The sequence below is a fragment of the Labrus bergylta genome, chromosome 16 (assembly GCF_963930695.1).
Source record: "Labrus bergylta chromosome 16, fLabBer1.1, whole genome shotgun sequence".
Taxonomy (NCBI): Eukaryota; Metazoa; Chordata; class Actinopteri; order Labriformes; family Labridae; genus Labrus; species Labrus bergylta.
In genome coordinates this window covers 7,133,309-7,276,275 of record NC_089210.1, presented here as the reverse complement: position 1 = coordinate 7,276,275, position 142,967 = coordinate 7,133,309, and the positions used below count along the sequence as shown (strand labels likewise).

The 142,967-nt window shown below is 40.7% G+C and overlaps 4 protein-coding genes across 11 annotated transcripts; 1 reads left to right on the top strand and 3 right to left on the bottom strand.

Moving 5' to 3' along the window:
- Window positions 1–10,750: 10,750 nt before the first annotated feature.
- On the bottom strand, window positions 10,751–26,558 carry LOC109995742 (protein FAM83G). Of its 2 annotated transcripts, XM_065964555.1 has the most exons (6): window positions 25,731–26,558; window positions 24,314–24,481; window positions 19,736–19,860; window positions 15,839–18,731; window positions 15,665–15,697; window positions 13,060–13,199 (listed from the first exon to the last, which is right to left on the bottom strand). In XM_065964555.1, the coding sequence occupies exons 1-5, from the start codon at window positions 26,181–26,183 to the stop codon at window positions 15,668–15,670; spliced, it is 3,669 nt and encodes a 1,222-aa protein (XP_065820627.1). In that variant the 5' UTR covers window positions 26,184–26,558; the 3' UTR covers window positions 13,060–13,199; window positions 15,665–15,667. The 2 variants fall into 2 exon arrangements, with proteins under 2 accessions (XP_065820626.1, XP_065820627.1); XM_065964554.1 differs by lacking the exon at window positions 15,665–15,697 and having other exon boundaries at window positions 10,751–13,199; window positions 25,731–26,510.
- Window positions 26,559–30,337: 3,779 nt separating this feature from the next.
- grapa (GRB2 related adaptor protein a) lies at window positions 30,338–61,105 on the bottom strand. 3 transcript variants are annotated; one of them, XM_020649580.3, is made up of 6 exons: window positions 60,951–61,105; window positions 60,681–60,854; window positions 56,189–56,286; window positions 54,479–54,598; window positions 43,133–43,301; window positions 30,338–31,600 (listed from the first exon to the last, which is right to left on the bottom strand). In XM_020649580.3, exons 2-6 carry the CDS (start codon window positions 60,756–60,758, stop codon window positions 31,415–31,417), a joined length of 651 nt encoding a protein of 216 aa, XP_020505236.1. In that variant the 5' UTR covers window positions 60,759–60,854; window positions 60,951–61,105; the 3' UTR covers window positions 30,338–31,414. The 3 variants fall into 3 exon arrangements, with proteins under 3 accessions (XP_020505236.1, XP_029136199.1, XP_020505238.1); XM_029280366.2 differs by having other exon boundaries at window positions 60,681–61,097; XM_020649582.3 differs by lacking the exon at window positions 54,479–54,598 and having other exon boundaries at window positions 60,681–61,098.
- Window positions 61,106–72,974: 11,869 nt separating this feature from the next.
- On the top strand, window positions 72,975–96,719 carry epn2 (epsin 2). 4 transcript variants are annotated; one of them, XM_020649573.3, is made up of 10 exons: window positions 72,975–73,198; window positions 80,611–81,340; window positions 82,357–82,511; window positions 87,101–87,213; window positions 87,713–87,817; window positions 88,252–88,369; window positions 90,300–90,452; window positions 90,724–90,816; window positions 92,574–92,813; window positions 93,103–96,719. In XM_020649573.3, exons 2-10 carry the CDS (start codon window positions 80,913–80,915, stop codon window positions 93,444–93,446), a joined length of 1,749 nt encoding a protein of 582 aa, XP_020505229.1. In that variant the 5' UTR covers window positions 72,975–73,198; window positions 80,611–80,912; the 3' UTR covers window positions 93,447–96,719. The 4 variants fall into 4 exon arrangements, with proteins under 4 accessions (XP_020505229.1, XP_065820555.1, XP_020505231.1 ...); XM_020649575.3 differs by having other exon boundaries at window positions 72,976–73,198; window positions 90,724–90,753; XM_020649576.3 differs by lacking the exon at window positions 90,724–90,816 and having other exon boundaries at window positions 72,976–73,198.
- Window positions 96,720–96,856: 137 nt separating this feature from the next.
- Window positions 96,857–100,418, bottom strand: b9d1 (B9 protein domain 1). 2 transcript variants are annotated; one of them, XM_029280363.2, is made up of 7 exons: window positions 100,201–100,418; window positions 100,000–100,068; window positions 98,954–99,065; window positions 98,752–98,848; window positions 98,450–98,512; window positions 97,671–97,738; window positions 96,857–97,218 (listed from the first exon to the last, which is right to left on the bottom strand). In XM_029280363.2, exons 1-7 carry the CDS (start codon window positions 100,279–100,281, stop codon window positions 97,073–97,075), a joined length of 636 nt encoding a protein of 211 aa, XP_029136196.2. In that variant the 5' UTR covers window positions 100,282–100,418; the 3' UTR covers window positions 96,857–97,072. The 2 variants fall into 2 exon arrangements, with proteins under 2 accessions (XP_029136196.2, XP_020505239.1); XM_020649583.3 differs by having other exon boundaries at window positions 100,219–100,418.
- Window positions 100,419–142,967: the final 42,549 nt, after the last annotated feature.

Here is a 142,967-nt window from a genome sequence, read left to right as displayed (position 1 = left end):
ATATAAAGTATTATGAAGTGATTGTGCTGGAGAGTAAAGTGTTGCTACACTAAAACAGAACAACATCGAAAAACAGCCTGTCAGATGATTTATAATCGTCAGGTTATTACTGTCAGCTGATTTTTATTCCCTGAAGGTTAAGATGACTGTAAAGGTAATCAGTCTACTTTTACTCTTTACTTTTTCTCTCACACACACACACACACACACACACACACATACACACACTGCATTCTGTGTTAAAGTCGACATGTTGGAGGTTAAACTGCAGACAGATGAGATTAAAGGCGGACAGAACGAGCAGACGACCTCCAGAGAGGATCTGAGGAGGATTTATTGTCTTTATTTACAGGATTACAACAAACAGCTGAGAGGCTATTCAGACACCAAAGCTTGAGCAGGAAGAAACTTTAACAAAGGGACCCTAAAATAAAAACCGAGAAGAACATTGTTTTCCCTTACATAAGTCAATCTACCAGTCACAGCGCCAGTGTCTTCTTCTTCTGTTGTTTCTGGCTAAAGTTAGACAGGCAGGTGTCATCAAAGTCGTGTCAGTGTGAAGCCACTGCAAGGACACACAGGATAGTTAGCTTAGCATCTGAGTGGTTTAGCTCGCAGGTTTAAGTTTCTCTTTGATGCTCAGTCAAATATTTCTTCGTCAGACTCTTTGATCATGCAGCTTCAACGCGTTTTGACATTTTAAATTATGTGACACAATAAAAAAGGTGTTTAAACTTTTTTTTACAGGTTATGCCTTAAAATTGTCTTCATCTAAACCTAAAAAAAAAAATTCAGGGAAAACATTAACAGACGCTGAACATGTTCTAAATCAGAGAATAAGAGATATCATTTTGAAAGTGTCAATAAAAGTTGTATTATTTCTTAATCTATGTTTTAAAAAAACTCCCTTAATTATCAATAAGCCAAATTTACCATGATTTCATCGTGAGTCTGATTTTTAAAGACATCCTATACTGTGACTGTTTCAGCAAGACATTCAGGTTAACCTGATTAAAGGGCAGGTGAGGATTTATGGGACTTGTAGTTTTGTAAACACTGTAGCTGTAGTTGAGGAAAGAGACTATCCTTGATGCAGGTGTCTCCTAAGACAGCAGGAATAGTGGTCAGTATAGCGCACTTCAGCTTGTCCTCCACCAGAGGGAGACAGAGTCCATATCTGAATTCAGTCCTTTACTATCCCACCGTTTGTGATGTGGCATTAAATGACTGTCCCTATGTAACATTTTTCCCTTTCCCTGCACAAATCTGCTGTCTATGTTGAAACTACAGCCATAAAATTGATTATCAAGATGATTCAACACCTCTTTAATACAAACCCATCAAAAACTCAAACTTCCATGAAAGTAGCATCGTGTCCAGTCTAAGTCTACGCGACTGGTCTAAGAATCCATGACACTGACAAATCACCTGCAGGTGCTCTATACTAAAGAGTTACTGTGTCGTGAGAGTTTTTCTGTCTGTGCGTGTTTCATTGAGAACAGTGGTTAGAGAGGGTGCACAGCTACTGTTCCAAAGGAAACCACAGATCATTGTTGTGTCCTGTCTTGGCTTTGTTGCACTTGGCTCTTTGTTGCTGACTTCTGCCAGCCATGAATATAAATCACATTTGAACCCCTACAGGCCCCTATGTTTCTCAATTATGCAGCATAAACTTGAGACATGAGAGACTATGGTTCCACTTTCTTATGACAGTTGCTTAGAGTTTAGACTTTTTCATAGTATTGCATATGTGGTAGAAAAATGATAAATGGATTTGAGTTTATATAGCGCTTTTCTAGTCTTCTGACTACCCAAACAGAGTTAAAGCTGTGTCTTGTTAGAGCCTCTGCAGGTGAACGTGCAACAGCACATCTGCTTTTTGCACTCTAATTTTTGGAAAATGTACGAGGATATATTAATGGAAATGGATCCTTACTGTCCACTACCAACATCCTTTGCCCTTGGTGATCTCTCATAATATAAAGTACTGTTTTGACATCAAGGCTTAAATGTCTTTTTATTCTCAAGGATGTTTGTTCCTGCCTGGTTCTGGGCAGGAACTTTTATGATTTGTTCCGTGGAACAGCATTAGACACACTTTAACACCTGTACAAGTCTTCTCCTGCGCCTCTCTGCAGGAGTTGAATACCTTGCTCAAGGGCTTGATAATTACTACAAAGGGAGGGGATTCACAATTCCTTTCAACACCTGGATTTGCAACACAAGAGATACAGAATGTAATGGGGCAAATAACAGTCCAAGATGCCATAGTTTATTCAGAACATGCTGCTGATTTATCTGAAAGCTTATCCAGCACGAGCATCCATTTAGCATCAAAACACAGTTAAAATTAGAACAACTAGTTTGCCAACTAAATTGCTTTAATTAAATTCATTGCTTTTCAGTTGGCAAATGGAGCTTCCAACAGAGTCATTTCCCCCTGTCTATTTCTTTCATTTTGTTCACTCCCTTCTGCTCTTCTTTTTCTAAACCTTTTCTGACAGGATTAATTAAATGCCACTCCAACAATCAGATGCATGCCAGAAGAGGGAGTGGGCAAGAGCATGCTGCGTGAGTGCATTTGTGACCTTAAGCTCTTTTTTCTTCTTTTCCAGACCCTCCCTGCTGCTCTGTCTCGACACATCCAGAATCCTGGTCCTCTGTCTTTCTCCCAGATTGGTTGGTTGAAGGGAAGTTCTCATCTGATTTGTGTGCGCCATTGAAGTCTGATTTTTCCTGTGGCATAAAAACAACAAAGAGGAGTCCTCAAATGCTTTTCTAACCATGCCAGTTAGCCTTGAGCTTCTCTCGAGATGTAGGAGAAGGTTTCCTCTCCATCCTCTTAAACCCAGGTGTGACTCCCTTGACAAAGAAGAGTACCAGCGCTACATTGTTTTTGCAAATCTGCTGACGAGTCATCCACCCGGAGGCCCTGATGTGTACACCACCAATCCTGGCTTGTCATAAATCATGTTTAATACTTCTTTTTTTTTTTTTTAAACACGTCACAACTTGACCTGAGTTTTTTCACCTCATTGAACTTCAGAATGTGGTGTGATCGGCAGCCAGCTTCAAACAAACTGTCACTTTAACAAATAAAGTTTTTGCGCGGTAATGGAAGATGGTAAGAAGTTTGAGTAAAATATCGGGAACAGTAGTGTCACATTTATTTCAGGCTACTCATTCAACAGAGTTTTTCTTCAACACGTGTCCTTCCAGAGAGTCATCTGGTGCAGTGGTTTGTCACCTCACATCAAGATGGGTCCTGGTTTGTAGGTTCCTGTTTCCAATCCGCATCCAGACAGGGGTTTTTCAGTGTGGTGTTCGCATGTTCTCCTCGTGTATGCATGGGTTCTTTCTGGGTATTTTGGCTTCCTAACCTGATAAGTGGGATAGCTCATACAAATAAAGAAAAACCCTGAAGCCATCCAATTAAAGATTTCTCTCATGCACATTTTCCAGCGGTATAGGTTTTTGTTGTTAACACATTTCCTGTGTTTTTTTTCAACCATACTTTACAGCTAATCCATCCATCCATCCATCTAATCAACCATCCATCCAACCATCCAACTGTCCTTCCGTCCGTCCATCTGACCAAACGACCAACCAAGCAACCATCCATTCAACCAACCAACCAACCGTCTGGCCATCCATCGGTCCGTCCATCCATTTTCCGCAAGTCCAGCCAGGTCAGGAAGTGTTGATGCATGCTTAGCAGGTTAATTGTACTTTGAGCCCCCTCTGGATGTCTGAGCTCCTCACCTTCCCTCTGAGGCTGAGCTCTGCCACCTTTCAGTGGAAACTCATTTCAGCTGCTTGTGTCTGCGAGCCAGAGCTCATGACAACAGGTGAGGGCTGGAATGTAGATTCCATCATGCAAGGAGTTGTTTCTGGCTTCAGTTTCAAAAACAAACAGATGTTTTGATTACAGTCAAAGCACCCTTTACTCTGCAGTAAGATTGAGATGAGGATAAAGAGTGTGTTCAGAAAGTGTTCAGTCAGGAAAAAAGTAAAATATCTAATGTGGTTATTTTTACTTAAATATTAACCTAGAATTCTTGAGACCCGTGGACATGTATTTCCTGAATCCCTAACAGACTAGCGCTTGGGTTCAATTCCTACTGGACTATTTATGCAACAGAATTTCCCCCCTGTGATAAACTGATAAAACAAATGATCACATATTTGTCGGGACATTTAAAGCAAAATAACTCGAGTTGGCATCAATCTGTGACCTGAAGTCTTTAAACAAGCCCATACACCAGACTGACATGTGAAATAAATCATCTGACTCTCACGCACTTTCTCCCTGCAAGATCCAGACAGATTATTCAACGGGGCAAGGTGCAACAACAACACATCACATACAAGTACATTTTTAAACCGCAGGAACAACTGAGGTATTTCTATTTTTACGTGACTAGATTCTGATATAATCTCACTTATTTATTCTTTCTCTGAGTCCACTGGACACCCTGTCAGCTGGTATCATAAACTGTAGGGCCTCCATAGTACATTAGAGCATGTGAGAGTTGTTTTTTGTGGCGTCGCAGCAGTCGGCATCTGAAGCCACGCTGCTTTGTGCTTGATGCTCCCTAAGGAAAGCAGAAAAACTACTCCTACAGCCAGAGAGATGAAGCTATTGTAAAGCAAAACAATTGTGAGACAGGGCGAGCCCTACAGCACCTGGAACCTGCCAAGACACATTTCATGTGTTGTGGTTGTTTTCCTTGGTTGAAATGCTGCTTCAGTGGTTTTCCACCTTTCCTCCCACCAGCTTACAACAACGAGGAGCAGCTGACTGCACAGAGTTCAGTTACACTCATACTGCTATTTATTCTCTTTAGACTTTTTATTTAGTGCAAATTAACTGCATTCTTTGGAACAGTGTGTTTATGTCTATTTAAGATATGAGCCATCTAATTAGCATTTAGTGATGGAAAATATCCGGTGGCTGAGAAAGACAACATGCTGCAACAGCCCAACAGAGTTTCTTAAGAAGCCCAGTAGAGTCTCTACCCGCAAGCCTTAGAACCTCCTCCTCCTCGCAGTCAACACCTGGAGCACTTCCATTAAAGAATCGTTAGGCAAAGATTTTCTTTTGGCTTTGCTTTCTAGGTTTGTGTGTTTTTGACTCTGCATTGGGGATGTGCTGCAGCATATTTGCAGTTAATGCATTTGTTTTTGTTTTTTCTCGACCATTTTTTTTTTAATTTGCAGCATGTTATCAATGTAACATTTGCTATTATTTGGTAAGTGCTTTCTAATTTCAAATAGTTTCTATAGATTTGCTGACTATCTCCCAGACAGAAAATCTTTTGCAGCCGGTGAGAGATCCAATCTGTCTGCATGCTTCACTTTCAGGTCAACAGCTGGATATGTTGGTACATGAGGCAATCAGCCTACTGCTTTGAAAAGCTAACGTAAAAAGATCAAACCAAGAAGATACATTTTGGTTATACTGACTGAAAAGAAGAGGCAAGTCTACTCAGTCCTGGCTAAGAAAATGTATTATTATAAGACATCAGAGATCATGTCTGTGTCCAAAATCACCCATTTACAATGTAGTTCACTAGGGAGTTCGCTAGTCGTAGTGCTGTCTGAATTATGAGTGAAAATAATTAGCCCTACTTAAAAGGATTTCTCATTAGTGAGCTCAATGGCACAATAAAAATACCACTGTCTGTCAAGGCACGTTGCTGGATTCCGATGAAGATAATTGCTGTCATCCATCTGCAGTTTTCCTTTGCACTGAAATGCATGATTGTATATTTTGCTAGGGACCATTTGTTGTACATATTTTTTTTTAAATGTATATGGGAGAGGGTAGAGGGGAATAGTGAAGTGAGTGTGTGATTATGGACACCATCATACGATGAAGTGGTCCCCAGTAGTTTAACATAACACAGCTTTTGGTGTAGCTTTTTGCATAACAATTATGCTTTTATAAAAGAGAGACCAACAGAGATGTGAAGTTGAAACCTGACAACCTCAACTCCCACCATTAGCCACTGTCACATGAAAAGAAGAATAAAGCCTTGTTAGTCCTTAATGAAGTCCTTACAGTCTAATTGCACACTTCATTACCCAGAGGACCACGAGAGCACGAGCACACTCAAATTAAAAGATGACTCACATATGTGGTGGATATTTTTGACATCAACATTATTATAGACCAAAGCCTCCCCTGTCCACTACTAATGATGTACACACACAAAGCAACACAGTCACAAACCTTACATGTGTTAATCAACGTCCACATTTTCATGATCCTGCAACGTGTACACTGAACTTTGAGTTCATCTGCTTGCCAGTTGACCCACAGGGCTGTCCAATACCAAGTGACCTAAAAGAGTACTGAGTCATCACTTTGTGTGCGTGTGTGTGTGTTTGTGTGTGTGTGTGCCCATTGTGTCATCCTAGTCTATATTGTGATCCCAGAGGCTAACTGGAAGTCTGGCATTATCATTTATGATGAACTTGGAGGGCTCAGCTAAATGGGGGGTGTTATGATTAGCTGTTGCCACTCTTGTGTGTGTGAGTGTGTTTGTGTGTGTGTTAGAGAGAGAGAGAGAGAGAGACTAAAAGTCTCTCATCTCTATATAAATGACCTGTAGGAAAAAGGGATGCCTTCTGTTTAAATATGAATGTTTATGGATGTGTATTGTTCTTGTTGTATTATTCTTGGATTGAGCCAAAACCATCATATCCAATCATCCACAAAACCAGAATTCTCATCAAAGACTCTCTTTCTCTATTTCTGTGTGTGTGTGTGTGTGTGTGTGTGTGTGTGTGTGTGTGTGTGTGTACATCCCTTTAAATGTGACTTTTCATTTGGAGCTTATATCTTGTTTTCCAAAAAAAAACCTTATCAGTGTTTATCTGGCTTTCTTTCTTAACTTTTTTTTAAAATTTCTAGTATTTGATCATGTACACTAAAGTCCTTCAACAAACAAAAAATAAATGATTTTTACTGTTTTTTTTTTCTTTATGAAGCACTCCGGGCTGCATGCTTGTATGAGAGGTGCTAAACAAATAAAGTTCAGTTGAGCTTATAAAGCCACGCTGACAGAACATGCTCGACAGAACAGGTTACTGTTGCACGTTTACTTTGCAGATGTCTTTTTCTTTGTCTTTTTGCCTTTGGGATGCTTCTTATCTATCCCACCTACATACCAACCAGGCCTCCACCCTCCTACTCTAAAAAAGTCTTCTAACTATAGACAACAAAAGACCAAGAAGAAGACACAAACTTTAGAAAAGAAAACACAGACTCAGTATTTTCTTATATAACAGATAAAAATGGGTCTTTCTTAAAGCAGAAACAGAAGTTTTTAACATTAACTTAAATATAAACTAAATAATGACTGCAAAATGCTCAGTCGTTAAAATTACTCAAATCGGCTTGTTTGTACCCTGTAGGCCTTGCTTTCGCAAAATGTTGTCAACGTGCAATTAAGTACTATACATACAAAGCCTTTGACACTCTGTGTTTATCCACCTATGAAACTTTAAACCCTTTTTTATTTCTGGAGGGCTTTCTTCTTGTCAGCTATCACCTTAAAACCACAGAATCGTGTTACTAGATTGTCAAACAGGCTGGTTCACTTTTCTTTGTGGCAGCAACTATTAGTTAAATCCTATTGAGTGAAGGGTTGTTTAAAACAAGCTGAATTGAAGCTTAGGTTGAAGTGCTGCAGTTCCTTGACTGTCCACAAGAGGCTGGCTCCAAATGTGAGTCAATAAGCATTAAGCCCACTGTTAAAATGCTCTATTATAAAGCAGAATGAACTGTCTGACTAAGAAGTCTGGACTGGAAATCTATGTTGTTCTTGAAATCTATCTGTTATTTTAAGACTTGGCTATCTGCCTCTGAGCTGGAAATTTTAGCTTGTTTGTCAAACATTGATATATTTGTGGTGGCTCGTATACGGAAGACAAGATAGATGTTGGCTTTTCCATGCAGAGAAGAAGGAGGGCTGTAGTTAAGAGAAGTTTAAGAAGCATTGTGGAAAAACTACACTACCCAGCTACTTTGGGAAAATACTTAAATCTTTCAAAAAATTAAACTACACAGCTACACTGGTCCCATTTTCTTTTTTTTACATTTACTTCTAACGCGAGAAAGGCTGCACAGAAACAGACAGGTTAGGTTAGTATCTTAAGTATTTTTCTTTGGAGACTTAATGTTGCCATGTCTCTCACTGTATATCTGCCTCTCCATCTTTCCCTGCCTCTGGCTTTATTCAGTTTTTCTGTTCCTCCACATTTTTTCTCAGTCACTCCAGATAAGGAGGGATTTTCTGTTTCTCTCTCCTTCTCCATCTCCTTCTCTATCTCCCGGCTTTCTGCATCTCAATCACTGCTTGTCCTCCACGGCATGCTCCTTGTGTGATTTGAGCGTGTGATATGAGCGTGTGTGTGCATTTGACAAGTGTCTGACTCACTCTAAATCTGGGTGTGTGACCCAGAAAACCCAGCATAAAGCATATTTTATCAGGTCTATATATGACTACATGAATATTTTTACCCTCACTTAAGGAAGAGACAGTAAAATCAGTTTACTATGTACATAACTTATTCTGATTCCTGGCATCCATCTATAAACAAGTGTTGCTGGTTTTTGTTTCTTTAAAGGTGGCGTGTCACATTGCTTCCTCCTTAATATCAAAATGCTATTTGTCGGGGCGCTGGTGGCACAGTGGTTGGTGCGCACGCCCCTTTTATGGAGGCTATGTCCCTCTAAGCAGGTGGCCCAGGTTCAAATCCCACCTGTGGCTCCTTTTCCACATGTCATTCCTTACTCTCTCGCCCTGATTTCCATCTCTATCCACTGTCCTATCTCTCCATTAAAGGCACAAAAAGACCCAAAAATAAATCTTTAAAAAAAGAAAAACACTACTTGTCAGACAATATTTTATTTCTGAAAATGAACAGAAATAGGACATTTTTTGGAAACACACTTATTCACTTATTCTTGCTAAGAACTAGGTGACAAGACTTATACCCCTCTTATGTTTGTACCAAAAATATGAAGTTAGCTTATCCTAGCATAGCAGACACACTTGAAGCTAGGGACCCTGTTGTCATTGTTCTGTGGAAAAAGCAAGTGAACGTCGGACAATTATGAAAATCAACTGCAGGAGATTGTCCAGAAACTCATACATACTCGTCTATTTTCAGGGGTAATTTTGTGCTCAATGTCTGAATATTAGATACTTTTCAATAAACAAACGTCTCCTGGGATCATCAGGGATGTAATATTTACAATTGGACATTTGTTCACAACTCATAAGCGCCTGATATGGATTACAGCTGATATTTGCAGAACTGCAACGTGCTATGAAAGACGACTCAAGCTTCCAAACCCTCTGAGGCATTGTGGGAGTATAGAGTTACCTCGGACCCTGTTTCTCTCTGTTACCACTTTGATAGACCTGAAGCTGCAAGACATGAGCTGAGAAAAATCATGTTTAACACATCTTTGCTCCAACTGCTCTGTAGATGTCAACTTTGACTATCTCAGTCAGCAGGCAGGCCAGCCTTTCACAGCTCGTAGGAGCAGCCATCCAAGATTCATAATCTATATTTTATAAGGGGGAAAAAATCAAGTCAATCCCAGTTTGCCTTTTTATTTTAATACCTCTTAGGCAGAGATTTGGAATCTCATCCAAACAAAGTGAATATGAGCATTTACAGAGCCAAACAGCTGTGTAGGATTCACTGCAGGGACATGAAGCGGGTTTAGAAATAAAGCAAGTGTACACATTCCAGTCTCCTATAATTTCCAGATTAAAGATTGCTGTTTTTTTTTAGATTAGATTATTTGTCCCTATAATTGCTCTTAGCGCATGTCCTCTTCTTTCAGAACAGCTCAAGTGCACCATCTTGTATACTGTTGATATAAACTGCAGGGCGTGTGTTTTTGTCTTCAGAATAATAAGTCTGTCGTGCTCGGTGTTTATTGAGCTCATCTTCACAGTTAACTCGTGTTTTGTGTAAGCACAGTGGCTCTGACTTTGTCTTCCAGACAAAAAGGCATTTTGAATGTAAATGGGATTTGGGGTAAACAAACGATAAATCAATAAACGGACTGTTTTAAATGTAAAACACATAATAGAAGGATACAGTACGACCAAACATGAAGGTTGGGGGACGTAAAATAAACCCACAAGATAAAAGGCTGCATCAACAGCTTTTATATTCTTTTGTGCTCACAGAATGTAACGTTAACGTAGAGGACAGTAAATATCTGTAACACCAATCTGGAGGAGACACATACAGTATCACTGTTAATGCAGCTTGTGTACATTTCAATGTTCACAGACTCTAAAACTGCCTTCATCAAACATGCTAAATACTCTTTTAATGCCCACAGCACATGGCACCAACCCTTGGACATGTTAGACAAGTTTAACACTGTTGAGCTAGAAAAAAACGGCTTTTCTTTTAACTTGATCCAGAATATACGTGCCTTGGATTTAGTTCAGGCCAATGAAAGTCAACAAGCAACAACACTGGATTTCCATCGGGAGAAACAATAGAAAGATGGCAACTCAAAAAAATCACAATCAAAAGTCATTTACAAAGACAAGACGAAAAGTCTGTGTTGCATTATGAAAACTATTATGATGTAACTTTGGTTACATCACATTTGTAACGTTAATACTTTGCTAAATGTTACATATTTTCAAACATTCAAACCATTTCACCAAGATAACCAGTTTCCCATCTGCAAATTAACCAAACCTTATTGTTGAGTTACTTTTAATTGTATTCATTTTTTACATTTTGTACAGAGATCACAGAATTTACAAACCTTACATAAGTAAAAAACAACATAAATCTTTCCCAAAGAATTTGTTCCTTAACTGAACCAAGAACTTAAAGCAAAAAAATTTAACTTTTCCACCTTGAAATTCTGTTTTTCAAACGTCGATTTAATAGCATCCCAAATTTCCACAAGGAAACATGGCGTCCCACCCATGTCTGCCACGCAGCCAGATCACTTGTTTACAGTAGTAACTGTGGCAGGGGGCTGAGGTCATGTAGTTCACACACACGCCTGCAGCTAAAAAGAAGCCATTAGCCCGCCTCTGTGCTGTTTGATACGATGGCTGAGGCTAAGAGTAGACGGTGACGGAAGAAGATAATTTAGAGAGTGACCAAGCAGAAGGCAGAGTGTACATCCCCGTAGATATTATTCATAACAGAGTGCAATGTAATGTTAGGCGGTATTGTTATCTGTGACATCATCGTCTCATGTTTCGCAGCTTTACCAGGTGCAGAAAGTCGTCGAACCCAAGCAAACAACAGGCTGAAGACGTTAGCACAGTCACTTAGCGCAAAATCCAGTAATATTACAGTACCTTGTCAGTCGACATCGTTTGGCTTCACACAATGTCTTTGCCGGCATCGCACCATCTGCTTGTAAACAAACGCTCGTTGCGGTAGGCGTAACAGCACCGTGTCTTACAACAATGCAGTTGCACTCAGATACCTTCAGTGGGCGCCAAAGCGCACAAAAACCAAATACCTACTTATTGTTGCTTAAGACTTATTTAGACTGAAAACTGTTTTTACAACATGTGCCATATACTGTGTATTGTTTTGGGAATCATTGATGATCCAGCTTTTCTGTGGTTTAGGTATGAGAATGTGATGTATGGTATAGAATACATTAGGGCAAGGTTGAAAAAGACGAAATACCAGAGTATAACCCTTTAATTCTCCATTAGAGGCAGCTTTGGATCAAATCCAAATGTCTAGGACATTAGCACCAGAGGTCATAACCTCCTGAAGGCAGTTACATTATAAAAAATTGAAGAATCTGGTGGGCCGGTAGCCTAGCGGTTAGTGCGCATGTCCCATGTATAGAGGTTTAAATCCTTGAAAGTGGCCAGCCTCAGTTTCTATCCCAGTCCAATCTCTAAAATAAAGGCATAAAAAGCCCAAAAGTAAATCTTAATAAAAAAAAGCACAAATTTCTAAAGCTTGAGATGCAGTAATATGAATAACATCAACCAATTCCATTTTTTTTTGCATTGGCTCAGCCCATTTTCTAAACAAAGCGGATGCAGTTCAGTGTTTTCAGCGCTCAGTGTCCTATCCACAAAAACACCCTTTTTGCTCTCTTTTGGAACACCTCTGCACTAGTCAATGCCACTTAAATAAGAGCAAATATTTAGCATCCAGAGCAATGTAAAACAAACCTTAGGGTCACTACTGAGGGAAGCTGGAGTGCAGTGAGTCAACTCCAGTAACCTAGCGACAGAAAGCGCCGGTTAAAGGCACGCAGAAATAAAGGTTGTGGATGCTGCCAAAACACACACATCATGCGCACACACAAAACACACTGTTAATGGACAAAGGCCCCATCTCTCATCTGAAAAAAAAAAATCTTAAAGGTAAACTAATGAGACAGACAAGAGAGGAGGCTAGATTAAGCTTTACTAAAACCTCTGCAAGAGGTAACCCTAAGGTGAAAAGTCTGCTGTGTGAGCAGAAGAGAAGATATTTTAAGAGCATTTTTTTACAGTTCATTTCCTGGATACTGAGGATTATATAATTTTAACAGCAATTTTATGCTCAATTCCCCATTTCCTTAGCTTAATGTATTGCAATGACATGAAAAATTGATGCCGAGATGGACTGATGAAATCAAACTAGCTTGTGCTCTTGCGTCCCTGTATTGGAGTGCTGCTCTTGCTCTGTATTGGCAGATTGCTCATCGTGTCCTTAAGATCCTTGAGGCTGTACAGCTTGCTGAAAGTCAAGCTAAATGGACCCCGTCCATCCACCTTGTGGTTTGCTGAAAGTGCCTGGTTCTGGGAAGGAGGACTGAGCTGCGGCTGTGAGTTTGAGTTTGAGTGTGTGCGCAGAAGAGACGACTGAGGTTTCTGCCCGTCTGCCAAAGGCTGTGGAGAAAGTAGGCTCTGCTGGCTGCGGGAGACTTCGGTGTGCCTTTGCTCAGCAGCAGCAGCAGGTCTCGTCGGTGACTTATTAGGAGAGTTATCCAAGACTTGAAAACTACCATGCTGCAACATGCTTTCTGCCTTGTTCTGCAGAGAGCTTCCCAAAGGATGAGGCCCCAGATACTGGCCCGAGAGGGGTTGAGGGGATCTGGTTGTTCGGGAAGGGGAGGAAGCTCCGTTGTCTGGCTGCTGTTCCTCTGGAGATTTGGAAGATGTATTCACAAGCTAGGGGAAAAGAGAAGAGAGGGGGAGAAGAGACCTGCATCAGAAGAAATGCATAAAGTAGTATCGACACATGTGAAGAGGGTTTGTTGTAAAACTAAAGCTCACACAAAGCTCCCATATCATATTCCATCAGTCTTCTTGCAACTTATCTACAGAGCAGTTTCAAACTTTCACACTCACAAAGACCAAGTGCCATAAAAGCTTTGTGAGGTACTTTTAGTGTGACCTGCTCTTTTGTCTCTCTTATCAATATTACATGACAGAGCTGAATTAAAACACCACCTCACTGACTCCATCAGACGGGCGTGAGATAAAATAAAGCGCAGACTCAGGCAGACGGTAGGCGAGTCAAACCACGCCAATAGATGTGAGGCTATCAATCTTTAATCCATTCATTAATATTGAGTCGGTGTCGACGGGAGAGGGCACTTCATTAAAAGAATGTCACTTTAATCCACCAACAGTCTCCTTGTTCAATAATGAACGAGTGTCGTGTGTTTAAAGTTAGTGACGCTCGGCTGGTGCAGCACACTCGACTGTCTGAGACACACGAGGACAGACATTACAGCACAAGAATACACAAGATATTATACACCATGAAACATATTTAAACACAGATACCACAATTTGATGCTAGATTGCTTGATTGATTGATTGATTGATTGATTGATTGATTGATTGATTGATTGATTGTTAATATATACTCATTGACAAATAAAGGAGCACATTTTACAATGAGCATACCTGCTCTTACATTAAAACAAAAAGTTTTGCTGAAGTTAAATGATTCTGTTTCCTCCATGTCTTGATATTTATTTGATCAAAATAATATCAACATGCACTTCACGATTTATTCAACAGCATTTTCATGATAATAAAAATCCATCTTGAATGTTCCTTCATTGTTTTTCTGAGTAGAATTACCAACGAGACAAACGAAAAACGGACCTTGTGACAAACAATCAGAGACCATGTGCGTGAGGTGTCATGACGTCAGCAGCTGAAACTTGGCACATTTGATTTTTGATTTGCTGTTCAGCATGCTGAAGTCATTTGTGTTGATAAATGATGAAAGAAAACTCAAGTATGACTCAAAAGTGAATGACTATTTATGCACTTCAGGATGATGAAAACATCTGATTGAAATGATAATCATGAGTTGAGCTCTTCACTCATATTATGTAAGCTATCACAGTTAATCAGATTTGACGTTAGAGTGAATAAAAAGGGGGCATTCATGGACACGTTTCATGGTTTGAAAAAAAAATAATGATTTCATGTTTTCCTTGGAGTTAAATAAAAAGTTGATGCCACTCATGTCTGAAAACCAAAACAGGGCACACACATAGGCAAGAACAGCTCTGTCTAAATCATATTATTTTAATAGTTTGACCCATAAACACACACACAATCAAATGAAGTCTGTGGACTAGCCAGGCAAAAAGTATCTAACGACCTTAAACCAGGCTACCTTTTCCTTCTGCTGCCTTAGTGCTAAGCTAAGTTAGCCGGCTGTTAGTGGTGGGTTCACGCTGAGTCTGTGTATCGCCTACAGAACAATTTAAAACATGCATGGCCTTATCTTTCTTCTCATCACTGCGAAAAAGTAACTGTTATTCCCAAAACAGCATCCTGTTTCTCAAAGCTTGGATCTCAGACTTTTTAAAAAAAAACTAAAGCTGTCGCCAAAGGAATAAGAAGTTGACCCTCTAGGCCTGAGTTTGATGTGCCACATGTTCATGGGATAAAGAAGAATTCCACCCAAATTAACTGATAGATAAGAAACGTTTGAGATGATGTCAAGGCTCTGTGGATCTTGTCATTACTTACTAATTAAATGACTTACAAGCTAAAGAAAAAATAACTGATTTTCCACCCACAATACCGTGCCATCTTCCTTCTGTCACAGCCAGTGAAGCCTCTATACTACCATGTCTAATATGCACATATAAAACAAAGAAAAAAACACTTTTAAAGAAGACATGAAAATCAATAAGATGTTATTTGCACAAGACTAATATTATCAAATGACCTCCAATAATTTGCAATAGATTTTGACTTTCCAAATAAGAGACACAAGAGAATTGCATGGAATTAAGATCACTGAAAAGCTCCAGAATTGTTATAAATTACTGGAGGTCCACAGGTAATACTAGTATTATTAAAGTAACTTGTCATGTTATTACTGCCCAAGGTGAAGGACGATTGGAAAAACAGAGTAACTACTTACCACTTGATGCTCAGTTAATTCTCTATATTTTTAAAATGTTACTGGCAGCAGTTGTATTCGGATGTAGGATAATGAAACTCTCTGACTACAACAGTTAATCAAAGAAACACCACTAGGACAGAAAACCCCTGTTCTCTGCATTTAAGTCAGTTTAACCTCCTCAATCACATTTCATGAAATATAGATGTTAAGATGAGCTGCACATCCCCTCAAAAAGTTGATAAACTGTGCTTACCCTTCATGCCACCGGTGTAGGCTGAACAGAATACTGTGAAGTGGTTAGGAAATTAAAAAGTACAAAAAGTATTTTAGTTAGATTAACCTGCATGGTGGCGTTTATTAAAAAAAAAACATGTTTGTTTGAGGATGAGAATGATTGAGTTGACATCGGCCGCCCTCCTTATCATACCTTCTTGCCCTCAGTCTCTTTGGTGGTCTGGGGCTTTTCTCTCCTCGCCACAACGCTGGGTCCTAATGGCTTCTTCTCTTTGTCTGGTGCCTCTCTCTCAGTGCAAACTGTCTTTGGTGTAGAGTCACCTGTGGACAATCGCTTTGGCTCCACTCCATCATTGGTTCCTGGAGTCCCTCCTCCATCGACCGGCCTCTCTACTGCTGATTGGTTTAACACCTTCTGTTTCTTAGGAGCTTGGCTTGGGGCCTCCTTGTTTTTCTCTACTGTCCCTTTTGACTCTTTCACCTTGCTGCCTGTCCTCTCTCTCCCAGGAGAGTCTCCCTCTGTTCCCTCCGCCCCTCTCTTCTTTTCAACGTCTTTACTTTCTTCCCCCTCCTTTTTCACTGCCTTCTCAAGTGAAGAAGAAGAAGAAGAAGAAGAAGGAGAAGAGACTTTAGCAGTCCTGGATAAACTCTTTGTTTCACTACTTTTGGTTTTATGTTTTCTGTTACTGTTTGTCGCATTGGGAGAATGTGTGTGTGCGGAGCTAGCATGATCCTCAGCCATACTGTGGTTGGGATTTGCTGCTTGGTCAAAATCCGGCTCGAGTAGACAAGGAAAGCCAACACAGTCATAGTAATCCTCTGAGGTGGTGGAGACATTGGAGTCTATCGCAGAAACATAACCGTCGCTAACTTCTGGGGTAGGCGTTCGGAAGTCTGGTGTGTTCGAACGCGAGTCCGGGGTGGGTGTGCGCGAATGAATTCCGTCTGGAGTTGGAGTGCGTGCAAGAGCTTTGAGCCATCGTAAATCCCCATCAGGTGTCAGTGAGCGCAGGTCTGGCGTGTGTGTGTCGGGCAGCTGTAAGGGCGTGTGTTTGCCTTTAAGTGTTTTAGGAGTTTCTCCTTGAGAGGTGCTATGTGTGTTATGTGTTGTGTTTGTTGAGTCTACAGTTTCAAGTACACCTGTATCCTGCGGCGCCGACTCACTCTCCGATATTTTCTGAAGTTCAGGTGCTTTTTCACTATTTGTTTTGCAATCTGTTACATTTTCACCATTTTTATTTGGGGCTTCAGCTAACTCAGGGCAGGTTGCTGCTTTCTCTAAAGCTTTGGTCTCTACAACTTCTTTGTCTATTTGCCGGGTTAATTTGCCATCTACTGTTGTCAAACTTTTGAGTTCAGGCAAGTTTGGAACTATTTCTTGAGCATTCACAATTTCAACCTTTGTTTCCTCGGTAGTTAAATTCTCTGGCTTAAGCACCAGGGTGGTTCCTGCGTCTGATTTCTCATTCTTTCTGGAAGTCCCGCCCTCTTTTTGCTGAGGATCGTCTTTAATTTTGACTGCGCTCTCTGCATCTCTTTGTGTTCCTGTAATGCTTCCCATATTCTGTAAATCTGGGACAATCTCCGGTTGTTTCTCTAGAGTAGTTTCCAACTCAGTTCCTATAGCAGACTCATTTTGGACCACTAGCGACCCTGTGCTGGACTCGGGCTTCTTTGCAATGCTGCCATCAAGCAGCTTCTTGCCATCACTGGTGACGCCATCTTTTATGAGCAGCTGGATAGTCCGAGGTTTAGGGATGGGAGGAGCTGAGGTTGGGGTCAAGGGTGAGGCTTCTGAGGAAGAAAGGATGGGCAGAGTAGGAGTTGCAGAAGAAGAGGTGAGAGGAGGAACAGAAGAAGAGGTATGGTCACTACTTTCAGAAAGGGTTGAGACAGAAGACGAGATAACGTGTCTGTTGGCAGTGGCAGTCCGGTTGTTAGGAGGTATTGCAGAGGAGTTTTGTGACTGTATGTGAACAGCCTGTGTGTGTGACGCTGAATGTGGCTGTGCATTCTGTTTTTGTGTATGTTGTTCTTTGTTTGAGCCTGTGTGTAAGGTTTGTGTGCTGGTCACCTGTGAACTCTGTGTTTCTGTTTTAGTGATGGATCCAGGGAGGGAGTCAGGTTCAGTACTTTTGTTGACAACAGTTGTAGTGGTGTTTGTGGGCCTCCCAGGGATAAAACTGGATATTTCAGCACTTGATTGGAGAGGTGTGTGTGCATTACGTTGAGGTTCAGTGTTTTGTACTACTTTTTGGTTATTGGATGTGTTTGTTCCAAGTTTCTTCTCAATGTTAAAATTGTTTGTTTTGTCTTTGTTAGATTCACACTTTGGTCCAGATGCAGGTGAGTTCTGCTTAGCTGTCTCTGCTTTACTTTTGGCTTCAACAGGCCCTGCATTGACTGAAGCTCTGTCCACCTGCGACTCCTTAGCTTTTGTTATATCTTGTGCTGGTTGGAGTTTATTCATCTCCTCAGGTTTACCAGGAAGCTGTCGGAGCGTGGCAACCTCTGGAAGCTTTTCTTTTGGCACGCTGAATGGACTACTGAACCTAATCGCTTGGCTGGTTTCAAACATTTCAGATCTCTGGAGATGGACCTGAGTTGGTTTTCTGGAATCCCGAATGTTAATGTACCCAATTACGTCTTTGGGGGGATCAGGATCTGGCCAGGTTGGCAGGTATGCCATCATGCATACTTTCTCCAGATTGGCAAGTCCAGGGTGGAGAGGAGGAGCTTCTTTAATCGACTTCCTCCGTCCCTTCTGGTTTATTTCCTCTGGGCCCTTGGAGTTTTCTGTTTTTGGGGCTTCTTGGGGGCTGTTGTTGCGAGCAGGGTTGCCGAGGTTAACAAGGGCATATTTTGGGTTGTGCAGTTTCCTGGCAAGAGCAGCAGAAGGAAGGGGCGCTGCGACCGGCTGTGGGATGGGTTCAGGTTCAGGTTCAGGTTCTGTAGCAACCTGCTGGAGGTTGACGAAGCTGGAGGTCGAGTAGAGGATGCGATAGAGTCTATCAAAGGCTTCCACTGCCTGGCCTGTAATCACAGTGACAAGGTTTTTGTCAAGCCGTGATGACATCCAAGTGAATCTACAGAAAACACAGAAAATACAAGGAAAGATAACTTAAGTACATCAGGGCATTACAGAACAAACACCTCTTTACTAAAAATACAAGTTAACTAAATAAACAGATAAACTATTCTATGTTTACGTGTTATTGTGTGTTAATAAATGCTTCATTAGAATGCTTCAGCCAGCAGGCTACAATGTAATCCTTTGGGGCGACTACAGAAAAGCAAGTAAAGTCCATTGAAGGTGCTTTTTTTATGCGACTGACAGGCACGGATTATGTTGTACATGAAACTGTACAACAGATTTTTTTTTTTTAAAGAGTGTGACATCACAGAAAGGATCTCTATGTTTGACCAGAGTCGTACTGAAATATAGAGTGGAGAGTAAGGCCTCATATCCACCTAGCGTTTTTTCCAGGCAGTAAAGCACTGGCTGTGCGTTAGGGAGCGCTTGCATGAAGCGTTTGCGCACTGAGAAGAAAAGCACTGCACTCCCTCATGAATTAAAATCTACTTTCCGATCAAATACTGTACAGATGGTTTTAAAGACTTTAAATAACAAACTGAGCCTGTCAGTTGCAAAAACAAGCTCTCCTGTAATTGCCCCAAAGGATTATATTGCTGCTGACAAACCATGTCGTCGCCATCAGCTGAAGATATCAACTCAAGCTATTTTAAAACTGCTTGAACCTACTAGTCATCTACATACCTAAAAATGGCCCCATGGTAAATAAACAGGTATTCATCTATAAGAACAGAGTCAAAAGTAAATGTGTTTTATTGTACACTGTGTACAGATATGTGTTCATATCTCTTGTCGATGGATACATTTACAATAACCTGTTAGTCTTGTGTGTAGAGAATGCAACTGAACACTAGAAGACACCGTGCATTCTTTATTCACATCAAAGAAAGGTGGAGCACACACAGATTATCTGTTTCTTTCCCAGACACTCTCTTTATCTCTTTCTCACACTCACCAACAAAACACTCACACACATATAAAGGAAAGTGCACTGACCTGTACGACCCAGACAAGGCTTTGTCTCCATCAACGAACATGAATCTGTGTCCCATTTGCCCTCTAACCTTCGTAGAGGACCGAGAGTAGAACTCTGCTCCATCTGTGCAGCGTACACGGAGGTGCTGTAACAGAGACAAAGTTAGATATTAAACCTTTCCAAAACCTCATTTTATCATTTGTGACCCTCTATACAAGATTGTGCAACAATGATTGACAACAGCTTCACCGTGTTTTCAGCTAAAAAAAACATGACATATCAGCAAAACATTACAATCCCAACAAATATTCATAGCATCTAGTCTCAAGCATGTAAAACAACAAAATACCTAACTACCTGTGTAGTGTGTGTTTTACCAGTACCATTCACTTCTGTAAGGACACAAGACAGTTTCTAGGCATGACCTGAAGTCAAATTTCTTTAACCACAATTAAGTTTTTCATGCGCTCATCCTAATGATAACATTTAAAAAAAAGTCTTTAAGAACTGCTTACTAGCAATATGTATAATTCTTAATAAAAACCCTTTAGCCACAAACAGACAGTTCTAGCAGTTATATACCATTAGCCCCCCTTTGAGCTGCATATTGCTTCACGTTTTTAAGACAGCTGAGTTATTATACATACCACATCCAATTTAAGTGCAGTAATTACATCTTGCCAAACCAACATAATGTTTATCACTGGATTCTGATTTAATCTCTGTCTTGTCTTAACTTGTCTGATATCATTGCTGTTATATTATCTTAGTAGATGTAAATGATCTGTTTTGCTCCTGCTGGTAAAAAAAAAAAAAAAAAACCTCTTTGCTTTACATAGAATAAAATAAGGTGTACCCCAGGGGTCTACCCTCACTCCACTTGAGATGTGTGTTTCAATGCAGAGCAGAAAGAAATAGGACTGTTTGTTGTTTAGTTCAAACCGGAAAGGTGACTATTTATTTGCATCAGGCTAATTCAAATGATGTCACCTAGACAGGCAAAATAGGTGTGACTTTATAGAAGTGCTAACATTTAACTTACATTCATGATAATAAAAGGGTGATAGAGTTTATGATGTTATAATAATAAAAGAGTGTAACCACGTTTCTGATAAGAGATTACACCTAACAAAGGTACCCAAGGCTAATCATTGTCCCTATTAAGTGTTTTTCAGATCTCCAATTCTGACTCTCTTCTCGTTTTTCACCTCTTATTTCTTTTTGGACAGCCATCATCATTATCTGTGCTTAATAAAAAAAAACACTGCATCCCAATTTGGCTTGCTTCTCTTTAGTGGCAACAGATGAGTGTAGTGAAGACTTGGGTTGTCATGATACTAGAACTTTGAACTTTGATACAATACTGGTTTCAACTCATATAAATCATAAAAGGTATTTAACAAAGGTCCAATGTGTTTTACTGTTATATCACAGTTACTTATCTTTCATATTAAAAAACTACTTATACTCATTACTGCACATACCGCATTGTTAAAAGGAAAATATTAAAAGAAGTCAAGTGTCTTTCTTCAAATCCCTAACATAAAACTAATGCAAGCATGGGCAAGATCTAAGATCTTTACAACACAAGGATTTAAGCTTGTTTAAAAGGGGACTACAATTACAACACAGGATGAAAGAGCCTCACAGCTCCTTTGATAAAATTGCAAAAAGTAAAGTGGTAAATTTAGATACAGCCAGAAAATGGTTTAACCAGTTGTCGAGATGCAGGAGATTATTCCTGGCGTGGCTCGTCTCACAGTAGAAACACTTGTTTTCCTTCCGCCTTCCGGTCCCACCCTTAACTTTCTCTGTCTCTCAGTACATTCCTTTGGCTAACTGGTTAGATAAAATCAGCAAATTGCATTTCTGTGTGCCGCTCTAAACTGTGGATGGTGCATACTTGAGCTGAATTTTATCTGAACATTCAACCACCGAACAAGCTGAGGCACTGTGGAGAAATCCCCCAAGAGAACTGAGGTGAAGGAAATATCTGTCATCTTTATGCCTACGCACTTATCTCGCAGCTCATCTGCAACTCCTCCCATCTTGTCTCCCTCCACCTACCTACTCCCTCTTGTCACTAACAGTAAAAATTCAAACTGTCACACCTGTCTTCCCGCCTGTCATCCTCTTATTCTGCAGCCCAGGCTCATCTAACCGACAGACTTTGGGAGACCTTCGTTCACTCGCTTGTCACTGTTCCTGGTTGCAAATGCCACTTTTACAGATGCTCCCCCAGGCTATCAAATTTTCTTGGATAGTGCATGATAACCACAGTGATGGGCTTATGTTAAAATTGATGTTCAAGGATAATTTCCCTTAGCAGAATTGTGTGTCACTTTGGGTTCAATAAAAAATGGCTTTATATGCATTTGGGCAACAGGTATACCATGCCTGACAGAACCAGATTGACACACACTAGGTTTATATTGTACAAACAAGGAAACGGTTTAGGGGAAGCTGAAACTCATTCCCATTTTTGTAAACACATTGCCATTCAGCTATCAAATAATTGACAGAATCAAAGACAACTTGTGGCTAGCTGCACTGCTTGACTTCTATCCTATAGGCAGATTTGCACTTGGATTTGGGACCAGAAGACAGAAAACTGAGCAAAAACAACAAAATGCCAGATATTTAAAAAAGCAAGCAGTTGTCATGTGAATACACCAGGCTGGAACAAAAACAGCCTTTCAGTTGAGCTAAAACATTCCCTTAGTCATCCCGTATGTGTGTCAGTCATATGTCTGTGTTTACAAAGCACAAACTGCCACATGAGATTGTGACATTTTCTGCCGCTTTGCATATAATCTAGATACAGATGGTACTGAGAGTCTGTCAAGCTGCTCCTACCTTTCAGTTTCACTCCAGCCCCTCCAAGGCATAAAATCTACAAGAGGCGAGTGATTGTGTATTCGCCTGTTTTTTTTATATATATATATATATATATATATATATATATATATATATATATATATGTATGCTCTATTTCATCTGTCCATCTCTTAAAACAGCTTTCTGCATCTTCATTTGCATACCAGATGATTAACTAAACCATTCTATACCTCAACAGTAAATATCACTGAACATTATTGGTTTTTAACAAAGCATTTGCATCCTTTATAAAAAAAAAAGAAAGAAAAGAAAAAAAGAAAGTCCAACACTGCTTCTTCTGCTGGATTATGAGGGATCTTCTTAGGGGGAAAAAGCTAATGCACAGAATCTTAAAGTAAATGCATTGTTTTCTTTAACTGCAGAAAAATGAATAATCATTTTGACTAAATAGGAGCCAAAATAAATTTGCAAACACTAAAATAAAACTACAGTAAATAGCTATGGGATGTTGAATGCACATTCCTACTGCTCCCTGAGTATCTTCACCTTACTACATACAATGTTCTTCCAGAGTAAAACCATTAATAAGAGACAAGGGAGTTACCGTCTCAGTGCTTAATTAATGACACGCACATTAATGACACACACATTAATGACAAAGCCTCTGTTTGGAGGGAAAGTTTGGGGAACGGCCAACGGCAAACAATTTACAACACAGTGAGTGGATGGGTTATCACAAGAACAACAACACGCTAAGTATTGAACGTATTATTATGGATCTGCTATGTCTGTCTGTAAGAACCCAATGTAGTCTGAGGCTGAGTTAGAAGCTCATGGAAAGAAACAATCACACCAGAGCTCTTGTTAAACCAGTGTAGTTGTCTGCTTGTAGAATCCCAAAGATATATTGTAGAACGGGAAATTGTGCCCGCCAATGTTTTACACAACATCACCAACTAAGGGAGACAGTATCTGAAATATCAAAGACAAACTTTTATGACGTGACATACAACATAGTGAAGGAAATATGAGGATTTGTCAAATTGTTGAGAACGTTGCAGTGATTGTAGCTTCCACAGAGTGCATTATAATGACTTGAATTTGTGGAAACTGTTGTGATCACGACGGGACTGAGTGTTAGACTATAATCTGAAATTATCGTGTTTGGCAGCTTGGTCGCAAGATTTCCCTTCCAAGGAAATCATTTACCGTAGATTGCATTTCCGTGAAACTCAGTCACATGCCTCTACATGACCAAAGGAGGTTTTATAACTGATGTCTTTTTAGGTAACCTGCCAATTATGGAATAAAACACTGAAGGTAGACACAACGAGGGAAAAGATTCATCTGTGGTACAGTGCCAGCTGGAAAGGGTTTTAGGGTTGTGCGTGGGTGTGTATTGGGTGTGTTTGAAAGAGACTAAAGTGAGACAGCATGTGACATCACTTATCCATGCATGATGAAAGGCTCCTGACTTGGGTTGCGTGTTTTTCTTTCAAAAAGGTACTTTCTACTTTATTTTTCAAATGAAGCATTAGTAATCAATTCTGCAAAAAAAAAAAAAGGAATTGTTTAAAAGCTCAAACCTCAGGTCTCAATTTATCCCATTTTGCAAGAGAATATTATGAAGCTTTAAAGAAAATTTCCACAGACATACTTTAGCGTTGCACATTCCGACTCACAGGATGCATACAGCTGGATTAAACCTTGCTTTTTGATACCTGACTACTTTGCAAATTGATCAAATGCTCAAAGCTCACCTTGAGGTGTCCGGCATGCATGTTAGCCCTCCGACACATTGACAGGAAATGAGGTAGAGATGAACGTTCCAACAGGATGTAGACAGAAACCCTTCTCTTAAAACCAGCATCTAGCAAATCTCGGAAGATGTCGACATCAGTGAAGACATCCATCACCACTGCAATTACCTGAATAGAAACATGTAAAAAGGTACTTCACATACAGGGCACAGGAAACGCGTACACTCATGCACAAAGGCACACATACAAAGCATAAATTTGAATGCGTTAAAACATACACAGACTTTATTAAAATGCAGCGGGAACACGCCTCAGGTTTATGTCCCTGTGAGTATACTTGAAAGCGTGACACATTGTTTCAGGGTTTAACGAAACAAATAAGATTTAAGTTGCTCCACAGGTTTTAGTGAATTATGATCAAACATGTTTTCCTGTAAAAAAAAAAATATATACATATATACATCATGGGAAGTTATGCATGTTCTCCCAGCTTTTTATCACCCACTGTTATTGTAATTTTCCTGTTGCAAGCTCAAAATGCCGACAGGACTTTCCAGTCAAATAACACATCCGAAGCTATAAAACTTGTCATAAAATGACACCTTCAGATGAGTCACCTGCATAAACAGAGGGAAATGCCACCATGGCAATAATGTACACTCATGCAAATGTTCCCAACACACACACACACACACACACACACACACACACACACACACACACACACACTCTCTCTCTCATGTTGCAGGCACAGTTTACAGCGGTTCTCTTCCTTGATAAAGCCGCTTAATCAAGTTGCACTTTACTCTTGATCATCTGTGTCGGCTAGCAGTGTGTACTCTGACCTTGTTGTGTGAGAGAGATGTGGCCTGTCAGTGTTTGAGTGAATCCTATGAAGGGTGACAGCAGGGAAATTAAAAGAGAAACCAAGGGTCTGAATACTTGACATTCAGGCGGCCTTGAACCATTTAAGAAACCTGTCTTTTTTTTTTTAATTAGCATATCAATGCACAAGCAACAGGTGAATGACAGGGAGGATATAAAAAATAACTTTGGCCTACCATTCCACCAAAGGCTTTCCAAAATTTTGTAGGCCTATTTCATACTTGCATTTATTTTCAATGTGTCTGTGAATCTTGTATTGTTTGTATTTGTAATTTTTTTTACATTTTATTCAAACAAGCAATAAAGTTAAGAAAAACAAACAAACATAAAATCTCAAATTATGAATGAAAAGGAGCAGAAAGAAGACTAATCTTATAATATCTGCCCCTCTGTCACAAAACATTGATTAAAACAAAACAAAACACTTAATTCAAGCAATTGTAGATGAAATGTTGTATATATATACACGAAATTTTTATACATTTTCCACAAAAATATAACACGACATCAATTTGAAGTGAGGCCAACGTACCTTTTGCGCCTGCGCAATCATTTTCCTGACAACCTCTTTGATGTGTGCCTGACCTTCCAGCGGTGGCTGCGAATACACCGTGGTGCGCGTGACACCCCGGTAAGATTCAGAGTCCGGCCAGCCCATGTCCATCTGCGGAATGGACATGTCTGACAACTCGGGCCAGTAGTGCAGCGACAGCGCTGGCTCGTCCTCCTCGGCATTCTCCGGGAAGATCTCCGAGTCCGGGTCGTACGGCTCCACCGTCCCGACGAGCGTTTCCAGCTCCGGGTCTGACAGGAAACCCCGCAGGCCGCGAGCCTCCAAGCACTTAAAAAACGCGTCGCGACCATTCCGGAGGAGAGCTTCCAGAGCGACCCGCTGGTCTTCACAGTACAGGAACTCCGGTTTAGACTCGTGCGTCCGCAGGTTCACGTTGTTATCGTCCAGGCATTGTATCTGGGACAGGGCCATGTCGGGAGCTCAAAACACTGAACACACTGAAACTTTAGAAATGGCAACAAGTCTCGCGGGACAGTTCCTCTCCTCCAGACTTTGTGTAAAAGCAGCTTTCCAATTCCTCCTCTGTGGCTTAAACAGCTGAGCAGTTTATCTCAGGACTTTTTTTTTTTTTACACATAACCTCGTGCATTCCCCATCTCAGGTCAGCCTTTGTAATTCCTTTGACCGGCCATGGTGCACTAACCGCTCAGCCATAGTCATTCACCTTACAGACTGAAGGGAAATACCTGAGCTGCGAGAGGGAGAGAGTGAGTGACATCCTTCCCGCCGCTGGCACCGCCCGTCAGACAGGTGTGACCCAAACAGGCAAAACACACACCCACTGAGGATAACGAAACATCTACTACACCTTTGTCACGTGTGACCTGTAGGGCTTCTCAGTTGTGAGAAGCGTGGGTGTGTGGATGTGTTTTGAGTTTTACTGGTGAAATAAGGTAAAATAAAACGGTAATCCCTCCCTTCTCTAAACCCCTATGAGCTTGCCAATTCCTCTTAATCATTAGCTCGCAGTTTCACTTGTTCAGTCGTGTTTTTTTTTACGCTCCTGCCAGGATGGGAGAAGATCAAAATTAAGCGCATAATGACTTTATAGAAAGGCGAAAATCAGATTGAAGGATTAGGTTGGGATTTATTTGATTTAAAACCCCATTAGCCTGAGAAAACACAGTATTTTCTTTTCTTTTTCTTTTCTTTTTCTTAATCTAAAACTACACCTTCACCTTGCATTGCATGTCCTTAGAAATGTTTTAGTTTGATATCCTATTATATCATTTTCAAACACAAGGCAAGGACTAATACTTGAAAAGGCCTCAAAATAGAAGGATAATGTCCCGACTAAGAATAAACAGAATAAGGCAGAAATTGTTTTTTTTTACATTTGTGAGGTAAGACATTTCATGATCAAACCACTCCAGTTTTTTGTTCCAACCCCTTGCTGCTGCTGCTGCAGTCTGTTCACATCCACTTTCCAGTTCATCTCAAACAACCCTAAATAAACTATTTTGAAGTCTCTGAAACTTTTCCACCATGAATGCATCATGACCTTCTGGGTGTTGGTGCCTTTTTCATTACTCCATACTCTTGCCCGCCTCTCATACAGCGAGAGTCTTGCGCTGCCCCTGATTCTGAACTCAGGCACTAGAACTCACCATGAAAGGCATGGACTCACTGACTTGAAAGATTTCCTGCAAAGCTAAGAGGAGTGTGTTCAGATTGACAACGGCACTGCATCAAAAATGTAGCCGCCGTAACTCCATGGGCCACTGCGCTGGCACAGCAGGGGTCCTAGCACCCACCGTTCTCTGTGCCTGTCATTGCTGATCACACACTGAGTGAATCATCGGGTTAATCACTAGCTGGCATATTTGCTGACTAGTACATCTTTTGATTCACGGCCATGCTTATTGGCAGAATTGGAATAATGATCTGATAATCAGCTGTTTTACAAGGCATACACAGGCTGATTGTTTTTATTTCTCTCTTGACTGTGAGCGCTTTAACAGCCAGAGGCAGTCAGACAGCCAAACTGGTTCTGCTCTTTCTTGTATGCTTTTGATGCGATGAATATCATTGATGTCACAGCTCAAACACTTTCCCCTGTGACTTGCTCTTTGACTGACACTGTCGTCTGAGCAGTTGATTCCTCGCCCTGCCCTTTCCTCTAACTTCTTTTTGCACACAATTGTTTTTTTTTTTCTGTCCTATTAAAGCTAAAATGTTCACTTATTCATTCACTCATTCACTTAAACATTACAGCTTTGGACAATGTTAAGCTTTGATAAATAAGTTGTGCTCTATTTTCACACACTTATAAAAGCCTTTTTTCCCTCTTTTTTTTGTATACAGCGCTTGCACTTCAAAGTGACTCAGCAGTTTCAAAACAGAAATTTTGAAGAATACAGCAGTACTATTTCTGGTACACCTTTAACGTCTTTCTTCTTTCTTTCCTCCTGCCGATGTTTCAGAAGTTTATTGACTAACTGTCATTGGCAGGCCAGAGGTGACTCGGTCAGGACGAGTGAAAGAAAGTGGTGTGTTCAGAGACAAACGAGGAGACAATAGAGTGAAAGACAACAGAACACAAGTGATTCAGTCCAAGATAATTAAAGATTGTAAGAGTGCTTCATTTCAGACATCACATCCTGGTGAGAGAAGAAGAGCTGCATTCCCCTCATAGCACCAGACGACTGTCATCCATAATGGCATACCTGTGTCTGTCTGTGTGTGTGTGTTTGTGTGTGTGTTTGTGTGTCACAGCCAGTAAAAGGGCCGTTTAACTGAGCGCACACAAACACTCAGACCCTATACTTGTTGTTAACAGCAGGAACTACAAAACTGTAAGATCACTACTGGCATGAACAGCAGATGATTAGATATTTCAAATCACAAACTAATTACCATATTCATATTTTAACACAGTTTGAAGGCCAGCAAATAAATACCCATTTTAGCAAGATAGAGAATTGACGGAAGCTGCTACGAGCAATCCTATACTCGTTAGTTGATAAATTACTTAAGCAATTACTAGATGACCAATTTAATTGTTAATATGTTCTCTATCAGTTCAAAAGTTGATGAAACATTGTTTAAAATACATTTAAAATCCTGTCAGTGCTTACTCATCACACTTCTTTGAAGTGATCTATCATGATACAAGGATTCTGTGATCATTGAAATATTGCAAGACAATCATATGTTTGACACATGACAATTTATGATGAGCAGAAGAATATAAAATGCCCCTTAAAAGTTAAAGTGTAGGAATCATGAACTTATTCACTGACATTGTATGTTTCCCGTTTTTCTAATGATTCATCTCTTACCTTCTTTTCCCTGCTTGCCTCTTCTTCATTGGCCAATTAACTTCCATTCACGTCACCCTAATTAAAGTGATAGGTGCCAACTTAAGAATCCGTTCATGGTGATATATTTCTTTTAAATTCAGTCACAATATTTTGGCACCAGTTATTTAACAGGTGTATCACACGTGTCATGAACACCAATTTATCACCGTGTAGATATTTTGTCCCATCCTAGTGAAGCTATCCTGACATTAAAGTTTTGTCCTTCTCTTAAGAAAACACTAAAAGTCCAAAATGGAAGCATTTTGGAGGGTTTAACAATGAACATTTTCTGTAGAGTTAAACCTAAACAACCATTTATGTAAGGTTCTCAAGGTGTAAGGTTCCCCTATGAGAGGTCAGAAATACTTTATTAATCCCCAGGGGGAAATTCAGTAATAAAACCCTTTCATGGAGAACCTCTCTGGGAGAAAATGTTCTTTTATTAGGGTCATAACCAGAACAGAACAGAACTTCCTCCAGAACCCATAAAGCGGGGTCCAGAATCATGTCTTTGTTTTAAACAAGGGGCAAAAAATGTAATGATTGATGATGAATTTTACATTGTATAATGTTACTTACAGATTAGGTAATAAAGCACTAATATCCCAACATGTCTTATTTCAGAGTGTTGTCTTTTCAGAACTGTTTCAATCGTTTTTTACGATATGGAGGGTGTTTCTAACATGTCTTGACTCCAGTTGTGTTAACCTTCAGTTTTTTTTTATGTGTGCAAAATAGAATTAAAATATCAGCATAAAGCAATCAATGCCAAACAATGAATTGGGCTTAAGTATTAGTTAGCTAGCTAACCATAGCTTGAGTTCATGCTGTCTAAACGTTACTGCTGAAAAAATACAAAGTGGGTGTGTTTATTGGTTAGATTGCCAAATGACTTAAAATGAAATGACCACAGATCCATCTAGATGATGTATTTTGGAACATTGCTGATTTAAAACCATAAATGATGTTACTGTAGAAGCAGAGGTGCATGAAGAACCCGGTGTCTGTTTCTCAGGTTCAGTGTCAGTTATGACACCTCACCATTTGGCTAGGAAGCAGATTGCAGACTGTAATTAACTTTAAGGGCATCGCTGTCATCAGAATAATAAAAAATAATTTAAAGAGAATTCCAGGGTCTCCTTAAGTTTAACCTCATGTAACCCATCTTCATGTCACTATTTGAAGAAGAATCATTTGTGTAACCAGCATTATTCTGACAACATTTCAACATATAGAAGAACAGAAATCTCATAAACACTGATGTGCATTGTCAAAGTTGAAAGAGGTAAATGTCTCACTTTATTTTATGACTTGTCATTACAGGTTAAGGAAGACCGGTCCAAGTTCTTTATCACATAAAATGTGTTTAAACAATCGGTTACATCAGAAAGAAACTCTTTTTACAATGTTAACTTGTTCTTGAATTACATGTAGCCTATTGAAAGATTACCCATTATTAAGAATAAATACATTGAAACAAACAAATGACCCATATATTGAGTTTAGGGTAATACATTTTAAGCTGTGTAGTAAAAGAAAGCGTTATCTAGGGCCGGGCAGTGCTCAACAAACTGGTCACTTCATCAAAGAATTCCCCTTAACTGGTCCTAATGGTCAACACAGTAGGGCTGTACAAACTCACGCATTCCAACAAACTCACATACGCATGCATCCCTTTCCCAGTTTACACACAATAAAACGTACACATGGATTAAGTTTGCAGGTTAAGATCCACGTTAAACACTCAGACCCCTCAGCATACACACATTTAAACACTCAAGCCCAGCCAGAGATTAATCTGTTGTTTCACTTTCTACAACACAATACCGCTGTGTCTTTCACCGGATCTCCATGTGGGGGTGACAGAAATATCCTGAAACCCCGACTCATCTGCAGCAGAGAAAACTTTTCCTCCATCAGCAACCTCCCAAAGTTTTTCCCCCTTATCAGGCAGGTATGTTTTGCTTGTATTTAGCTTGAACCAAAACTGAAAAGCAGTACAAGAAAAAAGAACATTCCTGGGATTATGTTTAGCTGTGCTTGTATGTGTGAGCTGTCCACAGTGTCTAGGTCCAAATGTGAACTTTTTTTTATTTTTTGGGAGAAGTGGAGCGGTGGGATGAGGTTGAAGCATTTGATTAGCCTGAAGTAGCTGATTGGGCAGAGCTCGGGCTTGACAGGTGACGTCACAGGGAAATAGGAGGAAGTCAGTAACAAACCAATCTTTTTGGTTGCAGGCCGTCCATTCTTCTGCCCCCAAACAAAGCATGGTCAAGCGTGGGGAAGATGATGAAGGTGTGAGGGGCGAGGTTAAGATGATGGAGCTTGGAAATGGTCAGATCACTGGCAGTGATAAATGGACTGGACGTACTCTGGAGGAAAGTAGCCCACATGTCCATGACAACGGCCCCTCCAGCGCTGCGAGTCTGAGCAGTCCATGAGTTCGATGACATCACCGCGCAGGAAGCGTAGCTGGGAGGGGTGGTGTGGCGTGAAGTCGAAGAGGGCGTGGGCGTGATGGGGGCGCTGTGGAGGAGGGAGACAGAAGTGGAAAAATTAGCTTATAAACTTTTTAAAGACTCTCTTAAAATGAAAAACTGATATAAATTGACTTCAGCATTGTCTCTGCCCATGGGCTATATTTGCAAATTAGGTGAAAAGAAAATAGTAGAAAAAATTATAATTGTAGATTTATGTGGTATCTTTAAACTGTAAGGAATACTTTGGAAGAACAGGCGTATTTTCTTTCTTTCTAAGAGCTGGGTGAAAAGATTGGTTTGATGTCTGTTTGTCTGTCTGCTAATATGCAGCCAGTGAGCTTAACACAAGGACTGCAAATAGGGGGACGCTGCAAATTCCCCTGGTTTAATTAGCATCTGTAAATGTTGTTCAAGTTGAATCCAAACTGCAGCTGGACTTGGTTGAAGCTCTCCTCTCTTATCCAAGGGGTCCTACAGTTCTGAAGAAAGTTTGCTGTTCCAATCTCTTCTCAGCTAAGCTAACCAGCGGTTGATAAATGTTTAATCTGTACTGTAGGCTCACAGAGTTGTATTGATCTTCCTGGAAAACTTTGCGCGAGAGAAAAGTGCTAAACATGTCGCTAAAACTAGCAGTCAGTTAGCTTATCACAAAAACTGATGATGATTTCATGATTGTGTAAGCATCGGTCAAGGTCACGCTCATTGTTTTCATATGCGCTAAAAGCAGGCTAACAACCTACTCCTGTTGACATTAACGTCATGATATATTAAAGACTTGATAGATGAATCAATCTTCCCCATACACTCAACAAGAAAAGTCCATTCTCTTAAATGTTACCCGCTCACCCAAACATTTTATTTAGCTTCCTTTTTCTGAGTTTTTCTCCTGAGTTGCAAAAAATTCCCCTTCTCATGAACTGAAAAAATGAATGGTGGTTAATGTGGTTCTTTATCTCAGCTCAGCAGAAGCAGCATGATACAGTTGGTGAAGTTAAATGGTGTTTGTTTGAAGCCTTGAACCTTTTTCTCTTTGTTAAATGATCTACTTCAGGCAGAGGAGAAAATGCTTTGCATGATTTATGATTAAAAACATTTTTTTTTGGGGGGGGGAGAAAAACAAGGTCCTTAGAAAACATAGCCTACTTGTTGGAGGTCTCATTTGAATAAAGAGATTTATTTGAAAACACTTTTATTTAATTTTTACATGACGCTAAGTGAGAAGTTTGATACCATGCTTCAATGTTGAACTGAAGCTAGCTGTCACTTAGCTTAGCATTCAGAGTGAAGGTGGAACATTTAAGGAAACTTAGTCTTAAACTTCTGCGTGCTAGCATCATAAATGTTTGCTAACTAACACACATCATAACTAATAACACTTGTTTTCAATCTGTGAAACATTCAAGTGTAAAACAAGTTAATTTGTTTATGAGGCATTATTTTGACAAATTATTTTAGAGCATGCTAGCTGTTTCCTTCTATTCAGTCTGTGAAGCTAACGGTTAGCTAATAATGTAGCTTAAGTCAACAGAGTTAAATTCCTTTACAAAACATTGTGTTCATTTAGGTTGCACAGCTTCAGAGACCTTACGTGAGTGTAATTATAAAGGAGCTTTTTTTTTAATGCGCAGTGAAGTTTGAACATGTGCCATACTGACAGAAGACAGGCCATGACAGGCACACAGAGTTATTGAGGTGAACAGGTTGACTCAGCAGACAGACTAGACGAACTGGTAGACACATAAAGATGTGACAGCTGATTCACATTTTCACACGACACCTTTGAGGCTACAGCTGGCATTTGGATATGGTGTCAACTCCCGGCTGACGCGTAATCGTGAAATGTGACGTCAATGCTCTTCTCCGATTGCATTTATTTATTTTTTTACTACCCTGAGAAATGAGACTTTATTGAATTTTTCATTTCAATGTGTCCTCATACTGCTGAGCTTTGTCATTTGATAATCAGTTTAACAGGATGTGAATTCAGAAAAGTCTCTTCTCACGTCTTGTTCTCATTGGCTTTGTTTATTATTTGGCTGTATTGAAGCACAGCAACGTTAAACTGTGATTTGTTGTAGTCAAGAGACAGAAAAAGTGAGAGACAAGTAGACAGAGAGGCGTTATAAGTCCAGAGTAATGTGTGACATCTCTACACTCCTGCTAAAACAACACTCTGTTAAATCCTGATATTTCTAGTCAAGGTGATTTTAATTCGAGCATCAGATGCTGCACTTTATCTGTCTGACTTTGTTCTTCTTCTTTGAGATGACAAAAGTAATGTTTTTCCTCCCTCCTGATAGCCGTCCTGCTCTGATGTCTTCTGAATCGGGAAAATAAAAGCAGTTTAGGAGTAAAGGCAGCTATTTTAAGGAGGGCGTCTTGAACTTCACTAACCTTTTAGCTGTCAGTTGTTCTTCCAGCAGAGAAAAGTGGACGTGATATTAACTGGGAGGGACATGTGAGACTAGAAGGAATATAAATACTGAGATTTTCATGACTGTGTGTAAGCATAGGTGTTGCAATTCTGGGTTTTATTGCAGTAAACTGTTTTGTTTATTGACCTTGCTTCATAATGATGGTATCCAGGCAGAGGCAGGTACACACACAAACATACAGACACTAACCAGGATGAAATCACAAAGAAACAATTTACCAATCTTAATCTGTTAAATCCCCATTGAATTATCCTCTATTGTTCCCCTAATCTAGTCTAGACCTGTTGTGAGCTGTGCCAGCGTGTTGGGGTGTGAGCCAGTACCGGCTCCTGTTTTCTTGGGTTTCTTTTAAGGTTCCCTGTGCAATTCGGAGTTTTGTGCAAATCTGTTTGCGTGTGTGAGCAGATGCAGAAATGACATCTTATTTCAGGGACGTGCACTTGAAGACCTATTGCGTCACAGTCACAATTTTCTTAGGCTCCTTCAAATGCGTCCCACTTTACTGGACTGTGAAGGATCCATTCAGTGCATTGTTTGTGGCCATACATATCCCGAGATTAGTTGCAGGCTAGCGGTAAAAAAAAGTGTTAATACAAAAATGGCCTTAAAATATGATCTTATTGGTTATGTTAGCTAGTTCTAGTGCTGCTTTTGAGATTGCTCAGTGACAGGAGTGGCGCTCAGTAACGATAGGGTAAAGGTAAACAGACACGTGACCGAACTGTTGCTCTAAATGATGTCATCAGAGCAGTATGTAAGCGCCCGTCTTGAGACGTATTTTGGCTTCACTTCTGTAAAACACAAGAAGGTGGAGACACAACATCCATCTTTTACAGTGGTGTGCGACAGCAATGAGAATTGCTGTTCATTTGTACATGCCAGCTTGTGAGGAGAAACGGTTCGGAAGGAGAAATATGGCCTGCCTGCGACCGCTGCACTTGACTGCCTTGTGATCATCGTCCTCTTCAGTGCCCGCTCAGATCCGAAGCGAGCACTGACAGGGGAACAAATTACTCAGCTTTGCACTGTATTTTTCTCAGCACAAACCCATACACAGGGTGTTTAAGGCAAAAGAAATGCCTCTGACACGGCCTCTGTTTGGACTAAAAAATGAAAAGATGTCCAAAGTGGTCAAAGCTCTGCACAAACAGGCTTTGTGTTTGAAGAGAAAGCTATAGGACAAGACGACCTTAGGGCTATATTGGAGAGAGAGATACAAAAAAAAAAACAGAATAATTCCCATCCTGCCACGGTGAGATAAGAAGTGATCTAGGGCCAGGTAATGAACTGATATGGAATTAGTTTGGAATGGAAGGATAACACCTAAAGCACTGCATCAAGATGAACTAAATCAGATTTTTCCAGTCCTCGAAAGATTATTTTATGTCTGTGAAACTGACCCAAAAACTAAATTGTGTTGCGTGTCTGACCCAGTGAGGGAAAGTCCAACAAATAGTGGAACAGTAAGCAATCATCTTAAGGCAATATCATTGCTCTATAACCCTGTTTTCATGAATTCATTTTATAATCTACACGCCTTGAGGGAGCTTTGCAAGAACTTGTTAGGCCGGAGTTGCAAGCAGAATGAGGACCCTATTGTATCTGACAGGATTATGATTAGGGCCCGAGCCAAAAAAGTACAGCCTTAAGACCTTTATGATGCTGAACTGTGTACAGGTTTTGGTAGAAAGGCGTGTCCTATAGATGGCGTGATGGATTTTTAAGTCTTGCTATGAATCAGGATGTTTTTTGTTTTTTTCAGTGGCTTCAGGTGCTTGAAAACTCATGAAACACACTAGAAAAAGGTTTACATTTAAACTGGGGGTTTAGGACTTGGAATTGCAATGCATATCTTGGTGCTTCCTCCATATTTTCAACAAAGCAGCACCTACAGTGCTTTTTACCAAGATGAATGAAGTCTGGCAGGCACAGGTATTATCCAAGCAGAAACCTCTGGTGCTGAAAAAATGAATTCCACTCCAATACAGAAGTGTAAATAAAATGCAATTCCTCTAGTGTCCCTTTGAGATTGGCTCCAAATGCCAAGGAATCCTAATCTGGACCCAGGCTAAAATGCCTATTTTTACAGCAGAATTAAATCATGTTTATTCCTTGTAATAAAAACAGTTTTGGTCTCTGTAGCTAATTTCTTTTAAAACTTGTTCTGTAAAGCAGTTCAGGCATAATTAGGTATAAGCAGGAGTGTGTCTAAAAGGTGGGCATGTTGTAGCTGTTTGCCCGCAGGCTAAAGGTCAAGACATACAGAGTGCCATGTGATGTTTACAATATATCCAAGATGCAACAGAGTTGGACACTGAACATACTACAACCCTCCAAAATGCTACATCCTGAAGCTAACAAGACGTTGTGGATCTCTGTTGATGAAGCATCACAGTGTCCACCATAATACAGGAAGTTGTTTTTTTAGAGGCTTAGCATACTCAAACATAAATGAAACTTGGTACGCCCATCCCAAGCGGGGATAACAGATGTTTGATATGGGGATTTGATGCAAGCATGGCAAAATGGCTCAGTTTATATGAAATTTGGTAGGATTATGTAGCCTATCATGTGTCTAGAAGACCTTCAAAGAAATCCCTCAGAGCCTTTTTCCAAACCTTATAGCACACCATTTTGAATTGATGTTGAAATTTGAGTCGATTTTTCATTAAGGATTTTCTGTTGACTCTTGCTAGGACGTTCTGCATCCAATTTGAACATCAGACAGAGCTTGAATAGTTCTTTAGGTTTTTGTTACCCCCCCCTCAAACAGCTCAAACTCTTTGATGTTATCATTCCTATAAAGTGAACCCCTGATAGAGAATGGACTTTGTTTTACTGTAGAGGGTGTATAGAAATATTCAGTGGGGCACAATCTTTGGATGTTGGAGCTCTGTTTAAGCCCCGCGGATACTAGACAAGCTGACTGATTTGATTTAAAATGACAGTCCAAAAGCCTGTTTGGATCAGGCTAAATTTAGAGTGTCGAATGTGTTTGGGGCAGGATGTAGTTTTATTATCCGCTCTCTTTGTACTCTTTGTTGAGCTGCCTGGTTAATTATGAATTCGAACACTGTTGAAACATGCAGGAGAAATTAAAGGCCTTAGTTTTTTTCACTGGATGAATTATTTTAGATCTGTCTTTTGATATAAACCTTCACATCATGGGAACAAGGATAGTTTAGGTAATTGATACCAATTGAAATAGTTTTAGTTAGTTACACGAGCTGTGGCACAACATTCAGAACATCCTGACGAAATGAAGAGCAGGTTTTTCATTTTTGGCAGGCGTTGTGTTTGCTAAATATTTGAGTGATTGCGTGTTGCTAAATCCTTGTCTAGTTGTAATGTTTAAAATAGTCAATTGTATTTGTATAATTTAACCACTTGAGAAAATAATCAAACCGTTGCAGAGTAAACAAGGCCACAGAGATTAAGGTGTGAGTAAGCTTCAATGATCTGATTTGTAGTGACAGATGTTGTTTTAAAAAGGCTGGAGAGTCATGTAGGTAAACACAGCACCTTTAGCATGCATGACTCCCTCAGCTACCGGGCATGTTGTGGTGCAGATATACGCTGTATCTGAAGGCCATCACAGAGCACCTACAATACAGGGAAGTCGCAGTGTCTATGTAACAAGAAAGACACGGCCAATTCAAATGAGAAATTGTTGGTAATACCTTGACATGGCAGCTTTTCCTGCTTCTTTTTTTCATGATAGTTAAACTGAAATTTTACACGTTTTCACATGTGAACACTGATTTTCTGGGGGGGGTTTTTTGTGGTTTTGTAAAACCTTTGATAAGTCTTTTGAGTGTTTTTTTTTATTAACACAAACAGGTTTCTAGCCTACCCATGCACCGTTTAAAAAAAAAAATATCTACCTTCTCTTTTATATATTTCATGTGCTCTGTATTTTTGTGTGGAACAAAAACCAGTCAACTTAACTAAACCACCGCCTGTTGGAATGAAACTAAAAAAACTTGAAATGATGCAAAAAAAAAAAAAAAACTTGCATCAGTTTATTTTGAAATCAAAACATAAATCCCCAGTTTCCACAATTTCTATAGAAACTCAATTCAACATTTCCCTGGTGTTATTGATTGTCTAATTCCAATTCCAGTTAAGTTTAAGCACACACCTTGGAGTGCGGTGTGAGACTCCAAGGAGTGTGAGCAAACATCTGTATTTGAGAACATTACTGTTGCTATGACTACCTATATATAAATATATATTTGTTAGTATAGTGTTGTAAAACTGTATGATGTTTTCTGTCTTCATTCTCTCTCTCTATCACTCTTAATTACATTAAGTGTTATTCTCTCCGTCTCTGTCCTTCCCTTTGTTTGTAAGCTCAGCCGTTTTCTGGCAGGTGGCCGCCCACCCTGATCCTGTTAGAGAAATGTTATTCTTGCTGCTGTCACCAAGTGCCTGCCAAAAGCAGATTTACTGGATATCTTTAAATATTATTACAAACGCCTGCTTTACGGTGCACTGAGATAACTGCTGTTGTGATCTTGGCACTATATTAATGCACTTGATTTGAATTACTCTCTTTTCAGATGCAAGCTTTTGAATAACAGTTAGTGTAGCTAAGTGAGAAATATTCTCGTAAAAGAAAAACTACGGCCATTACAAATATTAAATAAAAACATGAGAAGCACGAAATGCTTTCTAATTCCTGTACAGTCATTGAAAAAAAACAGTACACCTTCACGTCAAAAATTGAAAGAGGGAAAATAATGGAGTATTAAAGAGCAATGAAATGAACTAGCCTGTAAATTCTTTAACAATCCTTAATCTATTTTTGAAAGCAGTTGCCTTTGTTGACTTTCACATTTGTCATACATGTTTCTTTGATCCAGCTTTCAGAACTCAAAGTGGACATATGAATCTCAGACAGACGTAGAAAACATAATTTGACAGAATGACAGTTATGAATTGGTAGTTTAGAAAGGAAATGATTCCATAATTATTGTAATTATGCTTCTATAAAGCCAAGTCCATGCCAGCTGCGTCGCTGTGGAGAACAGAATATGAGCTAATGTATGATTTCTATCACGTAAAAAGCTCAGAGAGTCCTGCTGTTGTTTTCAAATGTTAGCTGAGGTTCAGATTGTGGCAGTATTTAGGCCATACAGTTTTTTTTTAAATCTCCCATGGGACGACTGTTGTTATCTCCAGTTTAACTACCATCAGAACACCCTGAAGCTACATTCCTAACATACACCTGCTCCTGCTGCATTTTCTCAGATGTTGAATATACACTGCAACATCCCCAGTGAATTACAACACGCACAAAAAGTGAATTAGTTAGAAGCTGCTTTGTGGAACAAAAAAAAAAAACCTATATTTAGGACTAGAATCTGTCATCCTCATCTGAAAAGTATTCTGCTTCAGCAGGCAAAACACTGCAGCAGTCAAACCGCCTCTGAAGAAGTGAAGATGGGGAGAAGAATCAGCTCTTTGTTTTATAGAAATAAACGAGTTATAAACTGAAGTTTGAGAGAGGAAAGTTGGCGAACAGCTACATTTCTCTGACTGTAACGCCACTTGAATCCATTATAAAAAGGCAGGCGTATAAAGAGAGGAGTAATGTGAAGGTCTAGTTTCATGGAGGTTAAGCTCACACATCATAAAGATCAATACATGTGGATCATCTTCAAAGAAGAAAAGATTCAGACAGGCTTTTGCACTCCACACATTTTCAACCAGTTCTTTTATAACAACTTCTGTTTGAGCCCATGCTGTGATACGATGTATTGATATTTGATCTATATATTTATTCTTAAAACGTGTTCACCTATCTATGCATTCTATCTGTTTCTTCTTCTTCTTTTCATACAGACAATGTTAATGACTGCTAAAGACTTGAAACAAACAAAGATTAAGGCGAGCAATCCTTTCAGAATAAAAACAACCTTCTTGACATAACAAAAGAAAAACTATTCCTGATCGACAAACATGGGAAGATGTACGTGCATGTATGGGTGTGTAATGTGTGTGATATTTCCTGCCTTATTGCAGTTAAACTCAAAGCACAGACTCACTGGCCAGTACACTTCCCATAATTCCCCTAAGTGCTTGAATGTTGTCTTGTTTGTCATCTTGTTTTTGTTTTTTTGTTCTTGTGAAGCCAAAGACTATTTTCCACATTGTGGACAAATCAAGTTCTATTCTGTTCTAATGGCATTGTGCTTATTAGTACTGTGGCATTAGTACTATATGTACTGTAGTATCTAGACAAAGACCTCTCTGCTATGGTTTCTTCTCAACATCATTCATTTGAATGGAGTGCAATGAGCTGATAGTGAAGTTCAGGGATGTATGTCCAAAACAAACCCATTGGGCTTAAAAATCTAGTTGAATAATTGAACCAATTAGCCGAATCTAAGACGTGTTTTTGTGACTGCTTTGGGCTGATTCTTTATGAATTAGGACGTTTAAATGTTTATCTACCCGGTGGACAACTGTAGGGACTTTTTGTTGTTGTTGATTTTGGATGACCTTGGCAGACAAATCAATATGTTGTACCTCCTTGCTGATCTTGGTCTGTTCATGCCACATTAGTAATTTCTGATACATTTAATTCAGCTTTATTTTAAGTGTAAAATGTTCCATGTTTTTGGCAGACGATTGTTAATCGTCTCGTCTGACAACTGACATCTATTGAAAATCACCATAAGGAATGAATCAATCTTATTCCTGGGGGGTTTTATCTGCTTCTGCTGGTCATGAAGATCCATTTGGAGTAATTTCAGACGGAAAAAGATGAACTTTTAGTCTAGTTTATATCAATAGTGTACATTCTTGACATTATCCAAATGAAATTGAAACAGAATCAGAGGAGAGCTGAAGTTTGAAGGACAAGAACTGGTCACAGCATATACCAAGATGTGTCATTAATGAGTAATGTGACCTTAATGTGACATGTCACATCCTGTTAATTGTGGCTTGAGTACGCTGGGGAGCAGAAACTAAGCTAAGTGCAATAAACTCATGGCAATAACTTTAGAGCAAATATAGAATGTGACTCAATCATTACTGGGGAGGGGACATTTTAAAAATTCATTGGTCAAGAGATTCAGAGTAAGTTCATTAAACTCTGATGTTGTTACCGATCAATCATTGGAATGTATAAGAAATGGATGACACTGTAAAGATAACGTATGCCTGCCAAAACGCTACTAGACTTTGAAATGACTCAAGTTTGACAACCAACTCTAAAGATACCAGTTTACAAGTGCAAAGACTGCGAACTGTGCAGGGTCAATGTCTGCTGCGTTCTGTCTGGTGCATGTTCAGACTGCTCACATCATGCACTTCACTATTTGCAATCGCCGAGTCTAAAATGATTTGTCAGTTAATTGACACATAATCTGGAAATTCCTGATTTTATGAACAGAATCTTAACTACATCTTTATCCTGGAGTAAAGGGTAAAGAGTCTGACTGTATGTGATGTATGAAAAGAAAAAGGGAAAAGGACGGCTTTGGCACTGGATCTCGCTAAAACAGGAGCTTCTTATTGGTCATTGCTCCAAGTGGCTTTATTGAGTTCTGGGGATACAGCCCACAGACACTGAGACATAATAAAGATATGCTACAAAAGTTTTTAAATATTGGAACTCATATTCTCACGATCCCAATGTTGGATTTCTGATCTGACACATGGCATGTTTTTTCTCATCCATAAGATCACTTCTAATGCTCTCCATGATTAGACTGGTGGTCTTAACTCTCAGATGCCAGGCTGTAGATGTGCATATGATGTGTTGGGTGTAAGCACTCTGCTGGTGTTACAGAAGTGATATGAACATGTCACGTCAGAATGGCTTTAGATCAAATCGCTCTGTGGGCGACCGGCTTCGCCTGCGGGCTTAGCTTGCCTGCCACTCCCAGGAATAGTTAACATGCTATGTGATCCTGCCGGCATAATGGCTTCACAATTTCTAGAACAACAACGGCTTCTCCCCTGGTGACACCATCATGGGAACTACCTTTCATTTCTCTCACCAAACTTGACTGGAAGTTCCGAGAAGACGCTGAAATGTGAGAAACGCCTTTGGGTAACTGACAAAAAAAAGCCTGTCCTTCCACAGATTTATCAATCAACCAACAGGGTTTATTTTTTTTAAAGAGATAATCTGTATTTTCTTAACTTGATGTAGCATGTGCTGCCAATTTTTGTATCAACAAAAAAAGACCCTAAAAGAAGGATTAGCTGGAAGATTTAGAGTGAAAATCCTAAACAAGGCTCATCACCGTCTGAGCAATCAAGAAGAAATGATGCATTTAGAAATGCTCTGTTCAAACTTGATATATAACAACCTAATCATGACTGATGTAAATAATTGGATGCTAACTCCCTCTGGCTCGGTGCCTGGGATGACTGATTTAGTTCAGCTCCAAACCAGCAGCGGCCCTCTGATCTTTCATTACAAGACGCACGTTGACGTCAAACCCTGCCGCTACAGTCACAAGGCTCGACATTTCATAAACATATGGAGTGTTTCCATAACTGTCAGCGCAATTAAAGAACACTGGCCTTGCCTAAAAGTCACAGACGAATGATTTACGAACACCTGAAGGGCTGGTTGTTTGAAAAGAAATATAGGTTTGACAACGATTATAAATATTTATTTTTTACATAATGTCTGTTTTTGTGAAGCCTCATCTGATACAGAAGTAAATCTATGACGGCTTAAACAGGTTACCCTTACCTACAGATGACAACAATTACAGATGTGCTGCAAAACACAATGTGCCTCATACAACATCTGCCTTGGGTTTAGGTCATTTCTTTGAAAGACAGTAAGACACAGAAACAGAGAATTAATTTATGATCCTCTGTAGAAGGTAGAGCCACAACCCTTACGCTAAAATCCACCTTTATTTTTAAATTCTCAAATTAAAAACTACAGAACAGTTCCAGACTTATTTTGAGCTTGTCCCAAACTTCAAGGACTCTGGCGCTGTGTTTGTAATAGTATATATTTTCTCTCACTGTCTATATAAATACTATTTGTGTGTTATGATTTTGCTCCTGCAGATAAAAAGGCATGTAAGCATACAGTCGAAATTAAAGAAAGAAAGAAAAGGAAACAAACAGACATACAAACAAACCGTGGGTCATGTGCTCACCCTGGCGAAGTGCTCGGGGTCTCTCAGGAAGACGGTCCTCTCCTTAGCAATGCTGTTGCTATGGTAGAACTCCACGAGCTCGTTCAGAGAGGAGAAGAGCTCGTCCCACACGTAGTACTGACCGCAGCGATCCTGCAGCACCTTAAAATGCTGAACGTGGTCCCCATAACTGCAAAATGAACAGAGGCAGAACACATTTTCTTTATTCATCTCATTTCATGGGGTTTTAAGGCTGCCAACAGATGAAGAAACACTTTCACATCATAGGATACGAACAGATAGAAGGACATAATAAGGTCCTTCATGAGTGCTGTCATACAGAGTTTGTGTCTTCACATCACAATTTGCCTTTTTGTGAAGTAGCTTTGGGTTGAGACCAACAGTCTTGGCCTTTACTCCTCTGAGACGGCCTTTTAACTCAACAGCTGTCAGCTGTTGGGGCTGGCATGCATTCAGTGCCGCCCGCTTTAAAGAGTCTCCACTTGTTTCATTTGATTTTTACATGTTAATAAAATGATTTCTCAAACATATAAATGAGAATATTTTCTTAAAAGGTTAAAGAAAATAAAGCAGACAAAGGAATACAAGAGCAGGCAAAAGAGCTGTGAAGAGAGAATCACGCTTGTGCAAAAAGTACAACATTTTAATATGATATTGGAGGGGGCGCAGGTGGCTTAGCGGTTAGGTCACGCTAAGCCACCAGAAGGTAAAAGTCCAAGCAGGCCGCCCGGGTTCAAGTCTGAGCTGTGTCTCCTTTCCTTCATGTCATTCCCTTCTCTCCTCTTCTATACTCTGTCCTGTCAAGTAAAGGCAAAAAGCCCCCCCCCCCCCCCCCCCCCAAAAAAAAAAAAAAATTAAAAAAAATACAATTTTGGAGGGAAAAACAAGTGGATTCTTTTTCAGTAGTATATTGTTCTTAAAATAGCTTGAAATTGCATTTGCATGGGCTGCTTTATGGGTTGGGGGGATTGTATGCAAGGTACCGGTAAATGTCAAATAATGTTATACAAATTAGTCTTACTTAAAAAAACATAGTTCTAGATTTTGTATTGCAATTCATAAACATAAGTACACATGCTTTATCTGTGACAGTATTAGATCTCACATTTTGATGAAAACACTGTCAGAACACTGAAGCATTCAAATAATCGAGTGTAGCTGAGAAATCACAAGATCCAGCCGATGGCACGAACGATTAATAGCCACAGTGTTGGAGTGCCTGCCATGTTATGACGATTCAACGAGTTCGGGGGCCTGTATTTGTTGGCGACCATACCTGCTCCTCTTGTCCAGCAGCTCTGTGCTTGTTGCTAAGAGACTTGCCAGCTTTATCTTTAGAAACCTGGACATCTCACCGTGATCGTACGGTTATATAACTGCGTGTAATATGCAGTGGAAATCAATCCGACTCCCCCACGTTTCTTAACACAGAGAAGTAGTATTAGGCATATTTTGATAACTGGTAGAATTGTGACACTACTATAACGTCCTTTCTGGAGCGTAAAATCAATTTATACAAAATAGAATTTGTGCTATAACCTAACAAAACTCCTTTGTACTCAGACTGGCACTGCTCCAACCTCAGAAGGTAAATGAGCATCAGCTTGTTCCAGCCAGAGTTTTTTTTTCTTCTTCTTTTTTTTTTTTTCAGACGCAGAGCTCTCTGAACAAGCCGGACTGACTCCCTGATGACAGGATGGCATTCAGCTACACATCCACTGCTCCACCCTGCCCTTGTTACTCTGCAGCCTCTGTTTCACCCTGCGTGTCCTCATTTCTCCCTCCTCACGCTGAATGAACTCCCAAATGTGTGTTTTTATGTATGATGAAAGTGTATTCAACAACAGAGCATGCTTTAAGATGAAATCGAGATGATAATGTTACCTTTTTGACTTCATTTAAGAGATTGGCACTGTACCGGTCTTTGAAGTTTTTGAGCATTTAATGATTTCTTACTATCATTTTTTTTTTTTTGTTTATCATCTGACTTCCAGCCTTTCTTTGCAAACCACAACCTCTGCTTGCCCTTTACCTTAGCGCTTGATTAAAGCCTCTCCCTCTTTGGACCCACTCACCCAAATAAAAAAATAAAATAAAAAATCCATGAATGTTCCCCATCAACCCCCAAGCACGTCCCTAGTGGTCTGATGCCATTTGCTGCGCCCTACTGGTGGGGTGAATATACTGCGACCTACTGTGCAGCTGATAACCAGAATGACTAAAGTCCTCATTAAGAAGTGACGCTGATGCAAAAAAAAAGGAGAAAAGTTTGATCCTGTGGAAAGTGAATTCAGAGGTGGAGGGTTAAAGCGGGGGAGGTCTACAGGGCAAGTACTAGAATGAAACACATCATGTACTTAGAGGAACTTTTTTAGTTCCAATTTGGGTTGATTATTTTAATTTTAATTAATAATCCCCATCCCCAGGCTGTTTATTTACATTTTTATTTTACTTATGTATCTGTATTAACTTACTTTTTCGTTTTTGGTGTGTTTTGGGGTATATTTTGAAATACAAATCCATGCCAAGTAAAGCTTTAAATGACCCATTATCATAAATCTAACATCTTGATCAAGAGTAAAGTTTGGTCTTTTTCCATATCCATTTCATCCAGTGGTATACAAACAGCATGCAGCCACACACAAAAACTCTGATGTTAATATTTGTTGTTTTTCCCAACACATCTCTTCAACATGATTTGAGACGTCAGAGAAAAGTTGATGTGAAATATAACATCTTGAATTTCTTTCAAATCATTTCCATGCGTCATGTCAGCAGAGGCGCCTCCAGCTGCGACAGTCAGAACAATTCAAAACCAAAAAATATCTCGGCCTCGTCTTTATACAGTTTACCAGCATCTCTTTAAATATTTATGGAGCAACACTTAAACCATAACGTCACTTCTTCACTCTCAATTTGTCCTCCGGTGCAAAACTCTGCTCCCTCGTCTGAAACAGCAGGACAGTCACACACAGACAAAACAAACTTTGAAAACCAAATGTATTTGCGCAATCCATTTTTCTTTCGTTTTTAAACGACAAGAAAAGTACCAAAATAAGGTTATAATGAAACACCCAGAACTGATGCTGCCACCTCTTCTGCATCACACTGAACACTGTTACATGACAATCCAAAAGATGGCCCCCAAACAGACGTGTCTGTACCAGTTGCTGAAGTTTTCTGACAAAAAAAAACAACTAAACTTCCTTTATGAACAGCAGGGGACTCAATTAATTACGTACTAAAAGGTGCACAAAACAACTATTAAAACAACGTAAGCAATGGCTGGAGTTTAATACTATACGATCAAGCAGATTCATCAAACTCTTTTGAAAAGAGCAATACCAAACGCCAGCTAGCTAGCAGCTGACTGCAAGCTATAAGCACACTGTAGCCCGAGGCAAACGACACAACACATTGGAGAAAGAGCTCATTTTCTGCCAGAGACTGACCATATTACCGCAGCCTGTTCAGACGCTTCTCTTCTTCCCTGTCCGCCTTACAATCTTCAATATGTGGCAACACAATGTGTCTCAATCCCAGCATTAGCAATTAGCGTCCTCAATGCTGGAATTAGCAGCCTTTGATTGTCCTGAAGGAGATCATCCTCCTTCCAAAGTAACGCTTATAATCAGCCGAATAGCACAGACTTATTATATAGAACTTGTAATAACTCCTAGACTAAAAAAATGTATGTTAGTGCCGTCGCACACATTTAATAACTCTATAACATCCTAATCTAATTGCATAATAAGCATTTGTTTTTCCTTTTTTATACACTGGCAGCAAAGGTTAAAGGCCCTTGTCAGAGGTATGCGAGAGCAAAAACAGAGATTCAAAGACGAAGAGGCAAAGTTGCAGCTCGAACACTACTGACGTCTTGTCAACATTTCTTTTGAAACTGTTTCCCAGAGACATAAGTGTGCATAATACAGACAACATCTGCACACGCACGCGCACGCACGCGCACGCACACGCACACGCACGCACGCACACGCACACGCACGCACACAATCAAACAAACAAACAAACAAAGCATGCTCTCCAAGTGCCCTCTCATCTCCTTGATCTGGTGTAATTAAGGCCCAAAGCAAAAGAGAGAGATTATTTTCTTTTTCAAGGTAAAAGGAAACCAGAGAGAGAGAGAGGGGGCGAGTGAGATTACGAGAGACTGAGTGAGAAAGATTGAAATAGCAAATAAATAAAGAGAATGCAGAGAGAGAGAGAGAGAGAGAGAGAGAGAGAGAGAGAGAGATACTGTAGATGAGGAGGGGAGTTATTTTTAGAACTTTTACACCGTGCCAGCACAATTCAAGCAGCGTGAAGGTCATCCGTCCATCTTTCTCTCGACTTTCTCCATCAATCTATTCTCACTTTCTTTTCCTATCCTTCTCTCATCCTGCCAACTCCAACCCCCCCCCCCCCCCCCTTTCTCTAATCTGCTGCTACAAACTGCTGCAGATGTCTGGATCACTTCACGCAGCCACACGACACCTCGAGTTGTCAATTGAACTCAGTAGCTGTGTGCGTGTCACAGAGTTATCAGAATGTGTGTCAGCCCATGTGCATGCTGCAAATAACAGAATACATCAGACGTAACACACATGCCGACAAGCTGTGTGTGTCGGTGTGTCGGTGTCGGTGTGTTCGAATGCTCTTATGGGTTGTCTCTCATGAGTCACAGGCTGCAGCGTAGTGGCCATGAGAGAGTGGATGTGTGTGATTTTGCCTCAGCCAAGCATGACAGGGAGTGGGTAAGTGAGGGAGAGGTTCAGCTCCTCCTGCAGCATCAATCCAGCAGCTCCATCACCAAGAAATTTAAAGTGTTTAAGTTTGTGTGTTGAGAATGATAAAAGATGTTTGGAGGCAATTTGTTCAAAGTTTTGAAAGTTTCTTTCAGACAGAAAAAAATATGGGTATGAGAGACGGTCTAATCGAGTTTCTTTGCAAGGCTGTTATCATAAAGAAAACAACTATTTAGGCTTTAACAAATACAATCGGACAAAAGCATAAATTCGACTTTTGCTTCACCTTCCTCAGTACTTGCCATCTTCAACTCTAATACTTAAACTTTTTTCACACGTTTAATCCACAAGATGAATAGAGCGGTTATGATTTCATGAGGTGAAGCATATATCCGCATATTTTAACTGCAATCAAAGAAATCCTGTAATAAATATAGATTCGAGTGGTTATATAAGAGTTTCTATGAGCTCGAGATGCCTAGAGGGATGAAAAAGTCTAATCCATTAATTAAAATCTCAACAGGCAGAGCTAACGCAATCTAGCTTTGTGTCAGAATAAGAAACCCTTAAACTAGTCTAAAGCTACAGCGCTAATTTACTGAGAAGCAAAGAGTAGCTCCCACTAATGTGTTTGAAGCACTTTTACAGCTTTCCTGTACCTTAGAGAGCTTACCATACATGACTTTTGTATTCAGAGATTAGCTAAACCTTGCTAAACCGGCTAATTCAGTAAGCTAGATGGCTGCTTAGAGAATTCTTCATTTGATATTACAGTATTTTGTAATGTAGCTTACCATACATGACTTTTGTATTCAGACTAGCTAAACCAGCTAATTCAGTAAGCTAGGTGGCTATTTAAGCATTTGTAGACATTTGACAATATTTTGTGATGTCAAACCAACATTTGAGCGTTTGATAAATTCTTGAGGGAATTTTTGCTTTTTGCATTCTTGCGAGATGAAAAGCTGTGAGAATAGAAAATGACCCCCCCCCCCCCCCCTCCTCTTCAGTGTGTGCCAATAAAGACATTAAAAGATTCAGAGTAAAATCTTCCTTTGAACCAGGTAGACGCTCACAAGCACGCAGCCTGTCAGCGTCCAAGCGTAGCAGAATTTATCTCCGCAGCTCCAAAGCCCAAATATTTATTTTACCATCAGTGTATTTTTTTGGTGGTTTGATATCGTAACACATTAAATAAAATCACGGGAGGCACAACTTTTATACCTTTGTAAGCACAAGACCGGCTGTTCCAACGTTTCTTTGTCCTAAGCTAAGCTAAGCTAAGCTAACCTACTGCTGGATGTAGCCTTAATTAATCAAGTGTGATATTCTTATCCAATTCATACCAAGAAAGTAAATAAGTACATTCCCCAAATGACTCAGAATTTATTTTGTCTGAGTGTGTGTGCTATGTTACATAGACTCAAACTAAAGTTACAGACCCTCGGGCTGCACAACAAAACGCATTCATGATTTCATGACAGACGATTGCTTTTTGTTTACTGAGGCTTTTTTTTTTTTTTTTTTTAACAAAACCACCGAGACAAGGCAAATGGTGGAGTGGGCATAGAATAAAGTAAGAAAAAAATAACTAAAACAAAAACACTGGGAAGAAAAAAGGAGGAGACTCTCTTGAGGGTTTAATCCCCACATGACCTCTGTTCTTATTTCAGCTCCACTGTCAATATGAAAAAACAAGTAAAGATAAAAACAAGGTTAGAACTTCAGCTTTTGTTCTTCAGTCGGTTTAATCCGCTTGCTTCTCGTCTCTATCTTTCTTTCTTTGTATCTTCAACCTCTCTCTTGTTTTCTGTATTTATATCTCTGTCTCTTTCAAGTCAGTCTTTCTTGACTCTCGGTCGCTGTTTCAAATAAGTGATGTATTTATATAATACTTAATGGTACATTGACCTGTGGTGTAAGCAATGATGACCAACTGCAAAATAGAACAAAGATGACCAATGCACTTTCCTTTTGCTTCAAAATGAATTAAGACTATGTAGTTTAAAAAAGTGAGCACTTCCCTTGATGTGTCCTCGTTGGCGTAATGACACATTAGAGACTAATGATAACAGATGACAAAGAAGCCACATTAAAACTCTGATTCAGCAATTGCTGCGTGAGCTTTTTGCCACTGGAAGATTGAGTCAGTACAGAAAACATTAAATTCCTTTTTCAAGTTCTTCTTGTTATTCATACTGCAAGCAGCTGAGCTCTGTTTCCCCTTAGTATAGGAAACATGGCATATTGAGTCTTTCCACATAGTCAAGAGGGGTTTTTGGCTTTTGGCTGAAAATGTTGACTTACAGTAGACACAAGCATGGCGCCTGGACAAACATGCACAAACACACTCTGCAAACACATGAACACTGCAATGGTTTACATAGTGTCACTTTGTGTAAATTACTGACTTACCTCGTTGTTTTTAATGACATGTATTTGCACACGCAGGTCAAAGACAAATTTCTGCCATTTGCATGCAAAAAAGTAATCAAAGTATTTTCTTTTCCATTCCATTCTAAACAGCTCACAAGCTAAGGAAACAAATGCAACACAACAACAACGCATATCAAGACCTGTAGGGGGCGATTGTGGAGCATTTCTATTGTATTTTTGTACCAGTTGTAGAATTTGCATTGTTTCTTATTTTGCAGCCTTTGCGGTATTTCTTAGGCATGTATGATGTGTTTGAGAGTTTCTGTGGATGGGGTCTTGGAGGAAGTGATGTAATTAATTTCTGCTTGTCCTTACCCATTGACTGGTGTTAGGAAATGGCAAGACTCTCTTAATTTTTTTAACATGAATCATTTTTGATGATCAAACCCATAATACTTCAGTGTTTACAGGATAACGGAAATGAAGCATGCTCTGCACTGCGGTATATTTTGCCCATATGAACAGCACAGGCGTTTTTAGACTACCCACAGGCCCCCAAAGTTGTTAACCGACATTAGTGTTTAGACAAACCAAACTTAATCAAACTTTAAAAGCAAATAATTTATTTTTTGTTTGTGCTTCACAACCCTCGCCTTATCACAGCGGTAAGAGCACTTTAAAATTAAACAATCATGAAGTGTTTGAGCGTGCCTGCAATTGTCTGTGTGACTAAGCTGACCACCATATTGGTAAAAAAAATGTTTCCAAGCACGTGTGGGTACAAGCTGTAGTGAAACAACTTCAGTCTGACATCCAGCAGTCAAACAGAAAGTAGTACAATAGGGCATGCTACAGACCGTATATGTCGTCGATAGTGGTTCAGGATGAAAGGTAACTCATTAAAGGTGCGAAACACCTTCAGATATTACAATGGAAATATTGTACTTCTCTGTTGTATCCAGTTGCCCCTGATTTATATGTTGGGCTTTTACTTCAGAGACTGATTTCCAATCTATCATTTGATGACTCACAATGAGAGGCGATGCATGGTGGTTACACTCGGCCGTCATTCTTATGTGTAGGTGGACGACGTCCTGATAATACAAGAGATTGCGGGAGCCTACAGTATGTACCAGGAAGTGAGGTTTTCTATTTAAGAAACAGCGAGAGTGACGTTCCTTCTCAGCCACAGGCTGAACAATAGCCCAACGGGAAAATAAAATCAGACCAGGAAAACAACACGCTGCCTGATTCTTTTTTCTAACTGGATCAACGTGCAGCAGACTGAGAAAACCTCTTCTCCTGTGGGTGAATCCGCTGCTGAGTCGAAGAGGATTGTGAAAGCCTATAGCAAAGCAAAATGGATTCCTCATCTCCCTCTATAAAAAAGTCCTTGTTGGCATCACTTTGCTCCACTTTCCAAAAATAAGCTACTAAATAACCCATCGGGACGGTTTCTCTGGCACAGACTGAAGCTAGTCCCGGGCCACGTATTCTTTCATAACTACCTTTCTAAAGTATTCTGAACATGAACTGTACTTAAAAAAAAAAATAAAAAAAAAGAAAGGCAAAGAAATCTCTTACTCTGCCAAAGAAATGCTTGACTGATTTTCAAATGAAGATTGATCGCGTTAAAAGGCCCAAGTAAGAACCAGAATTGAGGGCACTGAGGTCACGTCCTTGTTATTTTTTCTGATGGTTTAGGAACCTTTGGGACGTTTGTATTCTTCACTTCTGTATATTTTACATTGAATTACCAGTACATAGGCTAACTGCCTAATCCTCTAAAGAAAAGAAAGCCAACTTTCTTGTGAATTAAACCTTCTTTTCCTGTTTTATTTCCTGGTGGTAATACATTCTGAGAGATGCGACAAGCAAACAATGTTGAAGAGTATCATTTTGACTGTTAATGACACATTTTCTTACTACAAACGTGTTATCATGACTCTCACTGCATACTGATAGTTTCATAACAGAATGAAATTATCGTTACATTTCCTTTCAGTTGCTGGTAGCTAAACTAAAAAACTAAAAAAACAGCAAACAAAAGTTTCCTTTTTGGCTCCGTTCATGAAGGAAAAGTGGATCAAAATTTCACAGGGCTGATGTCAAAGCTGGGCCAAGCTGGGCAAGGGTTGAAGTTTTCACAGTCACTGCTGTCAGGACGTCTCCTCTGACAGGAGAGCTGTTGCCACACTCGCCCACACAGACGCACACACAAACACCTGACCCAATTTTCAAGCTGCTACAAACCGTCCAGCAACAGCAACAGCTAGAGAAGCGCCGTCATTCAGCCAAAAAAAAGAAATACCCAAAAAACCCAGGTAGAATCAAAATACGCCCTGTCTGCAAACCGGTTTTATGCATAGAACCTCCCTTTTCCTTTTTGCATCTTCATTGCCGTACTTCTGTGTTTCACGTTCTATCAAGCAGAATCACACTGGAAGGAGTGATCTTGTAACATATGAGCACGACTGTGACTTAATAGGCATGAAGCAGCAGGCCAAAAAGATAATCTGTGTGGTGATTGCACATACTGCACAAGTTTATAAAATTTTATTTTATTGTATTTTATTTACTACCTTTTGCACAATTTAGGATTTATACCTTTGCACAATTTAGAATTTATTACTGTAAATATTATTTATCTTATTTTTACCTCATTTTATTTATCTATTTTTACCTTATCTTATTTTACCTTATTTTGGTTGTATTGCACCGCGGGACGGAGACAAACAAAATTTCGATTCCACTGTATGTCTGGCATATTTTGAAATTGACAATAAAGTTGACTTTGACTTTGACTTTGACTTTTGATAGAAAAGCACAACTTTGAGTGCTATTCATTTTTTCTGACACTATTTTAATGCTTTTTGATTTGATTTATCAGTTAAAGAGATTAAAAAAAAACGTTTTATAACTTAAAAAGCTACAACAGCCATATCACTAACCCCATAGCTAACTGCTATGTCACAAATGCTATAGCCTAACCTTAGCGCTCAACCAGCTCCTAGCTAACTTCTATTTCACACAAGCTAACCTTAGCTCTCAACCAACTACAAAATAAAAGATATGGTTAGCTTACACAGTAGGCTACTGATAGCTAGCCACCTTGAAAAGCTTGTAATTTATGCCTTCCCTATCGTATTGTAACGCTGTCAAACAGAATTGTTAGACAAGACGAAGTGGAATGCTAACATTAGCTGTTGTGTAGCGGTAGCTAGATGTATCACGTGTGGCTTTAACTTAAAATTTGGCCATATCCCTCTATAGATTTCAACATCCACTGTATTTTCAGTGGCTGAACAATCAAGAAGCTTTACAATTATAGCTTTAACATTTTTTGGAGTTAAAATTAATTCTTTTTTTAAAGAAAAATTCCCCATGTGAGGCTATTAGACGACTTGCAAACAAGAACACAACAGTCCAACATTATAACCGCATTTGAGTTTATAACCCTGAGCATGACGTAAAAGGAAACGGCCCTGTGATCATTGTCTGAGCAGACACCATTTATTTCCTTTCCTGCTTCCAAAGGCTTCTTAGCCACCTTGAGAGCGATATCATGCTCAGACATTGTCTCATCCAACCACAATATCAACTTAACCCTTAAAGCCAACCCCTAGTTCCAGGTCTGACTCCGTTCTTCCCCCTCATACCCCGACCCTCCACCTCCAAGATCCTCACATCCCCTGTGGGAGCTCAACACTAAGCCTCAGCTGCATCCCCGACCGTCTCCCCAACCGTTCTGGCCCCTTCAGCAGCTCCAGATGCTGTGGTGTGCCAGACAGGATTAGCTCACATCCGGCCAAAGGGGTTGCAGATCTTTCCTCCACCCCACACCTTATCCTCTAACCCTCCTCCTCCTCTTCCTGCTCCTCTGATCGCCTGCCACCCACATAAACACATAAACAAAATTATATAAAGAATCAAACTAGGGACAAAACTGCTCCATGTGCAGGGATGTGTGTCTTATGGGATTGTGCATATGTTTACATAAGTCTGCTAATCTAATTAGATTGCATTAGATGAGATGAAATGAAACTTTAATGATCCCTGTGTAGAAAGAGGCTCGTAATTAGAGGGTACTCGGTGAACTGGAATGGAATTTAAAAAACAGAATACGTAGGTCAAAGTGATATATAGTTAATATATTAAAATAAAAAATGTCCAAAATGGATCAAATGTGCAATTTGACTTTGGGCTTGAATGACTCATCGCCTACCTGACAGACATTGAGAACTCTCCAGGGGCACTCTCGCTCTCTCGGACCAGAAAAGCCCCACACTCCCGGTGTCTGAGTCGACTTTCTGCCACGCCGCGCGATATACGCCCTGCAAACCAGCTGGAAGAAGACAAGAAAAGAAGTGTGATCACTGGTGTTACTATTTTATGGAGCTGTGTTCCTCTGGGGTCTGTGAACTTGTGAAAATAATCTGTTTGGATATATCCAACAATTTTTGATGTTTTATTATTAGTGTAAAGGATCTGAATATAAAAGCACAGATCAATGCTGACAAAAAGATAAAGGGAGGTGGAGGGGGAGAGGACAAAGAGAGTAAAATTAGCACATTGGTGGTGTTATTTTTATAAACGCTGCTAAATATAAGAACCCAAAAATTCTTGCAGTTGTCAGCTGTCAAGTGGAGGCAATAGTGACATTTTTCACACCTTTTGTCTTTTTGTTACTATTATTAGTTGGGAAGTTTGTGACATACAAAGGTAGCACTAAACAGATTCTGCTCTAATGAATGTGTGCTCTGTAGCACTTAATGACTCAGATAAGAAAACTTCAGCGTGGTTTCATATCCCACTTCCTGAAAGTCAAAGGGTCTGACTTCTGGGTTAGGGGTTTTTTATTTCATTGTTGGCAAGGTCGCTGACAAGGGTAAATACGTATGCTGTCAAAATGGTTTTCACAAGGGATACATGCTGCAAGGTCAGACTTAATGCAAAAATGTAAAACACAAAAATACTCCAAAACTAATATAAAAAGTGAATACTCTGAAACTGGCAAAACATTCAACAGTGATCTGCAGAAAGCCTAACTTTTACGTTTCCCCCAGCAAACAAAATCTGAATGACAGAGGTCGCAAGTTTGGGAACTAACAAAACACTCCACAACCTTTTCCACATAAAAAAGGTAACACATAAGTGGGCCTTCGGTTTCCTTAAGGGGGAGGAAGAACATAGCCCTTTAAAACCACCCACGACTAAATCAAAATGATAGACAGACATCAAACTTGAGTCCCAAACAAAAGATAAGTGGGAGTTGAAGTTAGCAACGTAAACTCCAGCACTACTTCGGTTACGTCTTCTATCGCACTGATACAAACAAAAGTGACAGTGACGCCAAATTGGAGGAGAAGCCGTCGCCCATTGTGACATTAGAAGCCTCAGAACTCAGTTTTGCATATGAGCAAAAACACTCACATGCACATATTCCACTAGAGAACAAGGTGGCTCCAAACAACAAGGTGCATCGTGTGTTCAATAACGATGCCTGGGCTGCTGTAATAGCCGCGTTGTTATTTTAGTATTTGTCTCAAGAAAAATAAATAAAAACCCTGCTGGTGTATGACCATCTGACGGAGATACAGGATGTACCAGCAGCTTCACGATAAACAATACACGCAGACAAACACACATGGCTGTATCATGGGTGATTACATAAGGCAGTGAGTGTGTGTGTGTGTGTGTGTGTGTGTGTGTGTGTGTGTGTGTGTCCCTTTGGGTAAGGCAGCCTTATGCCGGAGTGCAGATGTCCAGAGCGGAGCAGAAAACGCCCCCGAGCTGCACACGCTCACTGATGAGCTGTTTAGATAGACCAGTGGTGGATGTGTGAAATTTATGCATCTGCTTTACAGATGAGCTGAAGATGTACTGTACACGTGTCTGACTTTGTGTGTCTAAATGTTGCTGTGTGTGTACTCACGCGTGGGGCCTCAGGTTGATGTAGTTTTTGGGCACAAAGCCCTTCCTGTTGTGGAGCTCAGCTGTGTACCAGTTAGGATCATCCTCCATGTTGGTGATCTAGGAGTGAACAGACACACACACACACAAACAAACACACAGGAATGAAATATTGCCCATAATGATGTTTACGCAGGCTATTACTATCGGGTGAAAGGCCACCATCATTTCTCTCTCGCTTCCCCATATATCAATCTTCTCGCCTGGACTCTCTTCTTCTTCTATTATCCGCTACACTGGCTCTCATTCATCTTTGTGTGAACCCAAGCCCTCGACTCGCACAAACCTCCATGGGCAAGTTCAAAATGCCACACAAAGCCCCTCATGATTAAACACACACACACACGCACACACACGCACACACACCAAGAGCCAGAAAAGTGCTCATGTAATATTCTTCAGTCTTTCCTGCTTATCCTCTCATTTCTCTATTGGAATGTCAGTGTGATATTTTCCAGCTGCTACGTTTGATAATTTAATAAACACTAAATCATGTACATCTGAAACATATTCCGCCAGTGTAAGGACTGATGTAAGACGCTCCTGCGGTGATGTTGTCCATCTGCCAAAAAAAAAAAGTTGTCCTGCACCCTCTTCGCCTTTGGGAACTTCATTTCATGCACCATCTATTTTAATGGTTACACTGTGCACATTTGTACAAGTATATTGCAAAATGTGTCGCAGGCTATGCAAAGATTTACTGTTCAGAGTATCAATCACTGTTCAGGAACAGAGTTAAAAAAACTAACCTTCAAATAAGTTGGCAGTTTCAGAGTAATACTGAACTTTTATCTGGGTGAGAAGAAAATAATCTTAAACCAAAACCGGTTTATGGTGTGTGTGTGTGTGTGTGTGTGTGTGTGTGTGTGTGTGTGTGTGTGTGTGTGTGTGTGTGTGTACCTCTTTTATTTAAAGAGGTACACACACACCAAATCAGAGCGTTCTGAGAGAGCTGGTTTATACAGGGTCACAAACCTCCTCTGGTGCTTGATTCGTGTTACATTTTGACCAAAGCACAGCACAGATGTTTCATTTAGACCACAGGGGGACTGTTTGAAAAGGTGGGGAAAAAAAGGGTGTAATATGTCCTCTTTAAATAAAATTAAGACAAATTAGTTCTTAATCTTTTGGTTAGTTCCTTAATCACGGAAAAACAAACATCCTTGTTTTGTTGACATTGCTCCTTTGGAAATAAAACCGCCTATAATGTCAGTTGAATGATGAATAACGTCTTTCTTTTCTCATTTGGTGAACTGACGATGTGTATATTTAGCTTGTTTATCCACAGGCATCCCCACTGATTCAGCTGTGACTGACTCAGCTTCTTAACAATTACATAATGACTCTTAAATTAATAATCAGGCTCTAAGCATGAATCCAAAAGTTGGAAAATCAAGGAAAAAAACAACACTTCTGACTTCTGCACTATTCTGTTCTACTCTGCACCTTGACGCATCTGATAAAAAAAAAGTGACAATAACACCGAGAAGACACAAAGAAAAAGAAGCTCTTTTCAAGAGGGAAGTTTTTCCCCTAACTACTCCAAAAATATTTCATTCATCGTATTATTTCCCAACAACAAAAGACTGGAATGAATTAAACAGCTCAGGAGATTGCAGATTGTGAGATCGTGTACCCAAAAATACACTACAAAAATATTCGCCTTCTCATTTCAGCTGCCACCGGGGACGGAGGACTCTGTCACACAACCCAAATCCAAGATGAATCCAAAACCGTCACATTAGTGTTTGTGTTTGGGGAACAAAAGACGTGTGTGTTTCCCCCACTCCCGTTTCAGAGTCCCTTGTGTCAGAATTGGCCGTGTTGTCTAACAGCTTTACACAGAATGTCAGAAGCTTTTTTTTTTAAAAACTATGAAGCTGTGTTTATCGCTTCACTATGAGTCTACTACTACCTAGCCTTATTGATGCTTTTCCAAATGGCTACAGCACAACAGGAACAAAGAAATAAACCAAATATCCCAGAATAAAAAGCCATCTACTTCGATGCACAACAGCATCAAGAGGTAAAAAGAATAAAATAGAAGCACCTGAGCTAGAAAAAAAAAACTGACACTAAGTTAGCAGCAGCATCGGAGCAAAAGGAAAATATCTGACAGAAAATGTAGACTCTTAAAATGATGGACATTTTGCATGATGCCGTAAGAGTTGTGATGACTATGTAAGGCGCAGGCCATCTGGTGCTGCAAGCAGAAGTGAACACATTTCAAAAATTATTTAAAGTACTGTTTAGACCAAAGTCTGGACAAGAGCTGTTTAGCTGAGACAACACAGCAGTTGATCCCAGTGGGAGGGGAAGACAAAGCGTTGCATAAGCTGAACAGTATTCGCAAATGTGGCCATAAAGCATGAGATTACTTAGATACTCGAGCTAATCATCAACATACAGTAAGTCCATTACTTTGTGGTAACTTAGCCACAGGAGGTGTTTTTTGTTTTTGTTTTATTAACAGGTGGATTAAAAGGACCAAAAAGCTCTCAAATCCCAATTCCAAAAGTGATACTCACACTATAAAATATTGCAGAGGAAATGGAATCACGTTTATTTATTATCATAATGTCCTGACAGCAGCAAAAGTAAATGGCACCTCATTCTGTCTGCGTCACACACTGACACTCTGCTCCAGATAAATGTCTTTACAGACAGCAGAAGTGAGAAGCTGCTTTGTTCATGTGTTGTATAATAGTGGAACAGAGTTGTCTGAGGTGAATAATAAACCAGCTTACAGGCCAAATTAAAGGTAAAAATCCACCCTCAGACGTTAATATGGCCTTAGACTTATTCAAATGTCACAGGTCAGTTTATGATGAGCTCTTACCCTCAACCTGACCCTCCTTCATTACCTGATTCAACAGTTTCCAGAATGCCTTTCTAAAAGCACAAAGAGAAAAAAGGTTCAAAGTAGTGTGTTGTAGCAGCCAGAGCCGTATGAAAATGAAAGCAATAAATGGTTTCAGTTCAGGAAAACAAGGATACAGCAGCCCTTCACATAAAAAGTTATTTTGCAGTAGCCTAGGTCTCTGAACTAATGAAGCAAAACGGAGTGACATTATTGATTTCACTGTCTTCTGCCATGAGTTTCTCTGTGCACTGTTTTAACATTACAGTGCATTATTGTACGTTGAGCGAGAGCGAGGCTGTATCTCTTCATGTCTGAGGTTTACTGCTCATTTTCTTCAGTACAATTTTCTGCTACAACAACCTCCAGCTGTGCAAGAAGCAAGTTTCTTCATACTTCATTTGTCCTGTTAGCAAAAAAAAAAAAAAGCTGATAAAATGTTTATCATCCTATATAGACTACATTCAAGAAACTGTTAACCATTGGGAAAAATACGCTTTAGCATCTTTTTGCCAAGTCATGTGGCTAAATAGTATGCTGTAGCAGGCAGATGGTTAAACTCAAATGTGGGGGGGGGACTGATAACCATCAGTTTCTATGTGTCATTGTGCGATGTTAATTGATTATATGAACACACAAAAATTTGGAGTACGAGTTGAAAAATCCTGGATGTTATTTGTCCAAGTCAAGAAGTAGCCTAAGTAACTAAGTTTTACACACGTTAGGGTTCCTAAACAAATCGGGCCATTACATGGTAACAAGTGAATTTAACTTGTGCTGGTATGTGACATTTGTCCCCCCCTGTTTTAAGTCTTGTGCTAGCTGTTAGCTGCCCACTGCTCACTGGCATATGAATTGTATTGTTTAATCTTTTAAACATCCTAAAAGGGAAACAAGTGTTTTCCACAAAATGTCAATAATTAATTTCTTAACCAATTTTGTGTCAATTTTACATTAGCAAGTGGCTTTTTTTCAAGTGACAATATGTTGGAGTTGTTAGCTTTGGACATAGCCAGGCTAGCTGCTTTACTGTAATTCTTTATGTTAAGCTTGGGCAAGCTGGTCGCTGCCACCTGGTACATAATCAGCATACACACATGTATGTGGTATCAATCTTCATATTAGTACAAAATATATATATATGTATTTTTAAAAACTGTTCCTTAAAGTATCTGTATTCTACAACGTAAAATTAGAGAAAAACAGCTTTGGAGCTTTAGCTTTGTTTGCTTAAAAGAAGACATTCCTGTGCAGACAATTACTTTCTCAATCAAGACAAATGTCTTTACATTTCTATTATTCAGAAGTCTGAGCTGTCCATAGAAATGTTTCCTACACTGCTCCTTCTATATAGTCAGCAACAGCCAGGAACACGTTCAAACAGAATGTCAAGAGCTGAAGCACAAAAGTTAAAATTGTCATAATTATCACAGAGGAGGCCAAGCGAGAAGTACGGTTCCATGAGTGAGAGGCACACACTGTAGATAGACTATAGATGTATAAATAGAGACGTATAGCTTATAGATAGATAGATAGCTGTATAGAGATAGATAGATAAATAGATAGAAAACATTGGAGTACATATTTGTCTTACCTTGAGCATTTCTCCCTTGTTGAAACTGAGTTCATCGCCCTCTGTGGCACGAAACGTATAAAGTGCCACTGCTTCCATGCCGAAACCTCCAACACACGCTCACTCACACACACACACACGCACACACACACATACACTCTGGGACCCCCAATAATGCCCCAAGAAACAGGGGGCCTGGGGGGACAAGAAGAGGAAGAAATGTAAAAAAAAAAAAAAGAAAAACCCAAAAGAATCAGGTAAAGTGGCAGAATGAAATAAAAAATTACAGACAGGCGAGAAGAAGAGGATCAGGAGAGGAGAGGTCTCGTCTGTCTGCTGAGTCTGAGAGCGCACGAGAGAGTCAGAGCAGAGGATGAGAAAGAGAGAGCGAGAGAGAGAGAGAGAGAGAGCGCTCAGCGAGGGGAAAAACACGACTGGCTGCTGCTCAGCAACACACTACCATAGCTCAGATTGAGAGAGAGAGAGAGAGAGAGAGAGAGAGAGAGAGAGAGAGAGAGAGAGAGAGAGAGTGAGTAGAGGCTGAGGAGTGGGAGGCACTTCCTGTGTATATATTTGTCTCACAAAGTTTGTGTGGCTTCTGTGGTGTCTGTTTTGTCCTAATGTGTTTCTTCAATCATTTGCACGTGTGTGTGTGTGTGTGTGTGTGTGTGTGTGTGTGTGTGTGTGTGTGTGTGTGTGTGTGTGCGTGTGTGGTTTATATTTCTGAAAATTCTTTGCACCAGCTTCAGTTTCCACTGTCATAGTCCAGTATGAGTTCATGTTTCCTGTCCATCTAACATCACTTAAAGCTTCTTGTGGTTGTTTATATTGCATGTAGCGAGATCATATATTTCCATTGTCTCCATTTGTTGCGCCAGCAGTAACATCAACGGCCTGATACCCTTTGTTATACGGCCATTATCCTCTTTCCTTTCATGTGTATGCATTTTAAACGGCATTATTTTCTAGTAGTTTTTGTTGAAGTCAAGATTTAAATGCATCAACGTAGTATCGGGCAGCAAGTAATCCCATGTTACTTAGCATGCAGAGCAGGTCAGGACAGAAGTTTTTTTCTGATAAATAGTGTCCTTTTACCAGGCAGAAACCTCAAGGCGCATCAGTATTATTGTTGGCTGAAAGTGGAGGAGTGCACATCCAGAAAGAAAGACATGGAAACACAAACAGACAGGGCAATGTACAGCACACAAAAAACAAAAAATGCAGCCTTTCCTGACATATGGTATGGTATGGTATGGTAAGGTATGGTATGGTATGATATGGTATGGTATGGTATGGTATGATATGGTATGGTATGGTATGGTATGGTATGATATGGTATGGTATGATATGGTATGGTATGGTATGGTATGGTATGGTATGGTATGGTATGGTATGGTATGGTATGGTAAGGTATGATATGGTATGGTATGGTATGGTATGGTATGGTATGATATGGTATGGTATGATATGGTATGGTATGGTATGATATGGTATGGTATGGTATGGTATGATATGGTATGATGTGGTATGGTATGGTATGGTATGGTATGGTATGATATGGTATGATATGATATGATATGATGGTATGGTATGGTATGATATGGTATGGTATGGTATGGTTTGGTATGGTATGGTATGATATGGTATGTAAGGTATGATATGTTATGGTATGGTATGATATGGTATGGTATGGTATGGTATGGTATGATATGGTATGGTATGGTGTGGTATGATATGGTATGGTATGGTATGGTTTGGTATGGTATGGTATGATATGGTATGTAAGGTATGATATGTTATGGTATGGTATGATATGGTATGGTATGGTATGGTATGGTATGATATGGTATGGTATGGTATGGTTTGGTATGGTATGGTATGGTATGGTATGATATGGTATGGTATGGTATGGTATGGTTTGGTATGGTATGGTATGATATGGTATGTAAGGTATGATATGGTATGGTATGGTAAGGTATGGTATGGTATGATATGGTATGGTATGGTATGGTATGGTATGGTATGATATGGTATGGTATGGTATGGTTTGGTATGGTATGGTATGATATGGTATGTAAGGTATGATATGGTATGGTATGGTAAGGTATGGTATGGTATGGTATGGTATGATGTGGTATGGTATGGTTTGGTATGGTATGGTATGATATGGTATGTAAGGTATGATATGGTATGGTATGGTAAGGTATGGTATGGTATGATATGATATGGTATGGTATGGTATGGTTTGGTATGGTATGGTATGATATGGTATGTAAGGTATGATATGGTATGGTATGGTAAGGTATGGTATGGTATGATATGGTATGGTATGGTATGATATGGTATGGTATGGTATGGTATGGTATGGTATGATATGGTATGGTATGGTATGGTATGGTTTGGTATGGTATGGTATGATATGGTATGTAAGGTATGATATGGTATGGTATGGTAAGGTATGGTATGGTATGGTATGGTATGGTATGATGTGGTATGGTAAGGTATGGTATGGTATGATGTGGTATGGTATGGTATGATATGGTATGGTATGATGTGGTATGGTAAGGTATGGTATGATATGATATGGTATGGTATGATGTGGTATGGTATGGTATGGTATGATATGATATGGTATGGTATGATATGGTATGGTAAGGTATGGTATGGTATGGTATGATATGGTATGGTATGGTATGGTATGGTTTGGTATGGTATGGTATGATATGGTATGTAAGGTATGATATGGTATGGTATGGTATGGTATGGTAAGGTATGGTATGGTATGGTATGGTATGATGTGGTATGATATGGTATGGTATGGTATGGTATGATGTGGTATGGTAAGGTATGGTATGGTATGGTATGATGTGGTATGGTATGGTATGGTATGGTATGGTATGGTATGGTATGGTATGGTATGGTATGGTATGGTATTGTTTGGTATGGTATGGTATGGTATGGTATGATATGGTATGTAAGGTATGATATGGTATGTAAGGTATGATATGGTATGTAAGGTATGGTATGGTATGATGTGGTATGGTATGGTATGGTATGGTATGGTATGGTATGGTATGGTATGGTATGGTATGGTATGGTATTGATATTGATATGGAAATGTGGGGACATTTCAGGGGTTTTGTGCATTAACGAAAAGGGCTTTATGGTAACAACTATGAAATATGTCCTTTATTAGTAATAACAATTATAATATTTTCAATACAAGTATTACTGAAGCAAGTCTGCAAGAAAGATCCACAGGAACCCGTGAAAACAGAAACCAGATATAAAGATAGAAAGTTTGTAACGTGCATGATTACACTTGGAAAAAAATGAAATAGAAGAGGGGACATCCAGTCACCATCAAGCTTTGAGTTTGTTCATGACATTTTACCAAAACTGTGGCTGTGACCCTGACAGAAACAGTGGGTGGGCAGATTATGGGCAGTAGAAAAAGTTTACAGTAATGTATTTGAATTGCTGGAAGGACACACACAGAATCAAAGAAAATCTCATGGAAACACATGGTAGGTGTGCTAGAAGCTAGGTGTGATTTATGGTTTCTCACTTTGAGGCAGAATTCAACCAAACAGTACATGTGAACATGAGTGTGAAATGATGTGTGTTTGTGACACACTGAGGCGAATGAGTGGTTAAATGGTGCTATCATTGGGTTTATTGTTAACTGTGTCTCATTGCACGTTGTTCCCTCCATTTAGACAAACTTACAACAGTGCTGAGGGAGCGTCACATGTAAGTCCCATTCATTGTTCTGGCCTGAGGGTGTACACTGTACCTCGGGCAAATACTTAACTAAATCGAGCATAGTTGTTAAAAAGCATCCTCTTCAAAAATGTAACAGCCAAACCGATTTTTTTTTTTTTTTTTTTAAGAGAAATGTGAAGCAATTTGAGAAAAAGGGGGGTTGACACAAACTCAATTCGCAAAATGTCCTTGGAGGCCTTTAAACCAAAACCACCCAGCCAGTTTTATAATATTCTTCACCAAAATCCAGTGTCAATGTGTGATACCTACAGGCCTGGAGGACTGGATAGGGTAAACATGCGTCCCTATTTGACCGGGTCCGTCCTGTCTTTAAGCTCTGTGTCCTTAGTCCCCGCAAATATTTATAAAACATTAAAATGTCCTAGTTTTGAACAGTCCCAGTCCCGGTTTTAACCCATTGAAATACCAAAACAATACACTATGCTCGCAACACCGATTTGTCCGTACATATGTCAATCAATTCTGTTGCTTAGGCTTTCTCTAATTAACCAATAGATAAACATTGCTAATGCTTCATGAATCAAAGATCATTACTGACTTGTCTGTACCTGCGTCAATCAATCTGCGAGTTGTGGCTGATGCTAAGATAGCCTAGCTTATCATACTAACAGGACCTGCTGCGTAACAACCAGCTAATGGCTAGGCTAGCTCTAGGTTTGAAAATATGGTCGCCCTACTGGAGGACTCTTCTGTTTCGATGATCGGATATGTAGTGTTTGGTTCTCTCTTTTTTTTTTTTTTACTTTACATAACATTTATTTGCAGGGCTCATACTAGTAAGCATTTGTTTTTGCTTTCTGCAGACATTGGCAGCGTGTTCTCTGTTTAAGCATTTTTAACGGTCAACTGTAAGTCAAGGTTGTTTAGGGGGGGAAACTAAATAAATCATGTCCTAAAATGTTTCAGTTATCGTTGTGTTTTTACAAACGCAACACAGCCTCTCCACTCCATAACCTTTTACTGAATATGACATGCCTTATGAAAGAACATGGCCATAGCATTCATCAAAATTCAGACCGTTCAGTGGAACTCCTGTTCACACCCCAATCCCTTTTTTTTTTTTTTTTTAACCATAAATCAGATCAGAGCAGAAAAAAACTAACTTCAGCTCTTATTTATGACATCTAAATTCTCCAAACTGCTCAAAGAGGCAGCAATCTGTCAAGGAATACAAAAACACTCGCCCTCTCGTCTTGTCAAAATATATCTTTAGAAGCGCTGCAGCTGTCGCTTTCCATCCAGGATCCTGAGTTATGTGTTTTGATGTATTCGTCTTGAAATCATCCTGCAGAACGTTATTACTGATTTAAACCTTTGCTAGCTGAGAGAGAAAAGGTGGGTGGGGGGTGGGGGGGGAAATGAGCATGACTAAATACTGTAGAACAAATCAAAGCAGGAAAAGCGGTTTCAACAGCACAACCTGTCCAGGAAATCCCCGGTCAGCTGGTCACTTGACTCAGCCATGAGAAGCGAGACGGGGGCTTGCGGGAGGAAGAGAGGAGGGCTGGATGTGTGCTGATGGAAGAACAGAAGAGGAAGAGAAGGAGAGGAAGTGGAACTGCCTTTCAGCACACGGGCCAAACATTTAATGTCCTTTACTTTTCACCACTTTGGAGTAATTTAAAGTAAAGTTCCTATACACAAGGATAATGTAATAAACACATAACATGTTGTGTTTTCACTTATAAATGCTTAATCATAAATGTAAAATAAGCACCTGAGGAGAATAAGAGATCATGAAAATCTCTGCAGAAAGGCATTCACCAACTTGTGAAGCTTAATGACTTCACTTATATATGCAGATTTGTGCTAACTGGTTGTATCTGCTGGTTTTCTTTACAGCACATCTGAGTCGTCCGTGCCATCCATGCTAACAGTGTGGGCGATACTTTCCTTCTTTCTTTGGGTCTTCTTTTTGTTAAGTTGTATTTTCTGTAGGTGGTTTTGTTCTTTGTCTGCACAGCAGCGATGGTGCTCACCGTACATACCCTTTCCTTCTGTCGAACTCACCCAGCCGGTGCGCTTGCATCACATCCTGTGTCCATTTTTGGCAACAGACAGCAAAGGATGTTGCTGAAAGTTTTATTTTGATTTTTGAAGTTGATGCTTGGTTACTTACCAAGAACTTTTTTTCGTTTTTAATTGAAGTCTCGTTTTCTACATTTACAAAATTCAGCGGGTTTAAGTCGTGGTGCATATGTGTCACACCCAACACAAGTCACATCTAGAATGCAAGCTTTTCTGCCTGAGTGAAGCCAACATTTCATGCTGTCAGAGGCACTGATGCAGAGAGCATGAAATAGTTGGGGAGCAAGTTTGTGTGTGTGAGTGTGTGTGCTAGTGTGTGCGAGAATGTTAGCGGAAGCAAGAGTGGGCTACAACGGAAAAAAGGCAGGTGGGCACAAAGACTTGAAACTTCCTCTCATAGAAATTTACAACACAGCCTTTCACCATCTGTTTACTCTGACGGCCCACCTTCTCATTAGTCTGTTCTCCATGCTGTCCTTTGTTTTTGTGTTGCCGTACTTCCAATAATGTCTGTCATCTCTGTCCGCTGATTCTTCCCCCCCCCCTCCCTTTCTGTGTATGACACATTTTCTCTCGTTGTCTATCACTGCCTTTTCTCTCTCTTTCTCTTTTTGTAAGGAATTTAACTTTTGAAACATCCACAGCTGCTCTTCCTCTCTACTCTCATATATTTACAAAACAATGGAAAAGACAATTATACGCACAAGGGGATATAAGATCAGTGATTTTCTAAAATAAGCCGTTGTAAACCAGTTTATATGAACTCAGAAACGTTGTCCTTTAGCATTGTTTTTTGTTTTTAATTTAAATTTTGAGAGATATTAAATCAGTGGCTCGGCTACATAAGGACTATAAAAGCAGGGGTCATTCATTTCAAGGTATTAAGAACTGATGCAAAACCTGTATAAAATGTTTAAAGTGGCAGGCTCACTTCTGTTTCCCCCCTTAAAAACATATTCTGCACTTATTAAAATAACTTTACACAGCCTTTGTTAATCTGACATTTTAGTATTTTGTTTGTTTTGAGGAATTAATAATTGTTTTGGCATCAGATAATCTACAGCAGCCTAAGAGGGCAACAAAAATGTACAATGTACGCACAACATTTTTAATGAATTTACAAAAAGGCCGGCTGTGTTAGAATCATTACATGGCGTCTTGTAGCTGAGTAAAATAAAGACGGTGTATTATTAATGTTTCCTCTGTAACTGTTGGCTCTAATTATATCAGTTATGAGTTGTGTGCAAACAGAGCAGCAGACTTCTCCCTAGTGTCCCTGAATTATAGATTTCAAAATGCAATTTTTGTCTGTTGTTCCAGAATCACTTTCAAGAACAGGAATGTTTGTGGTTATTAAAAGGTTCGAGTAAAACGCACAGATATGATGAGCTCATCGGGTTGGCTTCGTGGGCTTTAAAGTAAAAGAATGTAAACTTTAAAACTTCATCAGGTACTTTTCCATCAGCATCCTGAGCAGAACACCAAAGGATTTAGCTACAAGCCTGCAGGAGTGGTAGATATGAATCATGATTTCTGTCTTTTTCTGTAGTCCTGTTGATTTCAGCTCATCCAGACAGGCAGGGGCTCTTCTAGTCAACAGGCAAGGGAGGCAACCACTTGGGGCCTGAGGTCAGTAGCCCCCCCCCCCCCCCCCCCCCCCCCAGGTCTTACAGAGTTTATGTGGGACCCCACATTTGACGCACTAGGTCACTCCAGACACTGGCATTAGAACAGCAAACAATAGCCCAAACACCATCATATTATTTTTGTAATTTATTGTAAGAAACTACTTTTTTTACATACTGTATTTTCAAATGAATGGGTGAAATATCCATTTTCTAATTTTATATGTTTTTGGAAGGAATCTCGCGACACCCCCCTAACAGTGTGAACCACTGGTTTAGACCACACCAGTGGCTCCGAGGTTTTTAATGACAGTAGGAAACCCTCCTAAGGTGGCCCCATCTGACAGCACTCACTCTTGTTCCATTATTGTTGTTTAAACTTGAGTTTTAAAAGAATGCTAATGTATGAAATCTGTAAAAACTTTCTAGTAAATGCTGACATTTCGTTATTTTTTTGTTGGCGTCATGTTTATGACATAATGGTGATGGATGCTATAGTTGGAGGGGCCCCCACTGGGAATTCTTGCCTTGGTCCCCAACAGACTCTAGAATCACCTCTGCATCTAGAGAACCACATGCTCCTCTGCAGACTAAAGGCTGAAAGCCAGCCGGTCCTTCCCTCTCTTTTTTAACCATCACATAACGTTTTGAGCTACTATCAGGCTTCTCCGTACATCTGTAAGTTTCCTTGTGTGAATCTCTTTTTTTTGTTCACACATTGCTCGAATATATTCAAATGAGTGTGACTCACATGTGCTGCTGCCTTTGTAAATCTGATTCACTGAAGAGGGTGCCAGATTCGCTGGTGGGTGACAACCGTTATATAATTTGAATAGAAATTTGTGATAAGGATTGCACATTTTGAGCACCACCAGATGAATTTATTCAAGGGATGGTGTGTTCTCAAAGGCTTCTATTTTTTTGACCATATTGTCCCCCCCCCCCCTATCTTTACAAAAATGTGTAGAGAAAGCATCCAAACATTTTCTGCACAGTAAAGGATCGCATTTTTTTTAGGGCACTGGTGGTCTAGTGGTTAGTTCACGAGACTAATGTCCTCAAAGCATGCGGCCTGGGTTCAGACCTGTGGCTTCATTGCATGTCATTCTCCTGTCTCTCTCTCTCACCACAGTTTCCAACTCTAACCCCTGTAATTCCTCTCCAAAAATCTTTAAAATTAAAACAAGTTTTTTCTCTTAGATTCCAAGACCTTTGGAATCCCAGAATTTTTTCCACAACCACCCCATGTGTTTTTTTTTAGAATCTGTAAATAAGAAGTTTCTGTAAAATCGTGAATGAGTTACACCATGAAAACAACCGCCAAACAACTGAAAAAGGCTGCCATGTGAATATGTTGAATAAAGAGCAGGTTGCTTCCGTCCATGAGAGTCTGGTGTATTTGTGTTTGGCAGAATATGTTATACAGTGAGTCGTTAATATGAATTATTAACACGTAAACCTAGGAGGATAGTGATTATTGTTGATATGTTCCAATGCAAATGAGACCACCTGGTGTATTATTGCTGCCAAACTCATTGATGGTGTGCAGTAGGACCAGGATTAACCCTGTCTGTTTATTACACCTTAGGGGTTACAGAGAAGCTAACAGCCCCAACAGTCTCTGATAGAGTACAAGCAGTGTGAGTCAGGTCAATGAAGGCGAGCAGGAAGTGGTGCTTAATGATAATTAACTCTAATGACTCTCTAAATCAAGGTTCACTCACTAATGCTACTCACATATTAAAGGACATGACTGCAGGGGCTCAGTTTGAATGACTACTGGTGACAATAAAACCGTATCGTCACAATGAATACAAAATAGAACTCTTCTGACATCTAGTGGTGGAACGTAAAACTGCAGGGGAAGATGACGGTCTGAAGAAGGCGTCTACAAATTGGACAATTTTCCTATCTTTTCATTTGAATCTTTCACTGAACTTGTGAAATAATTTGCCTGAAATGAAAAAGGTGCAGTCCAGGTTTCCCCAGTGTTCACAGTAGAAACAGTGTGCAGTGTAGTTAAATAAACCCGCATTTTGTTTGTAATCCTCTTCTGGATCATATCAGAGCTAAATATGGTCTTTTCTAGCTTGTTGCCGGAGTTTGCAAATGTGGAAACTTTTACAGAAAATCAGCAGATTCCTTAAGGCCGCCAACTTAATATATATTGGAAAAAACATGATCCTCCTGTGAATTTTAATAAGATTATGCGTCCACATTTTATGGTCATGTAAATATTGTTATGCTCATCATCTGACCTCATATGCACACTGCTTCATGTAAACACTGTAAAACTACATTCATCTTTTGAATCATCCCATCTGTTACCTAATGTATGTGTTTATTTTATCTTTTGCACTACTCACTACTGCACTATCATCTTAATCAGGCTTGTAAATATGTTGTTTTATTGTTTCATGTTGGATGTTATTAGTATATAGAGAGCACAGCTTATTAAAGTCAAATTCCTTGAATATATAATAAGAATATGGCCAATAAAGCTGATTCTGATTCATTATTGAAAAGGCTGAAAATGTGGGTCACTGAATAACAGCAAAATATTGATCCATTTTTTCAAAGTTTATGACACATGATGTGAAGTGATTACATTATTCCCCCCGAATGTCCACTCTCTTTCGTCTAAAGCAGGGAAAGTGTTGTGGCTGAAAAGAGAAAGATTTTTATCAAACAGGACCTTTAAATCAAGCTCTCTCTCTCTCTCTCTCTCTCTCTCTCTCTCTCTCTCTCTCTCTCTCTCTCTCTCTCACTCTAAATCAGCTTGGCATTCATGGCTTATCCCTTTCCCTCCAAAAACAACGCCGAGTGAGTGAAGCTCAGCTGAGACAAAGACCAAAATAAAATGTCACAGCACACAAGCAGGTAAAGCACATTAACAGTAAGCCCAAAGTAAAGTTTCCAAACAACACATTTGCCATCTGCATCCTGGGAACTTTTCTGTCTGCGCTGACAGAGAACACTGTGGCATCGCATCCCTACTTCTATTTTTAAGCACAGTGCTCACCATGCAAACATTTAAAAGGCTATTCATAGCTTGTCGTATTATTTTTCGAGTCTATTCTTAGAACATGATCTGAATAAATGGCGGTGTGCTATACGTGTGTGGCTGGTCTAAGTTCCTGTTTCCTTCCCTCTTTAAAGCCCTGCTTGATGAGATGAGCCGGTTAGACTCTGACAATGGAAAAGTGGTGGAATGTTGTCCTACAATGTTTTGTGGCTTGTTCTGACACACCTGTAATACACACACGCACAAAACAGGCTATACTCCTTGCCATTGGCAAATCATGACATGCTCAAGGTTGTGTAATAGCCTTCATATTTCAGTCCAACTTTTTCTCAAAAGAGAGAAAAATACTCAAGTTTCTTCCTGAAACAATAACTTACCAGAGAGGTCATCAAAAAGGAAAAGAGATAGGAGCCGTGTTTTGAATTAAAATCTTTATCCTTGGTGTTTACATTTCAATCAGGCATAAGTTTTGGTGTGTTTCCACCCAAGAGAAAAGGGTCTAATCAAGACTCACTGAAAACACACTGATTCGAAAAGTAAGCCAAGAACCACTTTGACCGTCTAGATGTGTTGCCACACCGAGCTAAAATAATCTCAATGCTCTGGGAAAGAAGTGACTGTCAAGCTCAAAATCACAACAGTGAGTCCAAATGTAAAACAGGGGAGAGTTTGTGGTGTAGACAGAACAGATCTAGCCTAAATTCTGAATTGGGGTGTCACCTGTGTACGCCTGCAGCGTCAAACAGGTGTGGCTTTAACAGCAGACGAACTTGTCTAATCATGAATCTTTACACCTTAGTGGGAAGCAGACAAATATGAGCTACAGAATCGCTCATTATTCAGCTCCTAGGACTAAAGTCTACTTGGTGCAGATAGTCTACCATCACTGTGATAGGCTAAGTATGTTATAACCAAAAAAAAAAGGCCCAGCCTGTTGCACGTCTATCCTGAGAACAAAGTAGAAATAAGGCAGTTTGAATCAGGCCTGCACTGTTGTTGTTGTTGTTGTTGTAATATTACCTGGGTGACATTAGCGTAGTTTCTATCATACAAGTAAGGCAAGGCAAGGCAAGTTTATTTATATAGCACATTTCAACAACAAGGCAATTCAAAGTGCTTCACACAAGACATCAAAAAGCATCATGACAGAGGAAAGAAAAGAAACATTACATTTGTTCTGTTTTTCTTTTTGTTTTGTTCTGTTTTTCTTAATAGCTCGATTGGAGTATTTTTTTGTATTGTCCGTTTATTTTATTTTATTGGATTTTGCATTTGTTAATGGTGAAGAATGGGGGTAGGACTTGACAAGCCTAGGCTTCTTCCTATCCCTTTTCGAACGAGTCAAATGTGTATTATATTGAATTATTATTTTTATTTTCATTTTATACAGATTTGTATTTTTTTTTCATTTGTTTATTCATTTTCATCTATTTTTTAATCGTTTGAAATAAAGAAATAAATAAAAAATAATAAATAAATAGATTAAATAAAAATAAAATAAAAATCACTGGAATTATTAAATCTAAACATATGTTCAAAATTAAAATAATTCAAATGAAATTAATTGAAATAAATAAAGTAAAAAATATATTTTTTAAAAAGAGTTAAAAGTTACAGTGCACAGTTAAAAAAAAAAAAAAATCTTATTAAAGCTGTTTAATGAAAGGCAGCCGCAAACAGGTGAGTCTTCAACCTGGATTTAAAAAGAGCTGCAGTTTTTTCTGGGTGTTTGCTCACAGATAAAGTAAAGAGGGGCTCCCTCCCTGGCAAGCAAAAAACAGCCTTGGTCACACCCTTATCTAGCTTTCCACCCTCCCGCTCTGCCCGCCATGTTCTCTGGAGGAGGAGGAGGAGGAGGAGGAGATACGTGTAGCTTGGCTTTAGCTGGATTAGCATTAGCAACACATAGCTTTGGCGGAGGCGCAACAAGCACTCAGAAAACGCCGAAAGAAGTGCACTCTTTTTTTTTTGAGGTGGGGGTGTTTTTTCTTTGGACTTGGCTGAACTTGTGTGTGGGGTTTTTTTTTTTGTCAGTGGACTTACAGTAGAACCTGACGGATCACAACAGATATACGGTAAGGCTTTCCAACACAGTCGAGTTGTTGTTTTTTTTTTCCCTCTCCGGGGTTTTTGTCCTGTAATCCGGCGATGTCTCCACCGAGCACCCGTCTTCAAATGCTAACTTAGCCTTAGCATGCTAAAGGGCTGTTTCTGGCACAGGGAAAGAAAAGTACGGGAGTGTTGAGCTCACTGGAATCATCCTGTAGCTGAATATCTCGCATGAGCTTAACTGTGGAATCAAATAATGTAACCCCACTTTTTGTTTTTTAGTGTGTCTTTGAGTCACTGAGGGATCAACAGTTGAGCTGCGGCGTCGCTAGCTCGGATCTAACTTTTTTTTTGTCGACCCCAAGTTTTGTCCTTTTTGATAAAAAACAAAAACATGTTAGTTTGGTGGACAGACAGCTGCGATTTAAACTCGTCTTTTTTAAGGGGGGGGGGGTTACAAAGCGTGGTAATGAATACTTGTAAGGGCAAACTGTGGTTGTGTTAAACACTTTTTTTTTTATCCGACTTCAGCAGAGGTTTCTCAGTTAGCTTATTTTGGCTAACTGAGTGTAACTACTTTGCGCTGCACTTGTTATAACGATAGCGGTACCTGACTCTTCTCCAGGCCCGCTTCTCCTCTGAAGTATCACCTAACAAAGATTTCCACAACCGAATCAGGTGGTTTTAAGAATATTATTGTGGCAGTTTTTTCATGGAAACAATCGTTAGCCACAAAGCTATGTTAGCATCAGTAGAGGAAACGCCGTGATTTTTTTTGTGTATTTTTTTTTGTTAAGATGTTTGATTTGCTTTAGTTTCCTCTTTTGATTGCCTCAAAGTCGACGACTAACATTTTTAGGTTGTACTTCTGCAAGACATCCAGGTGCTTATTTTTTGTTTTAGTGCAATTCTTTCCAGTCTGTTTTACTCATATCAGTCAGATAAGTCTGCACAATGTGTTTGGAGATAGATCCAGGGCTGTGACAAGGTTTCTTTATTTGTGTGTGTGTGTGAGAATATATGTTTTCAAATATGAAGTTTTCATTCAGAGCCACTTTGAGTCCACCTAAACGTGGCCTGAGATAAGGGCAGGGCTTTGTCTACAGCAGCAGGTTATCCAAACACACAATATGAATGAAAAACACAATATTAGCAAATCTAAACACAATATAATATTAAATACAAAGTAAATAAGTACTAGAAATATCAAAACTAAGAATGTGTATATATACAACAAGGATTTACCTAAGCATTACTAGTCTTAATTGGAAGATTATATATGGAAGATTGAATGTAAATGTGCAAAAACAGAGTTGTAAATGGACAGTATTGACATAAGTTAGAAGTGCATGAGTGCAGACATATTATAAACAGAAACTATACAATATAACGGCGAGTAGACGGACAAATGAAGTGAACATGAGTGCAGGGATATGTGCAGAACAACAGAACTGATGGGAATTTCGTCTCTTCGAAGTAAACCATATCACCTGGATCTGCTCACTTTAAAGACCCATCTCTATTACGTTTAAGTGACTTTCATTTAGCCGTACATTCTTGGTTTTATAAGTCAATCAAATCCAGAAATATTTTTGACCCGTGGATGTTTTCTGTGCTCACATATCCCTCTGTTATGAGTGACTATTACTTGTTTAATGATTCTGAGCCTTATCATTTGCCGTCTACCACACCTTTTCATTCACTTTGGTATTAAATACTTATATTCAAAAGGCAAAGAAACAGACGGGGGCGCATTTGTACTCAGTCTGTCATATTAAGCAACAGATGCATCATCAACATCCTCTTCACTTCCCTGACTTGGTTTCTTGACCGACAAGGGAGGACAAAGCAGTGACGACATGCCAATAAGAGGGTGTCTTATCTTCTTATCTGCGGTGCTTTAGGCTTGATGAACAGCATACCTTACCTCTAGAAATGTTAAGGCCATTTTAAGGCTTTTGGCAACACATGTTTACTATTCTTGGGTTAGTCTAGATAAGATTGGTAGTTTGGCTTTTAGGCAGTGACCTAAATATTCCAACAACAGGTGAAAGCCATGATAATTCTGTGGTTGAGCATTTTATTACTGATATGGTGCTTTTTTTTTTGTGACACACCAATGCAGCACAGAAAAAGAACATTTGGTGGTGAAGGAACCAGCTGGATGCCTTAATGTCCCGCTGTTGCCCATCCCTCTCTTTCTAAGACACCATGAAACTGTCACACACACTCACTGTCACACACATACAGGCATTGTGCAAGCCGTCTATCTCCAGATCAGCTTTACTCTCTCTGTATGTAGGTCTGGCAAGGTAGACCTGTTCTTTGTGTGCTGCCTCTCAAGCCTTAAGCTAATCACAGTTTGCTGAGGTCCTGCCAAGACACACCCAGATACAGGCATAGGTATGTTGTGTTGTCTTTTTTGCACCTGACCATTCAACTGTGTGTAGTTCACGGTCCTCTTGACGGATCAGACCTCATGTTACACTGTTGAACCCTGACAAGGCAGATTCACTTAGGCCATATTAATCCTTATCATCCTCTATTATCAAACTCTTTACTGGCATCCCAACAATGCAAGCACTGCAACATCTGCTGTTTATTCTCGGCTGAGCAAGATTTGAACTTCTCCATTGATGTGGTTCTTTAAGATATCTTTGTCTCGCTGATTATCTGTTTGGTTTTTCAAACTGTCATGTCAACAGATGATGCTACCATTTTTTTTTTTTTTTTTTTAAATCTATGTTGTTAACAAACCTGGACATTTAGGTATCACATTTTTTCTGTTGTTTTTGACATGCATGATAGGGCCGCTTTAGTATCCGCTCCAGTGGCTGCGATGTGCGAGCAATATGCATGAAACTATTGCTGAAATACACCACAGATGCAGAGATCAGCCTGCAGTTCTAGTCTATTTGCACCCATTTTTAGATGCCTCTCGAAAGGAAATGATTTACAGTTCAGCAAGGGGATTTCACCTGTTGATAAGGGCCACCAAAACACAAGGTGCATTCATACATTCTTGAAATAATTGTGCATTCTTGCTTTCTCTGGCTTTCTTCGTGCAAGAGGGTTTGCACTGGGCTCAGTTTTGTGGTTTTTTTCATGTGAAGTTACCCAAAGTGCATTGAAAACCTGGGTGTTTTTCTTTTGAAGCATAATTTAAAAATTTTTTTTTTAAATCGTCAAAGATCCCAATATTCAATTTTAGTTCTGCTAGTCCATTCCAGGACAGACATGATATGAAAATAATGTCATTTCCCCAGTGTCTTATTTGGTTGAAACTGAATCCCACGGTCGGTTTTAGTTTGTTTTTCTGATGTTGCACGTTATAGTTGCATTAAGATTCTCTTCCCTCACCTTCTGGCTGACTCTGGATTAAAGCCAACTCTTTGGTCACAACATACATGTGTGGTTTGTTGCGTAGTTGCAGGGGAATGTCAGAATTCTAGTCATGCAAAAGCGTCATCAGTCCCTTAGTGTTTTTGGTAATAAACACCACCATGCCAATTAAAGAAGTAGGTTAATTTATAGTGCTTGAAATAGAATATGCATGAAGATGTCTTTTACCTATTTCCTTTCCCTATACCAATAATAACAACAACTAGACTTACGCAGTGGTTGCTACTGAGTGCCCCCCAATACCAAAGTGATAAAATAAATGTATTTTGGTGGGGAAAAAATGCTGACATTTACAATGTTTGACTTACATTACACTTGCCACTAACACTACAGTGTTAATGTTTCTACTTAATTATCTGCATGAAGTTGGGGTTAGCTGATTTGACGATGCAGCAGGACATTTGTGGTCAAAATTCACTGCCAGCGATTGGGAGGGGGTGATGACGTTTGACTTTTATATTCTGCGACTGCAGTGCAAGAGCTTTACATCATGTACTTCCTCCTGAGACCCCACTCACCGTCTGATAGGGTTAGCCTCCCACTGTTAGGTCGATGTGTGAACAAGCAAGCCACAACAATTTCAAAGGCAGCCTGCCTGAAGTTTCTAGACATTTTTCAGGAGTGTATATGTGAAAACGGCTAGAGAGACTTGAGATGGATTCACACATTGACATGCAGAGAGCAGCAGATGATTGCTGTTTGGGTTCATCTAAAGCTGCAAAAAGTACACCCTGAACTAATAAGATGGCGTAATGGCAGTTTGACGAGAAAGACAGGCTCGGTCATTCACATATAATGAACCTGCATTTCTCTTCTCTGGGTCTTTTGGCCTGAGTGATTTAAGCACAGAGGCACTGAAGGAAGGCCGGCTGACAGAGTCTCATGGTGGGGGGTTGTTTCCGGGGGCGTAAAGGAGGTGTGGAAGGGACGGGATGGACGAGACAGACTCTCCTCTCTTCCTCCTGTCTGCCATGGGTGAATAGTTGATTATGGGAGCAGATGTGTCATTAGTTCTGAGACGTATTCATGCGGATGCAGGCCGAGGAGGAGGGTGGTGGCGGCGGCGGAGGAGCCTTAAGATGGGGGGGGGGCCACTCTCCACAGGAATCACATTTCTTTAGTGAATTTAAGGGATGTGCAAATTTGTTTACTGACCCCCTCCACAGCATATATATCCTCACACTCCTCATTTCCTCACCTTTGTTATTCTTACCAGCTGTCTTGCCATGGCAAGAAGACTCCAGAAACAAACACATACATACCAAATTTAACCTTGAGTCACCTTTTACTCTGTTCCTCTCTTCATGAAAACACTTGGTTGTGGGGCCTGTCCATGCACGCTTGGTACAGGGATCAGATTACTCAACAGGGTAATTTATTGTGGGACTCCCTTAGCTTGCAGTCAGATGAGCACTAGGCACAGAAAGATGCCAGCAAACCGTAGCTGCTGATAACGTACAAAATATCACATTTCTGTTCATTTGCTTTTAATGTGAATGGGTGTATTAGTGCCAAGTTGGCTGAATAACAAAGCAAAGGAGTACCAGGATCAGTGTGGGCCTACAACACCAGCTGAATGTGGGGTCGGTCATTGGCTTATATGCCAGTCAGTGCACCAATCAGATACCGTAACAGATAGGGTATCGATGTGGAAATGTATATCCTCAACCCTGACTTGTGATACCATTATCGAAATGCTAGTAAATAAGAAATACAGCGCTTTAAAAATATTTTCCTGCCAATTTCCCCCATAGCATCACTACTATATGATCCCTCAGGGTTGCACTATTGACATGAATGTGGGTAACATAAATCAGAAGTTAATTGGCCAAAGAAGAAGTTGACAGTAGCATAAAAGAAGACGGCGAATAATGTCGGACAGCTGTGAAAAGAAGTGAAAGGATAAAGCACGATTGGAGAGGAAATGACGCCAAATTGTATGTCATCTGAAATTATAGGACTAACTTGCAGTAAATCATCACATCATCGCTGTATCGTGATCTCATTATCAGGGGTCACACATGGTCTTTGCCAGGGGTTCTCAACCTTCTTTGGCTTGTTACCCCACTTGGACTTCACAATACTCTGGTGACTCCAGACATCCAAAACACAGATTGTCGTAAAATATTTTTTCTTTTGTGTTATTGTAGACAGAGGAAGAAAGGCGTGGATGACATTTCTGCACAATGAATGACAAACAGAGACTCTGAAACTGGCTTTGGCCTACAGTAGTGTGTATTCACTATTTTTTTTTTATATACACTATATTTTTTTATTGATCAATAAATACACATTTCAGGCGACCCCCATATGAATTCCAATGCGACCCCACGTGATCTAGACCTCAAGTACACATGGGGTTGGGACCCCATACATGCATATGTGTTCAATATCGGGATAAGAAGCTTTATAACACTTTAAGAATTTAATTTTGCAGCATAATAGACATTTTCTTTCCACCCCATAAAAACACACACAGTTGTGCACTTTTGCTCATCAGATAAAAGCCAGAAAATAATACTCTGTTTTCATGACTTCATGTTGCATGTGAAACTGACTTCACGCTCAAGTGAGCTGTAGCTGTGTAGGTCGCACAGCTGTGAGTCTCCACACACACACACACACACACACTCTTTCCGTACTTGTGTGTGTCGACGCTGAAGTGATTAGAGGCTGGGCTGCTGATCTGTTAGAACCGGGACAGAGGAGTCATCAGTCTGTCGTCACCAGACTGGAAATGGTCTTTCTCCCCTGCCACCCACCCAGGACTGGAAACACATTGTTACTCAGTCATCGCTCTGTCCTCTTTCAGTATCGGATGTTAATTTATTCTAGTGGTGTGAAATTGAAATAAGTAAAGCTGGAGCTTAATAGCCTTCACATAGTCTTCCTAATCTCCCTTTTAACCTGATGATTAAGAAAAAATAATAATCTGGACATAATTATGAAAGATTGTACATTTTGAGAATATTAAGGTACGTTAGGTTGTATTTTGAGTAACTAAAAGGACAGTGTAATGGAGTGTTTTTAAATCAATTTGATCTGATAAACTGGCTACTGAGTTAAGAGATGTTTTAACGGCAGTAGCTCAGTCTGGGAGGACTTGGGTTGGTAACGGGTTAAGTCCCAGTTCCGACCAATTCTGGAAATTGGTCTGGTAGCTGGAGAGGTGCCAGTCCACGTTCCTGTGCACTACCGATGTGCCCTTGAGCAAGGCACCAACCCATCACCTACAACCAGCTCAGGAGCGCTCGTGGGCAGCCCCCTCACTCTGACATCCCTTCTTTAGTGCTTGTCCACAGGATCCTGTTTGAAATTCCCCTTGCAGGATCAACAAAGCGTATTGTCTCACTTCTTCGTTTATTGATATTGTTGCTCTGAACCTGTAAAAATAACTCTTTCTCTTGTCATTGGTTTCCATGTTCTCAGTTCTCAGTAAAACTAAAATCTATGGTTCAGGTTACTTTCCGAAACACACGTTAGTGTCATTAATTACTTCAACACCATGTCATGTAATCTAGAATTGAGTCAGATTACTGTAAACATGGTTGAGATAAAAAAAAAAAAAAAAAATAGTGGAAACACGATTCATCATGCTCACAACAGCCTGTCCCAGCCTCTTAAATAATGACGTCTGTACAAGTGCATGGATGGAAATGTCTTAGCGAAGTATGAGAGTATGAAACGCATTGTTTGTCTCGTTTCAAAAAGGAAGTCCGCTACAGCTGCTTTTAAAAATACAAGTTATCGTCACAATCTCATTGTTCAGGTGTTGAAAATGTGACTTATACCCAGAAGTCATATAATTTAAATCACAACATGGTTTAGCGTGTGAAGGAAAGGTGGAGCGAGGCGGACCTGAAGTTGACCGAGTGATTAATCAAACACTGAGCTTTTCACACTTGAAAATAAGGCGGTGTGTAAGTGTTGATCCTTAAGTTTGGCTTATTGCAGCAATTTAGCTCTTGTCTTTGTACGTAACCTTTCCTGAAACTCTTTTCCTTCCACTAATCTGTCATGTGTGTGTCTGTCCTAGGTGATGGCGTGGTCATGTGTGCAGCCGGGGCTGTGTGTGTGGAGATGGTTTTAACAGACGCTGTTTTGGAGGACTCAGGAACACTGCACTGGCCTGGAGAAGCCTCTTAAGCAAACACACGCAACACACACACCTGTACAGAAGAACATTTACACACCACTGCCGTGCCTTGAGAAAGGACACAGGCGCACAGAAGCAAGCAGGCACAGATTGCCCCCCCCCCCCCCCTACCTGTGTGAGAGTCTACGGTGTGTTTTTTTTTTTGTTTTTTTTTGTCCGTCTGTCCCATCTCCACCGCCACCATGCCGAGCGGCATCCGGCGGCAGATGAAAAACATGGTGAACAACTACTCTGACGCAGAGAAGAAAGTCAGAGAGGCCACCTCCAACGACCCCTGGGGCCCGTCGTCCTCGCTCATGTCCGAGATCGCCGACCTCACCTACAACGTGGTGGCCTTCAGCGAGATCATGAGCATGATCTGGAAACGGCTCAACGACCACGGCAAGAACTGGCGCCACGTCTACAAGGCGCTCACCCTGCTCGACTACCTGATCAAGACGGGCTCCGAGCGGGTGGCGCTGCAGTGCAAGGAGAACATCTTCGCCATCCAGACGCTGAAGGACTTCCAGTACATTGACAGGGACGGCAAGGATCAGGGCATCAACGTCAGGGAGAAGAGCAAGCAGCTGGTGGTGCTACTGAAAGACGAGGACCGCCTCAAGGGAGAGAGGTGAGAGCTCTGGAAATGAAATATGAAGAGATACACAGTGTTTGAAAACGATAACAGACACTGGCGTCATCTCCTCTTGTAGAACATGACTAGTGCTCTTAATGTGTCACATTTAATCATAACTAACAGAGAAGAGAAACTGTGAATAAAATCTTATACATGGCTTTTTCCACTTTGATCAGTCTGTGGCTAGAAACTAAATAACATGATGTATCAACAGTTCAGATCATTCTGTGACCACAGTTACTTAAAGCAATGTCACATGAGTGCTAGAGCTGGTGTGATAATAATCGTGTGTTCTGATAATTAAATTCAACAGCATGATGTCAAGTGTAACATTGTTTTTATACAACATACAGTTGCAGCACAAAAAATTAGAATATCCTGGACAAGATCTTTTTCTCAGGTAGTTTATTTGAAACTGTGAAACTTAAATTTAAGGGATATATGATCGTTGTTTACTGTGTCACGTTCTTCTTATTGGTTGAATCTATTGGCTGCCTACACTATGTTGCACTGCTGTGATTTAGTGATGTGTAAGGGTACGGTTTGGCTGTGGAAACGCAAGTAAGATCAGGGTTTACCTTACCAAACCGTACCAGACTGTACTGAGCCAAACCGGGGCTTAATTTACTTTTTAACATCTCACTCACTCATTTGAATGGGATTGTACCTGAAGATTGACAGCCCTAATGCCTACCACTAGTCAGAAGTGCAAACAAACTAAGTGCACTTGAAATTGGCGATGTGTTTGTCAGGAATTCTGAAAGCTTGAGTTATTCAACCCAGTCTTCTGTGGTTTCATATGAAAATATCGCTGAATAACTGAATTTATGTGAACAATTGTGTTAGAGATTATACATGCACTGGTCTTCTACTTCTGCAAGGGCTCCAAATTTGCTTTTATACCTTCTGCTTATTCTTTCCTTTTTTGATGCTACAACATAAGAGTCTTGACTTGAGCCAAGATTTCTCATATTCTATTTTGTGTTTTTTTTTTTTTTTTTCCCTGCTAGGTCTCAGGCTCTGAAGACCAAAGAGCGCATGGCCCAGGTGTCCACAGGGAGCAGTCAGATGGGTTTTGGCCGAGGCTCATCTCAACCCAATCTCTCCACCTCATACAGCGAAGAGTACGGCAGGTCGGAGGGCTCACCTGCGTCCTATCACGGCTGTGAGTATGAGCTGATTGCTACCACACAAGCTGCACACACAGGACTTACACAGGTCTCGTTCTGCATGTTCAAACAACCCGTGTCATGCAGAATATTTTATATTGAACTTGCCGCGGGATCAATACGGTATCTATCTGTCCATCTATCTCATATATCTTGTCCTAGTTGTAACTTTGGCCTACATCCTAAAAGCCGCCCCTCCCCCTGCTCCGTCTCTGGCCTGTAGTCCCGCAGTAGGGCTGCATTCCTCAGCACACACACACACACACACACACATACACACACACAGAAGAGGAAGCAGAGCAGATTCCCCCCCCCCCCCCCCCCCCCCCCCCCGAGCCTCTATCATCCACATGACAGAGGAATCTGCTCCTCTTTGCACTGATACACTCACTCCTCCAGAGAGACAGCAGGGGAGGCTTGCAGGAGCACACAGTGACAGAGAGATACAGCTAGACCGAGATAGCAATGACATATATCTGATAAAAAGAAAGTTAATGGGGAAAAAACATTTTCTGCTCCAATCTACACAACACACAAACCATGCACACACACGCTAGCACGCACATACACAATCCTTCTAAAGCCCCTTTCACACATGCATTCCTGAAAACTTCTACGAGATTTACTGTGTCAAAGCCATGTGTAATTGGATGTACATGCATGCAAACATTTTACTAGGCGGCTGGCAGGGCCAAAGTTGGGAATGAAAAATGTGTCCGTTTGCATTTACATGTAGCTCACTATGTCAAATTCGGGAAGCATTTTCAGGAGTTTTGTGCACGTGTAAAAACACCATCGCTGTCAGACGCACGACAGAAAATCAATGTTTAAAAGCGCTTTGAAAAGATAATAAAATCTTGAGGCGATTTCACTCCAGCAGGCAGTTTGTTTCGGAGAACAGCACCGTGGTGACTTACGCAACTTCATCAGATGAAGTTTCTATTCACATAAGTGATTCTGGAGATAAGTCTTAATTGCTAATGTGTTGGAAATAATCGAATTTGACAGAAAGGTGGAGTGTGAGAGTTGAAAGACACAGAATGTGGTAACACAGAGGGACGGAGTGGAAGAATGGAGTAGTTAAAATGAAAGAATGAACCTTGGGGCCTCCTTTCCTTTACATCCCCTGACCCCCGGTCCTTTGTACACTGCAGGGTGGATCTGTGTCTGTGTAGTTTCAGCCCGAATCTGTGTCACATCTCTGAACCTGTGGCTCCAAATTCTTGCATGCATGTTTTGCTTTAATGTGCGTCTCGGAGGAGGAAGCTCCTGCTGCTGAGTCGTTAGTTTAGATAACATAAAAAGGTAACCGGCCTATGGGAGCGAGGCCGGAGTGTCAATGTAGGCGTTGCCAGGCAGAATTTTTGGGATTCCAATCTCACTTATTGTCCAAACGGGGTGTGATGGAATGAGCATGAAAACGTTTTCTGTTAGTGTTGAAGTTCATAGCCCAAAGACTCTGAAAGGGTCTGAAACTAACTGAAATACACTTCATGACATTATTTTAATTGTCAAATATTCCACATTTTCGTTCTTCAGTTTTTATTTTGCTATACTGTTCCATCTCTGACGTGGAAAGATCAACATGTTTTGTCAAAGAGATTTAAAAACCATTTTTCTTTCTCTATATCATTTTATTTGGTTACTTTTCCAACTCAGTATTTCACTTCAGCTGTATGAAACTAGTATCTAACCCACACGCACCTGTGTGTCTGTTTACTTTCATTAACCTTTGTGTCTGTGGGTGTGCAAGGCCCTTCATCTGTATCCTTCAGCTGTACTTCCCCTGATGTTTTTGAGCCAATGGTACTTGTGTGTGGTTCAGTAATGCCTTTTCATGTTCTGAGTAAAAGTTGACATAGTTGAGTGTTTTCAAAGACGAGCTCAAGGTCAGTAAGTAGACTTTAAGAGATAGGATCCTAGTTCAGCAACGTACACGGGAGCACAGACAAATATGAAGAATAGGAAAATTATTTTTGTTTGTCAAATCTTTCAAAGATTTAGTTTGTTTTGTCACTCAACAGGTTCCTAACAGCTTCTTGATTCGTTATCTATTGAGAGACAGAGTGTCTGCAAATGTGGTTCATACCCTGGAATAACAATTCTCAACATTATCGACTACATACATCTACCACAGATGACAACAGTGGCCATTAATACATTTCACTTTTTCCAAAGTGTTCTCTCTGTAATACGCTCAAGTGTGTTGGATTGTAGCGTACACTTGTTTTAAAAGCACCTCAGCTCATCAGCTTTATCAATAGGGTAGAAAGAAACAGGTCTAGACTGTGCTCTTTGTTTTATTATCTACAAAGACTCAACAATAACAAAACAGAGAGAGACAAACAACAACAATAAATAAGAGATTTATAGCTACAATGCCTTTTTATAATGGTAACAGTATGTGTGGAATAAGCAGGAACAACAATGTAAGATAACACTGATCATTTGCATGTTAGCATCAGTAACTATAATGATACAGAAATGAGGTCGGCTGAATTTTGCTCAGGGATTCTGATGAACCATAAATGGTATATTCCCACGGTGGCAGGCAAGAAAGAAGTGTGTTTGAGTTGGCTTTGAGTTTTGTTTATTGTCCTTGGGACATGCTGTTTTCACATTTTGTTCTGTGTGTCATTTCGTTGTCAGTTTAGTCTTTCTCGAGGCTCTGTGGTTTAAAACTGTTTCAAGATAGGTGGACGATGTGACTGTTTGAGAGAGGGGTTAAAGGCTGGTCTCAGCTTCACCCTGCCTGTTTCTAGATTGAGAGAAGGTTAGAATCAGCATGTCCTACATGGTGACCACCGTCGTTGGGCTTCAAAATTTCCCTTCAGTAAGCGATGGGTGATGTCACTGATTGTATCCAAGTTGAATACAGTCAATGAGAACTATACTTTTTTCTCTGCGGACTGGCTCTGCCTCTTTATATACTGTAGTTTCTGTCTCTCTGGAGCTGGATCAATTTTACACAAAGAAACAAGTTTTGCAGGGTTACATTGTGTCTGCTTGTAGATGATGATTAAGGCAAGTCTATTGTCCCACCAGCTGGCCAAACTCGCCTTTACCCCGGGTACTTTGAAACACTTTCCCCTGGGACGGGTTAATCTAAAACATGGGTTTGAAAAGGAGCAAGTTTGGGCAGGAAAGCAGTTAAGACTTATCAGTTTTTGTAGAAAATGCATGTTAATGTCTTCCTGGTTATGAGTCATGCAGAAATGTGTCTGCTATTTAGCTTCTCAAGTAGTCATTTAGCCTCCCCTTAAACTGTTAAAAGAAATGTAAGAGTGAGCTTTAAAGAGTTATTGGTACTTTCTCGCTCTCTAATATCAACACCGTTATCGGCCCCAAAAATAACATATTGGTCGGGCCCTAATTGGCTCCCATCAAAGAAATAAGAATATTTACTCTGGTGTTCATTCATATCTCATTAACTTGACATCTTCGACATACAGTTGTTTTGACCAGGCGGGTCGATTTCTGTCAAAATGTTTGAAGTGACACAAGCCACCAGTGTTTTCCCTGTTTGTGTTAGTTATGTTGTTTTAGTCGCTGCTCTAGGGTCCTGCAATATATTTGTCTTGATCCATTTTGCATTCAGAATACCTAAAATGATGTGACATAATAAAGAAGATCAACATGACTTGATGAGCATTGCGTAATTGGAATTTGGGAGTGTCCACATAAGCCGCAGAGCATTTCGTGACTGGTCCTAGTTGTTTTTGGCGGCAGAGAAAGATGTGAAGAGTGGATATTTGTCAGGAGGAATGAAAAAAAAAAAAGAAGAAGAATGAGAGGAATTGTCGAAGTTTAGATGAAAAGGAAAGTCTTGTTTGATTAACTTCTTTTAGGCACACCTTTCATAGTTATTGTTGGAAAGTCTTAAGTCAGAGACACGGGGGGTTGGGGGGGGGGGGGCTGCGGCTCAGTTGATAGAGTCAGTTGTCTCTCAATCGGAAGGTTGGGGGTTCGATCCCCAGCTCCTGCAGCTATAGGTGTGACATTTGGTGTTAAAGCGCTTTGAGTAGACGGTAAATTGACTTGTAGAGCGCTTTTCTATGCTTCCATCACTCACTCACACACACACGCACACATGGTGACGCAGACAAGGTGACATCACAGACAGAAAAGTCCAGAGTAGATGATGCGGTGATGTCAGTGTGCGTTACTTGGCATCAATTATTACACCACTAACACAGCAGTCACTTTTTTTAAATACACTATGAGTTTAAGAGCACACCCTCACATACCTCAGTGAACAACTTTAAGTATTGTATCTTTTACAATAAAAATATGGGCAGGGAGGGGTGTGTGCGTGTGGGGTGGGGTTGTGTGTGTGGGGTGGGGTTGTGTGTGTCTGTGTGCAGTATCTGTGTGTACGTCTGGGTGCCACATGTTCACATCTAATCCAATTAGCTGAATGAACCTGTCATCCTCCACAGGCTCTCTGAGGGCCTCTTCTGTGATGATGATGATGATGATGATGATGATGTGAGAGTCCTTTATGTGATAATATGGATGTTTGTATGTGCTTTGGTTTAGCCCATTTGGCAGGGATGTTAACATGTGTTCTGTGTCGGTCCCTCAGCCACATCCCCAAACGCAGGTTCAGAACTGGAGCAGGCCAGACCTCAGACCAGCGGAGAGGAAGAGCTGCAGCTTCAACTTGCTCTAGCCATGAGCCGAGAGGCTGCAGAGCAGGTACATACACTCACAACACATGCTACACATGTTATTTGAACACCTCATTACCTTGGTTTATTTGTGCAAAGAAATCCACCTTTCAACTTTAATGAGAATAAAACCATTTTGACACGCGCAGAGTTGACCTGCTGGTCTAGTCTGCCAGAAGTAGTAGAAAAGAACCTGTGCTGAGATCTGATCCACTTTGCTGTTTTGGCTTTTAGTCCTTTCAATAAGGGAGTTCTGAGCTGTTTTTGATTTTGTTGAGGATTCGGTGTTGCAGCTTTCTTTTTTTGTTTTGCACTTCTGATTGTGACGTTTACATGAAGCACTATATTCTGATCAGACTATGATTCTGAGTATCAGTGGTGCATATAGCAACTGTTTGGCACTATGCTCCGTTATCCTCATCAGCTATTGCTATATGACTTGTAAAGAATTGAATCGTATTAAATTGAAGTATTTGTATCGTAATGAATACAACCCACATTCCTGTGCTCTGGGTGTGTGTGTTAAGGAGGACCGCATCCGCAGAGGGGACGACCTGAGACTACAGATGGCCCTGGAGGAGAGTAAGAAAGGAGGCTCGGACTCTGCAAAACTACCCAAGAAGAAGAAAGAGGTAAAACACACAGAGTCTCGAGTGACTCAGTTATCCCATTGTTATCACCATGCTCCTGAAATAGTCTCGAGTCTCCTCGTCCTCGTCTGTGTCTGCTGCTTCAGGAGCAGAAATGAAACCTCTAACTGGCAGCAGGCTGCCTCATCGGCTCATCATTATTCTGCCTGAATAACGGGGCTGACTGCAGTCTGAGGACATGCAGAGCTAAAGTGATTCTGCGTTTCAGCTGCGTGACTATGGCTCATGTTTTTTTCTATAATGACAACTGTCAGTATGTATGAACTATTTTCATGCTGGAGAGAATAATGACCAACAGGCAGATTGTCCTTCCAGATGATCTTTTCTACTCTCCTATTTTGTCCCCTTTTTTTCCCCGCCTTCTTTCCACCCTGTCGCTCTCTGTCTTCCTAATCCTCTCTCTCTCCGTCTTCTAGCCTCAGTCGTCTTTGATGGACCTGATGGATGTCCCAGAGCCTGGGGCCACTGCTGATCCCTGGGGTGCTCGGGGTGCTGCTGCAGCGGCACCATCAGAGGACCCGTGGCAGCCTTATGGTAAACACACACACACACAGGGATGTATGCCCTCACTGGAAACGGTCACAAGGAGAGCTGCACAGAATGGTGAAATTATCAATAGTTTGATGATGATGATACAAGGTCTGTTGATTTCACATTTGATTGAAAAGAAACAAATCTCTGGAAACAAACAAGATGCAATCAGATCTTTAAGCCAAAGCTGTTGTAAGGAAAAGATGACTGGAAGTTGATTGAATAGAGCTGCTGCTGTTATTGAAAACAAAGCAGTGTATCAGATAGAGACTGCAAACTGTTATTTTCTGATTGTTTCACAACTGATATGATCTGTTATCACCTATCTATGATCTCTGTCTTTTCCTGCCTGCTCTGCCCTTTGTCACACAAGCAGCATTGAATATTCTTCTTGACACAGCAGACTGGTTTTTTTTCACATGACCTTTTTTTCATCTCGACACACGTCTTTTAGAGTTTGTCACACACAGAGAGAGACCAAGAAGATTGAATTTAGTGTTTCATGTAAGGAGGTTGGCTGGTAGCTACACAGCAACTTTCCATTGTGGATGAACAGAAATGTCCCAAACATAGTCGAAAAATAAGAAATTGGAGAGAGCAGATTCTCTGCAGATACACACTTATAGTAGATAATATGCAATTGTGAGGGAATATTTAAAGGTCACATATCGTCCTGATTTTAAACCAGTTTAGATAAGTCTCAGAGCTCCCTCAAACATGTCTGTGAAGTGTCTTGCTATAAATCCACTCTCCTATAATGTATCATGCCTATAAACCCCTCTATTTCAGCCCTGCTCAGAACAGGCTGTTTCTGTGTCTGTAGCTTTAAATGCAAATGAGCTGTGTTTGACCACGCCTCCTCTCTGGAAGGGCTTGAATGGCTCGACTTTTTCGCACCATGCCCTATTTGTTTACGGTGAGAAGGCATACTCAGACGGCGGAACAAACACCTACCTGTGGGAGTGTCACCCACCTGGGGGAGGGGTTACTGCCCTTTGTGATGTCATGAAGGGAAAACCTCCAAACAGCCTGTTTGCGCACACATTTTGAAGAGTGGAGCAGGCAAAAGACGGAGAGGACTTTTCTCATAATTGGGGGGTTTGTAGACAGACTATGGACACATATTAGTGTTAGAAAAATATGATCAGGTGTCTTTTTTTCACAATATGTGACCTTTAATAGAAGTGTAGTCTTAAAGGAGTCTGCTACAGACTGTTTTTCAATGGAATTGAGATATTATACTTAAATTTAGGTTAAGATGTTTCAGGTAATTGCTACTCATTTTGCCTTAAATTTTATGAACAATTCAAATGTGTGGGAGTGTGTTCGAGCGCTGTGTGTATGTTATTAAAAACAGGATTAGGTGTCTAGGATTTCCGTTCTTAAAACATGTACTCATAATTTGTGTTTTTTTTTCAGTATGGTCGTGGAGTTTAAAATTCAGATTTAGTGACTAATCCTAGTATACACACACTGACTGTCTTTGTTGCGCAGTATCTGTGTGAGCGGTCTCTTTTTTTCTCTGTTTTTGTTGTTTGTGTGTGTGCATGATGTCTCGGCCCTCCACCTGCAGCTCGTAGGACTGTGACTCTTTGTGAAATAGGAATGCTGCTCCACTTGCCCAGCAGCATTACTGCACAGAGAGGAGAGGAGAGGAGAGGAGGGGTGGGGGTGGGTGGGGGGGGATGTTAAAGGAAGATGCGGTGAAGAAAAAGTAGTGTGCTGAGAAAGGAAGAAGCTGTCGGGAGATATAGAAGAACTTCAACTCAGAATGGCTCATATCAAATGCATGCTTGCTATTTTACCTCTATCCTGCTGTCTTCCTCTTCCTCGGCCTCCTCCTCTGCCACTTCCTCCTCTTCATTTCCAATCTGAATCCATGCAAACCTCCCACCCCCTCCCCAACGATGAACCTCTCCCCTGCTTCCCCCAGGGTCTGCCCCTAAGCCAGCTGCCCCAGTGGACCCATGGGGCGCTTCTCCTTCTGTCCCACCCATGAAGAGCACTGATCCCTGGGCATCAAACTCCGCTCCTGCTTCTGATCCCTGGAGCTCTGCTGCCGCCCGCCCTAAGACTTCGAACGCAGGTGACCACCAGGGAGATGTCATCATCAGTCAATCGTTAGGGCCTTTACAAAAATGTACCACCACAACTTTACCTCCACACAGAAAAGATTGAAATAGAGATCTGTTGTTTGCATGCTTTCACTTGCTTATTGTATTCATCTCCCCCTTTTTAGTTTACCAATGAATCCACACTCATTCACGCTTGTGTTGTCTGTTTCCATCCGTCTAAATGTCTTTATTTGGTTGTGTTTTTTTTTTTTTTGTCTGTGTGTATGCGTTGTCCCCTTTCAGGTAGCTTTGACCTGTTCAATGCATCCAACGGTACGTCTAAAGAGGACTTCTCTGAGTTTGACAGCCTGCGCTCCTCCTCCTCTGTCCCCACTGGTACTCACCCTTGTCTTCGTCTCTCTCTCTAATAATGACACGGAGTCTGTGTTTCTTTGTTTTTGTCCCCCTCCCCCCCCCTCCTCAAGTGTCTGAAATAGTTACCCGTCTGCAAAATAGAAGTTTCAGCGGGGGCCACAGACACGTGACACATTGTCTTGTCTATTTTTTATGTAGATGTCACCAGACGTGAGCAAAGACTTTTAAACAGCAGGAGTGTTGATGCCATCACATGCTGCAGGAAATCACACTGAATTGAAAAAAAATAAAGAAGGTGTTTGCTCCAGTCTGGTCCCATATCAGTGTGGTGTACTCTAATGCTGCATTTAATGTACGTGGTTAAACAATATTAGACCTGTACCATCCAGTTTATTGAATCCCTCCGCTGTGATCTAAAGAAAAAAAAAAAAAAAAAATCACTCAAAGGGTTCCAGTGAACAGTCTGGCACAGGTTTTAAGTGTTTTTTTTTCCCTTACACGTGGTGAGGTTGGCTCTTGGGGTTGGGAGGGGGACACTGGCGTCTGGAGTTTTTCTTCCAGTTTAACACAAACATTTCTGATATATTCAAAGTAACAAGGAACAAAAACAAGCGTACAAAGTTAGTCAATCTTTTGCTGGTGCCCTTGTTACTTTAGTACAGGCTTTACATGAGCATTAAGCTTTAGTAATTAGAATATTTTCTGATAGCCATACCAGTATCGTAAATGCTTCCAAACCTGTCTAAAAAGCAAGATCAGACATGAAGATATACTGACATGATAAACACTGATCACTTAACTTAATTTAACCTGAATAAAATCCAAGTTTGACCCAAAATCGATCCCTAGTCTCTCCAAAACAGTAGCCGACACAGCAAGCTGAGCTTTACTCCCTTCATAACCGTGTCATGGTTGTAACTGGTGACCACTTTCCGACTGCAGTGCTAGCAGGAAATGTTCAATTTAACAATTAAACGTTTAAAAAAAAGAAAATCTGTTTCTTTAACTCTTCAGAAGAAACAAGAGCAGCAGGTCTGAGGCGCTCCAAACTCAAGCTTGACGTTTTGCCGTCTTCCATTGTTTATCATCCCTGAGGTGTTTCATCCTCTTCAAAACAAATGTAAACAGATGTTAAAAAAAATCAGCGTCCCTGCAGAACAAAGTGAGAGATTTGTGTCAAACAAATTTCCACCATGCAGAGTAGCGATGGATTCCTTTTTTCCATTTGATTAGCCTCATTGTTTTGGCTTTGCTACATCTCAGTTTTGGTTTGGACGAGACCGTTCCCTCCTTTGACATTCTGTGTGTGTGTTTGTGTGTGTGTGTTTGTGTGTGTGGCAGCTGGCATGCCAGGTTTGTGAGTGTCCCTGTGCGAGTGCATTAATGAATGTCTCTACTGCCGTCTAACTGCTGCTAGAAAAAACAGCCAGACTGTCTGGCTCTGATGTGCTCTCAGAAAAGCATCCTCTGATCATTTTATTGCATCAACTCTTCTTAATTTCCCGGTGACTGTGGATGCTCACGTATCTGTGGGTGCTGCGTTTGGTTGTACTGACATGCTAGTGACAAATCAGCATAATATGACACTCATATTTTCAATACCCACGGAAAGTCGGCGCTCATTTCTGAGATGTAATGACGCCTTCAGGTGACAGCTATGTTGGCAACACTCTTTCTATGTATGCAAGAAGTCTCAGTGTTCTAACATTTCTGTCTCCTCAAAGAGATTTTCAGTTCCAGCTACTCATCGGTGAAATACAACCGCTCTCTGTTCTTAGGTGAAGGGGCCATAGCGTCCTCAATCCCCTCCCAAGTCAGTCTCGCCAGCAGCGGCAGCCTGGACCTCTTCGACCCACTGCCCTCCTCCATGTCCAGCATCACAAACCCGACCAGAAAGACTCCGGAGTCCTTCCTGGGTCCCAACGCTGCCCTGGTCAATCTGGACTCTCTGGTGACCAAACCAGCCCAACCCGCGCCCATCATCAATCCGTTCTTGGGTTCCACTGGTGCGCAAGATGGTATGTTAGAGTATCTTATCTAATATTAACCTTTTTTAAAAAACTAAATGCAAAGACTGGCTATTTTAAGGAGGTAAATTAAGGAATACAGGATAACACAAGTATAGATACGATAAAGAAGTGTGCAAGCCTAGCCTGGGAGACTCACTTATCTGCACAGTGAAATGCTGAATCATCGCTCTTGCGTTGTCTTGTTGAGCTTGAATTTGGAAATTGCCAATATAATAATAGAAGTGTTAATCTGGAGCCAGAGTCCTGTAGCTGTAATTCTTTACCCGTCTCTACCCAGGTGGCTCTGCTCCAGCTCAAGCAGCCCAAGCCAACCCATTCCAGCTGAGCCAGCCCGCACCTCCCACCCTCAACCAGATGCGGGTCAGCCCCATGCTCTCTGCCTTTGGCGGCATGGCCGAGCCGATGAACCTGGCCTCCTTGCCCGCTCAGCCCATCAGTATGGTCCCCCTGGCAGGCATGGCCCCCATGGGTCGCTCGATGCCTGGGATGGGCGCTGTCGGAGCCAACGCCGGGATGACTGCGGGGATCCCAGCCTCCATGTCCATGCCGCAGCCCCTGATGAGCCTGCCGCCACAGGCCGGGACGCAGCCCACTGGAACCACCAACCCCTTCCTTTTGTGAGGGCGGGGAAACTTGCACCAGAGTACACCCCGCACCCCCCCCCCCCTTTTTTTTTTGTTTTACCTTCTTTTTCTTTCTCTCTCTTCAACTTCGGCTCCTCAAGAAGCTTCAGAATAAACAAGGAGATGTCTTATCCCATTTCTTACACCGTAACCAACTCCTCACCAGGTCCTTGTCCCGGCCTGGCCTCCTCCTACCTTAACACACTCCCTTACTCCTCCCTCTCGTCTTCTCTAAATGCTACAAGCTGCCTAGTGCTGTGTGTTCCATACTGATCTGACAATGACGTTGATGACCACAAACGGTTTGCATCTGTCTACAGACTTACAGAGACACCGTGGTGTTTACAGTTTTTTTTTTTTTTTTCTCCCCCCACAGAGGCGAGAAAAGGGCACAGTCTCTCCTCCCTGTCCTGCTCACATTCACTCGCCCCCTCTCCCTCACTTCTCCCGTCTAGGATTGCTCCTTTCTTTTTTTTTCCCCCCCCTCTTCTTCTATGGTGGGGGGACAGGAGATTTTGACTGTACTAACGCCAGGATCTTTATCTCTTCACTAGAGCTAATCTTTTATAAGCCCTGTCAGCTGGTTTGTGTGTGTGTGTTTGTGTGTGTGTGTTTGTCTGGGAGCAAGCGAGTGCACATCTCAGTACTTTTACACTGTGTATATTCCAGTGGGTTTCACTCACACACACTGGAGTAAGAATGAGAGATGGACAGATGTGTTTTTACTCTTGGTGTGTGTGTGTGTGTGTGTGTGTGTGTGTGAACGTGTGTGTAACTAAGCAGGGATTTTGCACAATTTCTTTCTCCTATTTTCTTCTTTCCTTCTGCGACTGTTGGGCTCACCGTTACACCTTAGCTAAGGGAGGGAGACGACCACACCGCCTCTGCTCTTGGTACCACTCAGTCACAACTCTCGCTTGGTCAATTCCCGTCAACTTGGACCCTCTTTTTTTTTTTTTGTGTGTGTGCCCGTCCCTCCACAGGAACTTCAACCAAGCAGGGGGTTTGCGGGATAGACTATGAACATTATCAGAGGAGAAAAACCCCTTGAACAAGGGGTTGCAAGCAAACGCAATTTTTGTTTGTATGTCTGTATGTGCTCATGCACTGTGCAGCAGGCATACTGTTAATGCTCAGATACTAACAGCTACATGTTGGTGTCTCTGTCAGTGAGTCCTCCCCCCCCCCCCCCCAAGTGTGAGTTAAGAGGAAAAAGACATGAACTGTGACGGCATCACTATTTAGCCAGCTGAACATAAGGATGCAGAAAGGCATCATGGGACAGTTTTTTTTGTTTAGTTTGTTTCTAGGTTCAAAGGGAAAGAGGGTGGGCTGTGTGTGGGTCTGAGTGTTTGCGTGAGAGATACGTTTAGCTTCCAAGTGTACTTTAATGAGAAAGTGTTTCAGTCACTCCACAAGTGGGGAAACAAAAAAAAAAAAAAAAAAAGCAATTTAAGTTTCTGAAGAGCGAGTCAAAACGGGCGTTATGTAGACATCCGCAGCCTTAACTGTGTATGCGTGTGCAACCATATACAATCACAGTGTTCCTATGGTTTAAAGAGCATGTTAGCCACTCGGCACCATGAGCAGAGTTTTACCTCTGAGTGGATTTACGGGGCTAATCTCTCGACAAGAACATTATCTGGCACACACATATACTCACACGGGGTTATTCCAGTATCGGTCTTTTGATAGCACAGGGAATCCTGCAGCAGAACACAGCTGAACATGTCATGTAAACAAGCAGTTGTTTATTTTGTTACTATTTTTGGTGTTATTTACACATTAGATGTAAATCCAAGCCTTTTTTCTTTTCTTTTAGAGTTTTGGGGCTGTGTAATAGCTAAGCCATGTATCATTGTCGATCTCTTTTTACGCGTTTCCTTTTTTGTTATTGTTTTTTTTTTTCACCCTGGGTTAGGCTTTTGTCATTCTCTTCTCTTTAGAAGCACAACTCTTACCAAAGTCATAGCGACTGATTTCTGAGGATGTCATAATTGGAATAGTTTTGTTAATGAAAATTCATGACTCCATTGTTAAAATTTAGTTTTTTTAAAATATGTATTTTCAGAGCCCTTTGTGCAGAAGGTCATGGAGGAAAGTGTTACTTTTGGAACATTTAGATATCAGAACATTTACTGACAACAAGCTAAAATTTTGGTGGGTTGGTTAAATACAGACGATAAACTGTGCCCGGTGCAGACCGCTCTTCTCTGTAGCCCGCTCTCTTCAGCTGTGATTATCACTGCCAATGTTATTACTGTGGAGGTTTTTTTTTCCTTCTTCTTTTGGTTTGAGTTGACGCCCTCTCCTGGTGTACTGTGGTATTGTAGCTACATTGCGGGACCCATGATATTTCCACTAAACACAGACCTTCATTTCTCTCAGGCAAAAGGAGGGGCAGCTCCATCTGTGTGTATGATTTTGATGATGCTGATGAAGATGACTTTTATGCTGGGGGGGGGGGGGGAGGTGGTAAATGGACGTGACACTGACTTGCAAACCAGCATACATTTTTATCTCAACTAAATATATGCAAATATTGGCGTTTGGAAAAAGAAAAAAGATCGTCAACGCTTGATGTGTTTTGCAAGGTTAGATTTGCTAATAAATGTCGTGCTAATTGAAATGCTACTATGATTTCTGGCTAAGACACACGTCACTCTCTCACTGGCCTTGATTTCACTCCAGTGATTGTTGAAAAGGTTGAGGTAGCGATGCATTGAAAGGAAAAAAAAAAAAAAAAAGGTTGAAACTTTTACTGTCTCTAAAACAAACTCAGCACTCCTAAGCCGTCAGATGACACTGAAGTCAAACAGTTTTTCACAGTCGTTGCTATGGTGCAGTGAAATGTGGCCTGTGTAGCGAGCTCCTCTGCGTGTCTCCATGTATTTGCTATGCTTTTATCACGAGGACTAACTGACCTGATGGACTGTCCGTCTTTATATGCATAAACAGCCTCCTCTAATCTTTTCCACGTCTGTCTATTTACCCTTCTCATAGTACTGGGAGCAGGCTGCTTTTTTTATTGGATACATGCTCAACCTGTTGGCATTATAACTGTATAATATAATTTATCATTTGTACTATTGTAACATACTGTTCCTCTGTATACCTTATTATTCTGTGTAATGGGTTTTTGTAGGAAAAGTCACCGTGGTATTTTAACGGCATCTAAACAAATGAACGCAGCAGGCCACACCCTGTTGGATGAGGACGACTGTAGCTGCATCGGTTCAAAAATAAAATGTGTATCACTTCAGCTCTGTAACTCCAGTGTGCGTGTGTTCTTGTATTTGTTGTTGTTGCTCAGTTTATTCAGCTAAGTCCACAGTTATTTAAAAAAAAAAAAGCAAAAAGCTGCATTAAGTAAAACAAGTTCAAGAACAAAGAAATAAACCAAACTGCTGATTTTGAAATAGTCTTAAAGTGACGAGACACTTTTTAGTTTCTTCCACTCATTTCCATTCAAACACATACATTAAAAAGCCATTCATGAATCTAAAACTAGAGTAGTGTTCTTGTTTTGGTCTAAAAAAAACAAAAAACAAAGAGTCCTTGATGGGGAATAAAAAAAGTAGAAAAATAAGCAAGTTGTGTTAAAAGCAGTCTTTTGACTTTGTGTTATTGATCCTCTGTCGACCAGCCGGATGTGACCGATTGTGTGTTAGCAGGGCTCGATGGTCCTGTGTCGTAGCCGAGTTTCTTCATGTCTTTAGTCATGATGTGAAAGGAGACGTTGACGAAGCCTTGGGAGCGAACACGCGTCACTGCAACACAATAATTCAGAATGCATGAATGTATCAGTCTTCAAGCATAAAAAGGACAAATCATAAATTTATGTCATGTTATTAAAATCTATAGGAACTGAAGTTGGTTGTTCATTAAAATGATCACGGAATTTACCCAAATAAATGAAACTTTCACCGTCTGTGCTGATGTCACAAAAAGTACACTCAGCACTGTTCTCAAAGTTCCACTCATTAAGAGATCAGAATAAACAGACTCATGGGTCACATGTCTTTTCAAGGTAGTTCAGTTCTGCTGCTCCAGGTCAGCCTCTAAATGAGCCCGTCTTACGAGCGGCTCCTCTTGTAAATGCCTGGCTAAAGAAGTTAACCTCGAGTGTAAACACACATTCTCTTGATAGACAAGGTGAGAACCACTGTGGCGCAAATCTTCAAAAGACAGAGGGGGGAAAAAAGAAACTGTCAAAACAAACCTTCTCTGCCTTCACCCTGAGCCACTGCTTTGGGGTCTGTGTACTCAGGCCGCCGTCCCAACAGCCAGCTGAAAGGAAGGACAGGAAACAGGTTAAATGAAGCTTCTGATACAGTATTTATAGCACATTGTATACACACATGAGTTGGACTGATGTGTTTTGTCAGTCTTGTTCTGTTTCTGATCAGTCAATCTGCTAACTTTTATATAACATACAGCCTAAGCATTGAACATACTGCTTACTAAAATGTCATGAAATATTCATTCAACCAAATGTGAAATGCCTTTCAGATGCTGTACGAAATGACTTCAATGAAAGTCCTCTGTTGCACAAATAATTGGCTGTATTATCGCTCATGTAAAGTGAAGGAAAACTAGATTTAGTGCGTGAGAAAAAAACAAAAACAAACAACACCCAGTTGTTACACAACTTGTAACACTTTTCCCATTTCAGGTGGAAAAAAGCAGAAAAAGATGCAAATGTTGTTTTTTAAAATGCTAATCTAAAGATCCACATGTGACCTCCATATATCTAATGTTGAAATTAACTCTGTGTGTCTTTTATAGAAAACAGCAGCTGTCAACAATGCATGCTGATGTGGAGGATTCTCTTCTCCAATGCCTAACGCTACATCCTTAGTAGAACTCTCAAACACACCCACAGCAGAGCAGTAAATATTTGATCATGCTCAGAGATCGGCTGCCGCCTCCCCCCAGCAGGTTCCACAGCTTCTGAGACAGAAAACTAAACAGACGAGCACAACACTGTTCACGTCTCACCTTGTGAATTTCTGAAGCCTCCACGTGGGCTCGGGAACAAACATGGGGATGGTTTTTGAATGTCTGAGATATAAAAAAAAAAAATCATAGCAGGTTATCTTCAAACAGATATGAAACAAGAAGAGCTCCATAGAAACACAATTAATATTTAATGAACATTTTTAAGCTTTGTTTTTGACAGTTAAACGAGCAATACGCACATGGGTTAGGCAAGAATGTGAAAACATTAATTACAATAACTAATCAAATGAAATGTGATGCCTGGGATATGGTTTTAAAAAAAAGATGGAGGGTATACTGACTGTCCCGGTGTGAAGGGGATGTGTGTTGCTCCGTAGCCCCTGACCACATCGTTGCCAAACACATCTGGACCGTATACACTCACCACAAGCTGAGGCCCTGAGGAATGAAAATGCAGTCTTCTTTTTATGATACTGATGTTTCAGACTGTCACAGTGCATCACAACAACCAATATGTTTTTTGTCTGCATGTTTAATACTCACATCCAGAGGGGTTTGTGCTCTTAAATGTCGTCTCCAGGGGAAAGTTCCAGATTAATTTATTTGAAGACTGACTGCCTTTACAGGTTATTTGAGTGATACCTTCTTCCAATCCCTTGAGGGAAACAGATACAAAGACATTTTCAGTATCATAACAACCAGACGTCTTCTTAAATTCCCAGGGAACAACTTATGGAACCGTGCTAACGTATATTACTGCACCACGGTTGAAATTTATAGACAGCATCACTATTAGACATAAATTGCAAGGATATCCGTATTGACTTTAAAACGTGATTTCAAATTGAACATGATCATTCGCCCATTATTAGCGGACTTCATCCCCACTATGAGGTTATTTCAGAATTATTGGAGGGGGCATCTGCAGACCTGACAGTGCGGGTGGGAGTGTGTCGGTGCAGGAGGTGAGACAGGTAGGGGGGAGGAGGTGAAGGGCTTTGAAGGTGATGATGAGGAGCTTGAAGTTGATACGCTGGGGGGGATGGGGAGCCAGTGGAGGTCATGAAGGACGGGGGGTGATGTGGTCTCTGGTGCGGGAGTGTGTGAGGAGACGGGCTGCGGAGGTGGGTGAGGGTCTCTCAGCTGAAAACGAGAGGGATGGGCGGAGGCGGGCGATGTTTCTGAGGTGGAAAAAGGCTGTTTTGGTGATGTGTTTGATGTGTTTGATGTGTTTGATGTGTTTGTCGTAGGAGAGGGTTTGGTCCAAGATGACACCAAGGTGACGGATGTGGGGGGGGGGGGGAGGTTGCCAGTTTTGACGTCACATTGCACAAACAAAAACCATGGCGGGTCAACGTAAACATTGGTTAGGGCGTTCAAAAGTGTGTTTACTTATATTAATGTATCGCAGTATCATTTCTGGCTTGTGAGTTCGTTGTATGAACCTGAGATTAGTCCTTGGTAATTAAAAAAACACTGAATTTATTAGTAAGGTGCGTGCTATTTCCGGACAGCTCTTGAACACACCTGAGGAGGTCCGAGCAGCAGGTGAACGCATCACACATGTAGCCCCCTCACTTAATACTCACCGAAGTGGGAGCCCAGTCGTGTCCGTAGACGAAACAGTATTTACAGTACAAGTTGTCATACTCCGGAAACTGAAAAACAAACAAACAAACAACACATATCGACTTTTCACCTCGGAGTAAATAAAAACACGAGCTCGATATTGAGAAAAGGTGTAACTGTTCTCTGGCTTTAAGTTAGCTGCTATGCTAACGAGAGGCTACCTCGGAAGCTGTACTCACGTTCGCTCCCTCGATTTGTCCGTTCACTGTGAGAAGAAACACCGTCGGGTTGCTTGCAGCCATGGTGGCCACAGTTTTGAAAAACCTGAAATTTAAGTTGTGCTTTACCTCAAATTAAGTAACTTCAAAAAGAGTGTAGGAAAATCCTGGCTCTGTGCTACCACTTCCCGTTGCTAAGGCAACGTTTGCTCCTCCTGACGGCAACCGGAAAGGTCCACACTGAACGAAAAGCGCCGAAGCGAGGATGTGTTGACTTTGTCCACAAGGTGGCGGCAGTGTACCAAACCAAACCAAACGAGCCACACTCATCGCGCAAATGAAACTGAAGTGAATGCAACAGGGTGTACAGGTGTCTTTCATTATTTATTTATAAAAACAAAACAAAAAATACTTAGATATTGGACCTAAATGACCTTCAGTTCCCTGTGAGAGAGGTGCTGCAGCAGGTTTGGAAATGTCATGGTTGTTCTGTGTCTCATTCTGTCTCTGCCAGAGAAGAACATCATGGTCAATGAGGAGAAAACCAACCGATTACATGACGACTGCATCCACCAGAAGGTAAGCTCTACATTGCATTTATTTTAATCACACGGCTGCTTTAAGTAAAAAATAGTAATAATAAAAATAAGAAACTTAGGCCTAGTTACAAAGTGCATTACTTCCATTTCATTAATCAGACTTGTGATGGGGAGTTCTGTTCTGCTCTTTTGGCTCCCTAAAAGCTTTTCATTTTTAACCTTCTTAATATTATAATTAATTCAAATTTAGCAATATTTGGACCTCTGGTTGTTATAGGTATATAGGTCACTCACATAATTGTAAATATACTTGGTGCTTGAATGTCCAGAATACCATCATTGTACATTATGTTTGTTCAAATATCAGAAATGATTGGTTATGTGTATAAATCAATCACTCTCCCATTTTTTGCAAGATATCTATATGCAAACTTCTTCATCTTAAGTACATAAGTCCAAAAACATAAACTCTACAGAAAAACAGTTTTGAATAATTACACAACTCTACACGTGTGATTTAATTTGTTTGATATTCAAGAAAACAAAAAACTGCTTTGTTAAAACTTGTTTGAAGTCTAATGTCATACTTATTTCTTCTGTATTTTAAATTCCAGACTATATTTCAAAACTATTTTATGATGTCAACCAGTTTTTAATCCTGTTATTATTTGACCTACCCGCTAAAAGAAATGTCTCTTGGGTGTGATTCATCCCCAGGGTGGTGTTCCCTGACAATACATCACAAAATTAAACTGGATGTCAACTGTGCATCTCCACCCAAGGGAGTCAGTCAATCAACCTTTATTTGTATAGCTCCAATTCTTAACAAATGTTATCTCAAGACACTTTCCAAAAAGCATATCAAACACCTTACTCATTGTTAGAAAAGAGAGAGAGATGTCCACTGGCCATGGGATGAAAAACACTTAAATCATCCAAATATAATGTTAGAATGTTAAACACACCTTGCAAATGTCATTTTCCACCAATCAGGGTAATACCCAATACTACCAACCATTTTTATTATACACATAACCAGCATTAGCTGCCCTCCAAAGGCGCTTCAAAGTGTAAACGTGTTAATTTCTTCTGTAAAAACTGGCTTTTTTGAACAGGGTGTGTATGTGACTTCCTGGGCTCTTGGAGATAGCCTTAAGCAAACCCTCAACAAACTGCATGTCTTATACTTTGGGTTGTCTCGTACTCTTTTGCTGCCACTAGCATTGACTCGTAGTTCCCAAATTCTGATATTGAAATCGATATTGGAAAGGAATATTCCAATCAGGTAAAAGACCTTACTCTTTGTTATACTGTGTTACAAAAGAGCAGGTAAAAGCAAAGCTACAAATTTAGCAAAATTACAGTAGCAAGGAAAAACTTCCATTGAACAGACAGAAACCTCGAGCAGAACCAGACTCGTGATGCTCAGCCATCTGCAGAAGACTGTGCTGGGCTTTAAAAATGGGACGGACGGAGAAATGCAATGAGATGTGGTTCTGTGTTTTAGAAGCACAAAGTAGGCGGCCGTTGTGTTAAGAAGTTTGTAATTCTAGCAGAGAACACAGCGAGTGGATTTCACTTTTTTCTCTGGCAAATACATTTTGTACGTCAACCGTGACCAAAGTATGGAATTACAGAACAAATGTTATAAATATTCAAGTTATTTACACCTCCTCTGGGACTCATTGTGAAGGACTTTTGGCTCAAGCTAGGATATAATTTGGGGTAATTATACGGCTACATCTCCATTTGCTGCCTTTGTTCAGATAATTAGCTACACTGTAGTTGTATCATAGCAAACGAACAGTTACTATCCAGTCTGTGACACACTTATAATTTCCCCTCTCTTTCTGTCAACCCCACTTGCCAAATAATGCCCTTTTTCTTTAGTCTATCTTTTTCCTGTCCTATCCGTATCCCTCCTTTTTCTTCTTCTGTCAGCATAAACTCTCATTCCCCTTAGCACTCAACAAAATTTGCCACTTCCAGCCTCACCCCCAGCCTACCCCTCCCTATCTTCATCTTCATCTCACCACTTTATTGGCCCTCCTTCTTCTACTCCTGCCAATTTATTTGTTTCTGTTTGTTTCCCCACCTCCTGCAATCTCTCCGTCCTGATTTCATTTTCAATCATCTCCATACGGCTTGCCAGAATCTACCATCACTATCCCCCCCCCCCCCCCAATGTCCTCCGACCATTTCCCCCACCTTGACTCCTCCACATTCCTTCAGTAATCTTCTTAGAGCTGGTCTCCTCACTCACCTTTTCTGTCTTATCCTCCGTCTGCCCCCCTGCCCCCCTTTTTGTCCTCTTTTCTCTCCCCTTTTGTTTCTCCTCAGTCTCTTTAGTCATCTGTCTCATTCTCAAACTCCTGATTAACAATCAGACAGCTTCACAATTGGCGACCCCTTTATACTCACCGTGCAGTAACCCGTTGATCGATGTCAGCTGGCCTTTTGGTTGTCTCTTACTCTTTTGCTGCTACTAGCATTAACTCATCTCGATTTTGAGCGTACTGATGTTTTATAGGCTGGGACAAAATTCCCAAATTCTGGTATTGCAAAGGGAAAATAGATTCAGAACTAAAATATATACACTTTGTGTTTCTACTTTAAATGCCTATTCCATTCTATTTTTGTCGCAGAGCTCATGATAATCTCACATCTGGAGGCTGCAGCAGCATCTTGGAGATAATGTCCCTCTGATGTGCCCTCCTCAAGTATCCTCCAGGTGAGCGTAAACCGTTCAAAACCGGGATCAAAAAAAAGAAGAGAAAGTGGAGTATATTGAGAAGAATCACTTTCCTATTTTAGCTTAAACACACACAGTCACCGTACAGCCTCGGCTTACTAACAAACTGTCACAAAATATTATGTATGACAAGCGTGATCCAGTGAGTCATGTTTATCTCATTTTCAACTGGCTGCACACACAAAATAGGCTCTGAGAAGTGAGACATGCTGATGGGGGTTCATGTTTCAAACTGTGAGAGTAATGATCCGTGACCACCGGTTCATAGATTTTGCTCCTAAGAGAAAGCCCCCGACACTTAACCTGCCGCCCAAACGCTATGCGGAAGAAGAGAATATAAATGTGTGCGGGGAGTCTGAGAGGAAGAGGTAACTAAGCGTGTCTTATGACCAAAAAATGACATTGAGGACGGGGAAGAGGTGTGAAAGGAATTGATGAAGTTAGGGGGAGAGTGAGGCTATTTGTCAACCAGTAAAGAGACAGAAACAGAAACAGACGGAGAATTTGACTATTATTTACGGACCCTGACCTGCCATTGACCACACAAGTATTTTCACTGATGGCGCAAATTAGATCTCTTGGAAAAACTCTAGAACAAATGAGAGTTAAGAGGTGGGCTTTGAAAGTAAGTAAGTAATATTTCTTGAGCATTTTATCCCTCGCTCTATTCAGACTGCTGTTTCAAGCCGCGGTATTTAGGCCGCTGTGACGTTTAGCCTTCAATCTGAATGTTGCAGAGGTGTAATAGGGCGCCACAGGAATGAGTCCTTAAACCCGGAAGTAAGTTAGCATTTGAGCGCCATGGGGTCTATCCTCTCAAAGTCAACGGGAGTTATGAATGGGCTTGTGGTTTGACCCCTGAAATAAGGTCTGTGGTTAACTGAAGCGTTATTCGTAGACTTGTTATTATTTCACAACATCCTGATTGTTTAACCGCGGAAAAACAACTAACTCATCAGCTATAGATTAGACAATTGCTAATTCTAGCATTTAACCGTTTCCAAGCTAACTTTAATGTTAGCTAGAATTTCTGACCTTTCCTATCATGCCACGTTTTGCTCACGAATGATACTGTTAGCATCAGCCCCATGCTAGTCAACGGTTACAGGAGGCTACTGAATGCTAGCACTAGCTGTTGACTGACAGTAGCTTGTCAGGCAGTAGTATTTAGTTTGACTCGGTGAGAAAGTAAAAGAAAAATTCTTTCAACTCTGACAAAAACGTAGGTGAAAAACGTGACCTACCTGTGTGAAGTTCATGTCACAGTTAGCGCTGCTGCTGCTACCTTTATGTCAGCTATAGCTAACTAACACAAGTAGAGTTTTGTTTAGTGTGTAGCATGATAAACTTCTAAACTTTCCAGTTGCTTGATACATTTCTAAATGGGTTTCTGAAAGTCCATTTAAAAGCTATCATGACATTGTGGCTTGAGTGTTCTGTTCCTCGGATAGAAAAATTCTTTTATTGTGCGTAAACAGGAAATCCATCTTAAGTCATCGTGGAGTTGTGGGTGGACAAAAAGCTCTCTTTATAATGTTCTTCTATGCGCTGCTTTGCCACTAACTCAATATGCAATTAGTTTAGAGTAAAATCAGCTGTCAAGGGAGCGGCCCCTCCTCTGCTGGTGAAAGAGGCACCTTAATTTCCAGGAAACATCAACCTCATGTCTCTTCCTATGAGTTCCAGTTCTGCCCGCAGGCAACCACACTGCTCTGTAACCTCTACTGTCCTTCACTGGAGAGGAGACAAGGGGAGATGAGGGGAGGGGGAGGGAACAAGGTGGTGGAATGGGAGAGTTAGAGGGCAAAAACGGAGGAAGGCATTGGTTTTTTTAAAGTAAGATGAGCAGTGGAGGATGAGCAGATGCTGATAAGATCCAGAATTCAGAAGGGAGGCCTTCTAGGTATTCCTCGCTTGAGTTAGTCTTTAAGGTCAGACTGGGCTGCCAAGCTCCCCAGTCATGGAGAAATAAGTCATGATGCTGTTGGCTCTGGTTCAGAAATTATACATCGGAAGTGTTTTATGTATTCCAGGCCAGCCATAGATTATATAAATATGGACATAGCCAAGTTGACGTCACCCATTAGCCATTTACACATTGAAATTCCACATCCACCAAAGTTCTGCTGTTAGTACCGTGCGGTTATTTCAGATTAGTGGGAAGGCACGATGTGTAAACAAACATGGAGAGCTTTACTTTAACATAAACTCAGACATGCGCACACTCATTCTGCCCTGCCGGCTAGGAGGTTATATTTTACCGCTGTCTTTAATATCCGGCCCTGAACTGGCAATATGAAAGCCGCAATTGTATAGCCCAAATCTGCATATTGGATGTTACAATGTTGGTTGTCCAGTCAGAAGTGAATACACTTAGAAGAGAGGGGGGCACTCAACAGGGAGAGGGAGTGAAAAGGGTTGGCTAACACCAAATTAATTAAGCTATATAGTGTATGACCTCAAGGAGTTCCTCGGCTGGTTATGAATAAGCATTGTGTTTCCCACAGAATGATGATACTATTTGTTGTTGCACTGGAGTAAAATAAGGTAAAACTCAGTTAGAGTAGCCATTTAAATAACTGGTAACGGTTTGTAATGTGTAAAAGTAACTTTATTGAAATGAAAGCGGCATCTGCTTTCCATGCTCGCATAGCTTGTAAAGTCATAACTTGAGTATACTTGAGCTTCACTTTATTTTCATGAAGGTACTTTATTGCAACATTTCATCACTTTAAAACAGCTCAGGGGACCAGGACATTTCAGAGAGCCTCCAAACACAGGCGTGCTCCAGTGATTTCACTTGATTATTTCATCGGAGGGAAAGCAGGAAGGCCAAAGGGGTGCTGTGATCAACTTGTACATTTCCACCTGCTAATCACCAACATCTGCTCCAACACCTGGCATCTCTGGAACACATCTGAATTGCTGATTGAACAGAGGTACACCTGGTAGAGTGGTCAGAGTGATGAATACACAAACACATAAACGCGTAAACCTTCCAGTAAGTTATGACCAATTTACACAGGTGTGCACAGAAAATCAAACATGGAAAGTCAGTAACCGTAAATTGTTAACCTGAGAGCGGTTAGTCTGTTGATTCCAAAGTCTACATTAACGTTAAATGGTATAATCATGAAACATCAGCTTTTTGCAATGTCAATGGATTTTAGTTCTTAAGAGGCCATGATGACTTGGGAAACCGTGTTGAAGTAGTCAGAAAGTAACTGACACCCTAGAGCCAATCAGAATTGAGTATTTACGTAAGGATGTGAGGTGTAATAACAAGACATTCCCTACAACAAGGAAACTCAAAACCTTCGACCGGAGAAAACATTGCCGTTCATCAAGGTACTGGGGCAATCTTTAGAATTTGTTCTAACTTATTGGAAGATTAAAATAACAGTCAGGTAAAAGAAAGCATCTGACGACAAAATTGCTTGAAAAAAACAAAAACTGGCAGACCTTGAATTGCACCTTAGAAGTTCCATAAGCTTCACAATAATGGTATTTATCATAGCACTCTCATTTTTAAACGTCCAGTGCTTTGGTCCAGTGCACATTGGTTTAAGCATAACAAAATAAATGCCCGAGCAACACTACAAGAAAACAGTATTGCCCCATGATTGCCCGCTCTGGCCCTGAACACGAGCATGTTCAGAAAATAGATGGTGGGATTAACAGCCTGGATGATTATCTATCACATTCTCCTATGGGTAGGTGGAGGAAGATAATTTTTTTTTTTTAAAAAGCCTTGAGGCGTTTGTTCCCTGCTGTTTGTTGTGATCTGTGGTGGCGTCGGTGTCTTCCTTGGGAAATCATTAGATCAAACTGTATCTGAGGATAGTTCTGAATTAGCCGTACAATGAGAATTAAGAATACATCGTGACAGTCCTTTTATTTCAAGACAATAATTCATCAAAATGGACAAATAGAAGAGGGGTTACAAATAACTCCACATGCTTCCCCGAGTCACCTGATTGAAACATCATTAGAAAGTATTGAAACCTGATTGAGGCTTTCATTGTGCAATTCCTCAATTCCCTATGTACCTCCACTCAGCTGCTGTACTTGTAAACCATTGAAGGACTTTCAACTTTCATTTAACCAGTCAAGCTGTTTTAAAGACAATAACAGCCTAGGGGGGGAAGTCGTTTTTTTTTTTTCGAGGGGAGGGCAGGTTACACACATTCAAACACTCATCAGCAAGCAGTTAAGTGCTACAACCGTTTCACAGTCAGGGGTTCAGCAAGCTATTTCTCCAACAGCAGGGGTCATGTGGAAAGCTTGTTTGATAATTTGACTTTGGCATATTGCTCCAGTATTGAATACTTGATTTTGAAAGGTGGATACTGTGCGAGCTTCAGACAAAGAGGTCTTCAAATGGTTAGTCTGTTGCACATTCTACCTTTTAATAATGCAACAAAATGAGAGATTAAATCAACAAAGTAAGTTTTTTTTTTTTTTAATATCCTCATTGTTTCCTCTCTTCTCTTCCAGGCCTTATGGTTAATTAACTTACAATCAAAAAGATGTCGTTCAACATGAAAATAACACATTGACTTTCACTTAAAAGAATGCCACTGATTGCAGCAAACAAAAGGTTTTCTAGATTATAAAAGAAGCCTTAATCAGTATATGTCACAGACACACATCTCAGACTGTTGAAATCCAATCTAGATGTACTGTTGTGTCTGCACAAATTGTAACTACCTTCATCATTTCTGCAGAAATCTGAATAAAAAAACAATCTCTAAGCAGTTTTATCTTTGCCTGGACATGGTGCATGTAAATTACACGTTTTCTCAGGACACAGGACAGTCATTTTTTTCATGTTTTACAATATTATGTAACCTTTTGGAACCTTTTCTTGCTACATTTTGCATTAACTATTCATCCATTAATTCATTATATTCTTTTCCCATTTCTCCATTCTCTACACTGCTGTCCGGGTTCACCAGTCTCTCTTCACAACACATTCACAAATACAAGTCCGAGTCTTCAATTCAGTGCTCGTTACCAAAACCTCACACACATGCTGACCTCACGTATACTGACACAGTTTCTCTTTTTTATTTTTCCGGTGTTAGCTTTTTAGTATGCGTCCCTGGTGTCACTTCCCAGACAGAGAGAAAAATCACGATCTGACTGATAATGATTTGCTCAGTGTGCAGTATGTTTTGTCGGATGAGTGCGCACGAGTCAGCGATCATAGAAAACGTCTGCATCTTTTGTGCTCACGGTGAATAAATGTAGTCAACACAATTTTGATCAAAGGAAGAAATGACTCAGGTAAACAGAACTGCTGCCTGTCTGCCTGTCTGCCTGTGTGATTGTACCTTCAGCAAAAAGAGTAAACGAAAGGAGGTCAGGTAAAAGTGTCATCGATTTATGTTTGGCGTCTGAAAACGGGAGATTGCATTTATTATGGAAGCCCATTAGTGATGTGCGCATATCTGTACGCGTGTGAGGAAGGAGAGAGAGGCAGAGGAAGAGGAAGAGGGCGGAGAGACACAGCATCATCATTTATATGGCTCCTCCATTAGTCTGAGTGCTTCCTTGACAACATAATGGCCGTCGCCCAGACAACAGGGTCACCATAGTTATGAACACAACCAGCAACTGCTGATGTCAATGTAGTAAAGTGGGTCCCAAAGTCCCACATGGCTGGAGCACACACACACACACACATACACTCAGCTTGGGCAGGGCAACTCTTCTGGATTTGAGAGGTTTTTGAACTAATCAATAATGAAAGATGGAATGATGGGAAATGAGAGAAAGAGCTCGAACGAGAGAGCGAAGGAATAAGAGTGTGGGGAAAATGGCGAGTAACTGAAAATGAGAGAGATGGAGAGCTGTCCCATGAGATTTGTGTCCACATACGATGGAGTTAGATGGGCCCATTTCACCAAAACGCAGCTCAGTGGTTAGATTTTCTGTTCCATTATGAACCAATAGACTCAAAAGTGCTCAATATATTTGTGTACTATGATATCATTTACTGTAACTAGGGTCAAATGGGTTCTGATGTAACATGATCAAGGGGGTAAAGTGGTGCAGGGAAATACAGATGTAGAAAGAGAAGAGAAGAAGGATTGCTGGAGATCTGAAGTTTTGATTTGGGTGTTCATTTTTCCAGACTCCTCAGACAACAAATCACAGTTTCCTCTTTGTGAAAAATCAAAGGTCTTGGTGTAATTTTTGCTGCAAGATTATTTCCCAAATTGTAACTGCCATTTCAACCATTTAGGGTTCCAAAATATGTTTTGTCATTAAGAAGAAAGCTGAGCCTTCCTTTGAAAATCACTATTCCTTCTGGTAAAGTAGCTTCAACCCTCATGCTTTGTTTTCTCTTTTACAGCAACTTTTTTATTCAAGAAAAGGGTTGATTCATGTTTTTATTGAGATATCAAGTATGTTGTCTAAAGAGTTGTTTGTGGATTTTTTTCATCAGTGATAAACAGACTGCATAGACGGAATCATCATATTACCCACTTAGAAAAGCAACTTCCTGTTAGTTTACTGGAGGAGATGGTCAATCAGCCAACATCAAAACAGCCCCATTAACATGAACCGCCCCACAAATAATAATACTTACAGAGGTAAGAAACAACCAATACTATAACACAGCCCCCTACACAGGGCGCAGTACACACATAAACAAAAAAATAGAAATAAATAGACTTCACCTTCGTACATTACTTCTAATACAGTTAACTTTTAAAGCAGCTCTTGAAGCAATACCAAAATAATTCATTTTAAAGCTCCCATATTATGCTTTTTCTGGTTTTATATGCCCTTTAATGTGTTTTCCAAGTGTCCTGTGCATGTTTAGGCACATCTGTGTGCAAAAATTCAAAGTCCGCGGAAACGCGGCTTCTCCTACCTCCTCCTGTTGGCTGTAGCATTAGCCGCATGTAACGCTCGGTTCTAGCCCCCCTCGATAAAAATGTGTCAGTCCGATGTCATTGTCAGTGTGAGATCACTGATCTAAGCCCATTGGCTCGTTGCGGCAAGCCCTGCAGCTCATGTTGAAATTTCTGAGAAGCGTTGCTGAGCAACTGACCAATAACGACAGAGCGGATCGGCAGACCAATCAGAGCAGACTTGGCCCACGTGGGGTCTAACAGTGTGGGCTCAACAGAGTGTAGCTGACGGACTCAGAGCGTAGAGGGAGCAAGGAGGAGCAGTACATGAAAACAGACACTTTTTTCAGACTTTATCTATTGTGAACGTACAAAAGTAGGAACATAGATTAAATATACGAACCCTAAAAAGGACATAACATGGGCTCTTTAAGCATATTAGCATGCTTGGCTGAGATGGCAAAAATTGTTAACATGTATAATGTTAAACATCTGCATGTGAGCAATGTCAGTGTGAGAATGATAGCATGCTATTGCTAGCATTGGACAACTTTTTGCTCCTACTTAGATTTTTTTTTTTGGGGGGGCGGGGAATACATTGTTAGCCTGCTAGCATTTTATACTGAAATGGTGGAAATAGTCAACACGTGCATCTTAGCGTTGCCTTCATGAGCATGATAGCATGCTGACATTAACATTTAGCTCAAAGCACAGTTGTACCAAAGTGTGGACTCACAAAGCTGCTGGAGAGACGACGATACATCTTGATTATCAGCACCAGTGATAGTGTAAGAGACTGTATGGAGGAGTGTGGTGGTTTCAAAGATATCAGCAAAGCTTTACAGTTCATCTCTCACTGATTGTCTCATAACATCGAACCACTGCAGGAGTACAAACTTTATTACAAGAAGACGTATGGAGGAATGAAAGATGGTGTCTGTGTGAATGTAACATTGAGAGGAACATTGTGTGTTTGCGTTGGTGAAACCATGTGTGGATCAATACATACGGCTCTATCTGTGTGTGCGTGTGCGTGTGCGTGTGCGTGTGCGTGTGCGTGTGCGTGTGCGTGTGCGTGTGCGTGTGCGTGTGTGTGTGTGTGTGTGAGATTTGGTGTTAGAAATGTACAGAGCAGCAGGCAGGGTCCCACAGGCAATAAAATCTATCTTTCAAGAGCTGCAGAGCTGCTGGAGACTTCTGCCTACTGCTTTGAAGACCAATACTTGAGGGGAGGGGTGACAGATGGGGGGGGGGGGGGGTTAGGTTGAAGATGGTAGTGGGTGAAAGGAAGAAGGGTTGGATGTTGGATGTAGAGGCCAAGCACTGTAGAGGAAAAAAAATCAGATCATCTCCAGAGTCAGCTAGTAGAAAACGCTGTTGAATAAAATAGTGCCAGGTCTTGCGCTGGAATGTGATTTAATGGGAATTAAACCTCATCTGTCTACTTCAGCCCCTCATTGTCAGAAGCTACAAATACCACTTTGACACACTTTGAGCATTGTTGGAAGCCTTTGCGAAAGACAGCTCCTCTAATGCTGTCCATCCATGACACTTTATTCTTAACACTATAAACTAGGCTGTTACAAAACTCTTAAATTACTTTTAAGATGTATGCCTTTACCATCTGACTCACTCCAAACCGCACAAATAATCAAATGAGAGCTTACTGGGTCATGAGAATGAACTTAATATTCTGCTAATGTGCTTTGATGTGGTGTTATGACAGCTAGTTCATTCCTTTTTATGGCTCCCCTAATTCCTTTTGAGCTAGTCATGTAACATATTCTTCCAAAACCGCAGAGTATCCACTCCAGTGAGTATAAAGCATCACTGAAAATGGAAATGGTATGCCATCTGTTATTGGAGAACCCGTCTTTAAGTGCTTGAAATGATATTGATATTGGATGCGTAGCGTTGACTCTGATCAGTTATCAGATATTGACATAACCTTTGTAAAGATCGCGAACACAAGTTATATTGTTTTACAATCAGCTCATCATTATTCTGCTTTCAAAATATCTTTTTGAAAAGAAGATTTGATATCCAAATGAAGCAGGTTTTTTTTTATTTTCTAGGTTTTTTTGGGGGTGCTTTTGTGCCTTTATTGTAGGGATAGGACAGTGGAACGAGTTGGAAATCACGGAGATAGAGAGGGAATGATGTGCTGGAAGGAGCCACAGCCGGGATTCAAACCCAGACCGCCCACTTAGAGGACTACAGCCTCCGTACATGGGTTGCACACAACACTAAGCTACTTGCCCCCCAATGTATTTGTTTTAATAAACATTAAAGTGTGATTATTTCCTCAGTATTTGTTCTTTGTTCTATTAAAGAAACGTCAAGTTTATTTTGGAAGAACATAATGTCCAAGTACACAAAGGGCGCGGTCCCACTGGCCATCCGCACCGTGCCCAAGGACGCTTCAACGCTAAAGTCCAGTTCGTTTGACCAGTGTGACCGCTCCGTATCGTGCTTCAGCACGGTACACTTCATGCACGAGCACAAGCACGCGGGTACACAACGCTGACAGCCTTCATTCTGGAGAAATCCAGAGTTTCATGGCTGTATCTGACTAAAATGACACAATATAAGACACAAAGTAGCTGTCATGTTCTCTGTGTTGTTCTCCGATTTGCGGGCGTCCGCGCGGACTCGGCCTATTTTATTTTTTTATTTATTTATTGCCGTGTCTGATTAAAATTGGCTTAAAAATAGCCGCAAAGTCAGTAAAGTAGCTGTCATGCTCTTTGTGTTTTTCTCTGATGTGCGGCCGCGGACTCGCCTGTGGACTCGGCCGCGCGTCTATTTTATTTTTATTTATTTATTTATTGTTGTGTCTGATTAAAATGGCTTAAAATAAGCTGCAAAGTCAGTAAAGTAGCTGTAATGCTCTGTGTTTTTCTCTGATGTGCCCATAACTCTTTTCCCGTAATCCTCTGTATAGGAAAAAGGCCTTGTGTGTCAAATCCCTTGCACATTGACTGCGCGTCCCTTTTTTTCTCTCTCTCTCTCTCGTCCGCCTGTTTGTCAACCGAGCACGCTTCATAATAACATAAAGTGTGCATGTGTTGTATTACGACATTATGTACAAGAGGTAATCGTGTGGCGCAGCGGGGGGGGGGGCAATCGTGCATGGATACAGCACGGTACAGATGGCCAGTGTGACCGCGCCCTAAATACCACACACATCAGTGGTGGGGTTAAAGGGTCAAACAGACACGAGTCTTACAACCAGTAAGGATACAATAAAGGAAGAAGAAGACTTAAGAGGGGCTGAGAGATCTGATCACAAGTTCTCCTTTGAGTCACATTTTTATGCCAGGTGTAAACACGGCCATAGTTTGGCTTATTATCTTCTATTTATGTTTTAAAAGATCCAGCACTTTTTTGATGACCTTGTGTAACTTTCCGTATTAAGTTGCCTCTTATGTCAACACATTTTGCAACACCCTATAAATGAAACACTTGATGGCAAAACAGGCGTAAACTGTGGCTAGTAGCAATGACAGCAGTTAGCTATGCTGAGAGCAGCACACAGGGGGCTTATGCAGAGGTACAAACCGACGTGTATAGATGTTTGATGTTTGATTTCATAGACACTGAAACCCTTTGAACATGCAAATGTATGGTATGCTATTCCACCATGGGATTGGAGGTTAATATAGAAATGAATAATGAGAGCTATTCAAGCATTTGAATGATTTGCCCTGGTTGTTCACATGAGCGCACAGTGACACTTGTCCTGAATCTAAATGCTTTAGGTAATTTTTCAGCAATGTAACCCCTCAAAGGAATTTCTATGTCAAAGACGGGAGCGTTATTCTAACCAATCATTAATACAAAAACCTGCATGTCGATGGAAGAGATAGTTATTCTTAGTAGTCAAATATTTCAATGTGTCTGACACTTGACAGCCATGGGAGTTTTTTTTTTTTGTGTCTGTCTCTGTGGATTCCCATTGTTCCTGCATGTGTGTGGGTGCTTGCATGTGTCTGTATTAGTGTGTGTGCAGGCATGCATTAACTCAATGCAGAGTGGATGGTTATGCACTCAAAAACAGAACACCAGTCTGGTTGCATAGCAACAAACTCCCCTCACTCCCCTCCATCCCCTCGTCTTCTTCTTTTTCTTCCTCTGTGCAAGCATTGGAACTTAACCTGAAAATATACTCGACGTCGGCACGCGCTCACCTCTTACTGTGCCGCAGTGACGAAACAGCACGTGCGTTTGTGTTTGTGTCTCTCCGTGTGTGTGTGTGTGTGTGTGTGTGTGTGTGTGTGTGTGTGTTGCTTGTCTTGATCTGTGTTATGCATGACTGTTATCTGTGGATTCCACTGAGCTGAACACATGAAAGAGGAAGAGAGAGGAAGAACTCCTCCTCCCAGCTCTGCAGTAACACGGAGAGAGAGTGAGAGACAGAGAGAGAGAGAGAGATGGGGACTGAAATCAGTGGCAGATCAGCTTTATACAGTGTTTGAATATTTATGTTTTTATTGTGAATATAAGCAAGGCCCTCCTTTTATACAGAAGCATACTTTTTCCTCTTATCTCTTGCTTTCTCTCTCTTCTTCTATCCCTTCCTTTCGATCTTTATCTGCCTCCCTCTTTCTTTTGGAGCCACTTCTTCCACACCGAAGTCAGAATTCTGCCTGTCTTGACAATCACATTACCCTGTCCCCCCCCCTCCGCCGCCCCCCAACACCTTCCCTGTGGCCTAGATAGAAAAAATATGCAAAACTCCTTCATTTACCCCTGCAGCTTCAGTAGTACACTAGATAGCTCACAGTGCGAACAAGAGCAGCCAGACTTCAGTTATATCATCCACTTGCATTCTGTAACACCCTCCTTATGTTGCGCTTTTACCGCTGTCATGGGATAAGATGCCGCTCTGACCTATTGATGTGTGTGACACATGCAGCCCGGAGGCATCATCTCCATATTGAACAGCAATCATGACACGGAATATAATCATGAACAGGGGGCAGAGCAGCGAAACCCACACAGCAACAGCTCCAGATTAAGCTTATCTATGGTGATGGTGTAATTGTGCAGATTTGATACTGCATGCTTTCTGCTTGGTGAGTTTCACCGAGGGAATGCCCATTGTTGGCTGCAGCAGTATGTGTGCAGTTTGATGCATGCAACAACATTAAGAGGATCTGATTTGGATAAAACACAATTGTGATGCGGTATCTCAGAGTGCAGCCAGCAGAAAGCTTGTTATGACCCAGTATGCCAAACATTCGTAAAAAAAAAAAAGAAGTTCATCCCTGCCAGAGGAAAGGATAACGGAGTGGGGTTGGTGAAACTCTAATGCTGGCGGATAACGTGCACCTCATAACTTCCATAATAAAATGAAAACTTGTTTTAATGAATCAACATATTACTTGTAGTTCACAAGTTGGCAGGTTAAGTTTAGGTGTTTTAGCTGGTAATATGTAAGATAGCCAGCCTTCCCAACATAGATGACCTGACTTCATAACATGTTTTTTAAAAATCCAAATGTCTCTGCTTTGCGCGTCTTGCAAAACTAAAATTTAACCATAAAGAGAGGGCGCACAGAATATCAGATGCATTGTAAGCTGCACTACAATTCAGTAGAACAGCACCGTCTCTCTCTTGTAATATTGTTTTGGTACAACAGTTTTACAAGCAGCCTTCAGCTGTTAAAAATGTTAATCAACATTGTTATCTTTTAAAATGTTAGTGTTCATTTAGCTTTGCAGACATAAGTAGCTCTGCAAGTTGACTGAAACTGGACTGTTGCCAAGCAACACTTAAATATTTTCCTGCACTCACTCCCCTATGTGATAGTCCTTAAATAACTCTCCACCAGCAACTGTAAGAACATATAACTGTGCTCTATTTATCTTTCAACCATTGCAATAAGAGTAAGGTTTTAAGGTTGTTTGAGTCGTCTTTGTGTAGCCAAGTAGCCTCCAAGATCTAAAGACTCAGACAGTGACTATCTACTGTTACATTACATAACAGTATTCAGAACACCTGCAGCAGAGTCATACATTTTGTCAGAAGTCCCCGAGTTATGTATTTCAGCACTCATGGAATACTGTTTGTCAAAGAATCAACCCCCCATTCCTCGTTTCTCTTAGTCCTGCAGATCATTTTAGCACCATTTAGCTAACTGTTTTGGTTTAACTGCTGCAGGAAAGGTAACTTGTGTGTAACATTGCAGTTTAAAAGTAAGTGAAAAACATCTGCTCTTTACTCCAGTAAAAAAAGGAAATGAGAACCAGTCCAGTGTTAGTCGACCCAGTCCATTGTTAGTTGAACCAGTCCATTGTTAGTTGGACCAGTCCAGTGTTAGTTGAACCAGTCCATTGTTAGTTGAACCAGTCCAGTGTTAGTTGAACCAGTCCATTGTTAGTTGGACCAGTCCAGTGTTAGTTGAACCAGTCCATTGTTAGTTGAACCAGTCCAGTGTTAGTTGAACCAGTCCATTGTTAGTTGGACCAGTCCAGTGTTAGTTGAACCAGTCCATTGTTAGTTGAACCAGTCCAGTGTTAGTCGACCCAGTCCAGTGTTAGTCGACTCAGTCCAGTGTTAGTTGAACCAGTCCAGTGTTAGTTGACCCAGTCCAGTGTTAGTCGACCCAGTCCAGTGTTAGTCGACTCAGTCCAGTGTTAGTTGAACCAGTCCATTGTTAGTTGAACCAGTCCAGTGTTAGTCGACCCAGTCCAGTGTTAGTCGACTCAGTCCAGTGTTAGTTGAACCAGTCCAGTGTTAGTTGAACCAGTCCAGTGTTAGTCGACCCAGTCCAGTGTTAGTCGACTCAGTCCAGTGTTAGTTGAACCAGTCCAGTGTTAGTTGACCCAGTCCAGTGTTAGTTGACCCAGTCCAGTGTTAGTTGAACCAGTCCATTGTTAGTTGAACCAGTCCATTTTTAGTTGAACCAGTCCAGTGTTAGTTGGACCAGTCCATTGTTAGTTGAACCAGTCCAGTGTTAGTTGAACCAGTCCAGGGTTAGTTGAACAGTCCAGTGTTAGTTGAACCAGTCCAGTGTTAGTTGAACCAGTCCATTGTTAGTTGAACCAGTCCATTTTTAGTTGAACCAGTCCAGTGTTAGTTGGACCAGTCCATTGTTAGTTGAACCAGTCCAGGGTTAGTTGAACAGTCCAGTGTTAGTTGAACCAGTCCAGGGTTAGTTGAACCAGTCCATTGTTAGTTGAACCAGTCCATTGTTAATTGGACCAGTCCAGTGTTAGTTGGACCAGTCCATTGTTAGTTGAAGCAGTCCAGTGTTAGTTGAAGCAGTCCATTGTTAGTTGGACTAGTCCAGTGTTATTTGGACTAGTCCATTGTTAGTTGAACCAGTCCAGTGTTAGTTGAAGCAGTCCATTGTTAGTTGAACCAGTCCAGTGTTAGTTGAACCAGTCCAGTGTTAGTTGAACCATTCCAGTGTTAGTTGGACCACACTACAGTCCGTTCATTTAAGCTTTCTAAGTATGAGGTACTGTTTGCTAGCAGAGGCATACTTTGTCCAGGTCATGTTTTTAGAGACTGTTTGCAGAGGGTGGATCAGATATCGAGTCGACAGTTTAAAAACCCCCTCAGCTGGATTGGAAGAAAAGGATTGACAGGTATCATTAAGAAAGGTTAATGACGCTCTTCACAACAAATCTGATGTTTTATGGCTTACATAGCCAGAAATAACCACCATTAGCACCAAACCCCATCATTTGTCTTCAGTTATCGTTAGTTGTTCATTGCTGTAAATCCGAGGGGCGTTTAGATGGCTGTTAGGTAATTATGTTATATACCAGCAAGTTTCATCCCTTTCCACTGGTTAAGGTGACTCCAAAATGAAGTACAGTGAAAAGAAACAGAGGAGAGAATGCAACAATGATGCAACAGGATTGGAGGAAGAGTCACTCCAGCCTCTCTTAAACGTGTTTGACCTGGCTGACAGGAGAGGCGGATTTACTGTGTCCTCTCTTTGTCCGCAGCCGCTGAGCTGTCACAAGGGGCCGCCTTGCAAGCAACCTGCACTGAAACTACAAGACAGTTTCAGGGCTGAAGTGTTCTTTTTTTTTTCCCGAAGCCCCACTTTGCAGGGATCATTTGTCAAACAGCGTTCGGCATTGTGACTCGGCATTGTGACAAGAATCTCTGAAGGCATCAATCTTTTTCTTCACCTGTCCAGCTTTAGAGCTTAGGGCTGCTAATTCTACTCGCCCAGATTGAATACTGTTTTTATTGGCTTGTTCCAACTCTACCAATCTCAGGAGATCAGCGGATGAGATATCCCTCAGGTTTAAATCCACCCTCAATCATCAGCAAGGGAAAGTGGAACATCGCCTTAGTGTCTATGAGTGTCCACACTGATCTGTTCGACTAAAATCATTTATAAAACAATAAATAAAACCATATTTGAAAAATGATTCCTTCCAATTGGAGACGTTGATGCTAATGGTGTTGATGAGTAATGGAATACATGTACAGAATACAAAAAGCCCTATCAATGTGTTTTCAATTAAATAACCCATGTTGAAGTTTCTAACATTTATTTTGTTTCATTTTAGAAGGTGATTTGTATTTTGTGCATTTTTTGCTTCCTAATATTTTTCATATTTCTCAAAATTGTTGCCCAGGATGTTTTAAGCAGAGAAATGTAGGTTATCCGAATACAATAATGTATCAAATAACAAACTAAGTTTCATTACATAACTCACCACTTCATTTCATTGATAAAAAAAAGGGGCTTTATTAAGATGGGAAAAGTTAATGTCTGACTTCTTGGCATCTCCATTTCATTTGAAACCGGGCCTCAACATTAGGCCTGGCTTTATGATAAACTAAATCATTATGAAAACAAAAGTTATGTCCTTATATGAACAGATGCTTTCCGATCAGGCTGTTTTACATCCAGAGTTTGTACATGTAGCCAGATGGTAGGGTGATGGAGTATCATGGTAAAGCCTAGTGTATGAATAATTTGATCATTTAAAACACAAATTTCAAAGACTAATTGGGATGCACTGTTTTACTTACCAGTTTGTAATTACAGCACAGCATTACTCTACATGAAATTGACAATATGCCACCCAACAGGTAACAGGTTAATTAACAGGCCTGTTGTATTGATCCTTATTGCCCTGCAGCTACTTGTTGGTGTTGACATCTGCAGTCATTCCTGCTCCAATGCCTGAACGTGTGTGCAAGTCTCCAAATTATTCAGAGCCCTATTTGAGGGACCATGATACACTTCTTTATTGATTTAGCAGTTACTGCGATTGATTCCATTTGGTGTATTAGCACTAAAAAGATCTGAAGCTGCTTTTTTAGAGTTAAGGTCAAACCTGCTCTGTAATTGGCAGAAATGACAATATTGGCCCTTGGTGTGTTATAATGTGACTATATGCATAAGTCTGCGTGTGTGTGTGCTGGGTAAGGGATCATAGCATTTGCAGCTGTCAGAGTAAAGAATTCAGGACTGCCCAGACGGAGGGATGGATGTGTGGGTGAATGAGTATCCATTACGGTGAAAAGCCAGGCAGTTTCACCACAATAGTGCACATATGATACAAGTCCCAGTGTCTATGGTGACCTTTTTTTTCCATTGACTGTACATTAACATGAATGAAGTCTGAGTGACATCACCCATTGGTGTCTAAAGGTCGGTTTTGGAAGCCATCCATGGCGGTCGCCATATTGGAAAGGCTGGCTCTTTCAAACTTTGGGTCAATCTAACAACAGGCAAAAAACTAGAGCTGAGGCCGGACTTAAGCCTCCTGACAAATGGCTAAAATGCAGCCACTTTTTTTTAATGTCCACTGGCAAGACACTTAACCCCAAATTGTCGGCAGTGTATGAATATGTATGAATGGAATTAGTTAATACTGATGGACACTTCAGTAAAATATATCTAGTATGTCGAATTAATAAACACCTTTCATATCTTATCAGTGATTTCCCAAACGTAAATGGCAGAATGCTAATGTTAGCAGTAGCTAACATGTAATTAAACAAATCTTTGAAGTCAAAGTAATGTCCATTATGTGACTGGATTTTTAGTATCCATTGTCTATGTACTTTCTCATGAATCAGGAAGCTTTGAAATGAAAACAGTTGCTCAGATTTGCGATGCTAACATGACTTAATCCTGAAACAAACCAGTAAGACACAACAGCAATGAAAGGGTGCCAACCCTCAGAGTGACGCCACGTCACTTGGGATTATGTTTTTTTTATGTGATGCCTTTTTTCCCCAAGTCAAGCACACCCTCACATGCTGCTGGGTTCATACAGAGGTACATGCTGGTCCATATTGCAAGGTGAATGGGGCAGGATGATAGGAATGAGGACACACATGCATAAAGAGACACAAGTTGTTATTTCTACTCTACTGTACATGCTGTCATCACAGATCCAAGAGAATGTTCTGTTCTTTGCTTCCACTTTACACCAACATGTTTTATATTCTTCTCTTTTAACTATTTTCATCATCCCTCTGTCTTTGCCCCTCTAGTCATCCTCACACTCTTGTTCTTTTTTTTCTCTGCAAATGCATCATTACCTTTCCCTACTGAGTCCTTTTTCCTTTTTCCCAATCCTTAATGCATTTCAGTTAACTTTAGTGCTTTTTAGTGAGCTTTGCTAATGCAGCAATTATTGCAAAGGCTTGTTCTGATAATGAACTCTAAATATGATGGGTAACAATCATAATTTACATTACTCTTTCATTCACAAACACCTGCATCAGATGTTTTCTCTGTGTGTGTGTGTGTGTGTGTGTGTGTGTGTGTGTGTGTGTGTGTGTGTGTGGCTAGCATGCCAAGTTAAATGTCACTACGGGAGCAATAAATATCTCATCTCACCCATCACATCACATAACATATTTTTATTTTCACTTCAGTGTTCATTAGTTTTGGCTGGAGTTTGGCAGTTTGAAGTAATAAACAAGAAAGACTCTAAAACTGTCCTCTAAAGAAAACCTGAAATACTTCATTCAAACTTGATTAGATTACTTTTTTCAGCCAAGTATAAGGCAGAGTGAAAGAAGCAAAGAAACATGGCATAAACACAACCTAGAAAGTAAGAAACAAATGTTCTTTCTACTCCCTGTAAAGTTAGTTCAGGATAAAGAAAGTGTTTTAGTTAAGGATGGAAAACACAGACATTTCCTGTCTTCCTCTGTTGTTTTCCCTCTGGAGTTAGCAGCCATGAGAGGGCTTCATCAAGCCTGCTCTATTTCCCAGCTGAATCTCTGTCTCATGTTATGAGTGTTTTCAACGCTCCAGTAAATACATATGTATTTTACATTAAAATTACCCTCTGCTTTCCAGCTTTAATGTTTGTGAACAGTGAAAGACAGTTCATTACCTGTCTGAGTGGCCCGATGACATACAGGCAACACGTGGTTTTGTGAAATGAACATGACGCTTCAGATAATAAAAATACAGGAGATACGAGGAGTGTTTTTCCCCCCAGTATGATATATGAAGGGAGATTGGCAGCGTGAGAAAGAAACACAAATTCGCAAATCCCCACTACGACAGCCCCTCAGAGGGGATTTTTGCCCGAGAATTGAGTCTAAGAAGTCCCGAACCCAAGCAAAATGAGGGCAGAAAGCAGATTATTGGGGCTGCAGTGACAGCTGCTCTTGCTTTTTTTCCACCACTAAGAAATTGAACACGCTAATGCAACACAAAAAAACTTCACATTTCTGTGGGAGGTCATTTCATTAACCAATGATAATACACATGCATATATACCGGTTATACATTGACCTGTTTTAAATTTAAATTTGTTTTTTTATATTCCACTGGTATGTTTTCTATTTAATTAAATAAAATAAAATAACCCTGCACATAGCACAGCACAACTGTCATTGTTTGCTTCCAACCAATGAAATTGTTATTTTCACCGTGATGTGCACAATGCTTAAGTATGCACTTGTGCCCGTCTGTAGACCCTCTGGGCTTGTTGTCTCAAATTGACATGATGTCAGGTGTGTTGGTGGCTAATTGCTTTCTGTTTTTAATTTATTTTGTATTTAATATACAGAATAATCATACAACTTTAGGAGATGCTGTGTATTTTAATGCTGTAACCCAGTGAATTAAAGGCCTTTTATATTTTTCCAACCATCCTGAGTGCCTGGACCTGGATTATTTATACCGATGTTTTTTGGTCTCAAGTTTCCTCCACTTTTTTTAAGTTTTCCCTTCCATGAGCACAGGTGGTTTGAGGGATACCAGGAGCGCTTCTGGTGTCCCTCTTTTTTAGGCTTGTTTTTAGGCCGATGCTTTTTAGTTACACTTTAGTTACACAGTTATATACACACACCCATTTATTTATACACATTAGATAGAAATAGACTTACATACATGCATATAAACACACATATGGTAGCCCTTCACATCTTTTTTTACAATCCTTTTTCTTTATTGACTCAACAACTTCTTCAAAATTTGTATTTTGCTACACTAGCGAATTGCTTTCTTGAAGCGGTATAAAAGAGGCTTGAGTGTTGATCATTGAAAACTAGGTCAATGGCCCAATATTTCCTTTTCTCTAAGGGCACTTTATAAAGAGACGCTTCATGGGCAAGTTAGAAAAGCACTTCCGCCAAACTTGTAAAGCACACTGGGACACACGGCAATCTTTTAGTTGTAGTTTATACATTTTTAGTTTACAGTCAAAAGAAGCTGTTGATGGGGAAAAAATGGAAGTCGAAGCTTTCGTTCCTCTGTTTTCTTACATCATCACATCATTACACCTGCCTCAAGACGAGAACACTACACTGAAGCGAGGAACATAAATGATCAACTCTGCGTCAGATGTTTACTGAAGACGGTTTTCAGTCGGCATTACTTGTTTCAAAATGTTCCTGTTGTTCTAACATAATATCTAGGACACAATTCTGCTTATGGCATGCAAAAAAAAAACAGTGTTTTGAAAACAGTTTGAAATTTACCGCTGACTAATGACACTTATGTAAGGGAGGGGGTTGACTTATGTAATCACTGTCACAGACAGCAGGAGGAACAAAGAACAGATTTCCTGGTCTCCAGTGTTTGCTCATAATCTGCCCTCTGACAGTTAAATATAGAAGAGTAATGTCATAACGCTGCTATGTATAGGACTAATAAGAGATCAACAGTCAGAATGCTAAACATAATAAATATCATTTAGAATTACCCCTAGACTTTTTTCATAACGGGTTCATCAGTTTAAGCTCGACGTTCATCTGAATGATCCCCCATGATGGATTGAAAAGTAGATCACTTAAATTGTTTGTGTTTTTGCTTTGTCAAGGTTTGTCAAAAAAGTAATAAAAAAGAAAGAAGTGATGATCACTCGGGGGGGTGCTAACTTTAGCAGCAACCAGTTCTAGCACTAACTTCTTTTTACACACACACACACACACATACATTAAGAAGATTTAAGTGATCTAGGGAGCGACTTGTCTGATTTGACTTCCCTACTGCGCTGAGGACCGTTTAACACACACATCGTAAACCTCTTGCTTTAATTACCCCACGCCTTAGAAAGTGACACACACACACACTGACACATTTGCAATCGCACACATAATGCACACAATGTGAAATCCCCATTGTGTTGTTCACTTAACAGTGTGTTTACACACCAACACACACCATTAGTTACACTTCATTTATTATTGACAGTTGAGTGACCACATCTTTCCTGCTCTACTGTAACAAGAGGCCCGAGGGTTCAATGACAGGTCGCCTAGAAACCCTGATGACATCACACACTTCTGTCTCATGGGTGTGCGTGTTGAGTAGGAGACAATTTGTTCTGAAGCTTTTAGGTGTCTTTGCATTTTTGAGGAGTGATTGATTGATTTTATCGGACGCAGCGTTAGAAACATAAAGAAAAGGACCACAGGCGAGGTGGCCTGTAAGTGAGAGCAGGGATCGCTGTCAAAGCGCTTGGCGACTTCCCCTTCACTCTCTAAATCCCTTTAATCCAGACTCACAATGTAAAACTTTTAAGCTTTGATTTACTGCTGAGTCTCTCCGTGCGTCATCGTGTTAATTCAATGAAAAGTCAGTGATGGATGTGCTCACTTAGTAACAAACCTGCAACAAGAGTTATTAAAAAATATCCTTACCCAGTTTATGTAAGAGTGTCAACACAAGTTACATTTACCTTAGAGTGTAAAGAGTTTACTGTTTGCATCATAAACCTACACGTAGCCATGGCCCTCATTCAACTAAATAGTTTTGATTCCTTGTCTTGGAACTGTTGATTTTTGTTGTTTGGTGACAGAAGTTGTGAGTAGAAACTAAAGGTTGTATGAAACATGGACATAGTCTCAGTGAAGTCACCCATTGGTTTCTGAAGAGGCATTATGAAGCCAAACAATGGCAACATATTGGAAGTACTCTACCTGAACATTTTTTGCTGCTTAGAAAACATGCTTCTAATTTGTGACAATAAGTGACACCAGAGTGCATGTGTACAGTCTATGCACAGGATATTTTGCACAAAACTGCCTGTCATTGTTTTTTTTGGTTAAGCGGTCAGAGACTGTGCAGAGAGTAAAGGAACTAAAAGCAAACCTTCCTTAATATGCAACTTAACCTTCATTGCTGAAGTTCATTTTGTCCTATTCGTTATGTAAAGTTCACTGATACTCACAGGCGATTCATACTGAAAAGAAACAATCTGAAACATCTGTAACGTAGTCATTGTCAAAACCAGGTTCCCTTTTCCAGCAAATATCACTAAATATGGAATTAAAAACTTCCATGTCTGAAATGATTAATATAATAAGGCCAGCATCCCTGAGATCAGCACTGATGATCAATTATTTTTTTCCACATCGGTAGAGACGGTGATGGGACAAGCGTTCAGCATGCATCACTTATCTGAATTCTGCTCAGCAGACCTTATCACAGCAAAGTGTCACAGCAGTGGGGCTTTTTGAATGGCAGAGATTTGTTTTCCATCGGGGCCCTGTGCAGTGTGCGTGCAGTGATGTGTTACCTCCAATCTTTTTCCTCCATTGTGACAGGCTGGGCACTCACACGCTGCATACGCCTTGAAAGTACAATCAACACACGGTTGATGAAAAGGGAAGCACTCTGGGGCGCTGGTTACTTGTGACCATTTGTGTGTAAAGGAGTTGCTTGTGACAAAGGTTTTGTATTTTGTTGTGTGAATGGGCTGTGTGTGTGCAGTCGTGGTTTGGACTGTACCGTACTTAATGTGTTATCCAAGGAGCTAGCGTCAGAGTAGAAAAATGGCTGTAACCTCTTTACCATTGGCTTTATGTTTTCTGACATTGTCACAGATTTGTAGGTGTTATCTTCGTAGTTCAAAGTGCAGAGCCACAAAGGGAATAAGCAATTGAAAAGCAGATTGAATAGTACAAATTCTTTTGAACACTGGAGTTATGGCTGTCCCTCTGGCCTACAAATTTGAGAATGTAGGTTTTAAGGACTATGACATCATAAAGCTGTAGTAAAATATAGACCCAGGAAACAGATGAAACATTAAGGTTTATGTAAAAAAAAAAAAACATTCTGTTAAAGGTCCTAATGTGTCATTCTAATATGATTTGCTGATAAATAAAAACTTCACTCAATGTTCATAGTTTGACTCTTTGTCTTCATTGTATGGTCTACTCAGTGTCATTGAGTATTTGACTTGATATCAGGCTATGAAGCCTCTTGGACCAAAGCTGGAAACGAGATTCAGCAGCGCCTCAGGCCTGTTTGGCCTGGATGGAGACGGTGGGCAGTATACAGTCGATGGTTTGTGAGACACGCGATCGTTCCTTTGTTGCTGCACCAGAGATCTCTACTGTTTGTAAGTGTGTGTGTGTGTGTGTGTGTGTGTGTGTGTGTGTGTGTGTGTGTGTGTGTGTGTGTGTGTGTGTGTGTGTGTGTGTGTCCAGCGGTTCAGGGAAATGGTGTTAACATAAATACCATGTTTTGAAGATTGTCCTTGTGTATCGCTGCTCTTATTTCTCATAAGTCATAATAAGGTAAATTGGCTCCACACCTGAATCTCACCAGGGCTGTGACTATGGAAAACACTCATATCCTCGGTATGTTTTGACAAATGTCTCGTTTTTTCGAGTGCAGACTCAATAACTTTTGGAAGAAAGTGAATTGCCTGTAATTTGTTTTTAATACAGGTCACACATGTACAGCTTAACACCCTAAAAAATGATTTATCTGTACTGAATGAATACACAGTCAGAGGAAATGCTTGACTTGAAGGGTTTTTAAAAGGCTACACTCAGTTAGCCTAGCTTAGCATAAAGGGGGAAATAACTAGCCTTGCAATGATAACAAAATCTACACCTCTAAAGCTCTCTTATTAACACTGCTGGTTGCTTGTCAACAGCTGCTCTCATTGCAAGGAAACAACATATAATCCAGTCTGTATTTCCCATCGATGCGACATTGTTTTTTTTTTTCTTCTTAAGATACATGAACGATTGAGTTTTGAGTCATTTTAAACCAGCGTTTCATAACAAGATAACTTAATCAGTCAATCTTTATTTTTGTAACGCCAATTCATAACAAGTGTTATCTCGAGACACTTTACAAAAAGCAGAAGACCTTACTTATCGCTATATTACAAAGACCAAGCTTAATCCATCATGAGCACTTTAGCAACATTTAGCAAAAGTTACAGTGGCAAGAAAAAACTGCCCTTTTAACAGGCTACTTGGAATCCACCGGTTTACAACTTTTAGAAACTCGCAACTTGACACCAATGTGACAAGAGAAGACTGTATCTGCTTTCTGTCTGTGTCATGGATGTAGGCTTCAGCACAGGGCTGCTGGGTCTGTTTGACTGAGAGTGAGGCTGAGCTAAACACACACACACACAGACACACACACAGAGCTGAGAGGCAAGATAAAGCATACACTTTGAGTGAGTTCAAACCAAATCCAACACCTTCCCACAGGGTTGTGCAAAGGAGGGCACATGTTTTTGTTTTTTTTGACAAATAATCTGAAAATAATGTTTTTATTTTACAGATTTTTCTATTTATCTATCTCTCGTTAATCTACAGAATCTTCATTCAGTAACATGGTGACAAGAGTTTTGTAAGTGTCTTGGTTTACTTAGTCCATGCAGTAGTCCAAGTACGGGCCGTGTGAAAAGCAAAATATGAAAAACATAGTAGCAGAAATGCAATGCCAGATCCCAGTGTCTAACTTCTTAATTCATTTTATTAATCTATAAAAACAGACATCTGCATTCAAATTCAACTTAATCCCCATTTCTACCAAAGGCCTCGTTACTAAAAGTTCTGGGGACTTCTCTTCAAGAATCAGTTCCGGTGGCCGATTGTTGTCAGCATTTCCAGCGCTGCCTGAAGTCCCGGGAAGATTACTCATATCAGGCCAATGACGTATGGAGAAGTAATAAAAGTAACTGCACTACACGGCCATTCCAGTAGGTGGCTCTAAGACGAAGTCATACGACAAAGAAGATGCCATATGACGCGACAGGCAGGCCAGCATCATCATTTGTGCGACTCTGCAGTTACCCTGTTAGCATGGAGGAGGCTCAGCTCGGGCTGTTTTTGATCCTGCTGTGATGCTGGCTAATTGCATGTAGCAGTGTTGACGCACAATGAAAATATCATCCGTTGGTTTTCAGCTGCAGTCTTTTCAACATGTTAGGTGACCTAAAACATTGTGATTTAATATTCAGACAACAAAATGTAGTAATCTACTCACTAACAGTTCTTGAAAAGTTGGCAGGTCAGCTCCTCACTGTCCCACCTTGCACTATATCAGTCTCCCAACTTCTAAGGCCCTCTATTGGACCCTGTTTTTCTATCATCACCATCGACGTCAGCGTCAGCGTCAGCGTCATCGTCATCGTCATCGTCATCGTCATCGTCATCGTCATCGTCATCGTCATTAAAGAGACTTCTAACAGCTGTTAACAGCTTGTATGCTTCATATCTCCACTAAGGAGCTTAATAATGACACAAGCAATAAAGTATAGACAGAACTCTGTGCAGCAGCAATAAGCAGCTGTGATGGCACAGTACTAATTGCAAGTTGCAATAACAGAAAAATTACTCGTTTAGTAAATTCTCCCCCAGGCATGCAATTAGCAGAAGGAAAGCAGCGAGGAAACAAAACTACGTTCATCTTAAACATTTTTTTGCACCTCAACGCAATCACACGGTGACTCAGATTGGTACAAAGCAAAAAGCAAATGGATTTGATTCCTCACAGAACGAATCCAAGCCGTGTGTTTTTAATGTGCTTTTAGAGTTCTCTCCGTTGAGGAAATACAACTCGTCTTTGTGCTCAGAGTAACAACCGCTCTATTTAACGTTGAAGGGAAATTGTGCTTACAGTTCGGTGCCAGACGAAAGAACAGCAGGGATGAATTTGAGTCTCGGGCAATATAGGAAAGCAGGCTCTGCTCTTTCTGTGACACCCACCTCCGACAAGCACACACACACACACGCACACACACGTTAAGGAACCCGACCCTTCAATTCTTTCCTTTACTCTCTTTGTTCCTCTGCTACACACACACAAACACATACACACACCTGTCAGAGAGTAGTGTTTACCCACAGTGTCATGCATAAAATGAGTATTTTTCTTGTAATTGGACCTGACCATCAGTTGTCCCGCAGTCCTGCTTCCGTCTCTGTTGCTGCTCATGACAGTTTCTGTTTCCCCCTGTTGAGCTGCTGTCTTTCACATAATATGACTCAGACACTTGATGCTGCTCTGGTTATTAAAGTTAATCCATCTCAAGTATTTAGCCTTAAACGTTGCCACCTACTGTGGCACTTCATCCTTTTTAAGATTTTAAGCTCTTACTTCCCCGTTTGTAAATCTAATGGACCGTATCAGAGATGGATATAAACCACACCTGCCTGACTCAAATAGATATTGAGTCTCGCAGGGGGATTGTCTGTAAACCCTCCCTAACCCTGCGCTTCTTTCCACTCCCTCTTCCTCATCCTCTGACTCATTTGCTTTTTGCTGACCGCAGGTGAACCCACAGACTCCGTCTCGACTGTCTCCCTCACACTCGCCACCCGCCTGTCGCTCCATTGTCCCTTCCTCGACCTCTTCCTGGATCATCAGTTTTTAAGTCTTTCACATTAAATATTCATGTCTTCTTAAATGTTTGTTGCTCTAATGATTCATCCTTTTGGATCACATTCAGACATAAGTGCGTCACGCCACACAGCAACATGTCTCCACTGAACAAAGTAGGACAGAAGTGTTACATGTATTTCATATATGATCACATTTCTTTCGTACATTTGAAAAAGCTTTTCTGTGAGGATAAACAGACAATCTTAGGCTTCATTTTGTTGATGAAAGATTTGCTTTATAAATACAATATATATTTAAGTATTATACACAATCACTGTAGTAAATTTAATGTATACAGTAGGATTATCTAGCGCTGTTACATGCGGCACTGTTATCTCTCTCTCTCTCTATCTCCTTGATTCTCCCTCCTCCTTCACCTGCTACAATGGGAGAAATTACATTTCCCCTCTGACACTAACTTCAGCTCAACGGACTTGACAGCTGTCAGGCTTAGGTGCAAGCATGTTTTGAAGTCCTGCCCCCCAAGTGTCTGTCAAAAAAAAAGCTGGCCCTTGGACAAATGTAGTTGATGACCCCTGATCTACGGGTTGCTAATTGATAATAAAAAGCTGCAGATGCAGGCGGACCTGCCTTGTCAAAGAAATGAGAGATGACACTGATTGGTTTGACTCGTGTTATACACAAAACGCACAGATGCTCTGCCTTGCACCTTACTCCGTGCCAAGATTGTGCTCAGTTTAACTCGCGAAAGGGGGTTTGGACACACCCTAGCTGACAATTACGCCATCTGCTTTCTATCTTTGCGGAATCACAATACCGCCCTCAGTGTTCCACTATCCACAACCAGCACTATCCATACTCCTTTTCCCCGTCAGGGTCGCAGGTGGCCGGTCTCAGCTGTCATCGGTCGAGAGGTGGGCTACCAGTCAATCACAGGGCTGACATGTAGAGACAGACAACCAGCCGCACTCACATTCACAACTACTGGCAATTTTAGTGTCACCAATTAACATAGCATGCATGTATTGAAGTAATGTCCCAGCTGAAATGATGGTGCTAGGGTAATTTTTTTTTTTTTTTTTTTTAAAGCCATCTGGATTGACGTCTGCTGTTTCACTGAATAAGCAACTGGCACACCAATTGGATTACATGAGGCTACATACGTAACCAGCAGCAGAATCACTCTGTAGATTAGATTACATGATTACTGTTCACATGACAATAATGGAGCACACAATACAATTTGGGGATGGTGGATATCTGTGGACTATACTGTTAACAAAGACATGGAATTAACACTCAGTTATGTGTTCATCGGGGTATAGCCAGTTTTAAATAATAAAGTCTAATAGAACAATGCTTCCATTATTATAACACATACAATTCCACATATAGTCCAGAAATGGCTGCTGGCATCAGTGTCATTTACAAACCTTAGTCATCAAAGTTGTTAGAAATTGTCAGTGATTCGAATTTGCCATTAACCTTTGTCCAAATATATTGCAGTGTACCTCATTGTTCCCCCTTTGATTTGATAACATGAGTTGTTCAGGTCAAGGGCCCTCCCGAGTCCTTTCAGTGTTGCTTTTATTTCTTAGCGGCCATCGATCTCTGACTTGCGGCTTTGTGAACAAGTCGTGGTCACAAACCATTCAGCTCAGGACTCTGGGGTCTTAAGGTCTCCACCTCATCATTCTCTCAAAACAGAATCTTCCTCTGAGGTTCAAACCAGCTGACATCAGTGCGACAAGCTTCATTAAGTTCTCCTTACTGTGTCAAACTCTCCCCTACTTCTTTCATCCAATGTGCTCCCAACTTTCCCAATCCCCTCCTCCCATCCCCAGCCGGTCTAGGAATCCCCTCTGATCTCTGAAATGACAGCAGCTGCTTCCCGTAAATCAACCGACAAGTGCTCTTTCTCCCACACTAGTCACCCACAACAAAGACACATTGGCTACAGATGACGACGTTTAAGGGGTAGCTGGGGATTTGTCAGGTTACAGTAAAGCAATGAGGACAAAGCAAGCTTGAGATGGACATGTTTTAGCATAACATTGAGAAACAGTAGTGTCAGTTAGATATATTACCTGTTTCCCTCGTCTTACTGAGTCTGAGTCAACCAGGTTATAAGGTGGTTGACCATAAGTAGTTGGGTTGGTTGTTTGAAATGTTCCTGATCAAGAATCGAGGTCTCAGAAGGGCTTGTTCTGAACTCACTAGAACGATTATACTCTACTGATTGACAGAATTATTCACCCCCTCCTCTACTGCATTTATACCTCACAGTGGCCAATGGTCAGTCTGTCCTACTGTCCTGGAGGTTGTTCTTATCAAACTCAACCGTTGGCTGATATGGAAGGTTTGTCAGCTCATCTATTTGACCCAGGTCTACCAGGTTATGAAACATACTGCAGCCCATGTAGTCACTCTAGCTACTACATCGGAAACCTTTACTACTGGCAATATTGTTCAACACAAAACTAAGAATTTTGGATTGCTGAATCTTGAATGAAATGCAACTGTAACCAAGGGAGGTGGGGTGAACGGTGAGTGTTTGGCGACAGAAGGTTCAACTTCCACATTTAAGTTTTTGCCACTTATAGTTGGAAATTCCCAAAGTCAGGATCGAGTCCTGATGTGTTGATAGATAAGCTACATTTTCTGCTAACGCCACACAACAATAAGACAACACACATGATTGACACAGATACTCACCAAGAAAGGCCAGATTAGTTGTCGCCATCTGTTTCCAAGAAGCAGAGCTCCGATTGGTCAGCTGGATGGTGATGATCATTGGGTGACGCGTACAGGTTCAGTGACCCAGCACAGCCGCCCTTAGGTTCCGTGTAGGTCAGGAATGTGTGCGAGTCCCTGTTTGTGTGTGATTGTGCATGCGAGTGTGTGAGGTCGGTATCGTCAGGTCATGTTCCTGCGAAGGCCGCATTCAGATTAGATCACACCACTGGACAGTAATCCTTCTTTGATGAACATATGGTTTAATCTGACACCCGCCGCAGCCGCAGACACACTCACAGTCAAACACAGACACACATACACACCCGCTGTATACGATGCAGAATGTGCCTATAAGATGTAACTCAAAAAAAGTAATCAATGCAAAGGAAAAAAGAAACAATGATGAAGATTTTCTCTCCACAGGATCCAGAAAGAGTGAAGCAGTGAGAGAAAAAGGGGATAAAGAGTGTGAGGTGCGACAGGGACAGCAGATAAGAGGGGATTAACTATGAGAAGCTGCCAGGACAACGACCTCTTGGCCTCACACACACACTCTCACTCACACACACACACACACTTTCAGGCCAGGAAATGGATAAATGAGTGGGATGTTGGGAGGCGAGATGGGTTGAAACTGTGATTCACTGTCTTCTCAGAGAGTTTTAGAGGGCTGCTGCTGTGTGCGTGTGCGCGCGTGTGTGTGTGCGTGCGTGTCTGTCTCATTAGTGAGAGCAGTCAAGCCAGCGCCACGCCACCACAGGCCTCGGAAGAAATCCTCTCCACCTAACCTCATGATATTGGAGTACACACTCGTGCACATGCACAAGAAAACACACACACAAAGGGCACACACACCTGTGTTATATTTAAATCTCAGATCTAATAAGCTATCTTTACTGTGGTTTAGGTCCTTGTGTGTGTGTGTGTGTGTGTGTGTGTGTGTGTGTGTGTGTGAAAAGAGGATGATGCAACCTAGCTGAAAGTAGTGACGGCGGCGCAACCATGCCAGAAAAAAAAATGTAGCAAATGAGATGTGGCATTTCCTTTAAATACACAAGAGATTACAACTTTTATCTCAGTGTTGACTTTTTAATTGTCTAATGTGGTTGATACTTTAATGCTTGAGTTTAATTTGTATGAAGTTTGTTTATGCATAGATATAAGTGAAAAAATGAGAGTTGTATTTTGCAGCTGTTTTAGAGCACAATCTCTTTCTAACTGATGCTGTTTCGTAAATCACTCACTATTCACTGTAGGGCTCAACTGTGTGGTTCTGGAAGTAAAAAATCCCATTCATTTTCTCCATAGCCGATTCGATTATTATATAGATTACAGACTCACCGCGAGCTACCTGTGTGTGGAACGATGGTATGTGCTCCTCGTTTTAAGGAAAACGTGGTTTATTCACGATTTCAGGGAAAAGAACTACGCTACCCACAACCACAGAATGTCACAGTGACATCTCTGATTGATGGAGCTCCCTGTTGCCACGGCAATGTATTCCCGCTCCGTTGGCACCGAATGCAAATGAAAAGCTAGTTAGTTAGCTAACACAAAATCTACTAACAACCTTGTTATTTCACAGTGAATGTAATTCATATATTTAACAACACAAACTAAAACACTTGTATTAGCAGTATAAACACTAGAACAAATGCAAAAGTAACATTCAGTAAGAAGCCATGCCATTCGCAATGGATTGTGGGATGGGTAGTTCCTTGACTCCGGATGAAAATGAAGCACACTTTGCCTTTTTTCTCAGTTTTTCAATGCTGTATTGTAGCCGAAACAAATGTGCTATATAGTCACGAGTATAGAGGTAGCTGGTTGTTTTGTTCCCGGTGTCAATCTCTTGATATAAGGATTTTGTGAAATGTCAATGGAGGATTTGAATGGGAAAATTTACTTCCAGAACCGGAGCTGCTGAGAAAGTGGAAGTAGAAGACTAGAGCTATGAAGTACTGTGGTTAGAATTGTTGGAAAGAAAGTGTGATGGGTGGCCCAAAAGAGACAGACACAACAGTCATATTGGCTGAATGACAGCAGATCCAGACTCAACACATCATTTTATTGTTAAATAAAGTCATTTTTATTCTTTGTAACTCTGGTTTGTATTACGAAAGCGTGGGGTTCGCATAAACTAGCTAATTTTCCTCTGCTGCAGTCTCATGTCTCACAATTTACAGAAACACACACACACACACACACACACACACACACACGCACACACATGCTGTATGGACCGGTTGGTAGCCGAGGCTGGTCCAGATGGTGGTGGAGCAGAGGGTATTAGTAGATAATGTGAGGGAGCTGGCTCAGAGGGGGTGGGGCCCTCGGCGGGGGCGACAGGGTTAAATCTCTCTGATTGGAATTCACAGCTGCAGCAGCACACACACAAACACAAATGCACACACATATCATTACACAGCTGAGTATGCCAGGATTGCACAGAAGTTTCTGGAAGTGTAGTGAGACTTCACATAGCTGTGTGACTCAGCAGTGAACGTCTGCTTCATCTCGTCTGTCTGCTCCTCTTTTAATTTCTCTCCGTCATATCCACCGCATTCTCTTTTCCCTCTTCAACTAACCTTTATTAGTACGTCTCTGCGCAGCATCCACCCACTCTTAACCCACTTTCTTATTTACTGTTTGTCTCACCTTGGGCCCAACTGTACCTGGCACAAAGCTGTGCAAGGAGCAGTTGCGCATGTGTGATGTAGCTTGTTCCCAAACAACACATTTGTCATTTTCATGCCTTTCATCCCCACAATGTTGGGCTCAATCGCATGTAGTCGCAGTGACTTTCCCGTGGTTAAGTTCATGTTGTAACTTTTAATTGACCAGAAGGTCCTGACTTCCTTCCTATTTCAAAATAAAATCAGTGTTGAATTAAACAACAATTAAAGTGCTCTCATCTTAAGACAGAACAAAAACCTAACATCTTTTTTGATTGAACATTTGAATCGTTTTGTCCTTAATTGAAATTTGGTCAGATGCATTGCTATTTTTTTTTCAGGTTAAAGAAATGATCGTGTCACTAACCGAAATAAATCTGGTTGGAGGTCAATTGTGAAATATTTCAATGCTACATGTCCCAATTGAACTCATCTTAAACCCAAAACACAACTTTCAAAGCATTAAAAACAACTGATTTTTGGATTATATTTTGAATGTCTAAGGTCGTTGAGAGCACCGACCTCCATTTGTGGAGTGGCTGAAGCGAAAGAGTTTCCTTCTACATTTAACGCAACACCTTTGCACATTGCGCTTCACTCGTAGCCACATTGTGTGCTGTTAAACCAGGAAGAAGAGAGCTGAACTTAACCCTAAATGCCCAAGCAAATACCTTTAAGACCACACCTTTGAATAATGAAGACAATTAAGATAACTTCATTGCATAATGTTCGTTACTTTGTGCGTAGATTTTATGCAATTTAACCAGCAAAAGCGGTTGGACACATGCTACATGCCCTTGCGCAATGGAGCATTAACAAGGACCGTTTATGTCAGTCGCTCTGCAGGAGCTCCAAATGTGACAGACAGAGCAGACTCAACTTACAACTGTTCCAGACGCACTCAGTGGAGTGTGAAGTTGAGTGAAACACATTGATGAGTGTAAAAGACATTTGGTCCCAAGTTCTGTGCCACACGTTTTTCCAAGCTTCAGAACAACTAAAGAAGGATAAACTTCCCTAAGATGTGTTTGCTGCACATCTTTTCACGTTGTTTAAAGTGTTTACTCACCACTACATCACTGACAATATGTTTTTTTGTACGTTTATTTGAGAGCAGCGCGAGAATCAAATCATTTAGTAGCCAAGAGTTACAATGTTTTTACATGAAACATTCTGGGAAACAAAAGCAGGGAAACATTTAACATCAGTGTCAGACATCTTGGCCAACAGTGTGTAGAGGACACATGCAACCACTGCAACTATAAAAAGCAACGATGGCACCCACTTTTTATTGACATAATAAAATGGAATCCACAAAATAAGACTGATATATTTCTAGTTTCTCTTTTAGTTAAAAGCAACATTAAAACCATTCAGAGAAACAAAAACATCTGACCCTGTGCCACGCTTCCTGGCTACCTAGCTCCAGCATCCAGTTCAACAACAGACATTTGGGATGACATCATTCAGTCGCCGAGACATACAAACAAAAACCTTAAACACAAACCAAAGTCTTTGAACACTATTGAGATGATAGTTTTTTGATGTTGTAATGTTCAGCCTCAGTGGTAGACATCTTGGATATAAATGCTGAAAAGGGGCTCATGCTGCCCGGTCTTATATATAAGTTGTAATCAGCCTGAGGCTCGGAAAAGGAGGAGACACATTTCCCAAAATATAAAATAAAACACACGCTCACAGATTCATCTGGTTTTCAGCTCAGTCCTGACGAGATTGTTCTTACAAATTTGTCCACAAGTTAGGAAACCAACATGTGATATTTTTAATCAATCAAATGACATTTAGAACTTCTCTGAAACACAATAAATACTTTGGTCTGTGTTCTTTGTCTTTGCCTCTCCCTCCATCCATCTCATGTTCTCTTTGTTTACCTCTGTTCCTCTATTCACTCTCCTCTGTTCCGGTCTGAGCCTCTCCATGTCTCTCTGAGCCGGTTTGAAGTCTACCAGTAGGGGTGTATGTGTGGGTGAGGACGCCCTGCGACCTGCTGGTCTTTGTATTTAAAATTAGTTTTATATATTTGAAGAGGCCAGCAGGAAGTCAGCGCCTGTGTGTGTGTTTGTGTTTATGTGTGTGTGTGTGTGTGTGTTTGTGTGTGTGTATATATTCCTTTGTATTTTCAAAGCGTGATAGCAGACAGGGTGCAGACACAACAGAATCAGAGTACACAAGACACAACAGACATGCATCAGACCCACATGTACAAAACAACATTCACCAGTTCTTCACGATTCCAGACTCAGATAATTTATGTTGCTTGTAGATGTTTAAATAAACAACTTCAATTATTTATAGATGAAAAAAAAAAGGTTGCACGCAGCCCAGCAGGATTGCGTAAGTGAGATTAATACAACTTTGATGTATTAGTTTAAGTGGAACAACTGAACAACGGATGCACGTGGTTAAGATTGCATAAAAATGTCCCTGTCGCTGTTAGGGTGTTAAAGTAAAACAGAGAACTGAAAATAGATTGAGGATAAGAAGAGTACAACAGGTACAGTGTGTATATATACTCATATGTATAGTTTTTGATGTGCATGAATGTTGGTTTATGTATTCAGTATTAACATGTAAAGTACTTCAGATGCTATATCTATTATTGTAACTGGACTGGTGTCTTGTTGTGGTGGCAGCCATGACAGACACGACATGTTTATTGTTGCCATAGAAACACTGGATGTTCAAAGACTTCAAAAGTACTTAGAGCTCCAAAACAGTACAAAATAGCAAGTATGTAGGAATTTAAAACGCTTGATAACAGGGTGGGCGGGGGATAGATATTTTGCTGCACAGTGCCTGAGATCAACTCTTGACAGATAATCAGTAATAGAGCCTATTGTTTGTGAAGTTATGAGCACGGCCTGTGATCGATTGTTGCTGGTGAGATGCCGTGAACGCATGAGAATTGGGTTTAATTTGTGTATTGTCACGATCCTGGTGGAACTGTAAATTAGTCCTGTAGGAAGCCTCTATACAATCAACATGTACTGTGTAGGGACTGAGCTTTACTTAACACAGCATTGACATTCAACTGACTGCAGAGAGGACATCAGAAAAAGCATGTTCACAGCAGATGATGGCAGATTAAAATGTTTTTATGCCTCTCACACACACATTTGCACACAGGTGTCTTTCGCATGGCAACATGTATGACTAAGCTGCATGCCTGAGTGCACTCTGTAGCATGACAGCTCCCCCCACCCCCTTAAGGCTGTCTATGACGCTGCTCCATACTGATTTGTGTGTGCGCAAAATGTGTTTAGCTGGTATTTGTGTGTCATTATATAACTGTTTCCTATTTTCCTGTTATGTTTATTAATGCGGCAATATTTTTTCCTCTCCTCATACCCTAATTAGACTGATCACTTTGGCATGCAGCTAAAAACATGGATTAAAAAAAAAAACACCAACTCTTTCATCCTTTTTTCCTCTTTTTTTTTTTTTCCATAGCCATGCCACTCTCCCTTTCACTGCGCCCAGCATCTCGGGTTTACTTTTCTTAGCTTGATTTCAATAATATATGGAGAACATGCATATTTCAGGGACTTTGTGCAATACACTTGTGATGCACTCTGGTCTGCACATGTACAGTACATTATAGAAGTGTGCATGCTGCTGCAGGGGGGGGGGGGGGGGGAAGCCCTGTGAAAGATGACATGCAGGGTCTCCCCGTCTTCACATACGTCAGCAGGTCTAATGAGACGGCTCCGGCCCCCAGAGACAGGGGAGATCTATCGAACTCAGATCAGCGGACAGAGTGAGACATATACCGTCGAGAAAAACAAGATCATGCTGAAATCTTAAACAATTATTCCTGGACACTGATTTTTTTTGTAATCATTACTTTGGAGACATCTTTTGATGTCTTTGTTGTGTTTCTGCCCTGCACATCTCAGGAGATCACCTGTCAATCAAACAGTGGGGGTATAACATAGTCATGCCTTGCAGTTGCAGCCAGAGAGTGCTTTCGTAAGTGCTGTGTTTTGCTTGTGTGTGCGTGTTCAGCCATTTTTGCTCTCGCTGCCTTTAATACTTTTTCCTTATATAATGCATTTTACATTTACTAATAATAAGCTGAAACTAAACATCTAACATGAATTATTTATGGACATTTACTTTCTAAACTAAAGACGTGTGTTGTTGATTTCATTCTGATCCTGTACATTTTTATACTTTCAGTTTCTGTCTTGATTCAATGTCTCGTTTTTCAGATTTATATAATTTGAAATGAAATCCCATCTCTTTGTGTTTGTCCGACGGCTTTTCTCTTTCTTCCACTGTACTGAGTGGGATCAAGCAATGGTAGACTGATGAGAAGGAGATGAGAAAAGCAGGAAGAAAAGGCTGGATGATGAAAGCGTGGGAGTCAGCGAGGAGGCAAGGATGGGGGGATGATGGGATAGGGGGGGGTGGGTGAGGGGGGGGGGGATGGGGGGGTGGGTGAGGGGGGGGGATGGGGAAGTGGTTGGAAAAGGCGAGATATGGAAGGCAGAGAGTATACAGGCTGAAGGAAGACTAATGATTATCTGTGGGAAGCTTGCAGTCTTATTGATCCAGACTAGTGGCAATACGTATTGTATAACTGAATTACTAAAGTGTGGGAAGAGAGATGTGTTTTGGTCCTGAAAAATGAGAAACCTCTTAGTTTAAGGTCCTCTAGTGGACTGTAGTGGACTATATAGTGGCACATTGTAAATGGATAGTAATATTAGAAGATCAGGATTAATTGTTTTGAAAAACATCGTCTTTTTGCCATTTTTACCACATTACTTTTTCTAAAGTCCTGATTTGACGAATATTAAAACCTCATACTTGATTAAAAAAAATGGCACAAAGGCAACAAATGTGTTATTTGAGATATTTCATTGTTTTTGGAAAATAATGTGCTAATTCTGAATTTGATGCCAGCAACATCTTCCAAAAAAAGTTGGGGCAGTCACATATTTACCACTCTGTTGCTTAACTTTTCTCTTAACGACACTTAGTAAGCCTTTTGGGAACGCAGGTGACCAATTTCTATAAGTTTGAAAGAAGATTTATGCAGAATTTCCATCTAATCAAAAGTTCATTGTCTCCTTTTTGTTGTTTTCAATTCATATTGTTCCAAACAATTTCAAATGGGGACTGCAGGAGGGATCTAACATACTCTTTTATTACAGAGTAGCTGATTTAATACATCCAGAATGTGGTTTGACGCTGTTTGATGAAACAAGCAAGGCTTTCCCTGAATAATAAGTTGTCTATGTGGCAACAAATGTTGCTCCAAACCTTGTATATATGCTTCAACATCTATGGTGCCATCACAAATGTGCAGGTTGCCCATGCCATGTGCACCAATGTACCGCCATATCCCCACAGATGCTGGCTTTTGACCAGTGTACTGATTCCAAGCCTGATGGCCCCTCTTCTCTTAAGCCAAGTGAACAGGGCGTCCAAGGATTTCCAAACAAAGTTAAGTTTTGACTTGTCAGACCAGTGGATAGTTTTCCACTTTCCCTCAGTCAACCTTTTTTTTTTTTTTAGCATTTGTGAATGCTGCAATGAACTGTGTTACAGACGATGGTTTTTGGAAGGTTTTTTCGAGCCCATTCAGTGATATCCACTATGTAATCATGTATTTCAGTCATCATGTTTTTAATACAGTGCCGTCTGAGGACCCGAAGATCATGGCTATTGAATGTTGGTTTTTGACCTTGTCCTTTCAAACAGAGATGCCTTCAGATTCTCTGAATATTATAATGATATAATGTACTTTTTGGACCACTCTATTAATGGCAAAAAGCCAAAATACATATTTTCCAAGGGGAGGAGTATTGTGAGGCATTGTATTTGCTGCTGAGGGTTGGTTTAGGGGCTACCAGTAAGTACGCAATGCCTTAAGCGATCCAAACCATGCTTTCGGGCTTTGTACACACAGCTGAAAGACGTGTGAAACCAGAGCCAACATTAGCCAAAGCCTCTTGGGAGCCAGTTTGGGACCAGGCCTGCAGTAATGAGGATTTGTTCTCCCACACTGTATACGGTGGCAAAGGCAAGGGGGGAGAGACAGACAGAAGGGGGGGGGGGAGAGAGAGACATGTGTCAGAGGGGAGCCCAGAAGCTCAGCATGCTGTTCCCTTTTGCTCACAGCTGAGAATGAATGGACAGAAACTTTAACTCCTCAACATTTTCTGAAGCAATCCTTCCAGATACATCTTGGTGCAGGTCAAACTACAGATTACATGAAGATGTGAGTTTTCCTGGCTCAAGAAAACCCTCTCTATACACTATATTCTCATGGCGGACATCTCCCTCTGTCATCAGGCTCAGAGTGGAAAGCTTAGATAATGTTTTAGTGTTGTACTGCTGGGTTCTAGGTTGTAGGTCTGAAAGCATTTGTATGCTGACAAATTGTTCATATCTTAACACTTGAAGCCAAACCTTACTTCATGTTTTCTCGTTGCTAAGGGGTTATCAAGTATTTTGTTTTACATAAACAAATTACACAATTTCCCTCAGGATTTTCACAATCCATCTAAATCTGGAACCCTTTAAATGATAACAACTTGGTGTCAAATTAGCTGGACACCGGTTAACGGAAGCATTAAACCATCAGTCAAGTTACCTTTCTTGTCTGACAACAATGCAGCAGCCAGGGTGTCCTCCTTCTAGGTTTCTTTTCCAGTCCGGAATGGTCTGTATTTGAGTTGACCGGAGATGGTAGGCGGTTTCAAGGCAACCCCACATGGCCGTTTTGGACGCCCCTCTGTTTGGCAGGCAAAGTGTTGCAGCGATGGAAGCTGGAAAGCAAACTTTTGAAAAATGAGGAGAGGTCCTAATGCAGAAAAGTTTCAAGACTGATGCAGAGCTGGCTAAACACTGAAGCTTCTGTGTTCACTTCATGGCGACCTCCATGAGCATTGACTCTAGGGAAGACGGGGCAGTAGGACAGACAGCTCTCCCCAACGTTTTGAATTTGGATTGCAGTACGTATTTTAAACGCTACAAGTCAGAGTTACATATTGCTCCTATAAGACACTACCTAGTTTAAAGTTCAGAATTTGAACGCTAACATTTGCAGTTAAATTATGGTAGCTAATAGGTTATCAAATATGTTGTTTTACTTTGAAATATAGCCCAATACCGCCTCTCTATCATCCTTTTTATGTTGTTTGTACATCTGGGAGCCTCGACATGATAACCAGTTTCTCTACGTTGTTAACACTTGAACACAACAGTATGATATTATAGCAGTAATTAAGCTTTCGCTGGACTGGAACATGACGACAGACATAAATGGCCGCCTTCTAAATATCGCTGAATGATCAACTTGATGTCACCATTTCATAATTGTTATAAAAGTTACAACACAAAGATGCAAATTGTATACACAGATTTTTCTTTTCATACAGAACCGTGTCTGCATTGTCCCTTTTAGTTTCTCTGCTTTGAACACCTCCTTAATTGGCTTTCCAGGACACGGCTACTCTGCCAAGGGTCTCGAAGGAGAGCATGAACCTTTTGGCAAATTATTTTTCTTGATCCATTTAGCCGTGTGTGACGAAAATGGTTGGCAGCCGCCTTAGTGTCCGCGTGCTCAGCATTTATTCAGTTTTTTTTCTCTGCATGGTTGATGCTTTTAGAGTGATCTGTGAACTGCACCCGATAGCTGCAGGGCAACGCTGTTCAATAAAAGACTGAATTACTGGCAGTGTGGCTACAGCAAAATCTTATTGGAACATATTGCATTAATCAATGAGCACAGCTGCCAAAATGTTGCTCGACTACACTTGGAACATTTTTTCGGACCCAGCTGAGAGTCTGTCTTTGTGAAGGATCTTTGATTGACTTAAATGAGTAATTACTATTTATCTTAAACTCTCACTCATAATGATCATAATCACATCATGTCTACAGTTCAAGGAATAGCCAACTATCTAAGAATTTCTTAATTATGTATTTTAATCAACCAAAGTAAATTTGTGCAAGGCCTGAGAACGAGGACGAGGAACAGTGTGTAGAAAACAGTTCATGTATCCATCTGTACGCACGCAGAGATACAGCATGTAACAGTTTGGGTCCGTTGGAGATGGTAAAGTTAGCCAAAAGTGCACAAACGCTCGTTATTTATAACAAACCAACAAA

Bases quoted from the DNA above. Each gene is read 5' to 3' on its own strand.
- LOC109995742 (XM_065964554.1), bottom strand. From the start codon at position 26,183: ATGGCCCTGTCCCAGATACAATGCCTGGACGATAACAACGTGAACCTG. The intron at 19,861-24,313 runs GTGAGCTTTGAG...TCTCTGTTACAG, and splicing joins TGCATGCCGGACACCTCAAG to CACCTCCGTGTACGCTGCAC. The intron at 13,200-15,838 runs GTATGATAAGGA...CTTTTCCCCTAG, and splicing joins AAGAGACTGAGGGCAAGAAG to CTTGTGAATACATCTTCCAA.
- grapa (XM_020649580.3), bottom strand. From the start codon at position 60,758: ATGGAAGCAGTGGCACTTTATACGTTTCGTGCCACAGAGGGCGATGAA. The intron at 43,302-54,478 runs GTAGGCGATGAG...TTCATTTTGCAG, and splicing joins GAGTTCTCAATGTCTGTCAG to TTATGGGGACCACGTTCAGC. The intron at 31,601-43,132 runs GTGAGCACATGA...CCTCCTCCACAG, and splicing joins ACCCCGAGCACTTCGCCAGG to CGCCCCCATCACGCCCACGC.
- epn2 (XM_020649573.3), top strand. From the start codon at position 80,913: ATGCCGAGCGGCATCCGGCGGCAGATGAAAAACATGGTGAACAACTAC. The intron at 87,214-87,712 runs GTACATACACTC...GTGTGTGTTAAG, and splicing joins GCCGAGAGGCTGCAGAGCAG to GAGGACCGCATCCGCAGAGG. The intron at 87,818-88,251 runs GTAAAACACACA...TCCGTCTTCTAG, and splicing joins TACCCAAGAAGAAGAAAGAG to CCTCAGTCGTCTTTGATGGA.
- b9d1 (XM_029280363.2), bottom strand. From the start codon at position 100,281: ATGGCTGCAAGCAACCCGACGGTGTTTCTTCTCACAGTGAACGGACAA. The intron at 98,849-98,953 runs GTGAGTATTAAA...TTCATTCCTCAG, and splicing joins GAGCACAAACCCCTCTGGAT to GGCCTCAGCTTGTGGTGAGT. The intron at 98,513-98,751 runs GTCAGTATACCC...TTTATATCTCAG, and splicing joins ATCCCCTTCACACCGGGACA to ACATTCAAAAACCATCCCCA.